We start from the raw sequence: 131,035 nt of genomic DNA on the forward strand, positions 1-131,035 counted from the left end.
AACAAATCGATAGTTACAGCCTGTAACTATTGTTAGTTTTCATTCAAATCTGAAGGGATCTTCTTTCGATCCCCTTTGTGTTCCATTATAGCAGCGAGCTACCGTCTGCGATGCCCCATGCCCGGAAGATGAACGGATTCAGGAGATCCCTGCCGGAGATGGGAGGAAGAAGAAAGAGAGATCTTTTAATTTTCTTATTTGTGATTCCTCAAACTTCCCCATTTGTTTTAAAGAGGCCCTGTTATTCTTTTAAAACAACCTAGAAACATTCGTCGAAATTAAAGTGGACACTGAACTCTTTCTATTTTTTAATTAGACCCGAACTTCTTTTTCATTTAATTTTGATTTCAAACTTTAAAAATCTAAAAATAAAATAATTTTTTAAGTCCGACATATTTTCAGAATTTAACAAACAAATTTAAAATGATAATTAAAACATCCAAACATATTTTAAATTTCCTCAAATTTTCCCAAAATTCAAAAATAAAGCACTAAATTCAAGATGTACTCCTACAAATAAAGGCCTGAGTCAAATAACAATGATTCAAAGCACTCCTTTTTACACTATTTCGAAAACATAAGACTCAATCGCATGGATATCTAAAATACAGGATTTCCAATCTTAATAGGAAATGAAAAAAGACTCACACTTGCTCACATTCTTTTCCGCCCCATTTCTAGGGCAGGCTTCGCCATCTTTCATTAAATTTTAAATTTGTGGAGACAACTAAAGACCAGATTAACACCTTTGAATTATTCGATCTTACAAGGTCGGATAGGCTGGTTTAGCATGCACACTTTCGTTGATGTGTCGATGGAATTTTTGCTATGCATGATTCCTTGGTAACTTCTAGTTTGATCAGAGAAACTACAGAAAATGAATTTGCTAATGAAGGTTACAAATTCATTCAAGAGGAAGAAACTTATAATATTGTAGCTACTCATGGTTATTTTGGCTGATTGATCTTTCAATATGCTAGTTTCAATAACTCTCGTTCTTTACACTTCTTCTTAGCTGCTTGGCCTGTATTAAGTATCTGGTTCAATGCTATGAAACTTTAAAAAATTATAACTTGAATTTCATAAGTTAAAAAATTATGAAATAAAAAATGTAGCTTAAAAATATTTTTAATAACCATAAAAATTTTTAAAATTTTTGGGATTAATTTGGAAAAATGTCTATCTTCACAGTATCATGTCTTTAGTTCAACAACTCTGAAAATTTCAAACTCGATATTTTGAGCTTCTAAAAATATATTGGACTATAATGTGAAATTTCGGAAATTTTGTGAATCATTTTTTGAAATGACTCGTTTTAGAGTGTTGTACTCGTTTTAGAAGAAAACTAAAGTGACGACTCTAAAGTCAATTAAATCGATACATCCGCGAGTGGATTGATTTGAAACATGTACGGGCCAATTCAAGAGGCATATGCTAGAAAACTCTATTTTTGATTCATCATCCCTTTCCACTTTTTACGAGATTCAAAGGGAGGTAAGTCAATGAGTTTTTAACAAACCTCACATTAACAAATGAAAAATATTTTCTCTTATAAAACAGTGCACGGGTCAAACCTACCATAAAAATCTTCCATCTCCCATCGCGGGGTCGATATATAATTTCTGAATTGCACGAACTGTCCTTAAAGGCGGGGTATATTTTCTGTAGGATGAAAACATAAACAAAAAAACGCGTACAGACATATCATATGAATTTTTTTAATTTAATTATTATATTAATTTTAAATATTATTTAATATTTGTTCAATTATCTATTATAATAATTTATTATTATAATAAAACAAGATAAATAATTTTTTTTTTATTACCACATAATTTTTAAAATATATGTATATTAATTTAATTTTTTTATATTATTTTAATTTAGTTATTTTAAAATAATTAATTATATTTTTTTTTGATAAATGTTAAATATTATTAAATTAATAAACAAAATTTTATAGATATAAAAAATATAAATGAATGAGTTATTTAATTTTTTTAATATTTTAATTTTTATATAATAATAAGTAATATTTGAACAGAGTTGAACTTTATATAATTTAGTTAATTGTTAATTTGATCTCAAATTTAATATTTGAAGAATATTTTTTTTTAAATAACTTCTATTTTTATCTAATAAATGATGTTTATATGATTGATCTTTGTTAAGGTAAATATTTTTTTAAATGTTTTTCAAATTTTATATATATTTAATGAATTTAAAAATATATACATACGTATTTGAATTAAACTTAATTTTTATAAATTAAAACTAATTCAAAATTATTTAAATTTGAATAAAAATATTTATATATAAATAATATTTCATTACATGCAGTGAATGATATTTAAAATAAAAGTTAAAGATTTATATAGAGAAATATATTTTTTAAGGAATATAAAAATTTAATGTACAATAATATAATTAATGTATAAGACCATTTTTAACTCACAAATTCATTCTTAAATCTAAAATACAGTAAATGTCACTTCAAACAACAGTAATTCATTTACAATCTAATAACTTAAATTATAAAATATAACGTAAAAATATAAAATAAATTATAACTTAGATAAAATTTCGAAGTATAATATATATATTTATAATAACTTTTTATCTAAAAATAAAAAATAAGTGGAAGTTTAATATATGAACATCAAAAGTAAAAATAAAAATAAAAAATAGCTTAAGAGCCATTTTTTAACGTTAGCCAAAATTGTGGATGAACGGTGTCAACGCAAATATGTGTTCATAGCCCGTGTTGAAGGAAAAAAGACGCGCAAATGCGTGCAGTTGAAGATAGCCTAAATACATGTCATCTTAAATATATTTGCATAATTTTATTATCTTTCTTTTAACATGCATAAAACCGTTTAGGGTTTAGAATTTGTGTATTTAATTTTGAATGTTGATGTTCACATTCTAAAGGAAAAAAGATGGATCGAAATGTAAAAGATGGATTGAAAGTTGCCAAATTCGTCTCCTTGTGCACAAGTACTATCAACAGTGTTTACATGGAGGACAAAAAAGATGGATCTAATGGAAAGAGTTTGTCTGAGGTTGGTAAAAGGTGGTTGGGGGGGCTGTACAATCTGGTGGTTTTTGAAGGAAAAGAATTCAGAGAAAGAATTCCAAGGATTGGATCTAATGTAGTACTAGCTGGGCAAATCACTGCTGATCTTCCTGCTGGCATTGATGGAGGTCTAGAGCTTCAACTGAATGACACAACTGTCTTTGCCTATGTCATTCGAGGTTCAACTGATTCCAAACACATCAAGCCAACAATCTTCAAGCTTGAAGATGATTCTGTGCTGCCTATCCTGACTTATCGTCTTTGCCAAGCTGTTGTCTCAATATTAATGGTTGAATATGATCTTCATGCAAATTTGGAGCCTGCAAAGCTTGGAGCAAATGTTAACCATGCATGTATTGTCCCTGAATCAAAAGTTGGCAAAGACAATTGGGCCATTCATGGACATGCTGGTTTGAGTTTTGTTGCAAATTATGTTTACAATCTGAGTAACAAAAAGGGTGATGAGAAACAGTTGTCGAAATTTCCTCCAATGGAACATCTTCTTATGATGGCTTGTCGAATGGATGAAAGCAATGCTAAAAAGCTTTTAGATCACCACTCCACTGTTGATTCGATCTTTCGAACAAGTGGCATGTCTAAAGCAGAATGTGCTATGTTGAAACAGAAGATGAAATCTGTGGACAAACTCTGGGGGAAAGATACAGACGGCCGTGCAAGAACTTCAGCTCGCGATATCATTGAGATGTTGTTGAAATTGAAGGAGATGGAGAAGAACAGATCAACTGGAGGGAGAGGTGATGAAAGTTCTGATGAAGAAGTTTGCAAAGGGAAAGGAGAAGGAGGAATGAAAAGAATTGATAAAGTGAAATGTGATTGAGGACACTTTTGAAAATATTTTTTTTTTCTTTTTCTTGCTTTAAAATGTTTTCACTTGGTTTTATTAGTACGATTTTATCAGTTTTAGTTTTAGTTTTAGGTTGTATCAAGCTAAATGATCAAGAAAATTTGTAAATTTGTAATTCTAATACAAATGAATAAGTATATGTTAATATTTTAATATAATGTTTTAAGTTGATTGAAATTGTAATATATATAAAGTGTAAGGGCTATTTGTTAGTTTAGTAAAAACTAATTTTGGGGTTTTAACCGATTAATACTTTGTAACTTCAACAACTGATTGATCAATGAAGTTGATAAGTTTTCTCTGCCTTCTCTCTACGATTTGCTTTCGATTTGTTTTCTTGATTAATTCAGCAAAGTGATCTTGCTGGATTTGTTCATGGTATCAGAGCATGGTTCATATTCTTCTTCAAACTCAGAAGATAGTGATTCAACCGACAAGAATCAAGAAGTGAAGATTTCAAACCCTAATTTGACTATCAGCGAAGGATCGTCGTCTTCAAACTCAGATCAAGAAACAGAGGTTCGATTGAAGAGGAGAATGGCGAACAAGAGGAAATACAACACCGATCCACTACTTCTTCAAAATGGAGACATCACAGGTGCAATAATTACTAATTCTATACTAACAAGATCTCATTACTATGAGTGGTGTACAAGTATTAGACTAGCATTGGAGGCAAAAATGAAGCTCGGATTCATCGACGGATCTTGTAAGATGCCACTAGATATAGATGGAGTAATGCAATGGAAGCTAGTGGATGCTATGGTGAGAAACTGGAAAATGAACACTATGGATCAAAACCTGAAAATTCATTTCCAGAATGCTGTAACTGCTCAACAACTATGGAAAGATATTCGAAATACATATGAAGGCAACAACGGACCAAGACGTTTTCAGTTAGGGAAGGATATATCCACTATTCAACAAGGTACTTCTGATATAGTTGAGCATTATTCCAAAGTTAAATTGATTTGGGATGAAACTGCACATTTGAAGCCAGCAAGAAAGTGCAACTGTGATAGATCAGATGTTGTCAATTGTTATGGATGTAAGGTTGTAAGTGAAGTAGCGCAAGATGTTGAAGAAGCAAAGTTGCTTCAGTTTCTGATGGGAGTAAATGACTCTTATGAACATGTCGTGGATAATATGTTAGCATCTGATCCATGGCCTTCAGTTCATAAGGCATTTACTATTCTAGTTAATGTTGAAACTAAGAGGAATATTAGCATATCTAAAGGAGAATACACTGCAATGATGGTGAAGGAGAAGACAGAATTGAACAACAAGAATCAGAAAATTGAAGGAAGTTCAAAATTATCTGCTGAAAAATTCAAACCTTACAAGAACTCTATCTGCACTCACTGTGGATGAAAAGGTCACATAAAAGAAGGTTGTTTCAAATTACTTGGATATCCGGAGTGGTTCAAACAATCAAGAAAAAAACAGGCTGCTGTCAACACAGCAAATGTGGCAAATTCTCCATTGGATGACATTGAAGAACAGGTAGAGGTTACTGGAACGGAATATAAACAGTTCAAAGAATGGTGCAAGGCAAATTCAAAAGGAAAAGGGAATGTAGCAGCAGGAACTTCAGAGTATAGTGCAGGTAAGTACACTAAAATTCCAACCTGTTATGATTTTTGTTATGCATTTACATTTGAACACAGTATGAGCACATATCATGATGATAACAATGACATAATGTGGCTGATAGATTCAGGGGCAAGCAGTCATGTTTGCAATACTAGAAAACTGCTCATTAATATTAGAAAACTTGAGAAAGTAAGGATCCTATATTTAGCGGATGGATCAATTAAAAAAATAGTTGAATTAGGAGATATGAAACTAAATGAAAGATTAGTTCTAAAGGATGTCATGATAGCAAAAGACTTCAAATACAATCTAATATCAGTAGCAAAATTGATTAAAGATGAGAACATGATGTGCATATTTGATGAAGATGAATGTATTTTGCAGGACCGTAAATTGGTCAACAAATTTTAGTTTGGGAAGAAAATTGGAAATTTGTTTTTCTCTTCTCTTCGTTATTGTTCTAAAGACATTTCTCATAGTAGTTCTACTGAATTTTCATCTCCTGTTATTGATTGTATTAGAATGCATAATAGACTTGGTCATCCATCTCCTAAAGTCATGAATAATGTCTACCCTGGTTTGGGAAATAAAATACACCATTGTGAAGTTTGTTCCATTTCAAAAATGTCAAGATTGCCTTTTCCTGATAGTTGTTCTGTTTCAAAAAAATGTTTTGAACTTATTCATGTTGACCTTTGGGGACCTTATAAGGAACCTTCAATAATTCAAGTTTCTTATATGTTAACCATAGTATATGATTATAGTAGATGCACTTGGATTTTTCTTCTCAAAGATAAAACATGTGTATTTGAAAACATGAAAAATTTTATTACTTTGGTGAAAAATCAATATGAATCTTCAGTTAAAATAGTAAGAAGTGATAATGGTACTGAATTTATAAATTCAAAATTCAATATATTTTTTAATTCTTTAGGTATCATTCATCAAAAAACTTGTGCATATTCTCCACAACAAAATGGTGTTGTGGAGAGAAAACATAGACACTTGATTAATGTGGCAAGGTCATTGATGAATCAATCCAAACTTCATATTAAATTCTGGCCTTTCTCTCTTCTTACTGCAACTTATTTAATTAATAGAATACCATCTTCAGTTTTAGATTTTAAAACACCATATTTTATGCTACATCAAGATAACTGTTCATATAATCATCTTAAAATTTTTGGATGTTTATGTTACATTGCAAATGTTTTGCCGCATAAAACCAAATTTGAAGATCGTGGCATTAAATGTATTTTTATTGGTTATCCATCTGATCAAAAAGGCTATTTAGTTTATGAAATTAATAACGGTATTGTTATCGGAAGAAGAATCAATTCAGTTGATTCGATAAAAACACATTAGTCCTCAAACTTTTGCAAGGTAAACAAATATTCCCTGAAAGTTTTAGGTAAATTTATTGTTTCCAACCCTTATACTTGTTTGAATAAAAAAAATATATATACCAAATAAACTGAAATTAAATCAAACTTGTGAGGGTTAAATACCTAATAATAAAAAGTTCAACATTATCTTAAGATTTTTATTAAAATTATTAAAGTTTTTCTAATAAAATTATCATGAAAATGAATCTTTACCATACATGTAACACAATTCAAACAGAATTGAATTGGAAAATTATAAAAGAAATGTAGAAAAACCTTGACATCAGACCAAATAAAATTACCATATATGAATATTATGATTAAAAAATCAATTAAGGAATAGAACCATTGTATTAAAAAAATATTAGCTTGGATTACAAGAAAACTTTTCAAAAAAAAATAAAAATGATTGAATTTTTAAAAAGATTTTAACAGATCACCAAATCATCTTTATAGACAGATAATGTTTTGGAGAATTATCTTAATTTACTCTCCAAAGATTTTTCATGCGTTTTCATTTCAATTCATTAAGATACATACAAAGTCAGAATTCGATATAACAAGCTTAGCCCCGTGAAGAATGTGTTGGTGTAGAAGGTGTATGTGCAAAAGTTGGTGTAGAAGCAGATGTTGTCGAATATGTATTGAACTTTTTCTTCACTTCTTTGACCACTTCAGCCAAAAAAAAAGTATTATGATCAAATTGAGCTGCAATATGCTAGAACTCTTGCATAATTAGGGTAAGATAGTTATACCGATTTCTTTCAATGTCACCATATCACTTTGCATAAATAAGGTAAAATAGTTATACCGATTTCTTTCAATGTGACTATATCATAATCATAAATATTATTCATACTTTGATAACCTCTTAAAAGTTTAAACATTACACTTGATCTTAAAAGACATTTTAGTTTATACATTACAGTTTAAGTTAAAAATAATATTACAATTTAGTTTTGTGGTATTCTTCTCGAGCGGTAGTCTTCGCACACTTTTAATATTATGTTTTTCTCTCTCATTAACTTGCTCTCTTTATTTAATATATATTACAAAATTAATTTTTAAATGGTTAAAAGATTAGGTTGTTGGAGTTCCATTTTAGTTAAGACCATCTCTAACTGAAAAATTCATTTTTCAAACTTATTTTAGTGTAATTAAAAAATAATTTTACTCCAACCAAATTTCAAATTCAAAAGAATATTCTTATAATATTTTTCTTTACATTAATTTTTATAACTTTTTAATATTACCCTATATATTTTACAATATTATAAATTACATCATAATATTTTAATATTATCCCATTATTTTAAATTTGACTTTAAATTAATTAAAAATTTTAAAAATTACAATACACAAAATAAATTAAAAGTTATTCTTACAAATAAAAAGAAGATAAAATTTTAAATGTTATATTATAATATTTTAACATTATTATAATTATTGAACATTGTTATAATTTTTTTTAAATATTATTATAAATTTATGTTATATAAAAATATTATATAAATAAATTAAATTATATAGATAAATTAAAATAATAAATTATATAAATAAATTTAATGTATAAAATAACATAAAATTTTGAGTTTCATGAATAGTGTAAATTTGCATTTACCGGAGAGAAAAGATGGGAAAACTCATTTTGAGTTTGAGTATTAGTATCGGTTGGAGTAAAAAAATGAATTTTGAGTTTGGATATTGGTATCGGTTGGAGATGGTCTAAGGGAGGGCTTTAGTGGAGAAAGTAACTGAATATCGAATTTATCTCTGCACAGGATCGGGTCGAATTCCATTGTGGAGATCTCGTTCCAGTGCAGAGAGATCCAGTTCAGTTCTAAAGGAGGTGAGTTCACCTAGTTCCATCGGGCTAGCTGGCTGTTCCATCAGGTCGAAAGAAAAGGACGGTCAAAAGGCAGAAGAAAAGCTGCAGAGGGGATAGACGACAAAGAAGGACAAAGATTCCTTGCTCCATTGTGTAGAAAAGATGGTTGGGAGACGGAAAAAAGAAACCGAAGCAAGGAAAAGCAAGGGCGATTCCGACGAGCTTCAGTTCATCTCTTCATTCACCGTTCTTCACGATTCAGGTACATTTTCCTCGAACTGTAACTTCATATCATATTGGAGACGTCGGTTCTGAACACCGGCGTCGATGGATTATACAAATCTGAAGGTTACGGTCTGATTCATAGCTTGTTCTTGATGTTCTAAGTTTAGTTAGGATTGAAATAGGTTTAGGCAGCAATCGATTAGTTTTCAGTTTGAAGTCTGTATCTGTTGATCAGATCTTCGAATCTATTGAAACACAACTCCAATAGATGGAAGAACCTCTGGTGTTAGCGATCTGATCATTTTCTTTGAAACAAATCGATAGTTACAGCCTGTAACTATTGTTAGTTTTCATTCAAATCTGAAGGGATCTTCTTTCGATCCCCTTTGTGTTCCATTATAGCAGCGAGCTACCGTCTGCGATGCCCCATGCCCGGAAGATGAACGGATTCAGGAGATCCCTGCCGGAGATGGGAGGAAGAAGAAAGAGAGATCTTTTAATTTTCTTATTTGTGATTCCTCAAACTTCCCCATTTGTTTTAAAGAGGCCCTGTTATTCTTTTAAAACAACCTAGAAACATTCGTCGAAATTAAAGTGGACACTGAACTCTTTCTATTTTTTAATTAGACCCGAACTTCTTTTTCATTTAATTTTGATTTCAAACTTTAAAAATCTAAAAATAAAATAATTTTTTAAGTCCGACATATTTTCAGAATTTAACAAACAAATTTAAAATGATAATTAAAACATCCAAACATATTTTAAATTTCCTCAAATTTTCCCAAAATTCAAAAATAAAGCACTAAATTCAAGATGTACTCCTACAAATAAAGGCCTGAGTCAAATAACAATGATTCAAAGCACTCCTTTTTACACTATTTCGAAAACATAAGACTCAATCGCATGGATATCTAAAATACAGGATTTCCAATCTTAATAGGAAATGAAAAAAGACTCACACTTGCTCACATTCTTTTCCGCCCCATTTCTAGGGCAGGCTTCGCCATCTTTCATTAAATTTTAAATTTGTGGAGACAACTAAAGACCAGATTAACACCTTTGAATTATTCGATCTTACAAGGTCGGATAGGCTGGTTTAGCATGCACACTTTCGTTGATGTGTCGATGGAATTTTTGCTATGCATGATTCCTTGGTAACTTCTAGTTTGATCAGAGAAACTACAGAAAATGAATTTGCTAATGAAGGTTACAAATTCATTCAAGAGGAAGAAACTTATAATATTGTAGCTACTCATGGTTATTTTGGCTGATTGATCTTTCAATATGCTAGTTTCAATAACTCTCGTTCTTTACACTTCTTCTTAGCTGCTTGGCCTGTATTAAGTATCTGGTTCAATGCTATGAAACTTTAAAAAATTATAACTTGAATTTCATAAGTTAAAAAATTATGAAATAAAAAATGTAGCTTAAAAATATTTTTAATAACCATAAAAATTTTTAAAATTTTTGGGATTAATTTGGAAAAATGTCTATCTTCACAGTATCATGTCTTTAGTTCAACAACTCTGAAAATTTCAAACTCGATATTTTGAGCTTCTAAAAATATATTGGACTATAATGTGAAATTTCGGAAATTTTGTGAATCATTTTTTGAAATGACTCGTTTTAGAGTGTTGTACTCGTTTTAGAAGAAAACTAAAGTGACGACTCTAAAGTCAATTAAATCGATACATCCGCGAGTGGATTGATTTGAAACATGTACGGGCCAATTCAAGAGGCATATGCTAGAAAACTCTATTTTTGATTCATCATCCCTTTCCACTTTTTACGAGATTCAAAGGGAGGTAAGTCAATGAGTTTTTAACAAACCTCACATTAACAAATGAAAAATATTTTCTCTTATAAAACAGTGCACGGGTCAAACCTACCATAAAAATCTTCCATCTCCCATCGCGGGGTCGATATATAATTTCTGAATTGCACGAACTGTCCTTAAAGGCGGGGTATATTTTCTGTAGGATGAAAACATAAACAAAAAAACGCGTACAGACATATCATATGAATTTTTTTAATTTAATTATTATATTAATTTTAAATATTATTTAATATTTGTTCAATTATCTATTATAATAATTTATTATTATAATAAAACAAGATAAATAATTTTTTTTTTATTACCACATAATTTTTAAAATATATGTATATTAATTTAATTTTTTTATATTATTTTAATTTAGTTATTTTAAAATAATTAATTATATTTTTTTTTGATAAATGTTAAATATTATTAAATTAATAAACAAAATTTTATAGATATAAAAAATATAAATGAATGAGTTATTTAATTTTTTTAATATTTTAATTTTTATATAATAATAAGTAATATTTGAACAGAGTTGAACTTTATATAATTTAGTTAATTGTTAATTTGATCTCAAATTTAATATTTGAAGAATATTTTTTTTTAAATAACTTCTATTTTTATCTAATAAATGATGTTTATATGATTGATCTTTGTTAAGGTAAATATTTTTTTAAATGTTTTTCAAATTTTATATATATTTAATGAATTTAAAAATATATACATACGTATTTGAATTAAACTTAATTTTTATAAATTAAAACTAATTCAAAATTATTTAAATTTGAATAAAAATATTTATATATAAATAATATTTCATTACATGCAGTGAATGATATTTAAAATAAAAGTTAAAGATTTATATAGAGAAATATATTTTTTAAGGAATATAAAAATTTAATGTACAATAATATAATTAATGTATAAGACCATTTTTAACTCACAAATTCATTCTTAAATCTAAAATACAGTAAATGTCACTTCAAACAACAGTAATTCATTTACAATCTAATAACTTAAATTATAAAATATAACGTAAAAATATAAAATAAATTATAACTTAGATAAAATTTCGAAGTATAATATATATATTTATAATAACTTTTTATCTAAAAATAAAAAATAAGTGGAAGTTTAATATATGAACATCAAAAGTAAAAATAAAAATAAAAAATAGCTTAAGAGCCATTTTTTAACGTTAGCCAAAATTGTGGATGAACGGTGTCAACGCAAATATGTGTTCATAGCCCGTGTTGAAGGAAAAAAGACGCGCAAATGCGTGCAGTTGAAGATAGCCTAAATACATGTCATCTTAAATATATTTGCATAATTTTATTATCTTTCTTTTAACATGCATAAAACCGTTTAGGGTTTAGAATTTGTGTATTTAATTTTGAATGTTGATGTTCACATTCTAAAGGAAAAAAGATGGATCGAAATGTAAAAGATGGATTGAAAGTTGCCAAATTCGTCTCCTTGTGCACAAGTACTATCAACAGTGTTTACATGGAGGACAAAAAAGATGGATCTAATGGAAAGAGTTTGTCTGAGGTTGGTAAAAGGTGGTTGGGGGGGCTGTACAATCTGGTGGTTTTTGAAGGAAAAGAATTCAGAGAAAGAATTCCAAGGATTGGATCTAATGTAGTACTAGCTGGGCAAATCACTGCTGATCTTCCTGCTGGCATTGATGGAGGTCTAGAGCTTCAACTGAATGACACAACTGTCTTTGCCTATGTCATTCGAGGTTCAACTGATTCCAAACACATCAAGCCAACAATCTTCAAGCTTGAAGATGATTCTGTGCTGCCTATCCTGACTTATCGTCTTTGCCAAGCTGTTGTCTCAATATTAATGGTTGAATATGATCTTCATGCAAATTTGGAGCCTGCAAAGCTTGGAGCAAATGTTAACCATGCATGTATTGTCCCTGAATCAAAAGTTGGCAAAGACAATTGGGCCATTCATGGACATGCTGGTTTGAGTTTTGTTGCAAATTATGTTTACAATCTGAGTAACAAAAAGGGTGATGAGAAACAGTTGTCGAAATTTCCTCCAATGGAACATCTTCTTATGATGGCTTGTCGAATGGATGAAAGCAATGCTAAAAAGCTTTTAGATCACCACTCCACTGTTGATTCGATCTTTCGAACAAGTGGCATGTCTAAAGCAGAATGTGCTATGTTGAAACAGAAGATGAAATCTGTGGACAAACTCTGGGGGAAAGATACAGACGGCCGTGCAAGAACTTCAGCTCGCGATATCATTGAGATGTTGTTGAAATTGAAGGAGATGGAGAAGAACAGATCAACTGGAGGGAGAGGTGATGAAAGTTCTGATGAAGAAGTTTGCAAAGGGAAAGGAGAAGGAGGAATGAAAAGAATTGATAAAGTGAAATGTGATTGAGGACACTTTTGAAAATATTTTTTTTTTCTTTTTCTTGCTTTAAAATGTTTTCACTTGGTTTTATTAGTACGATTTTATCAGTTTTAGTTTTAGTTTTAGGTTGTATCAAGCTAAATGATCAAGAAAATTTGTAAATTTGTAATTCTAATACAAATGAATAAGTATATGTTAATATTTTAATATAATGTTTTAAGTTGATTGAAATTGTAATATATATAAAGTGTAAGGGCTATTTGTTAGTTTAGTAAAAACTAATTTTGGGGTTTTAACCGATTAATACTTTGTAACTTCAACAACTGATTGATCAATGAAGTTGATAAGTTTTCTCTGCCTTCTCTCTACGATTTGCTTTCGATTTGTTTTCTTGATTAATTCAGCAAAGTGATCTTGCTGGATTTGTTCATGGTATCAGAGCATGGTTCATATTCTTCTTCAAACTCAGAAGATAGTGATTCAACCGACAAGAATCAAGAAGTGAAGATTTCAAACCCTAATTTGACTATCAGCGAAGGATCGTCGTCTTCAAACTCAGATCAAGAAACAGAGGTTCGATTGAAGAGGAGAATGGCGAACAAGAGGAAATACAACACCGATCCACTACTTCTTCAAAATGGAGACATCACAGGTGCAATAATTACTAATTCTATACTAACAAGATCTCATTACTATGAGTGGTGTACAAGTATTAGACTAGCATTGGAGGCAAAAATGAAGCTCGGATTCATCGACGGATCTTGTAAGATGCCACTAGATATAGATGGAGTAATGCAATGGAAGCTAGTGGATGCTATGGTGAGAAACTGGAAAATGAACACTATGGATCAAAACCTGAAAATTCATTTCCAGAATGCTGTAACTGCTCAACAACTATGGAAAGATATTCGAAATACATATGAAGGCAACAACGGACCAAGACGTTTTCAGTTAGGGAAGGATATATCCACTATTCAACAAGGTACTTCTGATATAGTTGAGCATTATTCCAAAGTTAAATTGATTTGGGATGAAACTGCACATTTGAAGCCAGCAAGAAAGTGCAACTGTGATAGATCAGATGTTGTCAATTGTTATGGATGTAAGGTTGTAAGTGAAGTAGCGCAAGATGTTGAAGAAGCAAAGTTGCTTCAGTTTCTGATGGGAGTAAATGACTCTTATGAACATGTCGTGGATAATATGTTAGCATCTGATCCATGGCCTTCAGTTCATAAGGCATTTACTATTCTAGTTAATGTTGAAACTAAGAGGAATATTAGCATATCTAAAGGAGAATACACTGCAATGATGGTGAAGGAGAAGACAGAATTGAACAACAAGAATCAGAAAATTGAAGGAAGTTCAAAATTATCTGCTGAAAAATTCAAACCTTACAAGAACTCTATCTGCACTCACTGTGGATGAAAAGGTCACATAAAAGAAGGTTGTTTCAAATTACTTGGATATCCGGAGTGGTTCAAACAATCAAGAAAAAAACAGGCTGCTGTCAACACAGCAAATGTGGCAAATTCTCCATTGGATGACATTGAAGAACAGGTAGAGGTTACTGGAACGGAATATAAACAGTTCAAAGAATGGTGCAAGGCAAATTCAAAAGGAAAAGGGAATGTAGCAGCAGGAACTTCAGAGTATAGTGCAGGTAAGTACACTAAAATTCCAACCTGTTATGATTTTTGTTATGCATTTACATTTGAACACAGTATGAGCACATATCATGATGATAACAATGACATAATGTGGCTGATAGATTCAGGGGCAAGCAGTCATGTTTGCAATACTAGAAAACTGCTCATTAATATTAGAAAACTTGAGAAAGTAAGGATCCTATATTTAGCGGATGGATCAATTAAAAAAATAGTTGAATTAGGAGATATGAAACTAAATGAAAGATTAGTTCTAAAGGATGTCATGATAGCAAAAGACTTCAAATACAATCTAATATCAGTAGCAAAATTGATTAAAGATGAGAACATGATGTGCATATTTGATGAAGATGAATGTATTTTGCAGGACCGTAAATTGGTCAACAAATTTTAGTTTGGGAAGAAAATTGGAAATTTGTTTTTCTCTTCTCTTCGTTATTGTTCTAAAGACATTTCTCATAGTAGTTCTACTGAATTTTCATCTCCTGTTATTGATTGTATTAGAATGCATAATAGACTTGGTCATCCATCTCCTAAAGTCATGAATAATGTCTACCCTGGTTTGGGAAATAAAATACACCATTGTGAAGTTTGTTCCATTTCAAAAATGTCAAGATTGCCTTTTCCTGATAGTTGTTCTGTTTCAAAAAAATGTTTTGAACTTATTCATGTTGACCTTTGGGGACCTTATAAGGAACCTTCAATAATTCAAGTTTCTTATATGTTAACCATAGTATATGATTATAGTAGATGCACTTGGATTTTTCTTCTCAAAGATAAAACATGTGTATTTGAAAACATGAAAAATTTTATTACTTTGGTGAAAAATCAATATGAATCTTCAGTTAAAATAGTAAGAAGTGATAATGGTACTGAATTTATAAATTCAAAATTCAATATATTTTTAATTCTTTAGGTATCATTCATCAAAAAACTTGTGCATATTCTCCACAACAAAATGGTGTTGTGGAGAGAAAACATAGACACTTGATTAATGTGGCAAGGTCATTGATGAATCAATCCAAACTTCATATTAAATTCTGGCCTTTCTCTCTTCTTACTGCAACTTATTTAATTAATAGAATACCATCTTCAGTTTTAGATTTTAAAACACCATATTTTATGCTACATCAAGATAACTGTTCATATAATCATCTTAAAATTTTTGGATGTTTATGTTACATTGCAAATGTTTTGCCGCATAAAACCAAATTTGAAGATCGTGGCATTAAATGTATTTTTATTGGTTATCCATCTGATCAAAAATGCTATTTAGTTTATGAAATTAATAACGGTATTGTTATCGGAAGAAGAATCAATTCAGTTGATTCGATAAAAACACATTAGTCCTCAAACTTTTGCAAGGTAAACAAATATTCCCTGAAAGTTTTAGGTAAATTTATTGTTTCCAACCCTTATACTTGTTTGAATAAAAAAAATATATATACCAAATAAACTGAAATTAAATCAAACTTGTGAGGGTTAAATACCTAATAATAAAAAGTTCAACATTATCTTAAGATTTTTATTAAAATTATTAAAGTTTTTCTAATAAAATTATCATGAAAATGAATCTTTACCATACATGTAACACAATTCAAACAGAATTGAATTGGAAAATTATAAAAGAAATGTAGAAAAACCTTGACATCAGACCAAATAAAATTACCATATATGAATATTATGATTAAAAAATCAATTAAGGAATAGAACCATTGTATTAAAAAAATATTAGCTTGGATTACAAGAAAACTTTTCAAAAAAAAATAAAAATGATTGAATTTTTAAAAAGATTTTAACAGATCACCAAATCATCTTTATAGACAGATAATGTTTTGGAGAATTATCTTAATTTACTCTCCAAAGATTTTTCATGCGTTTTCATTTCAATTCATTAAGATACATACAAAGTCAGAATTCGATATAACAAGCTTAGCCCCGTGAAGAATGTGTTGGTGTAGAAGGTGTATGTGCAAAAGTTGGTGTAGAAGCAGATGTTGTCGAATATGTATTGAACTTTTTCTTCACTTCTTTGACCACTTCAGCCAAAAAAAAAGTATTATGATCAAATTGAGCTGCAATATGCTAGAACTCTTGCATAATTAGGGTAAGATAGTTATACCGATTTCTTTCAATGTCACCATATCACTTTGCATAAATAAGGTAAAATAGTTATACCGATTTCTTTCAATGTGACTATATCATAATCATAAATATTATTCATACTTTGATAACCTCTTAAAAGTTTAAACATTACACTTGATCTTAAAAGACATTTTAGTTTATACATTACAGTTTAAGTTAAAAATAATATTACAATTTAGTTTTGTGGTATTCTTCTCGAGCGGTAGTCTTCGCACACTTTTAATATTATGTTTTTCTCTCTCATTAACTTGCTCTCTTTATTTAATATATATTACAAAATTAATTTTTAAATGGTTAAAAGATTAGGTTGTTGGAGTTCCATTTTAGTTAAGACCATCTCTAACTGAAAAATTCATTTTTCAAACTTATTTTAGTGTAATTAAAAAATAATTTTACTCCAACCAAATTTTCAAATTCAAAAGAATATTCTTATAATATTTTTCTTTACATTAATTTTTATAACTTTTTAATATTACCCTATATATTTTACAATATTATAAATTACATCATAATATTTTAATATTATCCCATTATTTTAAATTTGACTTTAAATTAATTAAAAATTTTAAAAATTACAATACACAAAATAAATTAAAAGTTATTCTTACAAATAAAAAGAAGATAAAATTTTAAATGTTATATTATAATATTTTAACATTATTATAATTATTGAACATTGTTATAATTTTTTTTAAATATTATTATAAATTTATGTTATATAAAAAATATTATATAAATAAATTAAATTATATAGATAAATTAAAATAATAAATTATATAAATAAATTTAATGTATAAAATAACATAAAATTTTGAGTTTCATGAATAGTGTAAATTTGCATTTACCGGAGAGAAAAGATGGGAAAACTCATTTTGAGTTTGAGTATTAGTATCGGTTGGAGTAAAAAAATGAATTTTGAGTTTGGATATTGGTATCGGTTGGAGATGGTCTAAGGGAGGGCTTTAGTGGAGAAAGTAACTGAATATCGAATTTATCTCTGCACAGGATCGGGTCGAATTCCATTGTGGAGATCTCGTTCCAGTGCAGAGAGATCCAGTTCAGTTCTAAAGGAGGTGAGTTCACCTAGTTCCATCGGGCTAGCTGGCTGTTCCATCAGGTCGAAAGAAAAGGACGGTCAAAAGGCAGAAGAAAAGCTGCAGAGGGGATAGACGACAAAGAAGGACAAAGATTCCTTGCTCCATTGTGTAGAAAAGATGGTTGGGAGACGGAAAAAAGAAACCGAAGCAAGGAAAAGCAAGGGCGATTCCGACGAGCTTCAGTTCATCTCTTCATTCACCGTTCTTCACGATTCAGGTACATTTTCCTCGAACTGTAACTTCATATCATATTGGAGACGTCGGTTCTGAACACCGGCGTCGATGGATTATACAAATCTGAAGGTTACGGTCTGATTCATAGCTTGTTCTTGATGTTCTAAGTTTAGTTAGGATTGAAATAGGTTTAGGCAGCAATCGATTAGTTTTCAGTTTGAAGTCTGTATCTGTTGATCAGATCTTCGAATCTATTGAAACACAACTCCAATAGATGGAAGAACCTCTGGTGTTAGCGATCTGATCATTTTCTTTGAAACAAATCGATAGTTACAGCCTGTAACTATTGTTAGTTTTCATTCAAATCTGAAGGGATCTTCTTTCGATCCCCTTTGTGTTCCATTATAGCAGCGAGCTACCGTCTGCGATGCCCCATGCCCGGAAGATGAACGGATTCAGGAGATCCCTGCCGGAGATGGGAGGAAGAAGAAAGAGAGATCTTTTAATTTTCTTATTTGTGATTCCTCAAACTTCCCCATTTGTTTTAAAGAGGCCCTGTTATTCTTTTAAAACAACCTAGAAACATTCGTCGAAATTAAAGTGGACACTGAACTCTTTCTATTTTTTAATTAGACCCGAACTTCTTTTTCATTTAATTTTGATTTCAAACTTTAAAAATCTAAAAATAAAATAATTTTTTAAGTCCGACATATTTTCAGAATTTAACAAACAAATTTAAAATGATAATTAAAACATCCAAACATATTTTAAATTTCCTCAAATTTTCCCAAAATTCAAAAATAAAGCACTAAATTCAAGATGTACTCCTACAAATAAAGGCCTGAGTCAAATAACAATGATTCAAAGCACTCCTTTTTACACTATTTCGAAAACATAAGACTCAATCGCATGGATATCTAAAATACAGGATTTCCAATCTTAATAGGAAATGAAAAAAGACTCACACTTGCTCACATTCTTTTCCGCCCCATTTCTAGGGCAGGCTTCGCCATCTTTCATTAAATTTTAAATTTGTGGAGACAACTAAAGACCAGATTAACACCTTTGAATTATTCGATCTTACAAGGTCGGATAGGCTGGTTTAGCATGCACACTTTCGTTGATGTGTCGATGGAATTTTTGCTATGCATGATTCCTTGGTAACTTCTAGTTTGATCAGAGAAACTACAGAAAATGAATTTGCTAATGAAGGTTACAAATTCATTCAAGAGGAAGAAACTTATAATATTGTAGCTACTCATGGTTATTTTGGCTGATTGATCTTTCAATATGCTAGTTTCAATAACTCTCGTTCTTTACACTTCTTCTTAGCTGCTTGGCCTGTATTAAGTATCTGGTTCAATGCTATGAAACTTTAAAAAATTATAACTTGAATTTCATAAGTTAAAAAATTATGAAATAAAAAATGTAGCTTAAAAATATTTTTAATAACCATAAAAATTTTTAAAATTTTTGGGATTAATTTGGAAAAATGTCTATCTTCACAGTATCATGTCTTTAGTTCAACAACTCTGAAAATTTCAAACTCGATATTTTGAGCTTCTAAAAATATATTGGACTATAATGTGAAATTTCGGAAATTTTGTGAATCATTTTTTGAAATGACTCGTTTTAGAGTGTTGTACTCGTTTTAGAAGAAAACTAAAGTGACGACTCTAAAGTCAATTAAATCGATACATCCGCGAGTGGATTGATTTGAAACATGTACGGGCCAATTCAAGAGGCATATGCTAGAAAACTCTATTTTTGATTCATCATCCCTTTCCACTTTTTACGAGATTCAAAGGGAGGTAAGTCAATGAGTTTTTAACAAACCTCACATTAACAAATGAAAAATATTTTCTCTTATAAAACAGTGCACGGGTCAAACCTACCATAAAAATCTTCCATCTCCCATCGCGGGGTCGATATATAATTTCTGAATTGCACGAACTGTCCTTAAAGACGGGGTATATTTTCTGTAGGATGAAAACATAAACAAAAAAACGCGTACAGACATATCATATGAATTTTTTTAATTTAATTATTATATTAATTTTAAATATTATTTAATATTTGTTCAATTATCTATTATAATAATTTATTATTATAATAAAACAAGATAAATAATTTTTTTTTTATTACCACATAATTTTTAAAATATATGTATATTAATTTAATTTTTTTATATTATTTTAATTTAGTTATTTTAAAATAATTAATTATATTTTTTTTTGATAAATGTTAAATATTATTAAATTAATAAACAAAATTTTATAGATATAAAAAATATAAATGAATGAGTTATTTAATTTTTTTAATATTTTAATTTTTATATAATAATAAGTAATATTTGAACAGAGTTGAACTTTATATAATTTAGTTAATTGTTAATTTGATCTCAAATTTAATATTTGAAGAATATTTTTTTTTAAATAACTTCTATTTTTATCTAATAAATGATGTTTATATGATTGATCTTTGTTAAGGTAAATATTTTTTTAAATGTTTTTCAAATTTTATATATATTTAATGAATTTAAAAATATATACATACGTATTTGAATTAAACTTAATTTTTATAAATTAAAACTAATTCAAAATTATTTAAATTTGAATAAAAATATTTATATATAAATAATATTTCATTACATGCAGTGAATGATATTTAAAATAAAAGTTAAAGATTTATATAGAGAAATATATTTTTTAAGGAATATAAAAATTTAATGTACAATAATATAATTAATGTATAAGACCATTTTTAACTCACAAATTCATTCTTAAATCTAAAATACAGTAAATGTCACTTCAAACAACAGTAATTCATTTACAATCTAATAACTTAAATTATAAAATATAACGTAAAAATATAAAATAAATTATAACTTAGATAAAATTTCGAAGTATAATATATATATTTATAATAACTTTTTATCTAAAAATAAAAAATAAGTGGAAGTTTAATATATGAACATCAAAAGTAAAAATAAAAATAAAAAATAGCTTAAGAGCCATTTTTTAACGTTAGCCAAAATTGTGGATGAACGGTGTCAACGCAAATATGTGTTCATAGCCCGTGTTGAAGGAAAAAAGACGCGCAAATGCGTGCAGTTGAAGATAGCCTAAATACATGTCATCTTAAATATATTTGCATAATTTTATTATCTTTCTTTTAACATGCATAAAACCGTTTAGGGTTTAGAATTTGTGTATTTAATTTTGAATGTTGATGTTCACATTCTAAAGGAAAAAAGATGGATCGAAATGTAAAAGATGGATTGAAAGTTGCCAAATTCGTCTCCTTGTGCACAAGTACTATCAACAGTGTTTACATGGAGGACAAAAAAGATGGATCTAATGGAAAGAGTTTGTCTGAGGTTGGTAAAAGGTGGTTGGGGGGGCTGTACAATCTGGTGGTTTTTGAAGGAAAAGAATTCAGAGAAAGAATTCCAAGGATTGGATCTAATGTAGTACTAGCTGGGCAAATCACTGCTGATCTTCCTGCTGGCATTGATGGAGGTCTAGAGCTTCAACTGAATGACACAACTGTCTTTGCCTATGTCATTCGAGGTTCAACTGATTCCAAACACATCAAGCCAACAATCTTCAAGCTTGAAGATGATTCTGTGCTGCCTATCCTGACTTATCGTCTTTGCCAAGCTGTTGTCTCAATATTAATGGTTGAATATGATCTTCATGCAAATTTGGAGCCTGCAAAGCTTGGAGCAAATGTTAACCATGCATGTATTGTCCCTGAATCAAAAGTTGGCAAAGACAATTGGGCCATTCATGGACATGCTGGTTTGAGTTTTGTTGCAAATTATGTTTACAATCTGAGTAACAAAAAGGGTGATGAGAAACAGTTGTCGAAATTTCCTCCAATGGAACATCTTCTTATGATGGCTTGTCGAATGGATGAAAGCAATGCTAAAAAGCTTTTAGATCACCACTCCACTGTTGATTCGATCTTTCGAACAAGTGGCATGTCTAAAGCAGAATGTGCTATGTTGAAACAGAAGATGAAATCTGTGGACAAACTCTGGGGGAAAGATACAGACGGCCGTGCAAGAACTTCAGCTCGCGATATCATTGAGATGTTGTTGAAATTGAAGGAGATGGAGAAGAACAGATCAACTGGAGGGAGAGGTGATGAAAGTTCTGATGAAGAAGTTTGCAAAGGGAAAGGAGAAGGAGGAATGAAAAGAATTGATAAAGTGAAATGTGATTGAGGACACTTTTGAAAATATTTTTTTTTTCTTTTTCTTGCTTTAAAATGTTTTCACTTGGTTTTATTAGTACGATTTTATCAGTTTTAGTTTTAGTTTTAGGTTGTATCAAGTTAAATGATCAAGAAAATTTGTAAATTTGTAATTCTAATACAAATGAATAAGTATATGTTAATATTTTAATATAATGTTTTAAGTTGATTGAAATTGTAATATATATAAAGTGTAAGGGCTATTTGTTAGTTTAGTAAAAACTAATTTTGGGGTTTTAACCGATTAATACTTTGTAACTTCAACAACTGATTGATCAATGAAGTTGATAAGTTTTCTCTGCCTTCTCTCTACGATTTGCTTTCGATTTGTTTTCTTGATTAATTCAGCAAAGTGATCTTGCTGGATTTGTTCATGGTATCAGAGCATGGTTCATATTCTTCTTCAAACTCAGAAGATAGTGATTCAACCGACAAGAATCAAGAAGTGAAGATTTCAAACCCTAATTTGACTATCAGCGAAGGATCGTCGTCTTCAAACTCAGATCAAGAAACAGAGGTTCGATTGAAGAGGAGAATGGCGAACAAGAGGAAATACAACACCGATCCACTACTTCTTCAAAATGGAGACATCACAGGTGCAATAATTACTAATTCTATACTAACAAGATCTCATTACTATGAGTGGTGTACAAGTATTAGACTAGCATTGGAGGCAAAAATGAAGCTCGGATTCATCGACGGATCTTGTAAGATGCCACTAGATATAGATGGAGTAATGCAATGGAAGCTAGTGGATGCTATGGTGAGAAACTGGAAAATGAACACTATGGATCAAAACCTGAAAATTCATTTCCAGAATGCTGTAACTGCTCAACAACTATGGAAAGATATTCGAAATACATATGAAGGCAACAACGGACCAAGACGTTTTCAGTTAGGGAAGGATATATCCACTATTCAACAAGGTACTTCTGATATAGTTGAGCATTATTCCAAAGTTAAATTGATTTGGGATGAAACTGCACATTTGAAGCCAGCAAGAAAGTGCAACTGTGATAGATCAGATGTTGTCAATTGTTATGGATGTAAGGTTGTAAGTGAAGTAGCGCAAGATGTTGAAGAAGCAAAGTTGCTTCAGTTTCTGATGGGAGTAAATGACTCTTATGAACATGTCGTGGATAATATGTTAGCATCTGATCCATGGCCTTCAGTTCATAAGGCATTTACTATTCTAGTTAATGTTGAAACTAAGAGGAATATTAGCATATCTAAAGGAGAATACACTGCAATGATGGTGAAGGAGAAGACAGAATTGAACAACAAGAATCAGAAAATTGAAGGAAGTTCAAAATTATCTGCTGAAAAATTCAAACCTTACAAGAACTCTATCTGCACTCACTGTGGATGAAAAGGTCACATAAAAGAAGGTTGTTTCAAATTACTTGGATATCCGGAGTGGTTCAAACAATCAAGAAAAAAACAGGCTGCTGTCAACACAGCAAATGTGGCAAATTCTCCATTGGATGACATTGAAGAACAGGTAGAGGTTACTGGAACGGAATATAAACAGTTCAAAGAATGGTGCAAGGCAAATTCAAAAGGAAAAGGGAATGTAGCAGCAGGAACTTCAGAGTATAGTGCAGGTAAGTACACTAAAATTCCAACCTGTTATGATTTTTGTTATGCATTTACATTTGAACACAGTATGAGCACATATCATGATGATAACAATGACATAATGTGGCTGATAGATTCAGGGGCAAGCAGTCATGTTTGCAATACTAGAAAACTGCTCATTAATATTAGAAAACTTGAGAAAGTAAGGATCCTATATTTAGCGGATGGATCAATTAAAAAAATAGTTGAATTAGGAGATATGAAACTAAATGAAAGATTAGTTCTAAAGGATGTCATGATAGCAAAAGACTTCAAATACAATCTAATATCAGTAGCAAAATTGATTAAAGATGAGAACATGATGTGCATATTTGATGAAGATGAATGTATTTTGCAGGACCGTAAATTGGTCAACAAATTTTAGTTTGGGAAGAAAATTGGAAATTTGTTTTTCTCTTCTCTTCGTTATTGTTCTAAAGACATTTCTCATAGTAGTTCTACTGAATTTTCATCTCCTGTTATTGATTGTATTAGAATGCATAATAGACTTGGTCATCCATCTCCTAAAGTCATGAATAATGTCTACCCTGGTTTGGGAAATAAAATACACCATTGTGAAGTTTGTTCCATTTCAAAAATGTCAAGATTGCCTTTTCCTGATAGTTGTTCTGTTTCAAAAAAATGTTTTGAACTTATTCATGTTGACCTTTGGGGACCTTATAAGGAACCTTCAATAATTCAAGTTTCTTATATGTTAACCATAGTATATGATTATAGTAGATGCACTTGGATTTTTCTTCTCAAAGATAAAACATGTGTATTTGAAAACATGAAAAATTTTATTACTTTGGTGAAAAATCAATATGAATCTTCAGTTAAAATAGTAAGAAGTGATAATGGTACTGAATTTATAAATTCAAAATTCAATATATTTTTTAATTCTTTAGGTATCATTCATCAAAAAACTTGTGCATATTCTCCACAACAAAATGGTGTTGTGGAGAGAAAACATAGACACTTGATTAATGTGGCAAGGTCATTGATGAATCAATCCAAACTTCATATTAAATTCTGGCCTTTCTCTCTTCTTACTGCAACTTATTTAATTAATAGAATACCATCTTCAGTTTTAGATTTTAAAACACCATATTTTATGCTACATCAAGATAACTGTTCATATAATCATCTTAAAATTTTTGGATGTTTATGTTACATTGCAAATGTTTTGCCGCATAAAACCAAATTTGAAGATCGTGGCATTAAATGTATTTTTATTGGTTATCCATCTGATCAAAAAGGCTATTTAGTTTATGAAATTAATAACGGTATTGTTACTATTTCGAGAGATGTTGTCTTTTATGAAGATATATTTCCATATCAAAATATAACTGACAATTCACATTACACAATATCTGTTCCAAATAGTTGTGAATCATCTATTATTTTTGATAATGAAATACATTTTGATGATGATAAAACACATGAAGTTATTTCTGACAGTCCACTTAATTTGCTTGAACATTTTTCTCAATCTGACTTACAATTATCTGATGACCAACCTGTTTTATCAACTGATCATATTGTTACTTTACCTAATTCAATTGATTCTCATCATGTTCATCAAAATAGAAGAAGTACTAGGGAAAAACATTCACCCTCCTGGTTGAAAGATTTTGAAATAAATCATGTTGAGATTGAATCCACAAATTCCAGTAAATACACCCCTAACACTTATCCTTTTATAAATTCTCTATTAGACTATGAATACATTAATTTTCTTTCTAATGTTGATCATACTTACACACCACAATCATTTTTAGAGGCTTCACAAAATCCTGATTGGATTCAAGCCATGACACATGAGCTTGAAGCTCTAAAACATAATCATACTTGGGAAATTACAACTTTACCAAAAGAAAAAAAAGCCATTGGTTGTCGCTGGATTTTCAAAACAAAGTTAAATTCTGATGGCAGTTTAAACAAATGTAAGGCACGTTTAGTGGCTAAAGGTTTTAATCAAAAAGATGGAATTGATTTCCATCAATGTTTTGCACCTGTTGCTAAAACAGTTACAGTTCGTTTTTTAATTGCACTTGCTGCCTCTAAACGATGGCATTTACATCACATTGACATCAATAATGCTTTTCTTCATGGCAATCTTGATGAGGAAATTTATATGAAACTTCCTGAGGGTGTACATTCTGATTTAAAAAAACCTGTTTGTAAACTAAATAAAAGTTTATATGGTTTAAAACAGGCTTCAAGACAATGGCATGCTGAAATTTCTTTAAGTCTGACTACAATAGGATTTATTAAATCAGAACATGATCATTGTCTTTATATTAAACATTCTAAATCTAGTATCACTATTTTGCTCATATATGTTAATGATTTTCTTATTGCTGGAAATGATTTGACTGAAATTTCTTTGGTAAAGAATTTTATTGATTCTAAATTTACCATAAAAGACCTTGGGAAAGCCAAGTTCTTTCTTGTGTTAATCAAAGGAAATACATTCTCGATCTTATTGGTGATGTTGGTCTTATGGTTTGTAAACCAACTAAAATACCCATGATCAAAGGCATTAAATTTTCCAATGATCATGAGAATATAATGGCAGATCCTTCTAAATATAGGAGACTTATTGGGAGATTGTTATATCTTAATTATACTAGACCAGATATTACATTTGCTGTACAACAACTGTCTCAATTTGTTAATCAACCAATGAATTGTCATTGGGAAGCAGCTTTACATTTGGTTAAATATTTAAAGGGTTCAATCTCTTTGGGACTGTTTTTTCCATTTGATAATTCACTACATATTGAGGCATTCTCTGATTCTGATTGGGGTTCATGTCTAGAAACAAGAAAATCATTATCAGGTTATTGTATCATGTTTGGAAATTCGATTATCTCTTGGAAAACAAAAAAACAACCCACTGTATCTCGTTCTTCAGCCGAGGCCGAGTATCGCAGCTTAGCTGTGACAGTTTGCGAGATTAAGTGGCTTTCCTATCTTATTAATGATTTCCGAATTAATCTTCAATTACCCATTACATTACATTGTGATAATCAGGCAGCCATTCATATTACAGAAAATCCTGTATTTCATGAGCGGACAAAACACTTAGACATCGATTGTCATGTAGTTCGAAATCAATTTTTATCTGGTTTTATAAAATTGCAGCACATATCCACTAAATTGCAGATTGCTGATATTTTTACAAAGGTTTTGGACTATCCACAATTCAGCTTTCTTCGATCGCGATTGTTTTTACAAGATGTGCATCTTGAGGGGGGAGTATCAAGCTAAATGATCAAGAAGATTTGTAAATTTGTAATTGTAATACAAATGAATAAGTATATGTTAATATTTTAATATAATGTTTTAAGTTGATTGAAATTGTAATATATATAAAGTGTAAGGGCTATTTGTTAGTTTAGTAAAAACTAATTTGGGGGTTTTAACCGATTAATACTTTGTAACTTCAATATCTGATTGATCAATGAAGTTGATAAGTTTTCTCTGCCTTCTCTCTACGATTTGCTTTCGATTTGTTTTCTTGATTAATTCAGCAAAGTGATCTTGCTGGATTTGTTCAGGTTGGTTTAATAATTTGACTTATCATTTAATTAAATATATTAAGAACTTAATAGTTTGATAACACATATTTATAATCACCTTATTATTATACACTTAAATAAAAACATGTTAAAAATAATAAGTTAAAATATTAAGTTTATTCTTTTAAATTTAATAAAATTACTGCCTTTATATTATAAGGTCGTATTACTTATATATAAATATAAAATTGTATTATTTTTTTAATTTTTTTCTTATTCCATATATATTATATTATATTAAGAAATTATAATTTAATATATTAATTAACAAAATATAATATTTATTTTAATTTTTTTATTTAATATATTAAATTTTTTGTTTGCTTGTTTTTATCCTTTTTCAGCTTTACAAATAAATAAAAACGAAAAAAACAAATAATAACCATGTGTGGATCAACAATCAAGGGATAACAATTGGTACAGTACAAAGGACCGTACCTGAAAATTGAGTTAATGCAAATTTAAATTTTGTGGTTCTAAAATGTTAAATATTTTATTTTAAAATTTTAATAATATATAATAAAATATGAATGATTAATATATTATAATACTAAAAAAAAAGAAAAAAAGTTTTAAAAAATTAGATATATATATATATATATGGGAGGTAGAGGATGTACTTGGTCCGGGATAGGGAGGGTGCAAAATTCAAATCTATACACGACTATATTAATATTAAAAATATCATTAAAAAAATATATAATTTAATTTGATCTTATTTACACTCCAAACATCATCATAAATACACTACACTTCACTTTAAATATTTTATATTCCCAAAAATATATTTCTTTATATAAATCTTCAAATTTTATTTTAATAATAAAATATTAATTTTTTATCTCATCAATCTTCCTATTCAATTTCTAATTTTTTTTCATTTTTATTTTATTTTTTTTCTACTCTAGTTAAAGTTAACTTTTTTTTAATATAAAACTTTTGAATCATTATCTAACTTTATTCAATAAAATCCAGGTATTTTTTAAGAGAATAAATCTCTTAATTCAACTTACATTCAAAACATTTTAAAATTATGTTATCGTGCTAACGTTTTAAAATATTAAAAAAAGTTTAATTTTATAGTCTAATTTATCAAACATGGATCATTAGTAAAATGTAATATCAAATCTCATTGGAGACCAATAACACTTATATATTTTTATAACTCTCTTTTTAGATTTGGATTAAATGCATTTCTATAACAAAAATACTTGCTTCTAAAAATGAACAATGGTATTAAAAGAATGGTGAATGACCCATTTACCATTATCGTAATCAATACTCGTTGACCTTTTGGCTATATATAAAATAATAATGTAGGGGTAAAAATGGAAAACAATAAAAGATGTTACTGTTTTTCAAATAAAACCATCTATCAATTCCAAATGGAGTTGCTAGCCAGTAGCCATCATCAACCAATGATGAAAAAACTTGTTTCTACTTCAAACTCAAGCAACACAGACATGGAGCCTATACTTAACAAAGAAACCTGATAATGAAACACTATTAATTATACATGAAATTGATATAATTCAAACAATTTTACGTGTTTCAAATGGAGCCTATAGTAACCTTCAAACCTAGAAAAGGAAAAAAAGACGATTCAACAAGCAAAACACAAACTACCAGTTGTAAGTAACCATTCAAATCATTGGGAAAACTCACAATGCGGGATAACTTTACTCGTATTTATCAATATTAAAAAAAAAGGAAAGAGATGGTAGTTATTTTTCAACAAATGGAACATCGATTATTCTTTTTTGGCATTTCATCAAGGTCCCTAGCTACATTTTGCTTTGCTGCAAGTGTACATCGAAGAAATTGACACCAAATTGAACATTCTCAAAATAAATAAACATGTAAAACTACCATGAATCTTATCTCAATACAACGTTCAATTTGTTCTCCACCTGCTCCCTTACACTCCACTACAACCAATGAAAACCGGAATAAACAATTAGAAGTGTAGTACATTCTCTTATGTGTTATAACTTATAACTACTAACAGGCAAACGAAAAAGAAAGAAAAAAAATGTAGAAAAACAGATACCTGTAAATCATTAATTTCTTCATCTGTAAGGGAACGTTCCATGGATCGGTATGCTATCCTATAACAGTGACTAGTCATGCCTTTCTTGTTTGTAAAATTATCAATAAGCTGAACCTGAAAATAAACCACCAAATACCAAGTATTTGTTTCAGTCCATTTTGAAAATACACGGATGGAAAAGAAACTAGGGTTTTCTTTCATCAATTGGTTAATCCAATAGAGTATGAGTTGTTAGTAACCCTAGAAAAGCAAGATTATAGAAAAAAAAGTTTTGTAATTGATGATTTGGATGATGATGATGAAGTAAATGATAATCGAACAAGGGGTTATTTGGATTAAATTTAAATTAACCCTTCATCAAACAAGGCCTATTAAGATACCTCCTCCACAAGATCTCCTGCAATTCCTCGAACAATCTCACAAAGATTGTTTTCAGTGAATGACTCGTTAATCCAGAAACTCATGTCCTTGTAACAAGGAGGGAACTGCAAAGTAGACATTTGTCAACTGAAATTACTTTCTTTTGAAAAAGAAAAAAAAATGACAAAAGAGAAACAGTCTAATCATACCTTTGAAAATGGTTTGAACTTCTTTCCAAGCTGGCCTTTTGAAAACTGCATAAAGATAATCAGAGAATTTAATGATGTGATCTACTTATAATAAGTGTTTTACTTGGAACATAGAACGAAAAGGCACTGTTGATAGAAAATATTATGTAACCAAAGAATAAGTCTTCTTTAAAACAAGAACAAGAGTTGTAAAGAGGGGAGAGGAGGATGCAAAAAAATTCAATGAATTAAATTGAATTACTTGAGAAGTAAACCGCTCATCAGTAGACCAGAAAAGACGGATATCTGGTATGTCAAAAAGAACCATGGCCAAACGCTCCAATCCAAGTCCAAAAGCCCATGCAACTTCATTGTTTCTTCCGCCTCTCTTCAATATTTCCTGTTCAGTCACCCCACAACCCAAAACTTCCAACCATTTCTCCTGTACAAGCACAGCAAAGGATTATTGATTCCATTACAGGTTAAAGAAACCATTATCATGACGATCTTTCCAGTACCATTATCTTCAAACATTACATTTTCCCCCAGTTGATTGAAGTTAAAATTTGGTTTGCTCAGAAATTGTAACATTTGCGAGTTTTATAAATTTTATAATTCATGAAAAACTCAATGTTCACATTAAATGTCCCTTCCTTATTTAGGACACATGTTCTTCATTTCTCAGTTATAAGCTTTTGATAATTTTACAAACTGAGATCATTTATCAGTGGCAGAGGGATAAATTCATAACGCTGTTGTTAACAACATACAAGAAAATACTTTTTCAAAACACAAAAAAAAAACATACAAAAATACAGTATTCATACAATTCCAAGTGACAAAGTAACAAAAGGAGGCAATATCTTTTCTTCAGATTTTCTTCCTAGTTTCAATACAGTTCTTAATAGTCCTCTATTTGCAGCATACCAGGTTTAAAGCATAGGTTAGATTGAAGTATTGAACCATGCATAACCAATACAGTATTTGGGTGCATCAACAACGAAAATGATAATATCACGTGGACAAATTAGCCTACCTGAAAATAAATCTCGAGTTCAAATGATGGATTTGTAAATGGGAAATAAGTGTCAATCCAGCGCATTTCCACAGAACCTGAAAGGCTAAAAACCATTAGGCTGAAAGGGATGGGTCAAGAATCCTCCATTGCTGTAAAGGCTATTACAAAAGTTTTTCTAAAAGCTTTTTATCCTTTTTTATAACCAGGGAGATCGAGCTAGCTTTTCGGGCACCTCGACTAACCCCTGGAGGAGGCTAGCACAACATCTCATCGTCATGACCTCCCACTTCAGTCTCGTGCTTTCATGAGAAACGAACTTGAGACAACAGGATAATTTGGTAACACTTTTCAAAACTACCATAAAAATGAGATAGATGTGTTCTCGGAAAAAAAAATAGGATAGATGTATTATGCTTCTTTTGCTTTCCTTTTATCCACTGATATTTGTTCTTTCATCATACTCAAACCAAACAAGTATGGTCTGTTTTGTTACCAACTTTATTTTCATGTTTCTACATTTGTTATGTTGGCCAAAAATTACAATGATCGAAAAAAACAATCTAATCATGATCCAAAAAAATAATCTGATCATTATCTTTAGAAAAATATTCTTTATACCAAATGAAGCAAAATATTAAAATCATCATCAAGAAAATAATTTATATACGTAGCAACAAAAATGACACTATAATCCGAATTATGATCCAAAAAATAATCATGACCCAAAACAATTCAAAGACTAGTCAGAAAATATTAAAAGAAACTCTCAATTCGATTTTAAATGTGATCGATATTGTGACAGAAAAAAAAAACTTGAGTAATCCATACCAAATAGATGTCGTGCCAGACCCTCAAGACACGTTTTCAAATCATCAGCTGCATAGGAAGTGGCATCCCTTCCAGATGCCTCCCAATCATCAGGACTGAAAACTCGAACCCCTTCCATCTGCACTAAAGGCAAACTTCAGATAAGGTATGAAGATAAGTTCCTATGACTATCATTTGCATTTGTGATGTTAATAAACCTGATGAAATACTGGGTAATGTGTTGCATCAATAGAATCTCTACGATAAACATCACCAGTAACAAGGAAATGAGTGTGCCCTTTCCTCAGCAGTTCAGCTTGATGTGCACTAGTGTGACACCTTAGAACAGTTTGAGAATCTACATAATATGTGTCATTGTAGCTTCTACTCACATGATCTTTAGGCACCAAGACATCGTCAAAGTTCTGCAAGAAAACTGCCCAATATTAAACAATATCGCCCCCACCCCCCCAAAAATATGATTTATTTCAAAAACAAAAACCTACATTTATAGACTGCAGATTATCAATGTGAAGAATGAAGCTAAAATAACTCCATACATTCATCAATTGCCTCCTATGCAAAACACAACTCAACTCAGATGCATGATATGATAATCCAAACATAACTACACTTATTTCATCTACCATGCAACCACAACTGAAACTTGAAAACCCATTAACCATATTTGTCAAGAATCAAGATGTAAGATATAAGAACAATGCAGCAAGCAATTCCCCAGTTCATGTCAGAATATAAGTCAATTGTTGGAGATGGTACCTCTTTAATGGAAACAATAGGGCAGAGGTCATCAAACTTGACAAATTTAGTCGAATATTTGGAATCAAAATATCTGTAAATCTCATTCTTCAGAATGCCAAGAGGATGTTGATCTCTCCTGTGAAGTTGCATTCCAATTTTGGAGAATATTGTATCAGGAACATTGTTTGTTGGATCATTATCCCTAACAACATCTGTAGAACATGTAATTGAAAGTCAACGATTGTAATTAGAAAAGAAGATAAATGGGTTTTTACCTTCTCTAGTGATTTTGAGTCCTCCAAGGTCGAGGACGGCTCCAACAGGTTGTCTCCACTTTTGAGTGATAGAAGCAGAAGTGGTGCAGTAGCGAAAGAAGGAAATTGAAATGGGTAACCTTCTAAAGCCATTACAGTGAAGGAAAAAGGATCCAGATTTTGGGATTGAGAAGATGGATGAGTGAGCCAGGATGAAAGCCATAACCCACTGCCGCAAAATGAAGATCACTTAAAAAAAAAAGTTAAAGACTGAATATTTACTAAATGCCCTATCTTGGCAGCACAGCCGTCTATGGTGATAGAGAAACAATAAAATAAAGAGAAATGATTAGGTGAAGGAATTCTGTGAGGGAATAACGTGACATAATTTTATTCGCTGAAAAAATCAAATAATTTCTTTGTTTTCTCTCTTTCCTCCTACTTTTACATTTTCCAACGAAGGTGATGCCAGTCATTCCCTCACCAAATTCCCTCATTAAATTCCCTCACTCTATCACTCCTCTAAAATAAATGTAACAAAATCAAAATAGGTATATTTAAAATTATAATTTGATCAATATAAAATCAATTATGTAATGATTTTTTTTTATATATATTTTATTTAAGAAGTTAGCTCTACTGATATATTTTATATTAAATGTATTTTTGTTTGATTTGGAAATACATACGATATTAATTGAGAAATATATATAGATGTGATGAGTATATATAACTAAGATCTTAGTTTGGTACACATTCAAATAATTATTAGGAACATTTAAAAATAAGTGGTCCGAAATGGGTGAGTGCAAGTTCCGGATTTTAATTTCAATAAGGGTATATTGATTCGGAAATCTGACCCGAAAAGGTTAACATTTCTCTATGAACTAGACCTAAATTTCAATATGATTTTGAATGAAAGGAGAAGTCTAAAGAGGTAATAATATGATTTAACATTCTCATCAAGGATTTGCATTACCAACAAATTCACCTTCTCCGACATCATGGGGTGAAAAAGACCATAGACAAAAGTCACAATTAGACCATCTAGAATAGTCCTAAGCGAAGAACCTACATATTGGGCATTCAAAAACGATCATGGGTCCATTAGACTAGGGATGGCAACGGGTACCCTACCCGACGGGTAGTTAAGTACACATCCTCGAACCCGATTTTCATTTCACTACCCGACCCCGAACCCGACGGATATCTCTATTTCTATCCCCATCCCCAATTTGTCAGGTACCGGATCCCCAACGGGTACCTCATTACCCGATTAAAGATTATAAATATTGAAAAAAAAGAAACAGAACTTTAATAAATAATTTTAAATTTATTAATACAAAAATATTAAAAATACAAATAAAAACATTACTTACCTATATATTTATTTTTATAGATTTTGAAGAAGATAAACTAGGGTAGAGAAAAATGAGAATGAAAATTGAAAAAAAATTAGAAATTGAACATGAAGAATATGATAGATAAGTAATATTTTGTTATTAAAATAAAAATTGAAGTTAAAGATTAATATAAAGAAATATTTGTTGGGGGAATATAAGAAAATTAAGATTAGAGTGTAGTGTATTTATAACGATGTAGATAAAATCAAATTAAATGATATAATTGTAATCATTAAGTAATTGAAAAGTCACACATTAAACTTTAATATATAAAAAATGTAATATTAATATAATTGGTTATGAGTATCGAGTTTGGGTTTCACACGCTCTCCATTCTCGACCCTGTACCCGACCGAGTATCTTCTCCACCTCCCCATGCCGACCCCAAACCCGATTTAAAATACCCGAACCCGACTATTGGATATCCACAGGTATCGGACATACATGTACCCATTGTCATCCCTACATTAGATTGCTGAAATAAAAAAATAAAATAAAAAACCTCCTCCAACCAAATTTTCAATTTTTTGGGGGTTGAACCTAAATTTCATTTTTTTTCCTCCTTTGAGGACAATGCTTCATGTGATATGATTATTGTTAATTATTGACTTCTAATCAGCCGGTTTTTTAATTTTATGTTAGTTTGTGTTGTTGAATTGTTGGTGGATTTTTGAATTTCTGTTATTATTATTTTTTTTTTATTTTTGGTATGTGAGTAGATTTTAGATTTTCTACTATAAGTTAGAAATTATCAATTGGTTAACTATTTAATTTAATGCAACCACATTGTTAAACTAATATTTGGTCCAGTCGCGAGTTCAAATGGTCGGACCTCCGGAATTCGTCCAAAAAATCGAGTTGATGATGTAAACATTTTAGAACCTTTTTTTTGTTGTTGTTGTGCATTCAAATAAAAACCATAAATTATAAATGTTTTCAAATTGAGCATAATAATTAATTTAGAATATCATATGTAGGTCTTAGCAAATATATTAGGTAGATCACTACCTAACAAATAGATCATCATTGTTGTTAATGTGTTTTGAATAACGTGCTAATAAATGGTTTTATTTTATGTATCTAGAGATTGTGACATATACATAAATATAATTTAGAGATTGTGACATATATATATATATATAAATATAATTTAGAGATTGATCTCAAATCAGATTAAGTTGTTTTTTTAAATAAATTTTAATTTGTACACTATCTTACACCAGGAAATCTATATAGAGTGGATTGTATGCCTATGATATTTGACGGTTTGATCATTGGTCTGCATTTCATGAAAAAAAGATGAAATCTATTAAAAAAATTATAAACAAAAATGAGATTATTGACATTCATATTGGTTCCCACTTAGAAAAAATTAACAAAAAGCCGTTATCAATGATTTGAATATTGCAACAAGATAATGCTTACACGTAACCATTTATTTCATGGTATTTTTTTTTACTTTTTATGACATATCTTTCTTAGGCCTCTTGGAACATAGAATAGACAATGTACTATTAGGGTTTCTATAATCTATCTAATATAAATTTATTATACAATTCATTTTGGGTTTAGAGGGAATGTTTTATTAACATCTTAATTCATAATCGTTTATTTATTAAGTTAGTTAGTGAAAATTGAATCTTAACTTTTGATTTCTTATAAACTACTGTTTACACTTCTAACTACTTTGGGTTTACAAACAATTTTATTTTATTATTTTTGCGTTTTTTTTCTTGTTATTTATGAACAATCGATCATACACTTTATATCCGACAAGGTTTCATGTTTTTTATACATACTTTATTTTCTAATGGGTTTTCAATTTTTTTCTGTTTCATTATTATTATTATTATTATTATTATTATTATTATTATTATTATTATTATTATTATTATTATTATTATTATTATTATTATTATCGGTGTCATATCTTTTGTTTGTGTATTCACATTTTTTTTAAATGATCCATGCAATTTTATTATGAAATGAATAGTCGTTTAAGCACAATTACAAAATCATTATATTTGTGGGAAAAAAACCACACAAATAATACAAAATTAACGTGTGCGGAAATCTTCCAAAAGGGCAATGAGCTTTTCAACTGAATTTGTCGACTTCCTACATCGAACCTCATATAATGTTAGAATGATAACATTGTGAAGGATTCGTAACGGTCGTTTGAGATTGTTGAATGTTATACAATTTCTCTCTAATCAAATTATCCACTAGAAAATAATTCAGGCCCGCAAAAGCTGCCTCAATCCACGTTTCCTAACACACACCAATAGTTCTCAGCATAACACAATGAATACAATAATACTTCAAAGAAGACTCCAAATACTAGCGACACACTTACAATGTAAAATGAGATGAGGGGTCGTCTCCACATCCTTAAGACACAAACGACATCGACTAACTAAGATAAAACCCTTGCACATACATCTATCATTAGTTAGAATACCATCATGGATCGCACTCCACCCAAAAAAAGATATCTTAGTGGGAATCTTAGACTCCCATAATTTCTCTCAGCACAACTTAGTTGGAATGACTCTATCAAATAGATAATAACAATGTCCCACATCAAATTTATACAAATTTCTCCATCGCAACGTATCCTAGTTCAATGGAGACACCCCTTGGACACTAATGATAACAATCTATCATGAGAAGAACTTTCCTTCAATTTTAACCTCCTTCTATATCTGATACAATGTGCAAACCCTTAAAAGCGATGACTGTACATATCTTTGATTGTGACATCCCTATAAATAGTAATAGAGGTCAGCACAGGAAAGAGAACAACAAAGTTATTCCCCCGCGCCATGCATCCTCCAAAAAACGGATAGATGAACCGTCACCCACGATAAACAAAGAATGTTTACGATAAGTTTTCCACATGATTGATATGCCACTCCATATGTTAAATCCCACGATGCGACTTTATATATTTGTAAACCAACTAGACCAATCCAACCCATATTTGCTTTTGATCATATATACCTAGAAACTTTCCTATTTTGAATCAAAATATGCAAACCACTTTGACAATAAAGCCTTATTAAAAGCACAAAGGTCACAAAACTCAAACCTCATTCATCTTTGGGCATTTTTACTTTGTCCCAACTAACAAAATGTAAAAATAAAGACTCAGAAGACCCCCATAAAAATTTACACATCAACATCTTCATTTTTAATGTAACGCTTTTAGGAATCACAAATAATGACATCATGTAAGTAGACATAGATTTCAACGCACTCTTGATGAGGAACATACGACCTCTCTTAGAGATCAACTTGCTTTTCCAGGTAGGGAATTTTTTTCCATCTTAGAGATAATCGACTTCCAAGAGACTTTAGATCGAGCATATGCACCTAGTGGAAGACCAAGATACGTGGCTAGAAAATATACAATGTCAAATCCTAAAATACCCATCAAACGAGATCTTCTCCTAGCCAACACAGAATTAGAGAAGAAAATTTCTGATTTGCCAAGATTAACACGAAGTCCCGAGCAAGCGCCAAATAACTACAAAATATCACGAATGTGCTTGAAATTTCTACGGGAAGCCTGGATCATACAGAGCGTATCATCAATAAACAACACGTGAGAAATGGAAAACGGAGCTCTCCTCGATCCGCAATCAACCCCATGGATAAGTCTGTTATTTTCAGCGAAGATCATCATCCTAGAAAGATCTTCCATTACAGTGACACCCAAAAAATGGGACAATGTGTTGCCCTGCCCAATCTCCTCGAACTCTAAAAAAATCCTTGAGAATTACCATTCACAATAACATAAAATTTAGCCATGAAAATACAAAATTTTATCCACCGAATCCACTTTTTGCCCATTCTCATCCTAGTCATGACATCGAAAAAAATATCAGTTAACATGATCATAAACTTTTTCAATATCAAGTTTGACAAAAGCGCATTGAGCACCATTGAGTTAGCTGAATGAATGCACTTATTGGCAATCAACGTCGCATCAAAGATTTGACGCCCTTTAATAAACTTCATTTGGTTAACAAATATAATTGATTCTAACACCCCACGCAACTTGTTGCCAAACATTTTGAAAATAATTTTGTAAAAAGACGTGACTAAACTTATAAGCCTAAATTTTTTTAGGTCTATAGTACCTGAAGCCTTGCGGATGAGAACAATCAAGGTAGAATTCCAACTTTTGTCGAAAGAGGAGAAACGATAAAACTATTAAATAATCGTCATAACATCCTCCTTAAGTAAGGTCCACACCTTTTTAAAGAAAGCTAAGTAAAACCATCGCTACACGTAGCTTTGTCACTACCGCATTAATAATATCTTTCACCTCTTGCACCGTAAAGCGTCTATCAAAAATACACTTTTGCTCAGAACTAATAGCCACAAAGTTTATGTCGTCTAACTTTGGCCTATCGACAAACGGTTCGAGAAATAGATTCTTATAAAACTGGATAATGTTTGCAGAAATAACTGGTTCATTCTCATGAGTAACCCCGAGAACCGAGATAAAATTAATCGCATTATTTTTTAGCCCGAGCATTCAAAACACTGTGAAAAAACTTTGTGTTCTTATTACCGTATCTTAACTAAGTAGCCCTACGAGCTCCAATTTCCTATTCCTTGCACATAGATAACAACATCAAATGAATTCGAAAGTTAATCTCATAATCCAACAACTCGCACACCTCTTTAGCCCTATCAATAACTTTCTGCATGAATGTTGTCATTCTTGTAGAAGTTCCACGAATGTTCACAAATAATCATTTTTAAAGAATGTTCATAAATAATCTTTTAAAAAAAAAACTCAAATCAAATAACAATTGCAGTCAACCTAATTTATTTGGTTTTGAAAAGATTGAGAAATCGAAATTTGCAAAATAGATGACTACCCGCAACTAGACCTGGCCACGAATAGAATTTTATTCGAGATTCGATTCGATTCGATTCGTTAAAAATTCGATTCGATTCGTCAAGAATTCGAATTCGAATTCGTTAGAGTAAGAATTGAATACGGTTTTCAATATTTAAAATTCGAATTCGAATTCGAATTCGATTCGGATTCGAATTCTAATTCGACACAAATTATTATTAAATTTAAGATTATAATAATAATAGATTATACGGTGTGACTTGTGAGTGTGAATGTAACTTGAGACGAAAGCACAAACACATCCGACGAAAGCACAAACACATCCGACTAGGTGAGTTAGCTCCATAAAGGTAAGAGAACTACGTGGGCTTTGATTCCTTTGGAGCTAAGGATACGTAGGCAACTTAATTTGGTACATTAAGTGCAAGTCCAATTTTTAATTTATTTATTTTTTTAAAAAAATATTAAACATTAACTCTATTTATTTATTAAATAATTGAACTTGGTTGAAACATTAAAATAATATTCTTAAATAAATTAGAAGTTTTAGAATTTTTTAATTAAGTATTAAAATTATAAAATTAATTCGAATTCGATTATAATTCGATTCGATTATAATTTGATAATAATTCGATTCGAATTCGATTCGAATTCGAAATTTTCATAATTCGTATTCGATTCGACTTATAAAGAATTGAATATGGTTTAATGTTTTGATAAATTCGAATTCGAATAAATTCGTTCGAATTCGAACCGTGGTCAGGTCTACCCGCAACTTAAAATCTCTCCATAGATGAGTCCAATTATTTTCGGCGGCAAACGATACGGATTCGTATAAATCATTTCTTAGTATGTGTTAATCTTGAATGTTTCGGACAAAATTTGATTGTAAATTTACAAAATGAAAATTGAGTTTGGATTGATTTGAAGATTTCAAAAATAAAATGAATCATGAAGATGATAGGCTAATCGAAAATAGGAAGAAGAGAAAATAATTTACACGAAAAAGGAAAAAAATTATCACTATTTATTTATTTCTATTTATTTTGATAAACATTTTTTTTACTATACATACACAAAATATTTATAATTAGAATAACCTTCTTCTTTAGTGAAATTATAATTCCACAAAACCTAACATTTATACTCAAGTTTTGACATATGTATATATATTCTTTAATCTTTTTAATTATGTACATAAATTTCTTTATTTATTCGTCTCAAAATCAAACTCTAAACCTTGTAACTGTTTTAAAAGTACTAAAACCAACCAACATGAACAAATATATTTCATCACACCACTTTTTTTCTTTTTTGTATTTCACTACACTAGATAGTCACTAACTTTTAAAAAAATATTGACATATCATTAATAGTTGCTTGAGTAGCTTTCATTCTTATTGGTCCTTACTTAACTTCCATTGGACATTAATGTGTGGGTAGACCAATAATTATTAGTGCTCCATTATGTAATTCTTGCAATATAATTTTGCATCTTATTTCACAAACATATAAATTACTTTGCGAGCCAAAATCAACTTCTTAAAAGTGAATGTTTTGGTATGGGAAGGAGATGATCACGAAGATCGAAAGAGGTGTGTATAAATTCTCCTAAAAGAAATACAACGATGACACCAAATACTCATTTTGGTTCGATATAGTTGTACATAAATATTTTAATTAAAACTATATAAAAAAAATATACACAATGGTTCATGTATGTTTGCCCGGTGACATGATCCTAAAAAAATGCATTTGTATGTAGTGTTGGGTCTACTAGAGGTCTGTTTGGGTGGAAGGATAAGATGAAGTGCTTTCCATGCACGATTAATTTTGGCTTTAATTTCTCCAAGTGGAAACATACTCATTTTCCCACCAATATCTTTTCTCCCATGTTGACCCATTTTTCCTTTTTGTATTTTCATCTTCAACATGTGAGGGGTGCATTATGCCTCTGTTTAAGTCATTAAAATAGTCCAAAGGATAGGGGTGGTTCTAAAACAATAAGGTTTACGAGTTCAATTCTAACTCAAAATATTATAAGTTAGAGTGGATGTTATAAATGTGGGTCGTACTTGTATACACTCATTTTTCACCCCAAAATTTTATAGTTTATGCTTTTAATAAATCGAGTTTATACAAATTCATTCAAGGGCTCATTGTACGATTTATTTTAAAGACAGTTATTTTTAGAACAATTGAGTTTTTGAAAATAGTTAATTTTGAACTCTTAATAAAGTTAAGGTAGTGATTTATCTATATTACAACATTTAGGGAAGTTATTATACTTAGAATATTCAAGATTTTATTTAATTAATTACCTTAACACACTCCTTCATCCTACAAAAAAAATTGTTAAAAAACAAATAAGCAACTATTTTTAATTATTCATACTTCTAAGAAACAATTATAATTATAAAGAAAATGCTAACTAACTATCTAATCGACAACTAATATAACAATTTAAAACAAAAATAATCTAATTAATGAAAACAAAATATAAAATATACCTAATTAAGATTTAAAAACGTTAATATATATTTTGTAATTTTTTTTTATATAAATACCCAAAGTAATTAATTAAATAAAACCTTAAACATTCTAAACATAATAACTTCTTTAAGTGTTGTAACATAGATAAATTACTATCTTAACTTTATTAAAAATCCAAAACAACTATTTCCAAAAACTCAATTGTTCTAAAAATAATTGTCTTTAAAATAAATAATGCAATGAGCCCATAAATGAATTCGAGAAATCTGTATATACTCAAATTTATTAAAAATATAAACTATATAGTTAGGGGTGAAAAATGAGTGTTTACTACGACTTCCAACATTAAAAAAGAAAAAAGAAAAAGAAAGAATATAATGCATATGATAAACTTATTTCAACCTAAATTACAACGCTCTTAACAAGATCAAGGTCGAAGAGTCGAAAAAAGATTGAACCAACTGTTTTTAAAACAACTTAATTGAATCTAGCGGTTTTTCTAACTTGAACTATATTAAATATTTTTAAAAATGTAATAATAATAATAGAAGGTTTATTTCTTTAATTTTTAAAACAACTAATTTTTACTATTCTATTAATTTTATTGCTGTTATTTAAAATATATATTTAAATTGATTTATATACAATTTTATTAATATTGTAATTATGATTTATGAGTATATATTACTACTATTATTTAAAAATAAATAAATTTTAGGTATATTTGTATTATTTAACAAAAATATTTGGTTAATGAAAAGTTAATTTGATTTTGAAGGTTCATTGGCTTATTTTTTCCTTTTAACAAAGTTTTAAGGATATTTTGGTCTTTTTACTTATTGTGAAATCCTTTTCAGAATTCTCTTGTCTACATTTGACGACCGATCGATGACTTCTTCTCCCCTCATTGTTGGCGTGACGGCTTTTGAGACAATTAAAAGATATTAAGGACTTGTTTGATATTAACTTTCAAATAATATATGACTTATAATTTTACAAATATATATTCATAATTTTAATAATTAAAAAAATATTACAAGATTAAGTAATAAATTATATATTTAAAAACATTGCCTACTATTTTTATCTCCCAATAATATTAGTTGCTCTAAAATATAATTTTGTCAATTAAGTATGTTTGAAAACACATCTAGCTAGAATTAAATGAACTAATAGTATTAATTTTTTTAATATAAACATAATTAACATAATTTCAGCTAAATTAATACTTTAATAAAATGTTAAAAGAAAAAAATTATAAATTAATACTTTAATAAAATGTTAAAAGAAAAAAATTATACAGAACGATATTATGTCTTAATAGTTTCAAATATCGTTAACTTATTATCTATGTGTCATTTATAAATAAATAAATAAAAGATTCATGTAAATAATTTAACTACAAAATTTAAAATCAAAGTAAGAGTTTTGACTACCGATTTTTTAAAATTCGGTAGTCAAAACTAGGGCTGCAAATGAGCCAAGCCAAGCCGAGCTCGAATTCGAACTCGACTCGATTAAGTATTTATTAGCTAAACCCGAACTCGAGCCTGAACAAGTAGATTAATATGAGCTCGAGCTTGACTCGAAAAATTTGAATAAAATTAAATTTTCAAATATTTGTGTAAAAAAATATTTATTTCAAATTTTAGGTAAATAATAAAAAAAAACTCAAAAAAACTCGACAAGTTTTTGTGTAAATATTTATATGAGCTCGAGCTCGACTCTAATATTAAACGAGTCAACTCGAGTTCCACTCGAATTTGGTCAAAGTCAAAATTTAAGTCGAACTTTGATCGAATTGCTCACGAGCAACTTAACTCATTTACCGCCATAGTTAAAATCTTTAATTTGCTAAAATTTAGTATTTAAATTATTGTCATAAATGTATTATTTATAAATAATTCATATATAATAAGTTAAAAACGTTTGAAATAATTAATACAAAATTTTGTTTGTATATAATTTTAACACTAATAATCTAACTGAAAACCCAAATTATGAAATTTAAAAGAAGATGTTCTGAAATGCCTCACCCCAGTCCTAATTTCATAATTTGACTATTTATTAGAGATATTGTTAGTCAACTTAAGTTTCCCATAATGATAATAATAATAAAAATAAAAAAATAAAAAAAAAGTTATATTTAAAATATTTATTTGTTATAAATTATATACAAATTTTCAAATAAGAGATTATGACAATTAATGTATATCAATTGGGGATCAATTGTTAGTTGATAAAAAATAAAAATAAATGTCCGGTCATGCCCATCAAAATTATCGTGCAGTACAAAAAGCGTGTTAGTACAGATAGAAAAATGGCGAATTCTATATTTGTCTGCGAAATTGCTGATTTCATCTTCCTTCCGAAGAAGAAGAAGAAGAAGAAGTCTCCTTCCTTCCTAACCTAATCCATTTCCATAACCAGACCTTCAATTCCTCACCCCCCCTTCTCCAGAGCTCCCTTCCTAGCCCTTCTCCAATTTGTCCATACAATAATCCACAATTTATCCGGTCTCTTCTCGGTACCTTCAATGGCGCCGAGTTTCAGAGACCTACAACTCACGGTCGTCACACCAAAGAAGCAGCAAGGATTCGTTCTTGCTTCCGATGACGATGATAATGATGAAACCGGCGATCTAGAAGATGTTCGTCTTCTAGATGCGTTTGATCGTCAAGAGGAGGGGCTAGGACAAGGTATTAAGAGAATTCAAGTTAGTGTTACAGGTATGACCTGCGCTGCTTGTTCTAATTCCGTTGAGGGAGCTCTACGAAGCGTTAATGGAGTGTTGAGAGCTTCTGTTGCCTTGCTTCAGAATAAGGCTGATGTTGTTTTTGATCCAACTTTGGTTAAGGTAGATAATAGATTATGTTTTGATTCAACTAGATCAGTATTTTTAGTTACCTTGATTCTTTAATTTTGACTTTTTTTTTCTAAATTTGGATTTACTTTTCCTTAATAAGACTTGCATTAGGTTTTAATCTTGAATTTTGATTCATTTAGGTCTCTGATCAGTTTGACATTAGACAATGGGAAAAATGTATTGATGAACTTGTCTTTTCAGGAAGAAGATATAAAAAATGCAATTGAAGATGCAGGATTTGATGCTGAAATATTGCCTGAAGAAAATTTATCTGGAAAGAAGGTTCACAAAATGTTACTAGGACAGTTTACTATAGGTGGTATGACATGTGCAGCTTGTGTGAATTCTGTTGAAGGGATATTACGGAGTCTTCCTGGAGTTAAAAGGGCGACGGTTGCTTTAGCCACTTCATTAGGTGAAGTTGAGTATGATCCTGTTACGATAAACAAGGGTGAGATAGTAAGTGCGATTGAAGATGCTGGTTTTGAAGCATCTTTCGTTCAAAGTAACGAACAGGATAAAATTATTGTTGGTGTTTCTGGAATATTGGGTGATGAGGATATACATCTTTTGGATGGGATACTTTGTAACTTGAAAGGAGTTAGGCAGTTTTACTTTAATAGGGAAGCGAGAGAACTACAAATTCTCTTTGATCCTGAAGTTATTGGTTGTAGGTCATTAATTGATGCAATTGAGAAGGCAAGCATTGAGAAGTTTAAGTTACATGTTAAGAATCCTTACACCAGAATGACTTCCAGAGATCTAGAAGAATCTTCAAATATGTTTCGCCTCTTCACTGCTAGTTTGCTTCTTAGTGTGAGTCTCCTTGTTTTCCATTGTCTGTTACAAATTGTGCATATGCCTTTCTTCGTCAATTCTCATGCTTTGGTTGATGAAAGTTTCCTTATTTCATCCTCAACTAAAATACCCTAAATATTAAATATAAAGGATTTCTAGTTTTTTTTCTTTCAAATAATCCAAACCCTACAGGCTACATCAAACAAGCTATGAGTGTTCCTTATTATCAATTTACTGCTGCACTCTTTCTGCTCTGTCAAAATACATAGAAATTTTGTTCTGATAGTGATTTGATTTAGTGGAAAAATCCCTCTCAAGGGAATCTGAGAATATTGGGCTTTCATTGCACAGGTGGTTATGAATTTAAATAACAGTTACTTTCAAAATTTCTATAAATTGAATTATTTTGAGATTTATTAAATAAGTCAACGATACAAGATATTTCTATGTGGTTATCGGTCTCAAGGACATTAGCAGTACATTCTTGTATATGTTTGTCCTTCTATTGACTGTTTTTAAATTTGTGGCAGATTCCAGTATTTTTCATGCGAGTGGTATGCCCTCACATACCCCTTTTGAATTCTATGTTGCTCCGGAGATGTGGTCCTTTCAAGACTGGTGATTGGTTGAAGTGGGCATTTGTAAGTGTCATTCAGTTTGTTATTGGGAAGCGTTTTTATGTTGCAGCTGGTAGAGCACTTAGAAATGGTTCGACTAACATGGATGTCTTAGTAGCTCTTGGAACTTCAGCCTCTTATTTCTACTCTGTCTATGCCCTTCTATACGAAGCAATCACTGGATTTTGGTCTCCAACTTACTTTGAGACTAGTGCAATGCTAATCACATTTGTTCTGTTGGGGAAGTATTTGGAAACACTTGCCAAGGGGAAGACTTCTGATGCTATTAAAAAGTTAGTGGAACTAGCACCTGGAACTGCTCTGTTACTTGTCCTAGACAAAGGTATTCTTTATCTTCATGTAATATGAATATACTATTATTTTTATTTTTATTTTTAAAATCAGGGTTTGTAACCTGAAGAAAAGCTAGCATGACCTCCCACTTCCATTCAGGGTGTTCACAGTGGGAGGTCTCTTAGGCAAGACTCTATATGAATCTATTCTCCTTGTTTGTCTCTGGGTCCTTGTTAATTTTTTACAATCCCTGTTTTTTCTTTTGTGGTAATTTTTTTAAAAATGTTTAAGTTTGTATTAACCAAGGTGAGTCCTAATAAACAATGTGAACGCGTGACATGAACGTTTCGTCCGCCAGGTTGAATTGGTTCTTGAAATGGGAAGAGAACCAATTGTTTATTTTCATTTTAATGAATATCTGCTTAGATTTGGATAAATTAATAAAATAGTTATAATTTCTTGTAGATGGGAATATTCTTGGCGAAAGAGAGATAGATACTTTGCTAATTCAGCCAGGTGATTTACTCAAAGTTCTTCCTGGTACAAAAGTGCCAGCTGATGGATTGGTTGTAAGAGGAACTAGTCATGTCAACGAGAGTATGGTTACTGGTGAATCTGTGCCTGTTGTGAAGGAGGTGAATTCAGCAGTTATTGGAGGCACAATGAATATGCATGGTTCCTTGCATATACAAGCCACCAAAGTGGGATCTAACACAGTTTTGAGCCAGATAATTAGTCTTGTGGAGACAGCACAGATGTCTAAAGCTCCAATTCAAAAGTTTGCAGATTTTGTAAGTGTTGCTTTCTAATGTAATGTTTGAAGATTAAAATCAACATTATGCTATTTTAGAGTCAATATTTCCTATTACGTCCTTGAGCATAAAGATGAATCTGCTTATCTCAGTTTACATTATACAAACATAGGCATTAAATGGAATAGGAGCTTGGCAACTTGTCCCATGGTTGGTGTCAATTGCAGCTCTTGTAGAGGAGCAGATGAAACCCAAATATTGTTAACCTCTGATGCAATGTTAAAAAGTAACTTGCACTACTAATAAGCTAGATAATTACCACTAGAGGAATATGACTCTTACTACTACTGATCGTTTGCTTTTCTGTTAGTCGTCTTTGTCATCTATAGGATTATAACCACTTTGTTGGAATCAAATGAAATAGACAGATGAGAGGAGACCTAGAAAGAGTTGTGGTTGATTTTAAATACATGTGACTAAGCTCTCTAATACATTCTTATGTTTAATGTACAGGTTGCCAGCATTTTTGTTCCTGTAGTAGTTGCAATGTCATTACTGACTTTGTTGGGATGGTAAGCCAGCAAACTAATGCAGTTTATGCTATTAATTCACTTGTTAATGTTTTAAATAAAATAACTCTTAAATGTTTTGATTTCATTTTTCTGGTGACTTGTAGGTATATTAGTGGAGTTCTTGGGGCATATCCAAAAGAATGGTTGCCTGTAAACAGCAACTTCTTTGTATTTTCCCTCATGTTTTCGATATCTGTTGTCGTGATTGCATGTCCATGTGCCCTTGGTTTGGCCACCCCTACAGCTGTTATGGTTGCAACGGGGGTTGGAGCTAACAATGGTGTGCTAATAAAAGGAGGAGATGCATTGGAGAGAGCACATAAAATCAAGTATGTCGTGTTTGATAAAACAGGAACTCTTACCCAAGGGAAGGCCTCTGTTACGGTGGCTAAAACTTTCACGGGAATGGATCGTGGTGAATTTCTAACATTGGTAGCTTCAGCTGAGGTAAACATTTTTCCTTTATTTTCTTTGTATGTTGGATAAAACTAAATATTAAGTGTTTTAAAAATAAATGCTGAATAAATCATATTGAAATATGTAGATTTGAAGTACTATAGATTTGATAAAATGTGGACCTAATGTCTGGAAAAGACTATTTTACCTTTAAAATGATGTAATCTGATTAATTTTTAAGGGTTAAACTTGTATTTTGGATGTTCTTACTATATTTTTCAAAGCATCCCGAATTAATCATGATATTTTATCTTAACATTTTTTAGCTTAATTTTAGCTCAATCTAAACAATGAATTGATTTTAAATAACAGTTATGTAGAAAGAAAGATTGTGTTATAGGTTTATATTGCCTCTCTTATGAATGTATGGATGAGAACTTAAGTCATTCAAATAAACACCTAATGAATTAGTCATTCCCACTTATTTCGTTTTCTTTGATTAACTGACTGTCTGTGGATCTCAGGCATGCAGTGAACACCCACTGGCTAAAGCAATCACTGAATATGCAAGCCATTTCCATTTCTTTGACGATCCTTCCACTCTCAATGATCCTAAAAAGAAAGGCAATGTTTCAAACTACTCTGGATGGTTACATGAAGCCTCAAATTTCTCGGCTATGCCTGGAAGAGGTGTCCAGTGCTTTATAGGTGGAAAACTGTTACTGGTGAGTTTCACTAAGATCTAGAACTTGTTGGATCTGTTATTTAAAAGAAATATTGTTTTAGCGGAAAAATAAGTAGTTTATCTGACTCAAATGACCAGAATTTCTTAATAGTTAATGTTGATCATAAGATATTGACCACATTAAAAAAGCCCCCTAGAAATTGAGAAGCAAAAAGAAAAAGAGGTTAATGAGTGGGTTTTTGCACAACAAATTTCAGATAGGCAACAGGAAACTGATGACAGAAAATGGAATCCTGATTCCAGATCATATCGAAATTTGTGTAGTGGAGTTGGAAGAAAATGCAAACACGGGTGTACTTGTTGCATATGACAATACGATTATAGGCATGTTAGGGGTGGCAGATCCTCTAAAAAGAGAAGCAGCAGTAGTTATTGAAGGTCTTAAGAAAATGGGGATCAAACCTGTCATGGTCACTGGGGACAATTGGAGAACAGCCAGAGCAGTCGCCAAAGAGGTCTGTTCTTCTTCTTGTTCTTTTTCAATTTCTCTTTCTTTTAAAGGTCATTCCAATAGAGGAAAACCGGACAGTAATATGGCCCCCCATTTTGAAATACGTTTTTTAAAATTTTGTTTCTCCCAGATCCATATGCAAAAAATGTTTGAAAACTAAACTTAGTTGGAGACAAATCCTGAAATTTGTTTGGATCTTGATAAAGTATTAGGTTATTTTTGGTAATTTAAGGTTATTTATTAAGGATAAGGTTAAAAATAATCAAGTTAGGGGGGACATTATTGACCTATTGGAAGATTTAAGAGCTCGTTGAGGCCCTCTTTACCTTTGATCGATTGTTTTCCTTTGTTTTGTTTAAAGACTTATATGCAATGACTTTTTTCAAAAAAGGTCGATGGGTATTTTAATATTTTAGCAAAGAGTCATTAGCCTTGCATTTTATTGATGAAAATGATTTATGTGAACTAAAACAAGGCCTAAACGCCATTATTTCCAATTATTATTCTAATTATAACAAAAACATGCAGGTTGGTATCGATGATGTAAGAGCGGAGGTAATGCCAGCAGGAAAAGCCGACGTGATCGCTTCACTACAAAAAGAAAACGGAGGAAGCGTAGTAGCAATGGTGGGCGACGGCATCAACGATTCGCCAGCTCTAGTCGCGTCAGACGTGGGTATGGCAATCGGGGCAGGGACAGACATCGCGATAGAAGCTGCCGATTACGTTCTAATGAGGAACAATCTAGAAGACGTAATCACAGCAATAGACCTCTCTAAGAAGACAATTTCACGAATAAAGTGGAATTACACATTCGCCATGGCATACAATGTGGTGGCTATTCCTGTGGCGGCGGGGGTGTTTTACCCGTGGGCGAGGCTGAGATTGCCTCCGTGGGCTGCCGGAGCTTGCATGGCTATGTCCTCGGTTAGCGTGGTTTGCTCTTCTCTACTGTTGAGAAGATATAAAAGGCCTAGACTTACTACTATACTCGAAATAACTGTGGAGAAATAATGTGGAGGGGAAATTGAAAACAACATGCCTTTTATGTTGTTTGAATAAGTTTGGTTGGTTGTGTCTTGTAATATTGTATTCTTGATATGTCATGATGAAGTTCATTGTAGATTATATATAACTATAGCTGTTGCAAAGGGTTGGTGGAAGGAAATTACATAAAATCTATTGTATTTTGTCACAAATTGTAACAATTATATATCAAATTTCACTTTTATTTTTTTACTATCTACCACAAACACTTAGTTTTCGAATAGTTAAATCGAATAACCTTGCCAATTGAATTCAACATTTTAGTTTATTCGTGTTCCAATTGAAAATGGGATTGTCTGTTCTCGATTTGTATTGAGAGTAGATTGTGTTCCAATTGAAAATGGGATTGTCTGTTCTCGATTTGTATTGAGATTTGTATTGAGAGCAGATCGTGTTCCAATTGAAAATGAGTTCTCGATTTGTATTGAGAGCAATTGAAAATGAGTTCTCGATTTGTATTGAGAGCAGAGGATCCCACTTCGTTCCAATTCATACTAAACCTCTTATTAGTTAAGTTTTTAAATACTAAACCTCTTATTAGTTAAGTTTTTAAAATCATTAAGGAATGTTAAAATTAAAAAAAAATATATTATTGTTGCTGCTATATTTTTTATTTATTTTTTACATGAGTTGGGTTTTAATAGAATAATAATATTAATTTACTATATATAATTAAAATATATTTTATAATATTATTTTATATAAATTAATATTTAATTTAAATTAAATATATTATAAAAAAATAATATATATATATTACACAATTAATATTTGAACAATTATATATCATAATTTTAAACATTTAATATTTTTTTTACAAACTTTTCTTTTTCATGTATTATATTTTTTTCTTGATTAATTTATCAAATATTTGTAAAACAAAATTAAGACTCTCATCATTTTACAACTATTCCCATTTATTTATTTAAATTTTAGAAAAAAATATTAAAATTTAAAATTAAATACAATTTAAATTGGTAAATTAATTTTGAAATTATATAAAAATAAATATCAAATTTATATTTTCTTCAATATTTGTTCCTATAGTTTCACTCAAGTCAAATTTAACAAATTATAATAATTAAATTACTTATTAATATGATAAATTAATTTAAAAAACAAAAATAATACATGGAAAAAAATAAAATTATGATAATTCGAATTTAACTTCGTATATTTCAAAGTTAAGTCAAATTTGTTCGAGCTCAAAATAAAGCCGTAGCGGTGGTTACGTAGCTGAAGCAAAGTGTAGCTCACCTCTGTTAATCAACCATAATCGGTGGCCGAATCGCCTTATCAACAGTTCAAGTTTAGATCATTGTCTATAATTTATATCAATCCAAGCCCTTTTGAAGAATCCAGAATCCAATTTGAGATCATTCTTAGGTACCCACCTTCATTTGTCTCCAAAAATTCTTCTACATTGATTTCCTACTCGAGAATCAACTCTCCAACCCACCCTTAACAGCAAAATTCCATCTTCTACCCACATAATAATTCTTGCACACCAACTGTTCGATGAAAGTCTTCTTCTTTCACTATGATAACCATCTCATTTTATTTTATATGATCTCTTCACAGGTTTCTTGTTTCTCTTAGGCAATGGAAGGCCAGACCAGGGATGAACTTGGTGCTCTGCTCAAAGTTCTTCCTCCTGTAGAGTTTTGCTGCATTTATGGTTCATCTCTTCATCCAAATAATCATGATAAGGTTGTTGTTTCTGTTGTACATTCATGATTTCTTGAATATACTTTATTTTGAGTTCAATTAATCCATTACTGGTTTACTCTGGATCTGTTAATCTAGTCATCCATGATAGATTGTATTCTCGGTGTAGCAGATCCTCAGAAATGGCATGCTGAGGTTAGTGTTTGTTTGCTTTAGTATCTTCTTCCTTATTACATTATCATTGGCTTAACTGTATTTTAAATTCTTCTCATTTTCTCGAACCAAGAATCTGAAGATGAATAAAGATCACTATGCCTCTTGGTTGGTACATCTTGGTGGAGCAAAGTTGGTATTTCTCTATTTTCATATTCTCTACTCAATTTTATATAATCGAAGCTAGTTGAAAGCTATTAATCCTCTTGTATTTGTTTCTTGTGCTAGATTACTGAAATTGCAGATGAAATTGGTGTTGGTGTACACTTTAATCCCTTTGTTTCTTTCAATGATAAGGTACTATTCGCATTTCTGTTTTCATCCTAGAGCATGCATAATTTATATTTGAAAATATAACTCACTATCTTCGTTTGGAAACATTTGTTTACGTTTCTGTATTGAATCCAGATAAGAAACGACCAATAAAATTTTGAATCTATGTCGGTTTAGTTTCAAACTTGCTCTCATCTTGATATGGATACAGATTAGAAATGTTCAAGTATGGGAGGAAGAATTTTTATCCTCGTTAACTCAAATTTGAGCATATTGTCTCGTTTGGTTTCTACAAGAAACCGTTTTTACTTAAACCATTATTATAGGTGTTCAAGTATGGGGTAGTTCGAATGCATGACTTGATTCAGGACTTGTTGAGCTGGGACAGATTCTACCTTAGTGGTCGCCTACAAAAACCTGTATGCAAACTCCTCCCGAGTTCTTTTGTTTTTTCTTTCTTGAAAACCAGGATTTTTTCCCTGTAGAAAGCTAGCTCGTGAATTCTACTTGATTCCCGTCGATATTTTTTTCTAGATGCATTTTATTCTTCCCCTTCTTCTCCTAGGTTCATATGATTACGGATAATCTGGATATTGAGAACGTGAATTCTGTCAATTTGAGGGCTGCAACTTCGGCTGCTCTACTTCTTCTTCCTTCTGAATTCACTGAGGTTAACTTTCATCTTGGCTCAGTTTTTTTCTTTTTTTATGAAGTGTTGGATTTTGTTTGTTCTTAATGTGGGATATATGGCTTCAGGAAAGTCTTTATGCCGGAATATGTAGTCTCTCATATAGGGGAGATTTGCGTATGCTTTTTGCAGAGGACAAGGATAAGGTGAGTTCTTGGTACTTTTGACATGTCAATTGACCTTTAGTTACAAGAACCACTATCATTTTTACTGTTTCCATCTCTATTTGCGAGAAATCAGCTATAGATAAGATTGGCCTTATTTTGAAACACTCGTGTTTCCGAATCTGGTAGCAAAACCACCATTGAATTTCCAAATCTGTGTAACATCCCGTTTTCTTATCCCATCCTGTTTGTTCTTAATGTGCTTTTTACAAAATAATGAACATGAGCCATTTTGGAAACCAAGTATTTTGTCACAATCTGTATCAAAGTTAAAACTAGAGTGGTTTTATTTTTTGTTTGGTATTAGAAATTTTCTAGATCATGATCATATTAGTATGTTTATCATGATTTTTGTTGCTTCATTCAGTATACAAATTATAGTGTAACTTTTTGGATAGAGATTTTTTTCTCGATAGCAGTCAAATAATTTTCTGAATCATTGTAAATTTTGACAATCATAAAAAATTGTAGATTTTCTCACAAATCAGTCTATTATTGTCTCTTCAATTGCATACATAACTGCATGTTTCTTTTGCCGACCACATACAATTTCCTACCATTGCAATAAAAAGAAAAGAAAAGTAGAATCTTGTCTGAAGCGAGTGTATATATTTGTGACCTATTATTCCAGGTGAAGAAAATTGTTAAGGGACAGTTTGGACTATTCCAAGAAATCTACAAGCCAATCCTGGAAGAATATGCTACTAAGGATCTGTTGAGGTTCAAATCATCATCATCTTCTGGTCACCAAGTAAATATGTTGCAGGTTAGTTCATCCTTGAAGCTCATCTTTGACATAGAAATGAAAATGTGACATAACCTTAGGTTTTAGGCCTTGTTGCATGTGGATTATTTCTAAATAATCACTATCCAATCTACCTTATATATTGATTATATTTATACCCTTAATATCATTTTACTGAAATAACGCGGGCTTAGGGATTTCTTATAAACTAGATAAACATGACAGGACTGTAGCTTATCAGCAGCCTCTTCTCTAGTTTGTTCACTTCCTAGTGCAATCAGAGGTGAAATGGGGTTTAAGCTTGGTGAAAGGAAGAATGTCAACCAATCTGGTAGGTTTTGTGATTACCCAATTTGAAACAAGTTTAGGGTTGAAGAAACATGTCATATTAATAGAATTTGTAGGTAGGATTGTGCGGGAAATAATAATGTCATCAAAAGAGGAGGGTGCAGAATGCTTAAGGAAAGTTATGAGGAATAAGGTTATGATTGGAAGTGCAAGGCAGGCCGTTTCTGGTTTGTTAACTGTAGGGGTTGTTGGCGGTTTTAGATACCTTGGAAGAAAGATGCGAAAGGCTTGGAACTCGTAAAAGAGGTATGAATTCCCAAAAATCTTCTGTTGTAATACTTGTTTGTACTCGAGTGAAAGCACAACATAGAACTACGATATATTCGTGGTTTTATTTTTCTTTCAAGTCGGTTTACATTCAAAGGAGTAATCTAATTTTTTTGTGACGTTTATTCCCGACCATTCTTGGGTCCCCTAGCAGGTCGAATAACCCAAATTCTTGTTGCTATTCGATCAAGAGGATATTTTAAATAAGAGAGGACAAGTCATTAACTTCTACTAGGGTTCATGTTAAATTGGAAATAGGATTTTGAAAGATTTGTTAATTTGTTTGATTATTATGTGAATTTTTAATATTGAAGAACAACAATATTATTTTATTGTCCCTCCAAATGTGTATTTGTCTTGTATTTATTATTGGGCCGAAATAAAGGGTTAATTGTAATTTGAGAGTCTGAGACATCTTCTTTAGAACCTTGTAATTTGGATTTCCGTAATGTCAGATTTGTACAAAAATGAGATTTTTTTGTCCTAACGGACATGAATGTTCGTAAAAAAAAATATTACGTAACATTTATAATTAAAAAAATTAATAGTAACACGTAATTTTAAATGCACTTATTTTTTATATGTCAATTTATTAAAAATAAAAAATAAAAACCCTACATTCATGAAGACTCCATTATTTTCACCCTTTTCAACTCGTCCTAACTTGACACTCCTCCTTTTCAAATGTGTTTTTTGAAATGTATTTAAGATTTTGAGTTCTTGAAATTGAAATTAATATTTTGAGTTCTTAAATTGAAATTAGAGTTTTTTTATTAAAATTTTCTTATAAGAAATTCGTTTTAGGGATTTAGCTCGTTGGTTTTAAAATCGTTTTACTAGTTTTGTTGATTATTTTATAAAAGCTTAAATATTTTGGTTTGATAATATATAAATAGATCAGGTTGATGTAGATCAACCTTGGTTCATACGGGATTCTACCAATATTATAGCTCATGTATAGAACTTCAAAAATAAAAACAAGGATTTAAGGTTAAAAATTCAAAAGTTTTCTATTTTTTTAATCAAAGAAGGATCAAGTGATCTAGGTATACATCTCTCTAAGAAAGTTGTATACAATCTAGGTTGGTATGAACCATTGAAAATTGTTATATTGTAGCCTCGTAAAACATTTGTCCATAAAACAATTAGGTTCTTGAATTTTTTTTTAAATGGATATAGAGTTTGAAATCTTTATGCACTAGATATGAAACTTTCAAAAAGTATGCTAATAACTTAAACTTGTTAGAGTATATACATACATTTCTCTTATTATTATTTTTGAAATGAATGTTTGATTAGTTCCTGATGAAAAATTTGAAGAAATCATCCAATCGAAAGAAAACGAAGCCCTTTAAACACTTTACTAAACCGATAAAACTTTCTCAAACGGTAAATAATAAATTAGAATTTTGTACTCTTTCAAAGATTTCTATTTTGTAATTTTTCAAACATCATATTTAAATTTTTGCAAATTTTTGAGACTAATACATTCATAAGAAAACTTGATGGTCATTAGAGATGTTGATCAAAATATGGAGTTTATTCAATCATTGAGTTATAAAAATTAGTCTTTGCTTAGGTTTTGGTATTACGAGGGTGATGGTAATTTAAGTCTCTTCAATATTCAATTTAAGGTTGTACAACATGTTGATCAATGTTGAAGAAACTTAAAACACATTACCCAATGAGACTGATTTTTATAGGCAATTGATTAAATAAACTCCATCAAATCCCAAATACAAAATTGATCAACATCTTTAATTACATCATATTTTATTGCCCATAATGTGTGAATTTCAAAAATGTGCAAAATTTAAGGTGTAATATTTGAGAAGTTACGCAAAGAGAAATCTTTAAAAAACAATACAAAATTCTAATTTTCTATTTATCTTACGAGATTTTAAGAAAGTTTTATTAGCTTAGTGAGGTATCTAGGTTTCGTTTTTCTCGATACGGTGTTTTTCATACATAAAAAAAAATTATTATAACTTAATAAACATGAATTTCAGCATTAATAATAAGAAGACTTTATGTATATACTCTAATAAGTTTAAGTTGTTCCATACTTTTTTAAAGTTTCACATCGAGTGCATAGAGATTTCATAAAAATAACCTAAATCCATTTCAAAAATACTAAATTCAATTAAAAAGAATTCTAAAATTCAAGACCGCAATTGTTTCGATAAATATTTTTACAAGGCTATAAGATGACGATTTTCCAATGATTCAAACCAATTATACAGAGCATTAGTTTTTTTTCCTTTAAGCTTATCTACTTTATTCTTCATTTCCTTATCATCTTTGGCAACTCGCTAGTCCGATCAATTTGATCCTTCTTTGTTGTGATACTTATACATATTAGAAATTCTTAATGAAGATGAATTTTTAACCTTAAATCCTTGTTGGCTGAACTTAAAAAGGCTTGTTTCTAAGTTTATTTTGTTATTTTTTCATTCTTAAAGGTCATATGTATGTGATGTAATAACAATAGTATAGAATCCCGTATGAAACCACAATTTAAGGTTGATCTATAATGATTTGGTTTATTTATATATTAGCAAACTAAAAAATTTAAGTCTTTCCATGATAATCAACAAAGTAAGTAAAATGATTTAAAAAACTTGCTAGATCCCTAAATCGAATTTCTTGTAAAAGAATTTAAGAAAACTCTAATTTCAATTTCAAAAAATAAATCTTAATTTTAATTTCAAGTACACAGCCACGCATGGGAGCCTACGTCTCTTCCATTTTAAATATTTATCCATCTGATTTAATGATATATATTATTATATTATATTATAGTTTCATTGTTAACGTAACTCTAGTATAAATACATTTACTATATTGAATAAAGATGTACAAAATTATTTTCTTTCTCTTAAACGTCTAACATATCCATCAAATTTTCCGAGCATATATGATTGATGATCATCGTTACCGGAGGAAGTGGATTAAATTATATTATGTGTGTTTTATTTAAATTTTGTTAGAGTTATAATGGAACTTATCAACTATGGAAGCTAAAAGAAAAACTATTAATTTTATGTTTGAATTTATTAATTTATTGTATCAATTACAGGAAAAAAAACGGAACATAGAAAGTTAAATCTGAAGGTGCAAGTTAGAATCGGCCCCAAGTAATTTTTCATCCTGGCTTCGCCCCTGCCCTAAATTCATTTCAAAAATACTAACTTTAATTTAAAAATTCCTAAAATTTAATAACAAAAATCTTAAATTGAATTTCAAAAACTATATCCCTATATTAACCATTCAAGTCATAGATTAAAGATTCAAGGTGGAGAGTACATAATCTAGCTGTGAGGGAAACTAAAAATGATCAGCTACCAGATGACCAGTGAGCGTGGAGCTAAGAATGAACGGCGACAGGAGATGATCGGCTAAACACAAAATGAAATTAAGTTGAGTCGAGTTTAGGACAAATTGCGAGATGAAGAGGAGGGGAGTCAGGCAAGGTGCAGACGAGAGTAAAACTAAGGTGAAAGAGATGAAGTCGTGGATAAAATTTAATTTGTGTAGCGATATAAGTTTCTTTTTAATTTTTAATGAATTGACATTTATTAGAAAAAATAAAAAAAATAAGTGTCATTATTAAAAAAAATTAATTATAAAAATTACGTAATAAATTTTTATCCCAAATTACAATGGACCTTTGTTGATTTATGATTCTACATTGGAATAGAATTTATAAATTAATTGAAATTATGATATTTCCAAATAAAGAGCTTTTAACTAGTATAAAATACACCCAAAGCCTTTGAAAGCTAATCCTATTTCATACAAAACTTTGTTTCTCCAATACAAAAAGATGAATAAAATTCTAGAACAATAATCTGTCTTGGTAAACATCAAGTGCCTCTATCACCTTCTCTATGAACAACTTCCTATGCAATCTATATTTTATGGCTGTTTCAAGCCTCTTCCTACTTTCCCCCCCTTCCTCCACCATAATAGACTCTGTTCAAACAAAACACCCAGATTTGTAAGAAAAATATATACATATGTCTCGTGAACATGTTTGTTTTGTTTGTTTGTACCTAGGATTTGGTGGTCTTGTTGGGATGAAGTCGAGAATTCCATGAGCATCTGTTGACATTCTTCTTGCAACTCTTTTACAGCTTTTCTCTCCTTACTCGGTATAGGGGGAACATCACCCTCACACCAAACCGGCAATGTTCTTGCTGCTGCAATCACAGCTCCGTCAACAAAACTATCTCCATCTCTTGCTAGTTCTTCTACCCCCACCACAACAAAACAATCCAATCAAGATATGTTTTTTTATGTTATGAAAAACAAAACAAAACAAAACAAAACCCGCATACTGTTATGGTAATATTCATCCGGAAGGCCAGAGATATTCATCACCGACAAGTAAGTGTCTAGATGAATTCTCGCATTTCCTGAAAACTCTATCACATCCCAAGGGTTCTGTAATTTTCAAAACCATCAATCAATACCTAGGAATGAGAAGAACAAAATCAGTTTCTTTCACTCAAAAGAGGTTAGTCTTACCACTGGTGATGATAAACCATATCTTTGCATGAACACGTCGTTCTTCTGTTTGCTCATGTAATTGATAGTCATCTGCAAGCGAGAGCGGAACAAGTTAATAATGTTTGATCCTATAAATATATATCAGAGCATCTTATTATTTCAATTCTTGTAATACCTCTTCTCCCTTTTTTATTCGTTGTCCCGCATTAGTCATCACCTCAAGCATGCGATCTTTGAAACGCCAGTGGAAGAAACAATTTGGTTGAAAGGAATGATTTAGCATATCTAGAACAAGTATCACCCAATTAGTCAACAAACAAGTCAAATGAGCACTCTCACATCAATATAGGTCTTCTAACATCAATTTGCATTTTCAACAGTTACAATTTATCAATTAATCTAAATTTAAGTGCTTATTTGATTTAAGTTTATTTGATAACGTTAAAATCATTTAATTATTTAGATTAAGCTAAAACTTGGACTAATTCGGTAAACTATGAATGACTTAGTAAGATCGTCTAAAAGACAACTTTAACTCCTAAAAATTAATCAAATTACGTCATTATAAGGATACATTAGCTCTTCCTAGTTCCAAAATTAGTTTACAATTTAGACATTTAAAATTCTGTATTCAACATTAACACTTAATTTTAAATTTTATCAAATGTTAACAAAAAAAAATGAAGGCAAATAATGGGCAAAAAAACTCACCTGCATACGGAATTAGCATATTTCCATCTTGAACAAGAGCACCAATTCTCATCTGCATGTTGATACATCGAGATTGTGCTATACTCATTGCCCACATGAATCTTTCTGGTTCTTGAGCTAGACGCTTTATCTTAAGGGGTACATCAGAGTGCTGCAAGTAAGCAAATAATGGGGTCAATAAATATAGTGAGAAAGAAATAACCAACCTGGTCTGTAGATCTCCATTGAGGGGAAACTAAGAAAAAAGTAGAAAGAGCTATACATGCTTGTTCATACCCAATTCCTCTCCCAAAATTCTAACGCTCGTTGTTGTTGTTCTCTCATTGTTGAGGCCAGATTATGGTCCTGCAACTGTAAAAGTTCCTCCTGCATATTATAGAATTTCATGTAGGAAAGAAACATGGTCAATTGGTGGATTAAAAGGCTTGAGAGTAACAAGAACTTCGAGTTGCTACAATACTATTTAATAACATGACAGTAAAGATCACTCTCCCACAAAACAAAAAAGATTTGGTTTCATTTGGAAACACTATTCTCTCATATTTCTTATCTAGATGTGAATCCAGATTTGCACATATTCAAAAATTCATTGACTAAAGAATTCAAACATCCTTTTATTATTATTCCATTTGGACTTCTTATTAGGATCATGTCTATAGTTATTCTGATAAGAGTGCAGGGTTTCAAGGATTTATATCCCTTCAATTGGATAAACAAGATTTATTCACAACCAACTGTTGATAAATGACTGCAAACAGAGCTCGTTCATTCAATTGAAAGGATAAAAAACCCTTGCATTGATACCAAATGATGAAAAGAATAATTGAAGTTGTGGCCTCAATTTTACGAACAAACCTCTGTGGCAAGAAGCATGCTAGTACACTCTTCGGCACTTGGCAAGAAATCACCATACATCTGCCAAAAGTTACCCTCTTTATCAAACGCAAACAGAAGAAGACATGCCAACCTCAAGTCCCAATCTGTCTGTCACAACATCGAAAAGATTACAAACAACTAAGTAAGAAGAAAACTAAATCCCATTCCCTTATGAAAGAAACAACATAAGAATTACGAAATATATCACACCACCTCTGGATTGGTTGAGTTAATGATGTCAAATATTGGATGACCAATTGGTATTATATCTGGAAAAAACATCCAAGGTGTCTTCTGACTAATTGTTAACATCAACTCCAATGGAATTTCCATTATCACCTGCCATATATATATATATATATATATATGATAATTTAAGAGAGAAAAAGAATAATTAAGGCTTGAGATAAAAGAGATTATTTACAAACCCTAGCGCGACGAGTCGGTTCAATATCCTTTGATGCATAAACACCAATACCATCAGGTCCTTGCTTGAATTCAATACCATAAGCTCTAACACTTCTAACATAACCTATCTTATAAAAATCAGGATCTACTGGTTCCAGCTGATGAATGTAACAACGAAATTCAAGTAATGTAACATTAGTTTGTTTTTTTCAAAATTTAAAGGAATGTAAAACCTAGAAAATAAGAATAATCGGACCTTAGAATCGGTTAAATCTTCAGGCTCTGGAGGTTGTTGAAAGAGTGGAAATGAAGATGGAGGAGCCTCAGCTAGTGATGATGAAGCTCTTAAGGGACGAATTCTCTGTGGTCTACCGGTTATAATCCTCCATCCGGGAAGTGGAACTTTCGGTGAAAGCTGCGGTTTTTAGAGAGAAAAGTGTCAGTTTAAGACAGGGAAAGATTGCGAATTGAGAAGAGAATGTAGAAAGAAACTGACCTGGAAGTTGGAGAGGAAACAGTGTACAGTCTGTTGAAGCGAGATAGAGGAAGACATTGCAAAGAAGAAGGATTTGATACGGCGGTTTCTGTATGTATATCAGTGATATCCACTTCGATTCATACTTCACTTAAGAAAAGCAAAACCAGAGAGACTGAAGCAAACCAGAGAAGAAAGGAGGAAGAAGAAGAAGAAGACGTTATCCGCTCGTGCCAGTATAAATAACAATTAAGCCATTACACTTCTAACTATGGATCAAATTATTAAACAAAGTTTAAATGATCCGAATTATAAAAAAAATGATAGAAAGAACGACACTAGGCAGCTGCTCCGCTCCCCTCCACCGGTAAGTCAAGGCTGGAAAAAAAATTATCATGTAAAAAATTAAAGAAAGAAAGTCATTTTCGAAACGAAATCGTCCGAACATCGCCTTTACGAATGCTCCTGAACATTGCCGTGTTCGGGTCGAAATGCTCCCGAAAATTGTCCCAAACATTGCCGTGTTCGAGATGGAATACTTTCGAACATGATTTTCTATCTCTAACTTTTTACATTTATATTTCTCCAATTTAGATGGTAAAAAAAGAGAAATGATAAAATACGTGAAAATATTGACATGAAAGTGTTGAAAAAAAAAATGCATTCGTCAAGATTGAAAATTTAATAGGAGAGAGAATTTTTATCATTTAAAAATGACACATTATTATCCTATAGACGTGAATTACACTAACTATCAATTTAAATATATATATTAAATATAAATAAATTAAAAAAATAATAATAATAAATTTTAATTTATAAATATATTGAATAGTAAAAATTTAATTTAATTTATAATAATAAGGTTTTATGAGTTAGTTGATATTTTAAGTTTAGAAACTAAATTTCATTAATATTGAGGGTGCAAGCCTTTGAGATGTGTTTTTCAAAATCATCAACTATAAAAAAGAATTCAAATCAAAATCAATAAATTGAACCCTAAATAGATAGAGCAAACACCAAAATCAATCAATCCAAACACAGTCTACAGATTTTCCAAACTCTGGAATTATAGATGCTGCCTTTTGCACGAGGCGAAAACCACAACAATTCCATGCTCCAAAAAGAAAATTTTCGAAAAGTGAGAAAAACACAAAGGATTTTGATTTAGAAGAACTAAGATTGGTCTATAAAAACACAATAACTATAATGAATTGTCAAGATATAATAGTAATAGTAATATTGCAAACAAAAAAAGACAGCTAAGAATAAAATTTGTCATCATATTGAAAGATAACATTGACACTTAACAATATGAAATTGCTTCTCCTCCTGATTAGATGTTCTTCCTTCGGATCTTGCCCTTACCGCGTGACTTCTTTTTGGCTATCTTGATTTTCTTCTTCATTTTCTTCCCAATTCCACCAGTAGGTTTTAGGTAGTTCTTATCCCCCTCATCCGTATCCATATCTGTGTGAAATCATTTATCAAAACATTACACAACAATAATACAATAAACTTCTAAAAATTCTACCATTGTTTGTATAGTATAAGCTTTGAAAATTAACTAAACAGGGAAAGAAAGCAGTTCAATTCTCCTATCAAGTTCGTCTAAACCACTCATCATCTGAAGCTTCAAGTGTTTAACTCAATCCTACACGATAAAAGTAAAACCAAACTTTACATGTTCCAAATTTCACCGAACTCCTACTAGAGGAGGATTAGGCTAATGTGGTGACACCCTAATTCTTTCTCCCAATTGAATGAAAGGGGCATTTTCTCTCCCTAATCTTCTTGCTGTTGATTCTATTTATTGGTCAGATGACAACAAGGATTGTGCTAGCTGGGATAGAATCGCGCCCATCAAGGTTCTATTTATTGGTCAGATTACAACAAGGATTGTTAGAGTTGGATATCTGGACGTTTGAATTTCTGTTTTTCTAAACCTAATTTTGTGAATCCCTTGAATTAATCTTCCCGTAATTCTCTAGTGGGTTAGGTCGGCTTATAACTCACCCCAATTAAGGGCATTAATGAATTTGTGAAAGTTTGGCTTATCTCTCAACTAAATTTCTAGATCTTCCTTCCTCATCTTAAAACTCGCAGTATTCTAGTCTCATCTCTGCTACTTCTTCTCCTCAAAACCCTTGAATTCTTGCATTTTTCTTCCCCGGAGCCCTGAAACAACAGAATCCTTCTTGGTCCATTGGATCAGAAAACCCTAATTACAAATTCAACTTGTAACAGATTGTTTATCTTCAACTAGTCAATACAAGAACACATATGAATATCTTCATAATATATAGACACTAAAGTTCAATACTTCTAGTACGAATTCTTTTCACACATAGATGAAAAACCCATCTGCCTATTTCTCCATATTCAATCATGAGCATCGCACAAGTACAGACGATATAATAAGAGCCAATAAATACGAATAAGCAGGAAAAAGAGAATACCCATGGTGTTCGCGGTCAAGGCAGAGGTAGTGGCATTGGCGGCAACTTCACCTTCTATCATGGAAACAGAATCATCGTTTTTTGGAGTTTTGACAGGCAACTTTGGGGCAGAAAGAGCAGCTTCCTGAGCAGCGAGTTTTGCAGCTTCTTTATTCTCGTAGAAAGGTTCCTTCTTGACGATTTCTCTTCGAATAGCCCTAAGTCTCTTCTCTCTTTTTGACCTAATTGATTTCGCCATTGTTCTATAACCTATATGAATCTGCGATGAATGAATTCGGCTTCAGACGGTGGTGGCGTGAGCGACCTTTTGAAATTAGGGTTTCGTGAAAAAGAGAATGATGGAAGTAGGGTTTAAGAAAAAATTATTTGGGAATAAATACTGTTTTTGTCCTCTGATTATTATTATTTACTCATTCTTATCATAAACTATTGAATTTTTAATGTTTAATGCTAAATTTGTTTAAGTTGATTTTAATTTAAATTAAATGTATTTTTTACTGTTAAATCCGAGACTTAATTAAAAGTTAAGTTAAAAGAGCGGGAATTTAAAATCTTGACTTTTACTTTTAAATTTTTAAATTCACGATTAAAAAAAATGAATTTGTATTTATAAACTAAAAAATATATATTGTTTATTTAATTAAATTAATATAATTAATTTTGTATATAACTTTTTATAAGATCATTTATTTATTATTATTTATTTGATATTAATTGGTCTCTTGACTCTTGAGTGTTGCCGTCATTGGTATTGGGCTTTATGTATAAGGATGTCACATAGTCTCATTATAAAATAAGCTCAGGCTTATATTTGGGATTTCTGGCCTTTTAGATTGTACCTTAACAAAATAATTATTGAATTTAATCTTAACATTTTTTTTGAAAAAAAAACTGTATAAATGTTAGTTGTGTCAATCTAAAACAACACCATGAACACCCACCGAGGGGCTCGAATCATCGACCACAAAGTTAAGAGCCTGAACTCTATCAACTAAGCTAGATAAAAACAAACTTGTATAAGTTTTAATTGCGTCGAATCTAAGAGTCTTGCGGTCTACCAATTTAAACGAATAAAAAACAAACTTATATAAGTTTTAGTTGCGTCGAATCTAAAATCACAAAACAAATTCGCCCACCGAGGGCTCGAACCCTCGACCACAAGGTTAAGAGCCTTGCGCTCTACCAACTGAGCTAGACGGGCTTTGTTTTCATGCAATTTCCTATAGTAATAACAAGTAGATATTCACATGTTTAAAAGAATAAAAACAAAATTATATAAGTTTTAGTTGCGTCGAATCTAAAACCACAAAATATTCGCCCACCGAGGGGCTCGAACCCTCGACCACAAGGTTAAGAGCCTTGCGCTCTACCAACTGAGCTAGACGGGCTTTGTTTTTATGCAATTTTCTATAATAATAACAAGTAGATATTCACATGTTTAAAAGAATAAAAACAAACTTATATAAGTTTTAGTTGCGCCGAATCCAAAACCACAAAATATTCACCCACCGAGGGGCTCAACCCTCGACCACAAGGTTAAGAGTCTTGCGCTCTACCAACTGAGCTAGACGGGATTTGTTCTCATGGAATTTACTATAATAATAAAAAGTAGATATTCACATGTTTAAACGAATAAAAACAAACTTCTATAAGTTTTAGTTTTTTTACACTGATTTTCTTTTACTTTTTTATTAACTGATCAGTCGTTGTGATGTTTATATCGATCGAAAGATTTGTAATTGAAGAGAGTTCTTTTTTTTAAGGAATTGCACACTCACGGTCGGTCTTTGACTCCTTTGCTTGATTAATACTCTTTCTCTTGTTACTTCTTGTATGAGTTTATCAATAGTTAACGATTTAAGTAAGCTCCACCTTAACTCACTTGTTTAGGTTAGTTCAATGTAGAACTAGTAAAGCCTAATAAGTACTCTTTTAAATTAATTTTATTATTAAAATCATAACTAAACTAAAATTGAGGGACATAATTATAAGGAGTGGTGCTACTTTCTAAAATTCAAAAGAAAATAAAATTTCACAAAGAGAAGAGCTCATTTTATTTGTTACATCTTTATAAATATGTCCAACAAAATACTCGATTTTCAAGTTAATAGACATAAGAAAATTTGTAATTATAATTCAACATGTTTGAATACTACCTGGAAAGGTTTTAAAATATGGAGTGGTTCAACTGGGTCAGACCGCGAAACAGTTGATTGACCATTCCATTCCGAATTCTTACTTGAATACATCTATCTATTGAATCGGCCAAAATTCGGTCCGATCGGACGGTTCATCCGAAAAAAATTCAGTTGAAAAGGTTAGCCTCTTATTCTTTTTGGTGAGAATATAATTTCCTGATATTTTTTAATAACACAATAATAATAACAATAATAGTGCTACTTTAATTGGCTGTCAAACAAACATAAAACTATAACTTGATAAAATACTTGGTACAATCTTTTAACCTACAAGAAAAATGAACAATTTCACATAAGTCATTAATTAGTTAAAATTAAAATCAAAATGTAACATTTAATTATTAATTAGTACTATATATCAATCTTTGTCTCCCCACCATCACCCGACTAATTAATATCCAAATCTTTCAAAACCAACCTCACTATTTAACACTTAAAAGAAAAGTTAATTAACTTTTATTTTTACTTTTACATATATCAACATCATTGAATATCGAATGACATAAAAACAAATATTTCTTAAAGCTAAATATATTTGTTAGCATCAAATTGAATGTTATATATATAAGGAATGGAAAATGTGGTGATTTAAAAGAAAATATGGGTGGTGGTTAGTGAGTTTGTCTTTTTGCATAAATAGCTTGAGAAAGTGGATGAGTAATAATCAAAACCAAAAGCAATTAAATATATGATTATAAAATTGTCGGCACCGATTAACATAATATTAGCAAAAATAAATAAATTACATACATTTCAATTTAATGTTCTAAAATATGATATTTAATTATTTCATATTAAAAGCACTGAAATATCTATTTTCCATTTATTATTATTTTTTTAATAATGACATACACTTCAAAGTTTTTTTGGGAAAAGGAAAATCATTTTGTTAAAAAGTTTATTACATTACATTTTTTTTTGTGTGTGTATTTCAAGATCTTATTTTGGGTATTATATGTAAAAAAAATAGGTATTTCATCTTAAATTTATACATGTGAAACATTATTCAACCTTCATATATATATATATATTCTTAGATTGAAATTAAAAATTAAGACTTTTTTTTTCTAATTTAATATCTAAAATAGATTGAAGAATAAAGTCGAGATCAAAATTCAATTTCAATCTTTGATCAAGAAATCCTATTGGTTTATTGTTTGGACTCTCTTCCATACATTGATCTCGAAACATTTCCTCTTTACTTAGATTTTTTATCGAGTCTATTTAATCAATTGTTAAGTGTTTATGGTTTGATTAAATATTCGATTGAATTTTTTACCCTTAATTTTCAAATTTTCCTTGAGATTATCTTACCCATTTAATTGAATCTCATGACTTATGTTGCATTTTATTTTTTAAAATAACCATTCCAAAAGGAAATCAACTAATGATTTATCCCATGTGGAAAATCCCTGCACAAATTAATGGAGGAAAGGGAGATGAAGAACCATGAAAAAAACTTTAATCATGCATGAGGTTAGAAAGTCATTTGTATCAAAAGGGGAAATCCTATTATCAATTATGAATGGCAAGACAAATTTGGAAACCATTATCTATTAAATCATCATAACTCTAAAACAACCATGTTGGAAAATAAATTTAAGGTTTGTTTGTTTGTTTAGAATATAATTCAAGATGCTAACTAGAGACATTAAGAGGTCGAACACATAACTCCTTACAACTCGAGCCCGGTTCAAATCAATCGACCAATTCAATGGTTTGCAGATTGATCGCTAGACTCGACGTTTCCATTATCGCAATGTATGGTTACAAGTTAGTTGATAAAACAAACATATATGATAAAGTGTCTTTCCACTATGGGAGACAAAAAAGCCTAAAAAATAGATTAATCCTTCAATCTTGATATAGAAGAAAATCAAATCTCTAGAAAGATGTAAAAGAATGTGTCCTTTTAATAGAAGAAACAAGTGAAGGACAAAAATAGTAAAAAGAAAAGAACAAACAATTCACCAAAAGAGAGGGAATGAAAATTATGAAATAAGAGGCAAAAACATGGATTAGGTAAATTAAGTTTATTTGTTAAACTTATTTAATAATATCGTAAAATTTATTCGAATGTTCGCTAGGTGTATTTAAAACATTGAATCGATCAACTTATTTAGAACTTTTTCATTTTATTTTTCAAACTTGTCTAATCCAATTTTGATACTAAGCTAACACTTTATATCATCATGGTAACACCAAGAAATTTGACTCTTCTTCCTCTTCCAAGTAATGGTTGAGTGAATGAATGATCATAATACTACTATTACTAACTTTTTCTAGCTTTCCTCGTTGATTTTTCTCTATGAGAATAATTCAAAGATGCCAACTTCCTCTCACCTTTTTATATAGGATGTGCATACAATGATTCATCAATGGCTGTGATTGACTATTTGAAAGTTGTAATGAGAATCTTGATAATCAAAAGATAAAAAATCCAAATGTTAAATAGTAAAGGCAATGTTCACAGATAAAATGAAAACCTAATAAAAGTTAAAAGAATAATGAGAAATAAGGTAAAGCTATACAAATGTGTCCTGTCCTTCATGACAAAATTTAATCATGGGAAGAAACATGGTTTTAAGTTTTGAAAATAAAATACAAAATACTTTTGTTAAGTCAATTTTTTTTCCATATTCGACATCTCCATCTCTGAATATTTGGAAGAGATTTTTTCGATATCGTTTCATTGGTTCGTTCTGTTTGCTCTACTTCAACACTCACTCATTGTTCAGGATCAGGACTTAAATGAGTTCATCTTTGAAATAACCCTCAACAAATTGAATAAATGTTGAATCTTTCTCATTGAAAGTCTTATTTTTTAAAATGTTTATACAATTTGATATATAGATAATCTAGTGTATATTTTGATTTTGAAGATATTATGATGTAATTCTCATTTAAATTATTGAGAACTAATACCTTATAAAAACAAATTTAACTTACCAATCCAAAGTAATATTTCAAATAGGCCCAATAGATAATTTAAGATGTGGGGGACAGTATTAAATCATGATTAAAGTGGTATTTACCAAAAAAGTTATGGCCATAAAATTAGCAAATCCTCTATATATATATACACACAAGACAAGAACACTATGGGAGCTAGCTAGCAGGGATTAACAAAGCTTGAAGATGGTACACCATTGTTGCAGCAAGCAGAAGGTCAAAAAAGGTCTATGGTCTCCCGAGGAAGACGAGAAGCTCATCAAACACATCTCCACCCATGGCCATGGCTGCTGGAGTTCTGTCCCCAAGCTAGCCGGTATATACATATACATAAGATCATACAATTTATAAATATGTGGTTTTGAATTGAAACAATATTCTTATGATACATGCATGACATATAATAGGTTTGGTGAGATGCGGAAAGAGTTGTAGACTGAGATGGATAAATTACTTAAGGCCAGATTTAAAAAGAGGATCATTTACGGAGCTCGAGGAAATGATGATCATCGAGTTTCATAAGATTTTGGGAAACCGATGGGCTCAGATTGCTAAACACTTGCCTGGAAGAACAGATAACGAAATCAAGAATTATTGGAATTCTTGGATTAAAAAGAAGCTTATTGCTCGAGGACTAGATCCAAATACCCATAAGCCCACCAAGGAGATAAATGGAGCTTCATCGACTATTGACCATGTGAATATGATGATCAATGAAATAGTTCCATTCGTGATCTCATCTGATAATCACATCTCGAAGGCGACAACAACTATTTATAAGGATCACGATAAATTTGGACATTTTGGCGATGAAGATGTAAGATTGATGGATAATTTGGCGAAGCAATGTGTAAATGGAAATGGAGGAGAAGTGAAAGCTTATGAACATGATTATGATTATCTTCATGGTTCTAACTTGGATTTGGATAGATTTATGGGGTATGAAACATTAATGTATAATACTAGTTTGATGAGTCCTATTGATGATCATATATCTTGGGATTAATTGATTATATATATTTATATATAGCTAATTATATTGGTGTTTGACTTATATTATTGTTTGTATTTTGAATGATTTGATAAACAAGTGGTTTTGAATATGGTGTGAAAATGAAATGTTATTGATATTTTATAATAAAGTTTTGACTTTTTATTTTTCAATATTGATCATTATAATTTCAATTCTCTTTGTACATTTAAAAACTCAAACAAGCCCAAGTATTAATGTTGTCAAGGCCCGTTTGTTCGGCCTTAACTTTTTTACACACCATGGTACAAAAGAAAAAAAAAATATTTTCTAAGGAATTTATCAAAAACAAAAATTGAAATTTGTCGAGAAGATTTAAACACATGACCTTGCGAAAATGTGGAAAGATTTTCATAGAATTGTACATCAACTCAAAAAAGTAAAGAATTTAATATGGAAATTTCGTAATAAATTATTTATTTTTTCACTAAAGAGGAATGAAAGTTTTAAATACACCAGTTAATAAGAGTTTTGATTATGAGATCAATAAATAGTATTACCAGATGGGTCTGTTGAGAGTTGCTGCCTCAACTCTCCTTATCAATACTCATAATTATCATTATCTTTTATATTTAAGTTAAATTATTAAATGATAAGTTGTATTATTATTTATATACAATTAATTAATAATATTTAAAATAAACTTTAACATATAAAATTAAAATATATTATATTAATTTTTTTATATTAAATTAAATTTATTTAAAAAAAGGTCGTTATATTTAAAAATAATAATAATTGTTGGAGCACAACGAAAAATCATGGCATAAAAATAAAAATAAAACATTAAAAAAACGTTATTCAATAAATTATTAAGCTCGTAAGTACTCGAGAAGAACGATTAACTCCGACATACTCTATCGACTTTCCGAAACGAATCTCATAAAGAGTCATAATAATAACAATGTTGTGAATTATACAAATCAGACGACTACGATCATTGAAAGTTCGACGATTTCTCTCAAACTAGGTAGTGCACAAAAAAATAATTTAAATGATAACTCAAATATATAGGTCTACCATATCAGTTACATCAATCTAAACTTTCAAGTAACTACCCAAAGACCTAGACATCACCCAATGAATCTTAGTAATACTTTACAAAAGATTATAGATACTAGTGATTCATTGACAATGCAAATTAAGTGAGTTGTCGATTCAACCTCCTTGTGACACATACGACAATGGCTAACCATAATATAATATTTATTCATGCGTATATCATCTGTAAGAATTTCATCGTGAATAACGTTATATCCAAAGAATGAGATCTTGGATGGAATCTTTGACTCTCAAAGTTTTCCTGACAAAAATTATATAAAATCATCTTAACGAACAAATTGTAGCAATGTTCTACATGGAAACTATCAATGTCATAACAACGCATAACGTCTTGTTCAGACAAGGACACTTACTTACGTCCTACCAAAAATAAAACTTTATTATGGGACGAACTCTCCATAATATTTAATCTCATTCTATATCAAATTCGGCTAGTTATCTCCTATTTTAGCCTAGCAGCAACAAGAGGTGGATATCCACAGCCTCCTAGAGAGGTCCTAGATTCGAGTCCGTCAGACGGCAAGTTTCGTGCCTAGCTAAATGGTTAAGTGTGTTTGCGGGCTATATGTTTAACCCCTTGTGGACATATTTTTTTAATTTGGCTTACGAAATCACTAGACCAAAGATCAAACATGTCCTTAATTGTAATTTTTCTACATATAACAATGGAAGCAAGTTCGGGATACGTCGTAGCTAGACTTTTAACATTATATCAAACGTCGTCCCAAAAACTGATCGAAGAACAATCCCCACAATGAACCTAGACTGCCCACGAAATGTTTTCCACGTAGAATAAATTTCTTTGCAAATGTTACACGCCTGCACCCCGCTGGATAATTAGATATTTTGGTGAACCAATCAGACAAATCATGATCATACTTATATCTAATCATTGATGCCCAAAGACTATTCGGCTCCGTAGAAAATTTACTGCACCATTTTGATAGAAGAGTCTTATTAAGAGAAATAAAATCTCGAATATTTAGACGTGCTTTATTTTTAAAACATTTAAACTTATCTCAACTAATTAAATGACAAAATGATGAGTTGTAAGATCTCCATTTAAATTTACATATTATTATTTTCACCGTCACACTTTTAAAAAAAATAATAAAGACATCATATATGTGGGGACAATATTTTTATTAAGAATTAATCAACTCCTTTATAAATTATATATAACAACAGTAAATAAAATAGGTAGTATTAAGAAAATAATTAAAAGAACAAAAATATAATTTTATCTTTATATTACATTTTTTTACTACCAATAAAACACAAAATTGGAAACATATATAATTTATACCATTTTGTATAATTTAAATTAATATATATTATACATTTTATATACATTCTTATAATTTCAAACCCTGTATAATTCATAATTCCTAACAATACATATTAAACATAATTTTGTTTCAATTTCTCTTCTAAAAGATAATATTGAATAATAACGTGTTGTCTCTACTTTGTTTTTTCTAACCAAACTAGTGAATTTTTTCAACATTATATCCTAAGTTTTCAGACCATCAAAATTAAATAATCAATTTAAATTTAGAATATTTGGTTAATGAAACTAACAAAATCCTCAATTTTTTATGGCGATTCACATTAAAGTTGTGTGCTTGATAACCTCTTTTAGTCTAACGGCAAAAGGAGGTGGATACCTCAGGTCCCCAGTCTCTCGAGGTTATGATTCGCTTATACGGTTTAATTGATTGAGTTGTTTTGTGGGATATATGCTTAACCCGTGGGAATTAGTTGCACTCCGAAGGAGAAAAAACTCAACGTTCTTAAAAAAAAAAAAAAAAAAAAATTCAACTTGTAACTTATTTCAAATTTATTAGGTGTTAAATTTTCATTTGATAATTAATCGATGAAAATCACTTAATTATTTCAAAATCACTTAAGTTAGGAAAAATGTTTTTAAGTAGAGATTTTCTTACTCAATACTTAATCCATATGTTAACATGGCTGAAAAGAATGTTTTTTTTAACTAGGATTTATATATATTAGATTTTAGATTAAATGATAATAATTTGTTTTAATCGATGTTCATTGTGTCGATTTTTCCCCTCATTATTCTCTTCTTTTGTTTCCTATTTTAAAATAAAATATTTATCTCGACATTTTTAGCTATAGTGAAGAAAATCTATTTGAATCACAAATTAAGTAATTATAAAATTTTAAATTTCTAAAAGTTATTACACAACAAGGAGGATGATTTAATATCTTTCCTTAAAAAGATTAATATGTATAATTTATTTATTGTCTAAGTAATACACATTTTTTTTATAAAGGATAAACAAAACAAAAAAAATCAGAACTTAATTTATAATATTTAGAAAGAAAATTGAATTATTATTATTTTTTTATTTTAAAATTTAACATATTCTTGTCATCAACTAATTGAGGTGTTCTTAATGAAAATTAAATATTAGATATTTACTATTTTAAATCAAATTATTTTCACTTAAACTACGAAGTGAATTAAAACGATTTTATTTATTTATTATATTAGCAAAAAAACAACTAGGTTGCACTACCAAACAAGATTTCTTAAACTATATATCGATCTTGACCAAATTAAATGTCTGTCACATGATAAGAGAAGATAAGAGTTTCAGTTTTTGTTCTTCAAAATAAAATGTGTTGAAAATTGAATAAAAACAAAAAACAGCAAAGAAAGGATATAAGAGTTTCAATCTTATCATTCTCATTTCACACTCATATATTTATTTATCTTTTTTTATTATTATTATAATAGTATATATAATCAAATCATTTTGACCATTTATTTTGTTGTACTAATTTTTATTGTTAATTGGACCTTTGCTATTAGTAATGTATATTTTAATGAAGTTTATTTGTTATTTTAAATGTAAGCAATGGTGAGTATTTTATAGGTATTTTTTTAGAAAGTTCTAACAATTGGTGACCCGTGTTTTAAAAATAATTATAATAAATAAATGAAAACATAGTTTTGTGAGTTCATATTATCTAAAAGTAATTAGGGATTCTAAGTCATATGTAACATTTGATTTCTTATACATCAACTCTTATTATTTGAGTTATCTTAATGAATTCTTATTTTTTTAATAAAAAAATTGACTTAATTTTTTCATTAAAAATATCCCAAAGTATTAAATGATATAAACATTTTGTTAGGATAAACAACATATTCTAAATTTTCAAATAGAATTAAACAATTACATCGTAATGTTAAGAAACCTACATAAAATGAATCTAACTTTATCGTATTATATTGGGTATTTTTTGCGATTTTGACATAATGAATACTAAAACTTTGACATGTTTCATAATTCTATTGGGTGATCGCTACACATGCAATGGATGTCGCGCATTCGAATATCTCGTTAAATTTGTTTGTTTTTCGTCTAATTCCTAAGAATATTCTTGCATTTCTTTCTAAACATATTGGTATACTATACCTCCAAAGGCTTTTTCAAACCGGATAATAAATAATATATTTTATTTATTTATTTTAATATTAAAATTTAAAATAAATATATTTTTCTTTACAAATATTTGAAAATTTAATTTTAATTCAAGTTTTTCGAGTTGAGTCAAACTTGTAGATAAATAGTCGAGTCGAGCTCAAATTTATAAATCGTTCGAGCTCGAGTTTGAGTCGAGCTAATAAATATTTAATTGAGTCGACTCATTTACAGTCCTATGCCAAAGGTAAAAATAAATAAAAATAAAAGTGAATTAACCAGGTTTGAACAGTTAGGCCTTGTTCGTTTCAGGTTATTTAAATAACCTGAAGGGAGAAAATAATGATTATGGGTGATAATTTTGAGAAAATAATCATGTTTTTTTGGTAAAAAGACTTAAAGGGTATTCATATATATAGATAAAATAAACAATAATAATTTAAAATAGAGGGTATTTTAGTATTTTGGTTAATGAATTTGTTGATTTGATGAATGAGAAAGGGAGTGATGTGATAATTGATTTTGTTGGGTTATTTAAAAATTTGAATAAGAACAAGGCCATAATTGAGAATTTTGAGTTTTGAATTTTGAGTGTGAGGTTTAATGTATCATATTATTAGGTGCGATCATAATATTTAACTAAGTAAGATTAATTTTTTATTTTAATAATAATACAAAATTATTACATTTAATCAATCTAACATAAAATATATATATATTAAGAGCTCAAACATGAAATTCAAACATCTTATCAACCATCCAATCAAATAATTTTATCATTTAAATACCAAAATTATCATATAATTTTATTTACTCTCTAAACTATTATTCTCTCACCTACACCATATCCTCTAAAGTCAAAGGGTATATTAGTCTTCAAATTTGAAAAACCAATTTTTTTTCTAAATTTTAACCAACAAAATTTGTTAGGATAAAACCCGAAAAAAACCTTGCTCAAACAAGAGTAAAAAGTAATAATAAATTTATTTTATCTGAGCTCCCAAACGTTAAGTATCATTTATCATATAATTGATTGTCTCAATCATTCATAACTGAAATATATATCCTCACATTTATATATGTAACCTACTCTTAGATCTAGATCTTTTTTAAACTATAACTTAATGTAAGTTTGAAGTCGATCCCCATAAATGCTCACTAAGTATAATCAAACATAATTCCATATATATGTGTTTATTGAGATATTTGTTACCAATAGAAAGTCAATTTAAAACAAAAAAAAAAAGTTAAAAACAAAAAAATCCCTTATACCTACTATATTACAAATCATATACTCTATCTACTACTCTTCAACCATAATTTTAGTAAATATATTTCTCCCCCCAAAAAATAAATGACTTCAATAAATATTTCACCAATTTCAAAATATTTATTTTAAATACCCAAAAATGTATGGGAAACATGCCCCCAAACATTAAAAGCTTTGACCTAACTAATTTCCATTAAAATATTCCTAAATATTAAAGCCTTTTTACAAAACATTCTTTCTTTGTCAAACATGGATAAAATTCTCTATATATAATAAAATATTTCTTAATCTCCGGATTATTTATTAATGGACCCATTATTTCATTTTTAGACAATGGAACAGTTGTGCTGCTTTCCTATCCGTATACATATAGAATTTCTTGATTAAAAATTGTTAAGGCAAGTTTGTTTGAAAAAAAATGTGTCACGATGAAACGACGTCGTTTTAATCTTAAAAACGTCAAATTACCTATCTCATTCATATCGATCGTCACTTGATTTTGTTCAACTATTGCTTCAATTTTTAATGATAATTAGGTTAATCTCACAACAAAATTCAAATGTTTTTTTTTTCAAACTTAGAGTATTGGTAATAATAAAGAATGGAGACAATAATTAAGGGTGGATACCCTACAATAGCATAAGAATCTTGAATAACTGCGTTACTACAAAATTGAAATTAATATTTTAACCTAAGATTGAACTTCATCCTAATCTTCATTGTCCCCACTAAGCTCACACAGCTAATCCAAATTCCAAGTCTCTCAACTACCAATATTATAATACTAATTATCAATTCATTTTGCCCCTTTTAGAATTAACATCTTCAATTTTTATAAGTCCCTATTTTTAAGCATGTTCCTCAAAATGATCCTCTAAAATTTATGGGTGGTTTTACAAAATTCTATTTGGACTGGTTTCTCACAAGGTTATTGTTCTTGCTTGTATCTCACATTATTTCGATAAGATCCATGATAAAATTGATCTTTAGAACATATGTGGTATCATAACAGGATCGAATCGTCCAATTTTAAAGATAATTCTTGAATTATAACAAAAACATATTATTAAGTCATGTATTTTATCAGAAAGGATTCCCGGTTAAAGGATCTCATGTTCCCCTCATAGAGGGAGCAAAACGGTCAAAAAAATTTTAAAATAATAATTACAAAAATTGATCGTTTTACCTCTACCTATGAAGGGTATAGAGGAATTTCAGGTGATCTTTTGTGACATTTTATACTAAATAATTTTCTAATAAAATCAACTCACATCTTCTCTATATCAACTATATTTACTCTCAAAATATTCTTAAGAGTTGGTTGATGTGAAAATTTTAGATTTAATTCAAATGAACTAATATCAAATCAAATAATTCAAACTATTTTTTATAGTATTTTAAAATATTAAAAATATTTTAATAATTTATTTAACAAAACATAACTAGATAAATCACATTTACATCAAACAACATATATTTTTCAAAAACATTTTATTTTGAAATAACCCAACATAAACAAGCCCTAAGAAAGAGGGAGATGAATGTTCATCTCTATAAAGATGTGGGTAAAAACTTTCAAAACTAAAAGTTTTTGGGTGCCAAAATAAGAAAACATAAGAAAAAAAATGGACAAATTGGGTTTGGGTATTGTAGTAGGCAATAATAGGGTCATTATATGCAACCACTAAAAAGGTTCACAAAAGGACACATGGATTTGGTAGAAGCTTAAACCATTAAACAAGCCATTAAAGAACATATCCATATTTATAAGTTAATTGATTAAATATTCCTTATAGTTTGAGGGGTGGTTTGACAAAATTAAAATAACATTTATTACTAAACAATTTATATCAAATCAAGAAAATTCTTAAAATTGATTTAACTACATTTAAGGAATTTTGATACCAAACCAATTTATTAGTTAACAATATTCTAGATATGCTTTCTTTCCTTGGGATAATTTTCAAACTTTTTTTTATTTCATATTAAACTTCAACCATCAACCAACAATTATATATTTACCTTTCATTCATATTATTTAATTATTGATAAAGATATTATTTATTTATATTCATGATGTTATTTTATGAAAATAATTTAAAATAATATTATTTTAATTATCTAACATTTTGACTTTAATTTATTGCTATTTGAATTATCTTATTACATTAATTTGATCCTTATCTAAAATAGTTAAGTTGATAATGTAATTTTCAACCATAAAGTAAAATAAAAAGTTTAACTTTTTTAAAATAGTCAATGTATATTAAAAAGTAATAAAAATTATTTAAAATAAATAAATAAATATTTCACATAAATTGAAAAAATAAATAAAAAATTTACATAAATGTTGACTAATAGATTATGTAAATAGTTAAAAAAAAGGATAATTAATTAATAGCTTATTTAATTCTAATAATTACATTTTCATAATTAATCAATTCAACTAAAATACCAAATTAGTCATTCTTTCCATTTTTTAAAATTTTAATAATTTTTAATAATTTAACTTATAATAAGTTCTTAGTAATTGGTTGAATACTTATCAAATTGAAATTGGTTTATAATAAATTGATTAAAAAAATTAGATTCCATTCTGAATAATAAAAAAACACAATTTTAGCTTTTAAGGATTAGTGATGAAGTTGGTGTTTCTTGCATACGTGTGGAGTAGGAATCAAACTATGAAAGAAGAGATTTTTCAAATCTGGAAATCCAACCGTTCGCTTTCTTCTCCGACGACATCAAATGGGTTTGATTCAAACAAACCCTAATTTTCTCTCTCTACTGTAATAACTGCGTTGACCTCTTTCTCTTTTCTCTGTTTTTGATTCTCTTTCATTAATTTCGATGTGCCCAACAAACCATTTTCTGTCACGGATCATTTAAAGACTCTGTAAGACTGTAAAGTCTTACTTTTTTTCTCACTTCCTTAAATGGAACACAGTCATTCGGTGGTTGTGGTGGCCCATTAATGGCGGTCTTTCTTCTTTGATTATAACCATAGCTGCATGCATTGCCTTCTTCACACTCCCCAAGAAAGAAAAAATCCAATCTTGATTCTGTATAGAGAGAGAAAGAAAGATGGTCGTCTTCTCCAAAGCTATTCTTCTGGTTTTCATGGCGTATAACCTTCTTCTTCTCTGCGGGTGCCAAACAATACCAATGGTTAAACCTAAACCATCTTCATCTTCATCTTCAATCGTTGGAGTTCTCATGGAGATTAAAAAATCGTTTATGGTGGAATCAGTAAATGTACTGAATGACTGGTCATCGTCTAAAAATGCTGATTTCTGTACATGGGTGGGGATTTCTTGTGAGTTGAGTTCATCTCGAGTTGTGGGGTTAAACCTGACTGACTCGTCTCTCGCCGGACGAATTCCACCGGCTATTGGAAAGTTAACTGATTTGGTCGTTCTTGATCTTTCTGTTAATGAACTCACCGGACCTATTTCAACCACTTTCATGAATCTATCTTCTTTAGAGATATTGAACTTATCTTCTAATAACTTCTCTGGTTTCATTCCGCCGGAGATTGGTTTATTGAAGAAGCTCAAAATTATAAGAATCGGCAACAATGATTTCACGGGAACTTTTCCGACGTCGGTTGGAGATCTTACCAATCTGGTTACTCTTGGACTAGCTTATTGTAAATTCACCGGCGAAATTCCGGCAGAGATCGGCAAGCTTACTCAGCTTGAGGTTCTGTCTTTGCAGTATAATGTATTTGAAGGTCAAATCCCGCCGGAAATCGGGAATTGCTCTAATCTACAAGTTTTCACTGGTTCAGGCAATAAACTCAATGGAACAATACCGGTTGAACTTGGTAAGCTTCGGAATCTCACAAGTCTTAATCTTATGAACAATTTTATCACCGGAGAGATACCGGAGCAACTGGGTGATCTTTCCCAGCTTTATTACTTAAATCTTTTGGGAAACAAACTCGAAGGGTCAATTCCAAAGTCATTGGGTCAATTGGGTTATCTTGTAACACTTGATTTATCGGTAAACAAACTCACCGGAGAAATCCCGGAAGAACTTTGGGTCTTGGGTAATCTCAAACAGCTGGTGTTATCAAACAACAGTCTTTCCGGTACCATAACTAAAAAGATGTGTTCAAATACAACGAATCTTGTTTATTTGAATCTTGCTAATAGTCATCTTTCCGGCGAGATTCCGGCGGGAATAGGGAATTGTCGGTCATTGCAACAGCTTGATTTGTCTAATAATACATTAAACGGATCAATTCCATTGGAGTTTTATCAGCTGGTTAATCTAAACCTAGTTACTTTTCATAACAACTCATTGGTGGGATCAATTTCTCCATTGATTGAAAATCTCACAAATTTGAATGTTCTTGCTCTGTATCATAACAGCTTTAATGGCAGCCTTCCAAGAGAGATAGGAAAGCTTCAAAGTCTAGAAAATCTTTTTCTTTATGAAAATCATTTTTCCGGGGAGATTCCGATGGAGATTGGAAATTGTTCAAGCTTGCAACAGGTTGATTTCTACGGGAACTCTTTCTCCGGTCAGATACCCACCTCAATCGGAAATCTACACAGTCTTAATTTCCTTCACCTCCGAGAAAACGATCTCTCCGGTGAAATTCCGGCCACATTGGGGTACTGCAACCAATTAACAATCCTGGATTTGGCTGATAATCATCTCTCCGGCAGAATTCCGGCGAGTTTTGGTAATCTTACTGTTCTTGAACAACTTATGCTTTACAATAACTCTCTTGAAGGAAACATCCCTATGGAGTTATCAAATCTTCGAAACTTGACCAGAATTACTATATCAGATAACAGATTCATCGGAAACCTAGCTCCATTATGTGGGTCTAAATCGTTCTTATCTTTTGATGTCACAAACAATGATTTTCACGGCGAGATTCCATCTCAATTGGGTCTTTCGAATTCTCTTGAAAGACTTAGATTGGGTAATAATAATTTCACCGGAGAAATCCCTCCGGCGTTGGGACTGATCGGAAAGTTGTCACTTTTAGATCTCTCTGTTAATTCCCTCACCGGAGAAATTCCAAACACTCTGTCTTTCTGCAGGAACTTAACCCATATCGATTTAAACAGTAATCATCTTTCCGGTTTGATTCCTTCATGGATTGGAAATTTCTCTGAGTTAGGAGAGTTGAAACTCTCGTATAATCAGTTTTCCGGTGGAATCCCGCCGGAGTTATTCAATTGTTCTAAGCTGTTAACTCTCTACCTTGATAACAATCTGCTCACCGGAATCCTCCCGGTTCAGATTGAAAAACTCGCCGCCGTCAACAGTTTGAATCTCGATAACAACAAGCTTACAGGATCCATCCCGCCGGCGGTATGTATGTTAACAACACTCTATGATATCAGGTTATCAAGAAATATGTTCACCGGAGAAATACCAGTTGAAATAGGAAAGCTTAAGTTGCTTCAAATTGCTCTTGATCTTAGTTACAATAACCTCACCGGAAACATTCCCTTTACCATTTCAGAGATGGGAAGTTTGCAAGCTATAGATCTTTCTCATAACAATCTAACCGGAAAAATACCCCCAAAGATTAGCGAGTTACCAGGCTTGGCGAAGTTCGATGTCTCTTACAACAATCTGGCCGGGAACCTCGAGTCGGAATTCTCGCGTTTCCCGGCCAACTCGTTTATCGGAAATGGCCTTCTATGCGGCGGCCCTCTTAAGGAATGCGGCGGGGTGGACCGATCCCATCGCCTTAGTCGACAAACGAGGATCATTACAATTTCAGCAGTCACATCTTTAGCAGCCATCATTGTGTTGATTTTAGGACTTGCTTATTTCTTCAAGAAGAATAGTGAATCCTATCGAAAAGCTAAACAAGTGAGAAGCGGCGGAGGTTACTCGTCCGCGTCGTCACAAACCGCCATTCGAAGGCCGCTGTTTCGATTCGGTTCGCCTTATGGGAGAGATATTAAATCGGAAGACATCATGAAAGCGACAAATAACCTAAGCGACGAGTTCATCATTGGGACGGGTGGATCCGGGACGGTGTACCGAGCTGAGCTTCTAACAGGAGAAATGGTTGCGGTTAAGAGGATGAAAACGAAAGACGATGAATTAACCGAGAAGAGTTTCGCGCGAGAAGTGAAGACATTGGGGAGGATTCGACATAGGCATTTGGTTAAGCTAATGGGGTATTGTGGTGACAAGAACTCGGGCGATCATTTGTTGATATACGAGTTTATGGAGAACGGTAGCCTTTGGGATTGGTTGCACGGGGAAGGAGCAGGCGGGAAGAAGAAGACGAATCTCGATTGGGAATCTAGGGTTAGGATTGCAGTCGGGCTAGCTCACGGAGTTGAGTATCTTCATCACGATTGCATCCCTCCAATCGTTCATAGGGATGTTAAGTCGAGCAACATCTTATTGGATGGCGATATGGAACCACATCTTGGGGACTTTGGGCTCGCAAAAACAATCTCGACTGTTGATAATTACGATTCAATCAACACGGATTCGAACTCGTGGTTTGCTGGTTCCTTCGGCTACATTGCACCAGGTATTACAAACTTTCCTTTTTTATACTCTGGTTTTTATTCTTAGGAAAAGGCTAACACAATTTTTTTTTGTTTGACATAAACAGAGTATGCTTATTCAATGAGGGCGACGGATAAGAGCGACGTATACAGCATGGGGATCGTGTTGATGGAGTTGGTGACCGGGAGAATGCCTACTGATGGAAGTTTCGGTTTGAACATGGACATGGTGAGATGGGTAGAGACTCGAGTCGAAATGGAAGGGTACATAAGGGAAGAAGTAATTGATCCAAATTTGAAGCCCTTAATGCCTCATGAAGAATCGGCTGCGTTTCAAGTTTTGGAGATCGCACTCGGATGCACCAAGACTGCACCTGCGGAGAGGCCATCGTCTAGGCAGGTGGGAGATCTCCTTCGTCGTGTCGCGACCGATAAGACATTTCATTTAGAGAAGAAAAACCTAGATGTTTATGCATAGGTTAGAATAAATAAGTGGGTAAAGAACAAAGGGGAATAAAAGAGTTGGAGATAATATTATGTAGTTGGGTGGTTTTCTTATTGGTAAACATGAAATGAAATGGAAGAAATTAGATGTTTAATTAAAAATTGTGAACAATGGTAAGTTTATTTTTTTCAATTAAGGGTAAAGATATTTTCTTGAGATAGGAACTTCAAATAGAGACGATATTTTGGATTGGATGAAACAAAATTATCTTTATAATCATTGTATTAAGCAAGAAAACAAATTTGTTATTTAAATTAAATCTTAGTTTAGTTATCTATATTGCACACGAATCTCGAATGTAACATTTGTTATTAAACATGTATTATTTTACTATATGTCACGATTTACATATAGGTAGATTGAGAAGAGTTTTATCTATAATGAAATAAAAAAGTTCCGTTATAGTTCTTGTAAATTAAGGTGGAATCATAGTTGTATCTTAATATTAAAAAATAAATTATTTTGAATAAATTATTTTTTTAAGTCTGGAAACTAACCTTACTCTCAAAATAATAACCACAATTCTAATTTAAGACGTTTACACATTAATTTTGCTATTATTGCATAAGAATTTATATAAAAGTTTTTTTTTTTTTTTTTAATATTGTAAAGAAATATCTTAAATGTACATATTTATTTTATTTGGATTTTTGTCATTTGAAAATTTTAGAATTTCATGTTTGAACCCTTGGTTGCTTTTCTTGATATATATTTGCAATGTTTCAATACGGTTCCGATTATAACTCGGATTTTGGGCAAATCCAGGTCCTTTATTTTTATTTTTTATATATATTAAGTCATTAAAAAATAAAATATTTAATATTTTTTTCTCTCTACTTAAGTTTATAACTATTATTAATTTATTATTAATAATTTTAAATTTTAATATCTTTTCACTTTTTTTCTCACTAACTCATCGCTAATCAAATCTCAGCTCATCACTAATCGAATTCCCTAATTGGAGCAACCGGATTAGAGCGGTAAACAATCACAATTATAAGAGGGAGAATGGACGCCCAGTTTGAACCAACCGGATTGGAGTTGCAAACGGTCACAGTTATCGGAGAGAAAAGTCGCCCTATTTGGAACCAACAAGACTAGAGCTGCAAACGTACTTCCATAGTCATGGGGAAAAAGAAAGAGAAACGTATCAGATAGAGAATGACCACCGGTTTGGAACCACTTGGACTAGAGCTGCAAACGGCTAAAATCATGGGAGAGATAAAGAGAAACGCATCAAATAGAAGATAACCTTTCAACTGAAAATTTCGGTTCGAATTTTAGTTAAACCATCCGGGGTCGGACCAGATTTTGATCGGCTGTATTAAGTTAAGAAGTCAAACTGTTCATATAACTGTTTCACGGTTAGGCCGGTTGTCCCCGTATTTTAAAATTATGTATATTTGATGATAAATATCGTGAAGTAGATTAAATATTATTCAAATAAGTCCAAATATAATAAGCGTCGATAATTGCAATAATGAAATATGTGTCGCTAAGCGCCGCTAAATTTATAGACGCTGTGATTAATTAAGCGCCGGTAAATTTACAGTATTCCTTTGTAACTAAGTTTAGTTTCCTTGTACAATCTTTTTTATCTTCTTCCTTATTTATTTTGCATTTTTTGGTTTATTTTATTGAATTTCTAATTATTTCATGATCTTGTATTGAATATTTCTTTTTTATTATAATCTGATTTTTTAAACTTTATTTGATATACATTTATTTTTTTGGTCTGAATCATAATTTTTTTATATAACAGATCATTATTATTTTATATAAACAAAACAAATTAAAACAAATGTTATGTTTTTTTTTATTATCATAAACCACCAGGTATTATGGTTTCTATACATGTTATTATGAAAACTCATAAAGAAAAAAAAGTAGGAAAATGAAACGAAAGAATTAAGAATGAAAGAGTATATTATGGAGTTAAGGATAGTGATAAAAAAGATAAAAATGAAGAAAATGCAGAGGAGAAAAATAAGAAAGATTCTGAAAAAAGGAAAACAGTAAAAAAAAAAGAAAATAAAGAGAATTAATGTGAAGAGAAAAATAAAATTTTCTATAATGTGAATAATCAAAATGTAAATGGAAGATAAACCTCGAATTGTTGTTGAGGAAACTCAAGAGAAAGATACCCAAAATTTCAAAGTTAAAACAGATAATTTTAAAGCCGATAAAGAAGAATCCAAAACAAATGTGCAGTCTGAAGCTGAAGCCGAAGATAATGAAGACAAGAACACAGAAATTCAAGTTGAAGATAACAAAGATAAAACCCTGAAATTCTCAGAAACAATTCTTTCTATCAAATCAAAACGGGCTCGTACAAAAAAAGAATTCATAATGAGAAACAACAATACTCATCATCATCTTCAATAAAACATCCTTTCATCGTCAAAGGAACGGAAAAAGGAATAGGAATGAGAAGAAGGTCTCTCAATGAAAACGGATGACATTGGAAAATGTTAGGCTGAGATAGTTAAGTTTGAATGTAGTCTTTTCTGTTTGTAATCTCTGTTTTTTTTTAAAATGTATGAATGTTACCAATAAGTTTTTTTTAGGGTTTTTTTTATTGTAATCCTTAATCATAACTAATGTTTGTCTAGCTTTGATTTCTAACCCTCTCACTTTTGAGATTTTAATGAAATGATTCTAACCATTTAAAAAAAAAAAACAAATATTATGCTCTCATATACTTTACACAAGTTTTTTACTATTTTGTATATTTTAAGTAAATGATCGAATTCTCACAATTTTTATTTTTATAACATTAATTTTATGTTATACATCTTATATATATATATATATATATATAATGATGCTTAATTTTTAAAGTGTCCGGATTACCGGGTCGAGAGCTGTGCTTAATTTGAATATATGTGAGAGTAAATTGATACTTGGGTCGGATTGTGGGTTGACCCGCCCATAAATTTAAAACGGTTAAAAATAAAATTAAAAATGCTATAGGTATGGTTCGAACTTGCAACCTAACAAAACAAATAGAACCTTTTAACCAACTAGACTAACAACACTTTATATTTTAAATTCAACCATAAATTTGATAAATGTGTGACATTTTAACAATATAAGTTCAACTTTTTAACTAACTAATCTATATATATATAATGATGTTTAATTTTTAAAGTGTTTGGATTGCCGGGTCGAAAGCTGTGGTTAATTTGGATATATGTGAGAGTAAATTGATACTTAGGTCGGATTATGGGTTGACCCACCCATAAAATTTTTACCGTAATATTTTTTCACGATTTTTTATATTATTATTATTCGTGCAAATGCACATATACATGCTAGTATTATTTAATATCATAAATCTTGATCTATCATATTCAGTTATACTTTTCTTTTTTTTAAGTATGGAACCTTATTCATTCAATAATTAAGTATTACACATATTTATATATTAGTTTTGATATTAATCAAACAAAAATTAACTCTAAAAATTCAACATAATTTTAAACAATATTTTTTATTAAACAAAGACAAAGAGAAAAAATCAAGTTCGTATATTCATAAAAAAAATAAAAATCGAACATCATAATTTCAAAAAAGATATATATATTGCGTAAATTATATTGATTAAATTATTAAATACACTTTATAACCGATCATAATAAATTTTTATTATATCATAATCGATTTATTAAATTTGAGACATTTTTAATATAAAAGATGGGAAAACTTGACATTCTATATATTTATTTGTTTAAATGTATGGGCTATTTAGGAATCAATTATTTATTTATCTTTTTATTATAAATCAATCCATTACAAGTGAAAATCCATTCTCTTATTTGTTATTATAAGTCAAAGTCAAAGTGAACAAAAAAATATAAATTTGTTGCAATAAATTTCTTTAAACAAATACTTGTCTAAAATTTAATCCAAATATACTATTATATTTACTTTTTAATATTAGATTACATACATGACCAAAATACTATTTTTTTAATACTTAAATAAGTTGCATCTTATAACTAGTTTTTCTTTACCTTTTCTTAATATTTTTTTTCAAAATATGCATGTACTACAATAATCAAGTTTCATGAAAAAAGAAAGAAAAAAAACACATGTTTCATAAATGATAGTTAATCATGCCCCTAAATACCCCTAAATCTATCATAATTCATAAATCCTATTATATCTATCACATGATAATATGAAACTTTGTAGAATATAGAATAATAATAAAAAATAAAAACATTCCCAATGTTAGGAATATAATTTTACTTGTCTACATTTTCCTCATTTCCTTATATTATATTAGTGGTTCAAATTACTAAACAATTTTTAATTTGACTAATTCATCAAAAACATTTATTCTCATTAAATTCTAACTACAATAAATATTATACTTTAAATAAAATTGTGGTAATATTGGGTGATACTAAAAATATTAAGATAAATCTTTTACTTATTGCCAGAATTCAAATTTAGATATTATTTAATTAAATAATTATGTATAACATATTAGGTAATATATATTGTGCAAGAAAACTACATACAAAAAAAAATAATATAAAAATATTTTTACCAAATTCAGATTCATATTAACTCCAATTAATTATTATAAAATTCTTTTTTTTCTTTTTTTTTTTATAATTTAGACTTATAATATAATAAGCTAGTTCTAGCATTTGAATTCACAACTCAAAACCCATAATGGAGAAGAAGAAGATCAAACTGGGTTTCTCTAGATCATTTTTTCTGATTTTACTTGTTTTGATTAGCATCTTCTTCAATCTAATCTCCTGCCATGATCATCATTTATCTTCATCATCAACCATTAAAGTTCTTTTGAAGATTAAACAATCATTTACAAAGAATAAGAGTCATGTATTGAATGACTGGTCGGCTAAAAACCCAGATTTCTGTAAATGGAAAGGAATTTCTTGCCGGAAAAATTCACAAATAGTCATCGGCATCAACTTGTTTAACTCTTCTCTCGCCGGAAAAATCTCGCCGGCGATCGGACTGTTAACCAATTTGCTCATCATAGATCTTTCCCAAAACCATATTTCCGGCTCAATCCCAACCATTCTCTCTAAATTATCCTTATTAGAAACCCTGTTTCTAAATTCAAACAAACTTTCTGGATCCATTCCATCTGAACTGGGTTCACTTAAGAATTTAAAAAATCTCAGACTTGGTGACAATGATTTGAAAGGGAGTATTCCGGCGACGTTTGGGAATCTCACCAGTCTTGTTAATCTGGGTTTGGTTTCTTGCAATCTCAGCGGCGAAATTCCGGCGGAGCTTGGGAAACTTAGTCGACTTGAGACTTTGAATTTGCAGGAAAATGAACTTCATGGTCAGATTCCTAAAGAGATTGGGAATTGCTTAGGTCTTGTTACATTGAGATTACAATTCAATAATCTTGATGGAAATGTACCGGATGAACTGGGTAAGCTCAAGAATCTTCAAAGTCTTAATCTTGCTAACAATTCTCTCGCCGGAGTTGTCCCGGAGAAGTTGGGTGATTTGAATCAGCTTAGTTATTTGAATCTTGTTGGAAATCGACTCACGGGGTTTATACCTAAGTCATTGGGTCAATTGGGTAATCTTCAAACTCTTGATTTATCATCAAATAATCTCGCCGGAGAGATACCGGAGGAATTGGGGAAGTTGGGTCAATTGGGTTATCTTGTTTTATCAAACAATAATCTTGTTGGTGAAATACCGAGAAGAATATGTTCAAATTTAACGAAACTGAAGGCTTTGTTTCTGACTTATAATCAACTTTCCGGTGGGATTCCGGCGGGAATAAGAAATTGTCGATCACTTACACAGATTGATTTATCTAATAATGAACTCAATGGGTCTATTCCATTGGAATTGTATGAGTTGACTGAGTTAACCCTACTCGGTCTTTACAACAATTCGTTAATGGGTTCGATTTCTCCGATGATCGGAAAACTCATCAATTTGCAGATACTAGCATTGCATAAGAATAAATTGACTGGAAATCTTCCAAAAGAGATTGGAATGCTCAGAAATCTTATGATATTTTATATCTATGAAAACCAATTCGCCGGAAAGATACCTGAGGAGATCGGAAACTGCTCAAACCTTCAATCGGTTGATTTCTACCGGAATTCCTTCACCGGAAAAATACCCAATACGTTTGGGAAGTTGAAGCAATTGAATCTTCTTCACCTGAGGGATAACAAACTCTCCGGCGAAATCCCATCTGGGTTAGGTCACTGCAGTCAACTGAAAATCCTAGACTTGGCAGACAATAAATTCTCCGGCGGAATTCCGGCGACGTTTGGTAATCTATCCTCTCTTGAACAGCTTATACTTTACAAGAACAATCTCCAAGGTAATCTCCCTGATGAACTATCCAATCTCCGAAACTTAACCATAATCACTCTTTCGTTTAATAGATTGACCGGAACCCTAGCTCCGTTGTGTAATTCACAGTCATTGATGTATCTAAATGTTATAAACAATGATTTTTCCGGCGAGATTCCTTCTAAATTGGGTTTGTTGCCTTCTTTGAAAACTCTCAAATTGGGGAAGAACAAATTCACAGGAAGAATCCCACCGGGGTTGGGACAAAATAAAGAACTATTTCTATTAGATCTCTCCGGCAATTCCCTCACCGGAGAAATCCCGAAATCCTTTTCCTCATTGAGCAAACTAACATATCTTGATTTCAATACCAATCATCTCTCCGGCCAGATTCCTTCATGGTTTGGTAATTTGACTGAGCTTGAAAAGATGAACTTTTCATACAACAAGTTTTCTGGGTCTCTCCCGCCGGAGCTATTCAATTGCTCAAAGCTTCTGATTCTCTCTATGGAGAACAATTCACTCACCGGAAACCTCCCTGTTGAAATCGGAAAACTTAAGTTACTCAATACTCTCAATCTGAATAACAATAAATTTTCCGGGCGAATTCCTCCTGCTATAGGTATGCTAACCGATTTGATTGAACTCCGGCTGTCGGGAAACATGTTCGCCGGAGATATACCTACTGAAATTGGATATCTTCAAAATCTATATCTTTCTCTGGATCTCAGTCATAACAATCTGAGTGGTGAAATCCCGAAATCTATAGCAGGGCTTTCGAAATTGGAAGATCTTGATCTTTCTTATAACGATTTGAGTGGGAAAATTCCTGGATTGATTAGTGAAATGAGAAGTTTGGTGAATTTTAATGCTTCTTATAATAAATTGAAGGGGAAATTAGCTGCCGGATTCTTGCGTTTTCCGGCCAGTGCGTTTAAAGGAAACGCTGATCTTTGTGGTCTTCCTTTGAAGAAATGCCATGGAAGGTTTGGATAGTTGATTTATTTGATTTTCTTTTTTAATAAATTGTTGGTTATATGAATTTATATGATTAAAAATAATCATATATATATTCATTTCTGAAAATTGTATTTTTATTAATATATTATTCAGATGGCATGTTTTAATATTATAAATAAATATTGTTCGGTTTTTATTTATTTAAAATTTTAATATGCGTTTTATCGTATAACTCGAATTTTGAATTGTTTTATATAAGTCTCGAAGTCGAATTATTAAAATACATAAACAAATGAAGTCTCGTATTTTTACAATTTTGATAGTTCAATCTCCATATGAAACCATTCAAAATTTGAGCCTTCATTTAATAAAAACGACTAAAGTTCAAAAAGTAAAAATTGAGCCTTTAAAATTTTTAAATAAAAAATTAAAAAAATAAAATAAACATTTATAATTAAAATATTTATTTTTAAAATAAATAAATAAGAGAATTGAGTATTATTATTTTTTACTTACAAAAATGTTATAGCTTCAAGAAAAAAAAATTCAATATGTATTCTCTAAGTCTAATGTTAAGAAAATATAAAGGCTAAAATGTAATTTAATTGGTAATGAGATTATGAGTGGAAACAAATAAATTTGTTTTTTTTTTTTTTAGAAATTAGTCACTTACAAAATAAAGAAATTATCTCCATTTTGAATAATATATATATTTTTTGTTGGAAGATAGTATAAATGAATTTATATTTTTTTTAAATACTTGATTTTATCCTTTTTCTTAAATGTTATGTTATAAGAATAAAATATATATTTTTTGGATTAATGGTTGATAATATATATATATATATATATATATATATATATATATATATCATGTTTGATTTTATAAACAATATTAAAGTAAAGTAAAAGGTTATATATAAAAAGTATTTCTTTAAGATATATTTTGTTTTATAAAAGATAATCTTAAAACTATTATAATTTACAGATAAGTATAATTAACTTTTTTTTAAAATTAATTATACACTTTATATTAAGAGAGTAAAGATGATTTTTAAGACAATTTGAATTATCTTAAAATTTTACAAATAACTAAGAATTTAATTTTTTAAATTATAAAATCAAAATAGTTTATGAGCTTTCTTAAAATTTTACAAATAAATAAAAAATTAATTTAGAAAACCATTAAGTTATTAAATCAAAGTAATTTATGAATTCATACAAATTTCACTTCTATAAGAGTTTCACTTAATTTAAGTACATACATACAAAGAAGAAGAACAATATAAATTATTTTAACATAAAAAAAATGAACAACTTAACTTCAAATAATATATAATCTTGTGAAATGTTAAAATATATAAATGAACATTAATAAATAAAAAACACCAAAAATCTATGTTTAAAGGATTTAAACATTTGTATGACTTTTTTTATTCCACATTTGTGTAAATAATATTTTTTAACGAAAATTGAACCAACTCTCCTTGGAAAGCAATATCTAATTTTGGGGTTTGAGTAAAAAATAATATTTAATTAAATTTTAATATTTTATTAAAATAATTAATTTAGATAAGATGATGTTAAATATTAAACTTTAATTATAGATATTAACAAATTTAATAATATTTATCTATTCAAATTAAATTTTATTTTAATTATTATCATATTACTTTATAATTTTCAATTAGAAAATATTATACATGATATATTTTAAAATAGTTCTTATTGATTTTAGGTGTTTTTTTTAATGAGATAGTGATTTTAATCCAACTAATGACTAAACTGAAATCTATTAATAAATTTGATAATATATGTTTAGTTGTATAAACTGACCAAAACCAAATACCCTTTTTATTAATACTATTTTTTTTTAAATATTTATTATATTTACTCATTACCAGCCATTTTGTCTACACATTTTTCAAGCCACAAAACCAACGGTTTATATTGTTTTTAATAAATATTGATTAAAAAGATGTCTAAATATAAAGCAAAAGAGATTGAAACAGCATATATTTAGCATTCTCCAAACTTAGCAAATTCAAACAAACAACACACAAAAAACCCTTCATCCACCAACATTTCAGGGCCAAGATTCAATCTTTTTCCAATACCCAAATGACGACGGCCGCCGCCGCCGGCGACGACCACCACCACCAAAGATGACGTCATCTCTGCAAATCTTGAAAATCGTTTGTAGAAAACAGAAATGGCGTCTTCTCAGGTGGAAATAGCTTCATCAGCTCCATTTGGATGTATTCTAAGAGATCATAACAGTCCTCGTGATAGATTTAGTACAAATTCAAGTCCTAATTCTTCATCTTCTTCTTCGTTAATCAGTAAGAACTTCAATATGTTGGTTCAAAACGATGAAGATTCATCTTCTCCGGCGTCATGGACAGGACCCACAAATCGTTGGGCAAAAGTTAGAGAAAAAGTTGCAATGGATAGACAAAATCTCCGGCACCGGGAAGAAAGAGAGATTATCCGGTCACAATCTGAAAGCGCCGTCGAAGTTCCAAACATGGGTGGCGTTTCATCTCTTGTTAGAAGATGGATGGATTTCGCCGGTTCTCATATTAATTCCTTTTCATCAACCGCCGGCAGCCCTTTACCGCCGCGGCCGGTATCGGAAGCGGGGACGTCGGAGTTCGGGGAAGATAAATTTGAAACAGGGTTAGTGATTGATTCTTTAACAGATTGGGAAGTTGACGGCGTTGATAACGTCGCCGGAAATGGGTCGAATTCCGGCGAGATGGAAAGGCCTAGTGTGGCGGATGTGATTAAGAAATTGACGACGGAGAATCAAATGCAGGGTTCTTTAATGAGTTGGAAGAATGATCACGATAATGCTGCCGCCGCCGCCGGAGCCGGCGACGGATCTTTGGGTAGAATTCAAATTCCGGCGGCGAACAGGGGAAAGTGGCAATCGGCGGCGTCTTTGGTTTTGCCGAGAATTAGAGGACGACAAGCGTTGGCCGATTTATTAATGCGAATGGAAAAAGAAAGGGAAAAAGAGGTTAATGGGTTATTGGAACGTCGGGCTGTTTCGAAATTCATTCATAGAGGCCGAATTCAGGTTATTATTATATTTATTAGTAATTAATTAATATTATTACTATAATATCTAATATGGTATTCATTTGTGCTATTATTATTATGAAAATACCAAATTTAGTTAGAATAATTAAGATTATTGTTATTAGGAAAATCTTGTAAATTTTAATAATCATGACAAATTTATAAAATATAATAGGATGAATTGGTAAATTGGGTCTCGTTATTTAGGTTTAATTGAGATTTTCGGACTTTTTTTTTTATTTTAAAATTTGGGATTTTAGTGTTAAAATTATATTTAATCAATTTGTTTCTTAATGATAAAAATCCAAATGAAATTTATAAATAAATTAAAAATTAATTTCAGTAATTTAAATTTAAGAGTTTTGACTGCTAATTTAATAAAAATTCTTAATTCAGTGACATTAATTATTTATTTAAAATTAAGGTTGGTTCTATGGTAAAAATACTAAGATGATTCATAATTTTTTAATTAAAGTTACTATTTTCTTCTCTAATTCATAAAAAATTTACATTTATTTACATTTTTTAGAACACAATATCGATGATGTAATTCAAAATAAACATCATTGTCGGCACTAAAACAAGTCAGCCATTACTGAAGGAAAGTTAGCGTTTTTAAGCCTACTAAGTCCATCATAACTCGAATTTCTAGATTCTTTCGTTGTTAAACAAGACTTTATTTTGTATAATTTTAACAATAAAATGGCAATAAGTGGTTGTTACTAACCCTGAGTTCCTGGGTTCGAGTCCGTCGGATAGTTTATGTTCTACGCCTGGTTAAATGATGATCAATGGTTAAGTGTGTTTACGAGCTTCGTACACTTAATTTGTTGTTTCATATTTTTTTTTTTTTAAAAAAAAAAAAAAAATGCAAAGTTTAAATATATAAAAAGTGTATTAATATTTAATAATAATAATAAATGTAATGCAGGCAATGCTTCGTTTGAGATACATGCGGCGAGGAATAGAGAAGGAAGGATACAGCGATTATTATCATCGTCAACAACAAGAACGCCAATCGCGATCCGTAGAAACAGCACTTGGCGTCGTCAATCGGAAAAAGTTGTTGTTAATTTCCGGCACGTCCTCCGGCGAGAGGATTCCCAGGCCACGAAAGCCCGACGACGACAACCGACGGAAGCAAACCCATTCGGATTCAGATTCGGCGGAGCAACGGACCGACGGTACCGAACTATTGGTAACAGAATGTTGCAATTCGAAAGAGGATCAACGACGTTCTTTGTTAGAAGAGAAAGCTACAACCGATTCGGAACAATCTAAGGAATTAGAATGTTCAACCTCCTCCGTAGTTGTCCTGAGGTATGTATGTATGTATGCAGATTGCAATGTTAATAGCTAATTTAACCTAGTTTACGTTTGTTCTCTTCTCTTCGATATTCATTGTTATGATTCATTTCGCAGTGGCTTTATAAATTATTTGATATTCGTAATCTATGTTATGCAAATTGCAATGTGAATAACTAATTTAACCTAGTTTTCTATGATTCATTTCGCAGTGGCTTTATAAATGATTTGATATTCGTAATCTATGTTATACAAATTACAATGTGAATAGCTAATTTAACCTAGTTTGCTATGATTCATTTCGCAGCGGCTTTATAAATGATTTGATATTCCTAATCTATGGTATGCAAATTGCAATGTGAATAGCTAATTTAACCTAGTTACGTTTGTTCTCTTTGATGTTCATTGCTATGATTCATTTCGCAGCAGTGGCTTTATAAACTATTTGATATTCGTAAACTATGTTGGCTCCAGTAATTGAGATGAATGAATTATGAATGTATGAACAATTGGTTGATTCAGGGAAAGATTCAACGCCGGAGCAGCCGAGATCAGCTGTGATGCTGTAAATTTGAAATGGACTCGAAGAGACGTGGCATGTTGTAGTAGTAGTAGTGCAGGAAGTTGTTCCAACTCGGATCTACTCAAAGAGAAGACAGAGCCATTGCCATTGTCGTTGCCATTGACAGGGGACGAGAATCAAAGTACATCTTCAAATAACGCAGAGAATGCTCCTTCCTCTGAATCGCCATGTCCTACTACTGAAACAACCATAAATGAACATGAAACAGCAACGCAGGAAGAAGAGATCAATGTCCAAGAAGAACTTACAGTATCCAATCATGAATCGAGTGCTGATGAGATTCCTCAACAGATTGGTTTTGAAAGCGGAGAAAACGCTGATGGAGATTCCATGAGTCAGCAGCAAGGTTCATGGGGTTATGATAACGAGGATGATCAATATAATGGAGGTGATGAATCTGATTATGACCAGCTGGGGGATAACACCGATTGGATATTGGAGATTTCTCGACCGAGGAGCGATTGGGAAGATCTACGACAAGAAAGATATCAAGAGATGCTCGATCCTTTCCAGCACAAGCAAGACATAAGGGAACTACTTCAAAGGTTGCCTCGATTATCCATTATATTTACTCATTCTTTTCCATATTACATTTTTTTTCTTGTTTTTAAATGTTTACTTAATTCATTTTGAGCAGGGGAAGCGTATCCAGCTTTCTTTCGAGTGGCTTAAGACAAACAATTGACAGTTTGATGATGTCTCGCACACAAACACAGCCAAATTCAGCGAGAGAAAGAAGGGAGCGATCAGTAATATCTCTTTCGCCTCAAAGGGAACCACTTCCATTAGACAATCAACAAGAAGAACAAGAAGTAGGATTGGAGATGGACGATGTATTTGTAGAAGATGCAGTAGTAGAACAAATCGAAGAAGAAGAAGAAGCTAATCTAATCCATTGGCAATCTGATGAAGTCGAATGGGAGACTAATAACAACCCCCCTGATCACAACGAAAGCAGTCCCCAACAAGAATCTTCACATTTTCAGTCCTCTGCGAATACCATTCGATGTTCAATAGTGAGTATTTCTCTTTTCTATACTCACATCCTTTGTTTGTTTAGAACGTTACCAACAATTTGCTCGCAATGCCCACCAGGAATTGGATTTCTTAAATGATTTGAAAGGAAATATAGGCCAACTTCAAGAAGAAATGTCGGAACTTAGAAGATACTTGAAATTATGCATCAGCATGCAAGAAAAACTGCAACATTCACTTAAGCACGATATAGCAGCTGCTGTTAAACATGAAGTTACTACAGTCATGGTTAAAGCAGGTCAGTTTCTCTCATTCACGATGAAAAACACGAAAATCATCGAGCCTCACTCACTCACTCACTCACTCACTCACTCGTATATCGTTTTGAATTTGGTTTGATTACAGCTGAAAAGGAGGAACCATTGAAAGGTTTGAAAGGAAATTGTTGCATTTGCTATGAAATGAAAGTTGATTCACTTCTTTACAGGTAATAATTTCTTAATATATGGTTCATAATTTCCAATTTCCAAACCAAAACAAAACATGATTTTAGTACATATATGGTTTTACAGATGTGGGCATATGTGCACATGTTTCAACTGCGCTCATGAACTGCAAAGAAGTAGCGGTAGATGTCCAATTTGTCGATCCCCTATTATCGATATCGTAAGACCATTCATCGATTCGTAAGCTACTTGACTGTCATGTATACACAAAAACATCAGTTTAACAGATCAAAATCTAATCATAATGAACATCTTTTCTATTTTTTCTGTTTTATACTTCTTACAGTTTTATTTCTTGTATTAATGTTAGCAAAATATATTATTCTAATTTATAACATGTTCACAATTTCTCCATCCCATGTTTTGTTACTTCAAAATTTTACGATTTTAAAGTATAAATTTTTAAATTAGTTAAATTTTTGCAATTTTAAATTTTAAATTTACGCCATATTGGAATTTAGATTTATAAATTTTTTTTTAAATGGACTACAATGATTTTGTTTGGATGAATAAAAAAAAACTAAAAAAACATTTTTTTTACCTCTTTATAAACAATTTCTACAAAAACAAATTTTCAAGATCCTATAATGGGCCCATGTCCAACTTGTAATGAATTGGGCCCAAATTCAATTGTGTTGTTGATCCAGAGATGATTTAGCTAGGCCCAAGAACAGACTCGAATTAATCCGGACCATTATCAATAAAAATGGCAAAGAAAAATAGTGGTCTAATTTTAAAATCTTAAAATAGATTTAAATGTGTATTTGGAGAACCTAAATTTTTGTTTAATTAATTATTAAATAAAAAATTGCATTATAATTTTATTTTTAGCAAACAAATCGAAATCCCAAAACTCAAAATAAACACAAAATTCAAATTAAAACAAATCTAATACGCTTATCGAGCCGATCCTAAATATCCTCAAAAAGAGGTTCTTAGTGATGCACTTAAAGAGGTTCTTAGTGACCCAAGTGCATCTTTCATAGTGCGGTTTTTATGCAATGACCTATTTAAAAAATGGTCGTTTTCCCATCAAATTGTCGGATCTTGAGAGAATTTGAGTTGTTCAAACTTCAAAAGCTATCATGAATTCGTGATCAATCTTTTCATTTCTCATGAAACATTCCCTAAAAATGCATAGTAAAATGAGCATAATGTTGATTCTTAGGTTAATTGTATTAAAATACAATTTGAATTAGTTAATTTATCTGAGTGTTAGACAAAGTTGGAAGACAAACAAACATGAGTGGAGGAATGCTTTTTTGCTAATCACTTGGAGGAAAGTTTATTAGCTACCTTAATTATATCTTTAATCACCATTCTAAGGCCTTGTTTGGTACTAATGAACTAAACTCTATGAGATAAATAATATTTACAAAATAGGAAAGAACATTAATGCTAATCAATGGTCACTTGAAAGAAGCCAAAAAAACATCAATCAAAATGATGAAAGGCCATGTTGGAATGTTATTCTTAACAATCACTTTTTCTAAAGAAAGTATCTTTAATTCATTTATAAAATGATATTATTTTATTTATTATGATTCTTCAAGGAGATATATATATTATGGTTTTATAATAATACTTTTTATTAGATTCATATATATTATGCCCAATCTTTGATATTGGTCCATGTTCTAAGGAGTTCTTGAAACTATATAATTCATTCTTTAAGAAATGATATTTTTTAGGTTTTTATTATGCACTCTTTGAATAGGAAACAATAATATAGCTTGTAGCAAGCTGGGTAAAGGACCAAATTATGTATTTGGTCATAAGTCAATTTCTAAATTTTATGTCACTAGATGATCATTGGTGATTGAAATGACATCAAATTTTCAAACAATATTCCACCACCAATGAAGTAATTCTTATAACAAAACTCCCAATATCTATAAATATAAAGATATGAAATAGTTTTTATTTTTTAAAATCCATACTTGTTTTAATTGATTGCAAACAACTAAAATAACCAAACAAAATTCTATATTTTAAAACATGTAAAAAAATCTATAAAAAATTGAGTTCGAGAAGACCAAACAATCGGTATTCCATTCGAAAACATTAAATAATAACTATATATCTTGTAAGAAAATTTTAGCCGAATTTGTTCCAGAGACTGTTAGTATAATTTTTACATATAAGGAACGAATCTATGTTAAGATTGAAGTGTGCTTAAACCTATTTGAATTTTCTTATGGTAGAAAACTAACATGATTTATCACTTTTTCAATTTAATTCATTATTTTTTTTTAATTCTTAAAAAGAAAGGCCAAATCAACATTCATTCACTAGTTTCAACTATAATTTTCCTTTTATATTATTCAAATCCACCACAAAAAGTTTAAGCTCACCCAGCTATAATTCTTAGATTCATCTCTATAATTTATACTAGTTTTAGTTCAATATTTGTAGCGAAAATCAAATCTTTACTTTTATTTTATAAGTAAGATCATTGATATTTGATCCAGATGAGGAATTTTCCTTATCTGAGCTATAGACCACTTAAGGGTTTCCTAAACTAGGAAAGTTTCACTTTAATTTGCCTATGTCGAGTAATAGTTCGAGAAAGTTTTGAATTAATTCATCGAAAACTTGAACTTCACTTTCTATCTTTATTTTATGGGAGGAGGGATTTTACATCCACAAATACCGACATAAAATGAAAAGGCACTCGAAACAATTACATGTTCGAAATCGTTAAGCAACCTATAATGAGATAAATGATTTATATTAATATTTTTAATTCTATTTAATTTAATTATACTCAAAATCAAGTTCTTGTGTGCAAAGAGGATAATTGCAACTTAGCTTTCAATACAAAAGAAAAAAAGGATAGTTGTCATCTCAATTAAAAAAAATGCTTTATTTTTATGAAATGAAATGAAAGGAATCATATTCCTACTAGCTAGCAGCTTTGACAAAAAAATAAAATAAAAGGACAATTCTAGGTGTTTCTTTGTCTAAGTTGTTTTATCCATGATTATCAATCTATATCCATTAAATTTAGTTAAAAATATATTTATTCATTCACATCCTAAACTTAAAAAGTAAAATTAATTCATACACATCCTAAATAATTATTAACTTAGCCACAAACTTAAGATGAATCATGGTATATTCTATTGATTCTATTTAGAAATATATGATTAAAATGAGAAATTATATATTAAATTTCTCCACTCAATGGTCATAATATATATTAACATAACCTATGACCAAACATTTGTTTTTTATTCTTAAGAAACTCTTATATTTAATCCACCTAACATAAAATAAAAATTGAAAACATTTTTTTTTGTCTAGGGCACTCCAAACCTTAGAGTTGGCCCTTTATATATGTATACTATTGTCATATTTAAAAATAATAAATAAAAATAATTCAAATCAAATGTATCAAATTATCATTTTTTTTCTTTCAAATTAACTAATTATTTCTTTCTAAATTAATCACCCTATCTTGGGGGTGGGGGGTGGGAGTTGAATTAGGTGAAGTGGTGGTGTGAAGCAGTATCTTGTCTTTTCTTTTTTCTTTTTCCAATCCAATACTTTCTATGTGCGATTTATAAACTAAATTAATTTTTTTTTTTTAAATTAAGAGTTTTTAATTAAAAACCATATATAATTAATAAAATCCTCCACTTTCCCTATCCCATGCAGAGGATGGGATGAGTCATGAGTCACCCACCAAATATAGAGAAAAACCATGCAACAACACTAAATCAGGTATTACTAAAATTGGGATCATTTGACAATATTATCAAAAGAAATATATAACAATTATACTAATTTTTTCAACCAATCATAAGAGAGATCAAATATAAAAAAATCTGTGGGTTCATGTAATGTCGGCTCCGAGTTTTGGCCTGCCCCCAACCCGGTAGAAAAAAGTTTGATATATATATTTTTGTCCTAGGTCTAGTTTAAAAAATAAATTAAAAAAATACTTTTTTTGAGATTTAAACCCATAATAAAATAAATTTTCTAATTTTTTTTATCTTAAACCAATAAACTACAATGTCTTATGTTTGAAATTACAATAATTTTAACTAAATATCTTATTATATTTAATAAATAGGCTGCCCTTAGGGAATGGGTTGCCCTAGCCCGAGATTTAACAGGTTTACCCTAAGACATATGTTGGCCATATTTGTTTTATTGATATCGTTTTGTTTTGTTTTTGTTTTTGTCCACATATGTGGAAAAAAAAGTTTATTGCTTTTCAAAAAATATTATAAAATGAAGAAAAATAAAGTATTTTATGAATTCACTTGGTACTAATTTAAACCAGCTAGCTTTTAATATAATCATAGCTAGCTAATGTCCTTTTCAGTGCTAACTTTTCCAATGTATAGTATTTCATACATTAGCTTAATTACTACAAAATAATAGATTAATTTAGTATAAATTGATAATAACATCAATATATTAAAAAAGGAAAAAGAAAAGATGATAGCAACCCTGAGTTGAGTAAAAAAGAAAAAATTAAAGGGGGCAATAAGGAAAGGACAAAAAGTGGGGATAAACATTAATTAGTGGGGAAAAGCTCAATCATCATTTGTTTAGGTGCAACTTTCACAAGAGTGTCTTTTCTTGGGGGTCAAAAGTAATATTTAAAGGGTCATCAACTTTTTGAATTCTTTCTATAAGGTCTTGTTTGAATAACCAACTAATTATTTTCAAAGTAAAAAAGTTAAACTAGGTTGTAACGTCTCGGTTGAGTCGATGTTTTCAATAATAAAAAAATATTTTTTAACTGTTGTCATCGAATTTCTCAAAATCTTCAACTATCATTTAGCATTTAGCGATCTAACAAAAGTTTGATTTAATTATAAGGGTACATAGAATCTAGATCATACTTTAATTTTATTTAGTGGAGATCAATTCATCCCATGCTTAAAATATGGATAGTTACATCATGGAGATTCAATATCTTTTGTTAATATATACCAATAACATTACAATCAAATTATTCTTTAAATAATCATTAATGTTTAACATTTTATTTTAAAAATAAATAATTTAATCCAACAATAACAAGTCTTTAATTAAAATAAACTTTAACATAAAAATCCAAAACAATAGTACTATTTTTTTTTCTATATATACAACTATAATATAATTTCAAAAATACTTTCAAACCCTAAATTATTATGTCTTGTGTATACAATTGTACTATCCCTAAGTGGGTTTGTACAAGTGGGTGTTTTCTTATATTCTATTTCAACGTTTTCTAATATATACAAATTGGGCTGTGACAATTTTAATTAATATTTATCAAAATTACATAAATAATAGCGACGATATTAACATGACTCCACAATAATAACACTCGTTCATGGCCCGATCTTAGGGTAAGTTCAGCAAGCCCACAGGTTATGACAGTCCATCCTTCGGGACAACTCATTTATTAATTATTTTAACATAAAAGTGGTTTATGATTAAAATAAGACTTTTTTTTATTTGGTTATAGGTTCAAATAAAAAAAATGAATAATTTTATTTTAAAAAAAATTAAGGCAACCAAATTTTTTTCACTTTTTTCTATCCTAGGGTCAGAGACCAACACAACACACTCGTTTCAACTTAAAGTGTTTTAAATAAAATTGTGTAAGCCATATTATATAGATAAGATCTATTCCTTTTATTCCTTTAATTTTAGATAAATTAAACATAAATTTATAGGGTCTATATTAGATTAGGCATCTTTCTCTTCATTCATTGTAAATAATGAGATGTGATGTTCTGGTAGATAAAGAGGACATGGATATCTACAAAACCTAGACCTAGACCTAGCTAGCTATATGCGTGCTTATTATTATTAATCAATGATCTTTAAACCTAAATATAATATAGAAGAAAAAGACAAAAAGATCAAGATCAAGGTTAAAAGAAAGTGGGGGAGATGGATATTTAATTTCTCATTATTCCATTTTTAATATAATAACATTCATTATACTATATTATGGTAAAAAGTGTAACCATTATTAGGCATGAGTGTAGGGTTTTCTTTTATGTGATTGTCTCATGAATGTTTTAGCTTTTTTATTTGATTATCATTATACATATTATAAGTCAATACAAATTTTATGGATGTATGAAAAAAATTCTAATATTTTCAAAAAATAAGTTCATTTTTCAACCGATATCTTGTATTAACTTGTAAAAAAGTAAACTAACGCAACCGTGACGAATGCAACATCTTGACAATATCATACAAACATGGGTTTTGATTTTTGTAGTAGTTGCATGTGTCTAGGGATAATTTTAGTACGATAAAAGTTGAATTAATGTACGGTTTTGGCTTCTAACGAAGGAATAATAATAAAGATAAATTTAAAAAGTTATTTTCATATATTGTGATTTGATAAAGATTCTCAAAATAACTTATTTGGAAGTATAATATATTTAAGGTAATTTGTTTTTTTGTTTTTAAATGGTTATAATTGATAGTTTTGTTACAACCAATAAAATAAGCTCTCTATATATTATAGTACTAGAAGTTACTCAAAGAAAAGTACACTTCAAACAACTTCTAGTAAATAACATAACGGTAACAATAATAATATTACCCGACCATATTAATATATTTAGGGTGTCGCCGCCACTAAACGCCGTCCTTCTCCGCCATCCTTAGCCGGTGATGATCATGATTGGTCTTTAAACTCATATCTTCATCATCGACGTCGACATACTTTGTCTCTGAATAAATACCATAAACATAAGAACAAAATCCCCAACCACATAAAATCGTCGAAATTGCCTTTAAGCTGCTAAATTTATCGCCGTAAACAACCACCCCGCCCAAAACATTAACCGCCATAAGCGCTGTCATGCATACTCCACCGGTTAATGATGTTGTCAAGAACACCACCCCCGCCGTTCCCATGAAACTCAATTGCCATGTCACCGTTGTTCCCACCACCGTCCACCAATATGCTTTAGGACCCATGTCGAATATCTCACTTTCCTTCGTCCCCAAGTCCTCGTACCTACAATTATCGAGTTATAATGAGAAATTAATAAAGCTTTTGAAAAATAATAGGGTTAGGGTTTAGTGTCTAGTGTGTTATTTATTTACTCAATGTCAATCAATCAATATTTTAAAAATAATTTTAACATAATCAAACATCAATTGTATTTTAAAAATAATTTCAACATAATCATATCATTTAAATTAAAAAAAAAATATCTCAAAATCGCTAACAATCATATAAAAATGTACTGACCTATTTGCAACCGTCATGCCGACCACTATAAGTGCGGTTGCGGACGCCTCCATCACCATCTGCATCTCCACCACCATAGCGAAACAATCCACCTTCCTATATATCATCTCCATGAGAGGTAGATAAAGAGCGAAAAGAAGACCCGCCCCAATCGTGCAAAAGAACCCAACGAAGTAATCGGGGCGGGTCAAACCCAAGACTCGATCATTTGTCGAGCCCATAGCAAGAAGAACCGAAGCCAACGTAAGCAAAACTACACAATTCAAGTTATGAAAAGTAATATTTTGTTTAACAATAATAACCGATAAGAGAAGGTTGAAAGCAAGTTGAGAAGATAAGAGAAGAGATGAGGTAGAGACAGGGAGGTAAGAAGTGCCCCAAGAGAAGAGGAAGTTATCAACTCCGATGAGGAAACCGGCAAGAATGGAGAGTATGAGGAGTTTTCGAGAGAAACAAGCGAATGGTTTTCGGTGGTGGGTGGATGGAAAGAGGTAAGGTGGAAGGAAAATGAAAGGGAGGAGGAGAGGAAAGCCAGCGGATTGAACTAGGGTTGAGACCCATCGACTAGAACCGTTATGGATGAAGTAGAATTTGGAAAGTAGAGTGGATGAGACCGATCCAACAAAAAGACATGCGCCGTTGATCGCCATTAGAATCGCTAGTTTCCCTTTGTTGTCGTTATTATTGTTGGTAAGGGAATAGTGAGATTGATCGAACTCCATGCACACTCAATTATTGGTTACAACTTACAAGTTGTAAAGAAAATGATGAAGAAATTGGTGAAGATGAAGAGTGGAAGGAAAAGGAGAGGTTTTTATAAGTAGGGACTTAGAAGCTATAACTTGTCGTGAGTCACGAGAGATTGCTTTCTATGGGGGAGGACTTATGGGAATATTTTTTTAAATAATTAAATAGTGTTATGTACTTGTTTAGTACCATTGGATGTGAAATATAAACTATTATAGGATAAAAAACAATATTTAGTTACTAATGGATTATATACTATTCAAATATATTTAAAATATTGATTGACAATTGTATTCAAATTAAGTAAGTGTTATTATTATTTAATCAACTCAATTGTTATAAGGTTAACACTCAAATTTGTTTGATCTTTATTTTGTAAGATTTTTTTTATTTAAAATACGAAATTATGGGTATTTTCGTCATTAAACCGTAAAAATTGAATTTTTTTATTTAATCAAACAATTTTTTTTTAAAAAAAAAATCTGTTAAATTAATCTTACAAAAATAAAACTTGTTTGATCTTTGAGTTTTATCTGGATTTTGGGTTAAATCTTTGTTTGACTTAACTTTAAAAAAAAAAAAAATTTCAAAGTTCTATAATTATTTTAATATTTTGGTGAATATAAGAAGTGATATAATAGATGAAGTGTAAATGGAAAATATATTGAGTTTTGGGTAAAAGAAAAACAATATGATATTAAATATATTATATTTTTAATAGGATTAATTAAGTTTGTCACAATTTTGTTTATGGAGGAATATTCACATCTACTTAGACTTGGTTATTGAGTTATTTAACTAGATCATTGGATTATTATATTATTTTATTTTATTTTGAATTGAAATTGTAGTGAAAGGTTAGATTAATTGTTGAAATTTAAAGAGTTTAATATAAAATGGGAAATTATTATTATTATTTCAAAATAGAGTGTATTTCTTTTAATATTTTAGTTTATAATTTCATTGATATAATTGATAAGGGGATAGTTTAAAAAGATAATAGTATTTTTTTTAAAAATTATTCAAATAATCTTAAAAAAAAATAAGATTATTATAATGTTTGCTTTTGTATGTAAATTTGAATTCATAACAACTAATAATTTTTTGAATTTGTTTTATATATGTATACTTAATTTTTGTATTTAAGTGTGTAAATTAGACTTATTTAATTTGTTTTTCACACGTGATGCGAAATTGTTTAACTTTTAAAAAATAAAAAATAAAAGTAGAAAATTGAAATTGAGAATAAAATCTTGTAAGTATATTAAATCTTAATTTGTTCTTCTTGTCTGTACTCAAAAATTATATGCGCCCGTTTGATTGATTATTTGATGCTGCCTCATTGGAAATCAAAAGTACTCATTTGATTCTTCTTTAAATACAACTATGAATATGTTGAACAAATAATTAAGCTAGCTATATCAAACGGGCATCAACAGATTTTGACAAATAAGATTGATTTATCGATTTAGCGAATTAAACACACCCAACGACAATAATATAAATAAGTGATATTTAGACGATGTACTAATCATATTTGAGCGTTTAACGAATAATATCGATAATAATAACCCTAAGTTGACAGGTACCAAAAAATGTTCTTTCTCTACCTGCTAGATTCTATTATTGTTGTGGCGGACAAGAGAACTGTCCCTATAATATTAGGTTTTGTGAAATGCTATTGATATTTAAATAATTAACTGGTTTAATTTTAGAAAGAAAGCTAATAATTAATTAGGTTAATTTGGACTCAATTTATACTTAGTGTTATAAAATTTCACAAGAAAATTCATTTCATTATATACACACAAACACCATAGTTACATTTGTCGAACGAAGATCATGCATAGTAATCCTTAGAACCTCAGGATTTGGATTTGGATGGTTGATTATAAATATTTATACCGACATAAAATTAATTATAGAGTCGTGATAGGGTCAACGAAATTGTGAACGAAAGTAAGACCACGAATTTGACGTAATTTGTCACGTATGCGGGGGAGAGAAATAAAAAAAAAAATCATACTAAAAAAATATCATGTTCATGTTCGGGAACGAAAGTAAGACCATAAAAATGTCTTTTTCTGGTAAAAAATTTCTCAACATGGTTATTTTTTTATTTTTTTTTGTTAGACATGATTTTTTTATTTCTCTCTAATGCACGTGTAAACAACTATGTTATAGTTTTGACTTTGTTAGATTTTTGTTAACCTTAATCATTTTTTTTAATTATATGAGTTGAATTTCATAGTTAATTAATCCCCACAAAGTTGTTCATCAATAAGATGAAAGATGACATGCAATGGTACTAATCATTGGGAAAAGCTTGATTAAAAATAAACTTGGCAGCAAATTCACACAAATTTCTCATTAGACAATCAAGCCTTTAATTAATAAATTAATTAAAATCCTTTTTGGTAATTAATGAATGAAGCTTTTTAATGAGTGCTAATTAATGGGTTAGACATCTTTTTTAAGTTTACATTATTATTATTATTGTGATGGATCATAGGCTTTAAAATGTCATCCTTACTCTTCCATTGGTGGACATGAAATTAAATCTTGTTGGTTGCAAAAACAAAACAAATAAAAAGGTATATTAAAGGTCCTACTCAATACTCCATTTATTTTTTACTTTAGGTAATTAAATACTTTTTTTTATTAAATAGGGTGTCTTAATTTATCATCACATATATATATTAGGTGTATGCAAAAAATACTTAAATAATAATAAAACTCAATGATATGTTAGGACAGTTTCACTCAATTATACAATTTAATACAAAACTCAAACATAATTACTTCAACCTTTTATTTCAAAGGTTTTGAAAATGAATGGTATTTATAAAAAAGAAATGTACTTCTAAGAAAATATCATACACCATACTAAGTTTAAATATATATATTATTTAAGTTTTTTTTAGTTATGACTAAGTATTTGGGCTATATCTAAGAAAAAAACATTTGGGCTATATAACCCATTGGTCTAAACAATTTAAATTGTAGTACCCAACAATGAGTCCATATATATACATTTTTTTTTTAATAATACAATTGGATTTCATCCATGGGTTCACTCTCACTCATTTTCGTCCCAACCCAAATCCAAACCCAATCCGATCCATTCTTGTTCATACAATTCTCTTAATCGGGACAAATTCTCGAATCTGAGTTTGGGTGGTGTTGAAAAAGATTTAGGTGAGCATAAAAAATAACGAGAAAATTTTATATAAAACGAATAAATAACGGTAAGTTTTATCATTTTTTTAATAATTAAATAAACAAATAATGAATTAAATTTAAAAAAATTAAAATTAAAATATAATATCCCATTTTTAACTTATAAAATAAATAAATTTCAAGGTGGGCTGAATAGGGAAATTTGAGGAAATGACCCCAAAAAGGGGCTAATTATGTTTGGTGCGGGCCACTAATTTTTATAGCGCTGGTGACCCCCAAACAATTTTCTGCCGAAAATACCCCCGTTGCGTCACGCACCCTCCGGTTGCGTGACGCACCTGAGGACATTGTGAAAAGTCCACAATGCCCTTACTATATAATAAAAAAAATTCCAATTTTTCTCTTTCTTTTCATTTCTTTCTTTCTTCTTCTCTTTCTTCACTTCCCTTCTCCTCCTTCTCTCTAAAAAAGACAACCACCGACCGACGAAGACGACGGCGGAATCCATTCTCTTCCTTCACAATGTCTCTTTCTGCTGCTACAGGTATTCTTCTCCTTCTTCATTTCTCTTTCCACGCTTTGTTTGTTAGGGTATAGTGATTAGGGAATGAGTAGGTGGAATGCCACCGTCGCGGCGGAAAACCGGGTGCGTAACGCGGTTGCGTCACGTAGTTGCGTAACGCAGTTGCGTCACGTAGTTGCGTTACGCAGATGCGTAACGCACCCAAGACACTTTACTTGCATTTCATTGTTACGGTGTCTCTCGATTGATACTATCATTTTTTCAATTGCAGCTGAAGTATTTGCTGACGTATTGTTGTGTACAATGGAGAGTGGCAAATTGCAGCCAATGGTACCAGGTCTTTCTCTGCACAATCATGCAAAACCATGGATATACCTCAATGTACTACATTTGCTGAATTAGTTGATACAATCTATGAGACGATTAACGTGCAAAAGTCTGCATATGATTTAGTGATTAAAGTCATGTATGATCCTTCTGCAAAACTTCCCCTGTTGTTATTGAGGGAGATAAAGATGTGGGCATGTATTTATCACGGTTGATATCGGGTCGAAGTTCGTCATCTTCGTCACCACTTTGTGTCTCATTAGTAGAGAAGTACCCAAGTCAAGATACTACACTACCAATCATTACTCAAAAAACTATACCCGGCGTTGTTTCTCGAGTTGTTTCTCAACAGATTTTATTTGAAAGTGATAATGAAGGAGGAGGAGAAAAAGATGAACGGGCTCATCATGAACTGATTAATCATGAACGCGTTATTGACTTTAATTATGAACGGGTTAGTGATTTCCAAGCTACTACTAGTTCTGCATCAGCAGTTGCACGCACGCCGCACCAGTCAATACCTACACCAATGGGTACACCATCTAGTGCAAGAGCGTCAATGGGTACACCATCTAGTGCAAGAGCGTCAATGGGTACACCATCGACAGACCCTACAGACGTATCACCGACAGACGTATCACCGACAGACCCTTCATTTGCATTGGCGTTAACTAGTGAAACCGTATTGGAAGTCGGTACGTTATTTGATACTAAAAAAGAACTTCAACTGACGCTATATAAATATGCGATGACTTATCATTTTGAATTCAAAGTGAAAAAGTCTCGAAAACATCTTTGGTATGTGAAATGTATGGATGAGACATGCAAGTGGAGCTTTTCGTGCTGTGAAAGGTAAGTTTTCCGAGATGTTTGAGATTCGGAAATTCAATCGACAACACTCATGCTCAGTTTTGTCGAGGCCGGAAAAAAAAATGCAAACACCGGCATGGGTTATTGGGAAGTGCATGAAGGGTAAGTACATGGACCATCACCATAACCACTTGCCTAAAAAAATAATTGAGGACATTAAGTCAGCTTATGGGATGTTTTTGACTTATAATAAGGCTTGGAGGGCAAGGGAAACGGCTTAAACGGCGGTGCGAGGAACGGTAGAGGATTCCTATGGAAAATTGCCTTCATACCTATACATGTTGGAGAAGAATAATCCGGGTACCATAACAGATATTCAGACAGACGAGCACGACCACTTCAAGTATATGTTCATATCTCTAGGCCTATCAATTAGGGGTTTCAAAGCCTTCTGTCGTCCCGTATTGTGTGTTGATGCAAGTTTTCTCAAGCACAAGGTGGGAGGTCAACTATTGGTGGCTGTTGCATTGGATGCCAATGAGCAACTGTATCCTGTTGCATTCGGCGTTGTTGATTCAGAGAATAATAACTCGTGGACTTATTTTATGCAAAAACTTAGAGAAGCAATTGGATTAGTTGATGATCTCGTCTTCGTATCCGATAGACACCCAAGCATAGCCAATGCCTTGTGTGCTGTTTTTCCAGAAGCAGACCATGGTGCGTGCACATATCACATAAAGATGAATATTAATGCCAAATTCAAAACTGATAATTGTCATGTCGAGTTTGATTTGGTTTCTCGTGCGTACACTATCCCCCAATTTAATTAGTTTTTTGACAAGATCAGGGTTAAAGATCATAGGATTGCTGCCTATTTGGAAGAGATTGGGTTTCAAAGATGGAGTAGAGCATATTTCCCCGGTAAGCGATACAATCAACTCACAAGCAATTATGCAGAGAGTTTGAATAGTCAGTGCAGGGAAGCCAGAAAGTATCCAATTTCAGCAATTCTTGAGTCTTTAAGAACAACATTACAAGGGTGGTTTAATGATAGAAGAGAAAAAGCGTCCAACCACCAAGAATTTTTATCTCCAACGTATGAAAAATTATTATGTGATGGTTTTGAGAAAGCAAGATTCTATACCGTATCATCCCTTAACCGATTTGAGTTGTATGTGCATGATAATGAGGCACATTATAAAGTCAATTTGAAGGACAAGGACTGCACTTGTAGGGTATTTGAAGTCTCCGGTCTTCCTTGTACACATGCACTGGCTGCTGCCCGTCACATGAATGTGGTTCCTTACGACTTATGCTCAAGGTATTTAATCGTTTTGAACCTATTTATTTAACCTATTTTTAATCGTTTTATTTTCCTTCTCATAGGTATTATACAACTGTATCTTGGTTGAATGCATATGCGGAGACATGTTATCCGATTGGTGATGAAGAGAATTGGGATCTTCCCGATATTATCAAACAACGCGTGTGTCAAAAACCACCTGTGAAGGTTAAAAGGTCGGCCACAAACTAAACGTAGGACATCCCAAGGTGAGGTCCGTAAGGTCCCGAGACGATGCAGTTCATGTGCAGGTCTAGGACATAATAGAGCAACATGCAAAGCAGTGATGCCTGCACCGTCTACCGCAAGAGCAAGAGCATCATCTCAGCAGTATGAGCCCTCATCATCTCAGCAGCATGTGCCCTCATCATCTCAGCAGAATGAGCCATCATCATCTCAACTGTACGAGCCCTCATCTCAGCTCTACGAGCCATCATCTCAATCTTACGAGCCATTAGCTTAGAATGAACTTGTTAGTGTTGTGTTGTGGTGTTAATGTTGTTTTTGTAGACTTATTACCAAGTGTCTTGTGTGGAGGTATTAATGTTGTTTTTGCATCAAAGATTCAAGGATTCAGTAAAGTGTATTGTAACAAGGATTCATTGAATGTTGTTTTCTGGTGTTTGTGTAGTTTTCTGGTGAATGTAATACATGGACAGGGTTTTTGTACCAAGTGTTTTTGTAGACCCAGCTGCTTGACGCAGCTGCTTGACGAAACTGCTTGACGCAGCTGCTTGACGAAATTGCTTGACGCAGCTGCTTGACGAAACATGGTTTACATTAGTGCAGAACCTATTACATTAGACATGGTTTATATAACTGTGTACTTAAGGCATTAAATTAATTACAATAACATATATATCATTAACAACGTTTGATATCATTAAATCAACCATATTACAAAGGTTTGAGATTAACATTACAAAAATTTGATATCAGTATAAAAGTTTCATAAATAACCTATGGATCTACAAGTCCATGAAATAACCTCACTGCCCACTTTTCTCTCCAAGCTTTCATCTCATTTGAGGTCACTTCTGCTAGATTCAGACCTGCAGTCATGTACTCAATATACATTAGTACAAATACACCACAATCTCCACTCTTAGTTGCTTTGGGAACTTGACTCTGGAAGTCTTGTGTATGGCAAAACGGAATCAAGGTTGAGCAGAGGAAATCTTTGTTTATCTTCAAGAGGCAATGCCTTGTCAAATATAACCGGAATCATTTCGCACATCGGTAGCACAAACTCATCAAGATTAGCATAACATCCAGGATCGCAGTCATATACGTCTACGCGCCATTGCTGTAGACGGACAACACAAAGTATCCAGTGGACGTCTTTGATGTTCAAAGGAATATATATATCATCGCATACTTTCCAACTATTCCTATAGTTGCTTTCATTGCCCAAGAAGTATTCGAAAAAGTTTTCAATGTCAAACTCAATACGACTTTTCTTAAACGCAGGGTACTCAGCAGTGAACCTGGTATGGAGCCAACAATCTCCAATAAAGAAGTTCTTCTTATATGTCTTTGGATATACCCAAGCGCTTCTTCTCAGAATGAAGCAACCTGCATCGATTTCCTACACAAGAGAAAAACATTTAAAATACAATCTGCAAATCTAAAATTATTCTAACATGAATATTACTTACATCATTAGTCAGCCAGGTGAACCTTTTTAGCATTCGGCGAAATAATTCCTTATCACCTAATATAGTATGGAGCTCAATTTTTGTGTTGTCAGTTTTTGGATCTTTAAGCCATGTTTGCAATTGATGAAGAAGTTGATCGTCATATTTTAGAAGTGGATTGACGGTGATAGGATCTTTTAACTTGGGATGTTTCAGATTGGGGTCGGTGAAATCTGGATCATTCTTCGGCCTCCTATTCCTTCTCGTGACCAATATGACTTTCTTAGGAAGAGGAGGAGGAGTATTCACTATTTCCAGTTCATCTTCGTCATTTTCGTCTTTCTTCTTCCCAACCTTCTTCCCCACCTTCTTCTGAAAAGTCTTTTGTATAGGCTTTCTCTTCACTTCTTCTTTCTTCTCCACTTCTTCTTTCTTCTCCCCTTCTTCTTCAATCTCCCCTTCTTCAATCTCCACTTCTTCTTTCTTCTCCCCTTCTTCAATCTCCACTTCTTCTTTCTCATTCTCAACAACGGCCTCTTTCTCGACAACATTCTCATTCTCGACAACAGCCTCATGAATAACGTTCTCTATCGGCGGATCCTCAACATTCTCATTCTCAATCTTCTTCTGCTCCAATTCAACATTGTCTTGCAAAATGGCTCCATTATTAACCTTCTCATTCTCCTTTTGCTCCTCTTCTTCATCGAGAATGTCATTCAGACCAATGGCATTCTCCTCTTCTTCGTCACGAATGTCATTCTGCTTTTCTTCCTCTTCTTCAACACGAATGTCATTCTGCTTTTCTTCCTCTTCTTCGTCACGAATGTCATTCAGATCGATGTCATTCTCCTTCTGCTTCTGCTACAAAAGTGAAAAGAATTTAAATTCAGGATGCGTCAAGCAGCTGCGTCAAGCAGCTGCATCAAGCAGCTGCGTCAAGCAGCGGCGTCAAGCAGCGGCGTCAAGACATAAAGTAGTAAAAAACAGAAAGCTCTAACAGAATTACCTGGTTGGTGACATGGCTGGCGAACTGGTTGCTTAGACTGAGAATCATCTTTTCAAACCTCATAAAGTAGTTTTGTTGATTCAATTTGATGTCTCTTATGTCTCTCTTGATCTCTTCGACATCTTTCTTTATCTCTTCGACATCCTTCTTTATCACTTCGACATCCTTTATCTGAACATGAGATGCCGGTGCCGGTTCACGTGCAGATGATGATGGAGGTGTTGAAGTTGCGGATGGGGGACTCATGTTACGCAGGCTATGACGCTTGATGGCTACTTTGCTGGGGGGGATATATCATCATATTCAACATTCCTCTTCCTCTTGGAAGGTTGGACAGTAGTAGGTTCTTCATCAACATCTTCATCATCATCATCTTCAGCAACATCTTCATCAGCCTTTCTCTTTTTTTCCCCATCAGTAACTCCCTCAAACAAATCATCGAATGAATTGTTAATGTGTTCAAAATCCTTCCCACTGTACAAACTCGTCTCCTCGGAGGACTCTTCCATCTTAGAAAACACAGCGCTGTTAAAGGCAGATTGTACCTCCTGAAATGTATTCTTCCTTTTGGATTGATACAACAGTATCCTTGGGCGAAAAGGGCCATCAACGTCTTTCCTTGTGGCGAATTTAGGGACCAAGTTTTGAATGATCTCATAGATCCACACTTGTAGTGCTAGTACAAACTCATACACGTTATAAGCAAAAGAATTAGTAACTCCACTCCCTTTCCTGGACATATATACGGACCTGTGGTGTTTCATGTCCTGGTCAAGACCCCTCATGGTGAATCTAAAGGACACCTTCCCCCATGGAAATCGGAGGAAATCTTCAACATCTTCAACCATATGGATGATTTTGAGATTTAAAAGCCGTTTTGGGTCATATGAGAAGAGGTACTGGTTAATCAAGCAGATCAACCCGATCTTCCATGCGTCTTCCTTATCGGTGCATTTCATGAAAATAGATTCCAAATCCATCATTCGAATTGACGTATTACTTTTGAAATATTTTATCAGCAAGGGTGGACAACCTCGGCATTCATCTTTGTATTCAGGCAATCTATCGAAGTTGAGGCCTGTAATCAATGCGTACTCTTTCAGACCAAAAGTATATTCCTCCCCATTAAAGTTGAAAATCATCCTATTCAAATTGGCCTTCACCTTCCGAACCAGCAACTGATGTAAAATGGTCCCTGAGAACAACAAGTCTGGGACTCCTCTCAATAAATACTGAAATTGGGAATTTAGAGCCCTCTTCATAAGACCCAGCGCTTCAAACCTATCAGATACTTTTTTCAAGGCTAGGACAGATTTCAATGAAATCCTACCAGGAAAATCATAAACCGTGAAGTCTGCCATCTACAAAAGGGAAAACAAAAACAACAATGTTTGTGAAAACATTTCACAACAAATATAAACAAACGAGAAGAAAAGCAACCGTCAAAATAGCTAGAAACAACTGTCAGATGCTTGACGCAGCTGCTTGACGCAACCGCAAGAAGCAACCCAACCGATAAACCGTGCATGAACCATTTGAAATCAAGAAGCATCCTACCCTACCCTAATCCCTAACATAAAACATGCATGAACCGTTTGAAAGCAGGAAGCAACCTACCCTAAAACCCTAACATAAAACATGCATGAACTATTTGAAAGCAAGAAGCAACCCTAAAAACCTAACATAAAACATGCATGAACCATTTGCAAGCATGAAGCAACCCTAAACCCTAACATAAACCATGAATGAACCATTTGCAAACAAGAAGCAACCAACCCTAAAACCTAACATGAACATAAACAAACATAACTAAAACTAACCTCATGAAGTCAATGAATGAACGAGAAGATGAAGACGAAGACGAGCAGGAAGAGACGTAGAGGCAGGTGCGTCGTCGGGTGCGAGAGAGAGAGAGAGCATGAATAGTGGTCGAGGCTTATTTGGGTTTTTATATAAAATAAAAATAAATGTGACGCATCGTATCCTACTTGACGCATCCGAGTTGACGCATCGGAGTTGACGCATCGGAGTTGACGCATCGGAGTTGACGCATCCGAGTTGATGCATCCGAGTTGACGCATCGGAGTTGACGCATCCATGTTGACGCATCCATGTTGACGCATCCATCTTGACGCATCCATCTTGACGCATCCATCTTGACGCATCCATCTTGACGCATCCTACGTGACGCATCCTACCAAACAAACAACCTGCATTCAACGAATCAGCGAATCAATGAGGAACGTTCTGTAAAGGAAATATACACGAACTGAATAGGAAATCGAAACAAACAATAACGAAATAAACACAAAATATAGTGGAATGGTCGAATGAAATGTCAATTTGTTCGAAATCCTAAGCGCTGTGCAAACTCGTCTCCATTGGATGTTCTTCGAAGCTATAGGTCGTTGAATATGGTGCCATGGTCGACGGTGCCTCTTCGATTCGTTCTTCATCGCTGAAAAAGAAGAGAAAATCTCCTCCGCCACCATTAGGGTTTCACGGCGGAGCGGAGAAGACGGGGAAGAAAGGGGCTGGATGAGAGAGAAAATGAAACGAAAATGAAAAAAAAATAAGTCTTTATAGGGTTCAGGGTGCGTCACGCATCTGGAGGGTGCGTCACGCATCTGGAGGGTGCGTGACGCATGAGTAAAATGGTCATTAAAAAATTTGGGGGTCACCAGCGCTATAAAAATTAGTGGCCCGCACCATCGGCTATTAGCCCCCTTTTTGGGGTCATTTCCTCAAATTTCCCGGCTGAATATTCACAAGTCCATTAGAAGATTTATACCCACAAAGTGATATATGATTTGAAAACTTGTTAACCCTTATTTTAATTATTTTCAATTTTTATTATTAAACTTGTTTTTCCTTTATTTTATTTTTTTCTATTTTAACATCTCTATTCAATAATGTTTTAGAAAACATATGTACAAATAGAATACCTCATTAATGATAAATAATAGAATGAATAGACTGACATAGTTATAAGTAATGCAAGAAAACAAAAGTTGTCATAGAAAAAATAAAATTAATTATATTAATTTATGTTTAAGTTAATAATATAAGAATTTACTCATTTTAGCATGTGAACTCAACCCTACATTATTAAAAAAAATAAAAAATAATAAAGAATCCAAGGGAAAAGCAAAAAATTAAAAAATTAAAAAAATAATAATAATAATAATAATAATAATTTGTGAGTTATCAACGGCGTGATAATTGTTGACGTTTGTACCAGCGAAGCCACGTGTGGCAGCTCAAAGGTGGGTCCCACCCTCCAACTCCTTATAAGATATTTCTAAGATGCTTTTATTTTATTTTATTTTATTAATAATACATTTAAATTTATAAAATATCTCTTTCAATTTTTATATTTGTTCTTAATTAGGTCTATTTTTTTTTTTTTATAAATTATCATATTATTTGAAGAAAAAAATGTAAATAGTTATAAATATAACTTTCGATTATCGTATTCATATTACTATTATATTAGAATGTTTTCTAATATTATGCTTAGAAAAATTAATAGAGTTTGTAGAGAAGTTATATTTTTTTTTTGAGAATTTAAATTTTTTATAATTTATTATGTTTTTTTTATTTATTTTTTTCATTATATAATTTGATATTGTGTTTAAACAATTTTTTTATTATTTATAATATAACATTTAAAAATAAAATAATATATATATATAATAAAACAATTTGGTAGATTTTGAAAATCAAATAATCCCTAGTAAGTAGTAACCATCAACTTTAAATTAAGTAAATGATTCTAAATAATAAATAATTTATTTATCAAATCAATACAATCACAATTTAATAATATATTATTAAGATAGTCAAATTATATGAAGATGCCAAGCATATATGTCGTTTTATTTTTTTATTGCAATTCTCTTCTATGTGGATGTCACGATATTAATTATCTCAATTGTTTATATTAAATTATGTCTTTTCTAATTTGTTGTGAATTTAATAGTTTTATAATATTAATTATCTAAAATCATACTTATATAGTGTTTTTAATAAAAACACAATTAGTTTTTAGAACTTATTTTATTAATAGAATTTAAATTACTTGACTTTTGACTTTAATGTACTTATTAATTTGTTGATAAGAGAATTGATTTTTTTTAATGTTCTTATAAAATTATAACATTAAAAGTTATATTTGTGAAAATTTGATATTGTGAAGATTACATACCATTATTTTTAATTAAAAATAAAAGATCCAAACCCTCATTTATATAATTTTTATTAATTCTACACATTTACCTAAATATTAAATCAAATAAACCACCATCTTATATCTTTATTAAGTTTAACCTTAAAAATAAATAATTCCAGGACTCATACAACTATTCAAAAAGTATAATGGTTATCTTAGATATAGTTAAAACTTCAGGGGCATAAGTTTTGTTATTTCATTTCATTTTAATTTTTTTTTTTTTATATTTGTAAACTCATATATATTTATACAAGTTGAATCAAATCATTCAAATTCATAAAATTATCTATCGAAAGACAACTGTCCACTCCCCGACAACCCTTTTTTTGTTCGGCTGTATGTTTATTTTTGTCTACAATTATTTGCATTAATACAATTTATTATAAAAAAATATATATATCATATACAACTAGAAAATATATTAAAATAAAAACTAAATTCTTATTTATTCTATACAACTTGATTTATCTTAAAAAAATTATAACCAATTTTAGTATCAATTTTTTTTATAGGGAAGTCTATTACTTAAGTAGATAGTAATTAATACTATCACAACAATTCATAAGATAATTTATTACTTTAATATGGTGATTTAGATAAAAATTGAGCATAACTTTAAGATGTTAATAAAAAAAATTATTTATTTATATTTTAATAATTAAAATTGATATGTTATAGAAAGGATTAATTTTATTTTTGTTTTGCTTGTTTTTGATTTCTTACACAAAAAAAAAAAAAAAAAAAAATTTACCACTTTAATTACTTAAACCTTAGTGGAGATGGAGACTAAAAATTAAGTTAACAACTAAAATTATAATATTATTTGTTAAGAGTAAATTATTATTTTTTTTTTGTTTAACTTAGATTGATATTAATAGTAACTCTTATTAGTTTAAATAGGAAAAAAGCTCACTTGACGTATGTACTTGTACAACTAGTTTATTTAGACATTTAGACATATGTACTAATAAAAGATCATTTAAACATATATACTATCAAAAAATTGTCTCATTTAGCCTCTTTTAATAACCATGGTTAACTTTTATTTTTAAATTTATATATTTATTAATTAAATATTAATATATTTTCTCTTTTTTCTTTTTCATTTATTATTTCATTTATTACTAATAAATGAATATTTTATTTTTATCTTATTTATAATTTTTTATTATTTCTATATGAGTATTTATGATTGATTATTTTAATTTAATTTTATATATATATAAGCATTCATCATTAATTATTTTAACTCTATATTTCTTCTTCTTGTTTATATATTTTTTTTTATATTCACATTAATTATTAATTATTTTAAAATTGTTTATCCCAATAATTGAATATAATAATGAAAATTATTTCAACAATAAAAATTCTTTAACACAAAAATAAATAAATTAATAATTAAGAATTGAATAATAATAAAAACTCATTCATCAAACACTAATATAAGACAAAAACAATTCATTTACTACTAATATAAGTCGTGAATAAAAATTAAATAAAAAATTATTAATTTCATTTTATTTATATTAAACTAAATAAGAAAAAACTCTTTTTTATTTTTATTATATTAAATTAAATAAAAAAAATCTTTCAAAAAATATTACAGTAAAACATAAAATTCATAAATAAGTTGTTAAATTTTAAAAGAAAATAAAAATTTAAAAAATATGAGAAATAAAAATTAATAAAAAAAATGAAATATAAAAGAGAAATTAATATTAAAATAATAAAAAAATTTAAGATTAAAATAAATTACCTAGTTTAATTAATGAAAAAGAAGGAGAGAAAAAATATATTAATATTTAATTAATAAATATATAAATTTAAAAGTAAAAGTTAACCATGGTTATTAAAAGAGGCTAAATGAGCCAATTTTGATAGTACATATATTTAAAGATCTTTTATTAGTACATACGTCTAAATGAGCTAGTTTAAATGATTTAGTTGTACTTGTACATACGTCTAAGTGAACTTTTTTCCGTTTAAATATGTTATAGTAGGTTTAGTGCTTGAAAATATACTTTTCTCTTTACTTAGCCTATTTATAACATTTTTTCACATAAGTTTAATTAAGGAAACAAATGAGTAAAATCGAATTCAAGTTAGTTGGAGTCGAGCTCGATTAAGTATTGATTAGCTCGACTCGAACGACTTTATAAATTTGAGCTCTAATTCGACTCGACTATTTATCTACAAACTTGTCTCGACTTGAAAATTTGAATAAAATTAAATTTTTAAATATTTGTGTAGAAAAAATATTAATTTTAAATTTTAATATTAAAAAAATATATATTATTTATTATTAGGCTCGAAAAAGCAATCATACAAAATTTGACCAAGCAAGATCAATAAGTCTTCGAGTAAGTATTTATATGAGCTCGAGCTCAACTCGAACTTCGTCAAAGTCAAACTCAAGTCGATTTTTGACTGAGCGGCTCACGAGCAACTCAATTCCGCTTAAATTTAATTAATGCGGAATTTTCTATGATTTCTATCGGAATTAAATCTAATAAAATAATTATTATCAACCAAATTTTATATATTACGATTTTTAAAAAAATATAATAAAATTATATTAATTTTTTTGTAGTAATTTTTAATGTAATTTACATGTATTTTATAATCTCCTTCCAATCTTGAAGGGCACAATTCTTACCAAAATTTCTTAAAAATTACTTTTCTTGTAATTTATGCTCTCAATTATTATAAATTGTAATATATGTTTTCAATCTAACTTCACTAAAATCATTTTAGTGTTTAAAAATATCAAATATTACTCTATATACCTAAATAACATAATTACAAAATAAATAGAAATCGGTCAAGCCCATAAATGTAGGACCGGAGAAAAAAACCGGCATGTTTAGCTGGATGATTCTCAGGCGTTTATCTGATCCGATCAGATCCGTTAATTAGCAAACCAACGTCTATCTTCATCTCTCTCTATAATATATATATATATATATATATATATATATATATATATATATATCTCATTCTATCATTCATCTACGGCCAGACAGACACCATCCTCGGATTTTTGTCCAAACAAGAAACACCAAGTTCATAGGTAATTAGTCTGTCAAACTTGTGTTAATAAATTCATCATCTTCTTCTTCTTGTTCTGATTATGTTCTGCTTTTTATTCAATCTTATAGCTTATAATTAAGGAAGATCATCATCATGGGTTACTGGAAAACAAAGGTTGAACCTTTACTAAAGAAAGTCTTCGACAAAAACACTCCAAAGAAACTCGCCGCTTCTGAAGCTGCCAAAGCCTTCGATGATTCCAAGGTTTCTACTTTTTTACTTTCTACCCCTTATTTTTTCCTCCGTATATTCATATTCATATGATTCCTTTTCAAATAATCCTCAGGAAGTATACGCTAAAGAACTTGAAGACAACAAATCTGAACTTCAAACAAAAGTTGTCGAAATCTATGAAGCTTCTTCCACTGCTATCAAAGGACTTATCAAAGACCCAAAAGAATCATCCATTAAGAAGAACTCTGCCGCCGTTCAAAAATTCCTCGATGAACTTGAAAAAATAGGTATATATTTTTAAAAAAGCTTGTTTTTTTCAAATAACCCAATTAGGAAAATTCTTATAATTAATCATCTTCAACAGATTTCCCTGGTTCAAAGACTATTCGTGAAGCATCATCTAAATTTGGACCGGCTTTGATTCCTGGACCGGTTATCTTCATCTTCGAGCAAGTTTCTACTTTTATCATCACCGAAGAACCACCGGCGGCGGCCGTCGTGGAGATTAAGGACAAAGAGGTGGCGATTGAGGCAGAGGAGAAGAAGGAAGAAGAAACGCCGGCGGCGCCGGCACCGGAGACGGTTGCTGAGGTGGAGCCGGCGAAGGTTGAAGCACCGGCGGAGGCAGCGCCGGCAGTCGTGGAGGAGACAATACCAGCTAAGCCTTGATGATGGGATATGGAATTTGTGATGATTGAAGCATTAATTTATTGTTTGTTTGTTTATTTGTTTTTTTTTTATAATTAAGTTTGTTTGTGTATTTAGATGGAAAAAAAATTAAGACAAGAGTGGAAGAATGATATTTTTTTTTGAGTTTGTGAATATATATATGTATGTGAGTATATTTATAATTAAATATATTTTTTTTGAGGAATTTAAAAAAAAAAAAAAATAGAATGGTGAAGAGATAGGATTGTGGAGTAGATAATAATTGATTGTTTTAGATAGGGTTTGATTTATGTCATTGTTACTTAAAAGATTGGGATTACTATAATTTAATTCATGATAGTGATACTTATTTTTAATTATTTGATTTTTAATAATAATAAAATAATAATAAAATAAAGTGAGTTATATGGGTTTGTAATGAGTTGTAGTATTTTTATATTTATAAAATTTATAATAAATATTTTAATTTTTAATAAAAAAAAGTAACTAACATGAAAATTTAAAACTATATAATATATATACATTGATTGAAGTGCCTATGGGCCCTGGTTTATCTGTCACTCTTTTGTCTCTTTATGAATTTTGAACTTAAAATTAAATGAAAACTTCACAAATATCACTTTCTGTCTCACCATAAAGATATCTAATTATTTTTTTTGGGGGTAAAATAGAATATTTGTTATTAAATTGATTGAAAAAAATGTCATATTTATCTAAACAAATGAGAATGACAGTTAATTTTATTTTCTTCTTTTTGAATTAAATTTGGTTAGTCATTCTTATTGTTTCTTTAGAATAGTTTACAAAAATAAAATCAAATAACAAGATTGAGGATTCATAATAGGATAGTATAAAGAGTTCATAATCCATTCCATTTTTAAAATTGCTTTGGAAGTATTTAAACACATTGAAAACAAAATTTCGGGATTGTTCTCACATCGTGCTCTTACAAGATCGCATAAAAGAATAATTTTGTTAGCATCGCAATGGAGGCAACAGTCCCACCAATCAAACACGAACTAAGAAGTCCGAGCCTCATCCTCGGGCTAAGCCGATTCAAGCAACATATGGACGATTCGAGAATGTATTCCCCATCGAGAAAATATACCTAACCAAAATTCAATTGCCCATCATCTATCGCATACAATAAAAATATAGCAACCAAAACAAATATGACAAAAAGGTAACATACCGGGAGGCTATTAAGAAGAGCTAGCGCAACAGAGACATAACACGTGCATAACAAAAACTTTTCGAGAAAATTTGGTAAACGATTTGCCCACTTGAAAAACAGAAAACGGGGTTGATATGAAGTTAGTTTAATCGACGGGGTAATGGAGATCAAATCCCCAGTGACAATAAAGCTCCCCTTACAACTGCTGCCCATTTCCAAATTCCAACATCCGGGCAGATAAGGACTCGAATATGTGACCTCGATCCATGAAACCCCGGGAATCTGGACCGGAGTCAAGCAAGATTCTTCCTGAATCAATAAGTTATTGTTATCAAAAGATGTATTGGATTGTTTTTCTTCTCAATTTGGGAACACTTGTCATTTTTGTTCAGTACTAGAAATAACAAATAAATTTTACGAACTCGTTTGATGTGGGGTGTTTTGGGTTATTTGAAAGTTATGAAATCAAAATAATGTGATGAAAAAGTGATTTTTTTGAGATTGATGGATGAAATGATGAAGAGTTATTTGAGATTGATTCAAATAACCCAATCAAAACAAGGCCTAAGACTAATTTCCAAATATATGTCTTCATTTGAAAACACTTTCTAGGTAGAGTATAGGTCTGAATCCGAATCTAGATGAGAAAATTGAATATCTCAACCAGATACGATTCTACATTCAAAATTGATATATCAAATTTCATGAGTGTTCGATTCTTTACCTCTAAGCATGGGCAATGGCTTGTATTTCTAAAGGGCAGCTGCATCCGACCGTCGCCACATTTCTTAAGATTGATAACTTCAGCGGCCACCAAGCAAATCAATGATCTTTTTCTTTGTCGGTTATCCTCCTCTTCAGTGATGTCAGTCAAACAAGGAATATTAGTGAAGGCTGCAAAGTCGGGAGGACATGTAAATTGGTCAGCAGAAACTTGAACATCCTTGATTTCTTCTTCTAGTCGTATCATAGATCGGGAAACGCAGTATCCCTTATTATTTCCATTTGCAATCATAAATTGAGAATTATGAGATTCATTGAAGCTTTGAAAAGTTTGATCATGTAACTTTGCAGCAACCGAACTCCATTCTTGAGCGGTATGGATGCGTATACCATCCAATGAAGTAATCAAATCGCCCGGATACAAAATTCCAGAAAAATGGGATGAAGGAGACACATCTAAAACCTGGTATAACAATCTTGAACATGTTAGAGATGGTGAAAGAAGCATTAGATAGTTAACTAGTCATAGTAATGGGTTTTTTCGGTTCAATCCAACTTGTGAATCAGTCTAGAAGAACCCAACTTCATTTACTGACCAAAAAAATTAACGTTAGGTTGTTTTGTCATATAGAGAAAATCACGTTGATCATCATCTACAAAAATCTACATTTATTATGTTTGTCAAAAATTACCAAATAAAGCAAAAAAAAATAACACTATAATGCAGACATGATCTATAATAAAATTTGGGTATAACAAATGAAGCAACGAAATCACTGTAATCACTTATTCCAGACGAAAGAAAACAATTTCAATTTTAACTTCGGTGATTTTCCAAATAGGCTCAATATGTGTTACAACTACATTTTTGGCTATTTCTTGTTCTAATAGATTTAGAACTAAAACATTACTACAATAAACCAAAGAAAACATAGAATCCTAAACTAGCAAAAGGTATAAAGGTTTGACTCTGGATAAGGCATGGGTCGCGATATAAGAGATTAGGGTATGTGTTTGGTTACGATTGGGAAAAGGGCAGCAGTGCTTACCTAATTCGCCCATAAATGGTCTCTACTTGTAAAATTAATTGTTAATCTATATTTATCCAATAAAATCACGAGTATCTATAGGAACTTACCATTGGGGCATCACCGTATATGAAGAGTGGATGAAGAAGAATGGGTAGCAGGAGTAAAGCCAATCCACAAACGAGGCAACACTGCAAAAATGAAACCAAATATCGGTTTGGAGCGAGACACAAGAGTATAGCATGGATTTTTTGTTACCAACCACATCTGTTACATTAGCCAAAAAATGCAATAATCTAAAAATATAATATGATCATGAAAAGAAAAGAAATTGCATACCAAATGAAGCAAGAAAAAACACTATATAATCTGAATCATGATTCAAAATGAAATTTCAGTTTAAAGATCGTGACTTACAACTGCATTATGCCAGATTCCAGCACAATAAATGCGAAGAGCAGTTAACCGTGGAATTGTTTCAAGCACATCATAATTGAAAGACACCAAAGCTCCAGGACATAGAAATGCTATAAACACTGCAACATATTCCATCTTTATACCCTCACTGCTAATCAACATTAGATTCAATACCTGCAGTTTCAGTATTGAGATCTATACAATACGGTCATAAACACAAACATTTATGTCCAATTCAAATAGAACTCAACCTTGCTGCCGCAAGAGCATGTCCAAATTCATGAGCTGAAACAGATATGATTGTAGACAAACACACATGTCCAAAGTCATTAATACTGATTCGCCAAACCTGTTTGTAAAAAAAAAGAACTTCATTAGAGTTTAAGCTGTTACAAGATTATGAATTGTTGAAAAAGACTAACCGGAGAGATGCCAAACAAAGAATTGCTCGGATTTCCATTCTCATCAAGTATATGAACAAAATTGAGATATTCCCATAGAAAAAGAATCTGGAAACAACAGACAAAAAAAATTCAGATGAAAATGACAATTAGAAAGAAGATGATTTCAGAGTACTCACCATAGTAACTGCAATTACACAGGTTAGACTGAAACCAACGCCAACAGAGAACCAAGCTTTGAGAAATCTGTAGAAATTGATTGTCAAAATAAGAACTTGAGAAGAGGGTTAATGAAGAAATTGAGAAATACCTAGGATATCGTTGCCCTAAATTGTATAAAGGTTGATTCAGTAGTGATATCTTGAAATCGCAGTACCAACAGGAAATGGTGTTGGATAGATTGGTATAGCGAATGGGAAGTAAGTTTCGTTTTTGTCCCCGCCCAAATCTCCTTTGCCGCCTTCCTTCCATCGCCATGGAAACGACTGGATAAAGCTTCAATCTTTGCCTATTTCAACTGCTCAAAATAGTCAATGTGCGAAGGCCTAAGTGAGATAATAGTCATTAGGGTACAGTTCGTTTTAAGGGTCGCCGCCTATGAGCCCCATTTTTTTTGTTTATTTGTTGTTCTAGCCTATTCTTATATATATTTAATAGTATTTTGCTTGTACTCAATTTATTCGAATTTATTTATTTTAGTTTATTCGTCAAAAGAGTGAAGTAGAGAAAAAAAAAATTGTATTTAAAATAGTTTTGAAATTGGCCCGAAAGTTGGGGTGAACTAGTCGTCAAATCGAGTTGGGTTGATCAAAAAATCGGAAATGCAATGTCATGTTGGACCGGAAATTCGGCAGCCCGAACTAAACCAGCAGATTTATCATTTTTTTTCTCACTTATCACTCTCTCAATTCTCCTATGCCCATTTTAGTTAGGATGACAATGAGAACTAATTCTCAAACTAATTCCGTTCAACTTTCAAAACTAACATATTTGTTCATTCATTTATTCTCAAACTAACATAATTTATTATTTAAATTCATTTAAAAAAAAGTATTTATTACATTTAAATTCATTATATATATATATATATTTAAATTATTATTTTTATAAATTTGATATATTTAAATTATTGTTTTATAAATTAAATTATTTATATTTTAATATATTTTTTAAATTATTATTTTTATAAATTTCATTATTTATATTTTAATTATTATTTATATAATATAATAGATATTTTCTTTAACCTTCTAATAAATAAATGATAAATACTAATAAATTTAAAATATCTTAATCATAATAATATAATAATTAACCATCCATAAAAACGATTATAATCATCATTTCTCTAAATTATTGACGATTTTGTTCAAGACATCATTGGCTCTCGTGTGACTTTCTTGGCCACACCTCCCACAAATGATGGTCTTTCGTGAGTTATTTATTTCGGTTCGAATACATTAACTTTAACCTCATTGGTTTTTCTTCTTTCTCAAATTTTCAATTGGAATAAGATTACCATATTTCTCTCAATCATGTGTTAATGGGAATATCCAATACGATTTATTAGGTATGGGTGAAAATCATACTGTCACATTTTAAAAAGTGTTGTTAGATTGTGATATTATCGATGTATTGAACTCAATCGAAATTGCACACTATACAACCAACAACTATATGCGAACATGGAGAGTGATATTGACATTATTTTCCATAAGAACAAAAACATTTACATAGGTCAACAATATGTTTGTTGCCACCTTTCCAAGAACCATTATTCGTTCTGTAACGTGTAGTAGTCACTTCAAAGATTTCACTTTGCTCATTGTTTGGAATAATTGTGTGTGTTGATACCCTGCTTTCGATTTTTCAAATAATTTTCTTGATACTTTACAATAAGTATGCCCATTTTGAAGATCATTCAAAGTTTGAGTACACCTTTCTACAACAAGTTTTACAGAGTGATAATATATATATTCCACCATTGACGTGATCGGAAGAAAACGAGCAGACCTTAAGATACCATTAAAACTTTCGACCATATTTGTTGTTGCTTGACTGTAACGATATCCTTCATTGTTAGACATAGTCTATATCTCTAATGGAATATTTAGTAACCAATTTTTAGCATCGGGATTAAGCTCTTTGATTTGTCTTATCGCATCTTCAAATTTTCTCACTTAACTATTATTTTCAGTCACCCAACATAACATCTTCAAATGTGATCTAGGATAAGCTGAACTAAAATTACTACAAACATGGTAGAGATAAAAACGATGTATACTTATATCTCTAGTAAAGCTATTTTGTTCTTTCTTCAGTGCTTCAATGATTCCGGCATGACGGTATGAAATTATGCACGCTCCCGTTCTACTTCGACATATAAATCTATGAAGGCGACGTAGAAACCAGGACTAGTTGGCAGTTGTTTCTTCATTGACTAAAGCATAAGCAAGTGGGTATTGATGGTTATTGGAATCAAATCCCATTGTAACTAATAACTCCATTATACTTTCCTTTCAAGAATGTACTGTCAATACTGATAATTGGTCGAGCATGTTGCCACCCATTAGCTATCGATTTGAATGCCCATCATACACACTTAAACACCGACGTGTGGAGTTTTGTAACATTGACCACAACTTCAATCGAAGCACTCATGCTTGGATTAAAATGCATCAAAACACTTAAAAATATAGGAAGTTTAGAATAAGAGGTCGTCCAATCACCATACACCTCTGATATTGCCTTTTGTTTTTCCAACCAAGCCTCTTGTAGCTAACATGATATTTATACATTTCCAGTATTTGATTCCTTATGTTATTCACTTTCAAGTATGTATGGACCTTCCATTACCTAAATACATAAATTTAAAGTAATAAATAACAACTCAAAATATGTAAAAGATCAAAATATTCAATACTAGAAATATTCTTATTTGTTGCTATATAACACTTCTAATTAGTTTTGAACTAAGTTTTTTATGGTCTCTTTGGATTGTTCTCAAAAGACAGTTGTGTTGAGCATGAAATTTAGTGATTTGAAACAGCTCAGATATGGTTCAAACTTTAGAATATCCATGTACACATGTATAATGTTGAAGCTCTTAGTCATTTGTAGGTTTATTTGATAGACTATTATATATGGACCCATTACTGAAGGATGAGAACATCTTTCCTTTACTAGAATTAACATTGAGGTGCATCATCGAAACACATTGCCATATAAAATGGCAGTGATTAACAAAAAAGGAAAATCTAATGTCATGAGAATCACTTATGAGTGGAGGCCACACATGTGTTCATTCTGTAATACTTTTTAACATGTCAGCACGAAATGTGCTCAAGCTAAGGAAGAAGAGCAAATAATACTAAAAGGCAAGGAAGAAAAAAATAAAAATAAATAAAAAAGAGGAGTCTAACATCAAAGAGCGAAATGTGATGGAAGAGTATGAAGTTGAAGTCAATGAGAACTCTGAAAAGGAAAAAAGCATTATTGAAGGAAAGAGGGTAAAGGAGATTCTGATTAAGAAGATGATATATGTTATAATGAAACAGAGATTGAGGAAGAAGAAGGAAGTTGATTTTTAAACAAATCAAGTTGTAGTAGAGGAAACTAGAGAGGAAGATACTCAGACTAATATACTTGAAGTAGTGGATATCAAAGTTGATATAGAGAAGACCAAAACTGATGTTGAAGGTAACAAAGACAATAATTCTGAAATTCGAGTAGAGAACAACAAAGATAAGAACCTTGAAGTCCTAAAAAAAACTCTTACTATCAGATTAGCACGGGTTTGTACAAATAGAAATTACACAATAGAAATAAGCAAGCATCATCATCGTCTTCAATTCAATCTCTTTACATCGCAAGAGGAAGAGGAAGGGGAAGGGAATGGAAAGAATGACTTATGACGCAACATGTTTATATGAAAATAAACACCCTAATTAGGGTAGTTATGATTTGTTTTTAATTGTATTCTTTTTGTTTGTAATCTTTGTTGTTTGTTTTTGCGAATGCTACTAATTAGTTTTTTAAGGTCTTTTGATTGTCATTTTTAATCATAGCTAGGGTTTGTCTAGCTTTGATTCTTGACCCTCCAACTTTTGAGATTTTTTATGAAATTGTATTAATCGTTTTTCAAAAAAAAACATGATAATTTCTTGATTCTCTTATGTGGTTTAATTTTATTGGATCTATTGTAGTTTGCTTATCTACAAAATATTGACCTTCAAATAGATCATTGCTAAGCGGATTAAAATTAGGAAAATGACATGAATTATACATGGCATCGTTGTTGAGGATCTCCTTTGTTGTAAACCATGGTACATCATCCATATTTGTTGTGTCATTAGTCTGAATATTATCTTCTTCACCGTCACTATTACTTGTTGAATCTGGGTCATCTGCATTGTAATCACTATCACTTTCATCGCTTTCCATCTCCGGGTTTGAATTAAATCCATTAGCTTCACTTTAATTATAAAGTGCATATTAGATCTTGTCACTCCATTATTAATAATTTCTTCCATCTGAATTTGTTATGACTCATTAAATTTGAAGAGAAGTCCATTCAGTATATTGTGTTTGGAAACTATTATAATCACCATAATTAGAGTAATTGTCTCTTTTGTTTGAATTTTCCATCTACAAACTACAATAATAAATCATTATTAGTAATAAGTATTAAACAAATTTAAAAACACAAAAATAAAAAAATATATATATAGACGAACCTCTTTGTGGCAAAGTGATAAAAAATTAACAAAACTACTCAATAAAAGACAACACATTAAAAGTTGATAAAAAAAATTAATATGAAAAGATATCACAATGAAAAAGTTGACAAAAACTATTTTAATAAAAGACAACACATTAAAAGTTGATAAAAATTTATTTTGTAAATATATTACAATGAAAAAGTTGACAAAACTACTCTAATAAAAGACAACACATTAAAATTTGATAAAATAAAATTATGAAAAGATATCACAATGAAAAAAATTGACAAAACTGCAATAATAAAAGATAACACAAGATAAAATTGAAAAAAATTCAATAATAATTGAAATGTAAATATATAAATATATATATATTAAAATATAAATAATCAAATTTATAAAAAAATAATAATTTAAATTATATATCAAAATATAAATAATCAAATTTATACAAATAATAATTTAAAATATATATCAACATATAAATAATTTAGTTTATAAAAATAATAATTTAAATATATCACATTTATAAAAATAATAATTTAAAAATGTATATATATATATATAATGAATTTAAATTTAATAAATAAATAAATTATAAAAAAAAACTGAATTTGAACAATAAATT

The 131,035-nt window shown here is 30.6% G+C and overlaps 12 protein-coding genes and 2 non-coding genes across 17 annotated transcripts; 7 read left to right on the plus strand and 7 right to left on the minus strand.

Annotated features, from left to right (window-relative positions):
• Positions 1–29,367: 29,367 nt before the first annotated feature.
• On the minus strand, positions 29,368–33,463 carry LOC124911588 (phenylalanine--tRNA ligase, chloroplastic/mitochondrial-like). The gene is made up of 10 exons (XM_047452090.1): positions 33,175–33,463; positions 32,918–33,111; positions 32,356–32,562; positions 32,159–32,276; positions 31,349–31,425; positions 30,575–30,754; positions 30,334–30,378; positions 30,145–30,249; positions 29,765–29,878; positions 29,368–29,642 (listed from the first exon to the last, which is right to left on the minus strand). The coding sequence occupies exons 1-10, from the start codon at positions 33,374–33,376 to the stop codon at positions 29,592–29,594; spliced, it is 1,293 nt and encodes a 430-aa protein (XP_047308046.1). The 5' UTR covers positions 33,377–33,463; the 3' UTR covers positions 29,368–29,591.
• Positions 33,464–44,245: 10,782 nt separating this feature from the next.
• On the plus strand, positions 44,246–50,657 carry LOC124912086 (copper-transporting ATPase RAN1-like). Its single transcript, XM_047452645.1, has 9 exons — positions 44,246–44,782; positions 44,993–45,607; positions 46,120–46,549; positions 46,966–47,291; positions 47,766–47,824; positions 47,929–48,271; positions 48,745–48,945; positions 49,163–49,420; positions 49,945–50,657. The coding sequence occupies exons 1-9, from the start codon at positions 44,462–44,464 to the stop codon at positions 50,428–50,430; spliced, it is 3,039 nt and encodes a 1,012-aa protein (XP_047308601.1). The 5' UTR covers positions 44,246–44,461; the 3' UTR covers positions 50,431–50,657.
• A 1,014-nt stretch (positions 50,658–51,671) lies between these two features.
• On the plus strand, positions 51,672–55,166 carry LOC124912087 (phosphatidate cytidylyltransferase, mitochondrial). Its single transcript, XM_047452646.1, has 11 exons — positions 51,672–51,849; positions 52,045–52,173; positions 52,270–52,326; positions 52,418–52,480; positions 52,573–52,641; positions 52,944–53,036; positions 53,183–53,287; positions 53,374–53,451; positions 54,101–54,235; positions 54,440–54,545; positions 54,619–55,166. The coding sequence occupies exons 2-11, from the start codon at positions 52,066–52,068 to the stop codon at positions 54,801–54,803; spliced, it is 999 nt and encodes a 332-aa protein (XP_047308602.1). The 5' UTR covers positions 51,672–51,849; positions 52,045–52,065; the 3' UTR covers positions 54,804–55,166.
• A 3,414-nt stretch (positions 55,167–58,580) lies between these two features.
• On the minus strand, positions 58,581–62,001 carry LOC124911421 (protein PLASTID TRANSCRIPTIONALLY ACTIVE 14). Of its 2 annotated transcripts, none has more exons than XM_047451900.1 (12): positions 61,833–62,001; positions 61,593–61,751; positions 61,357–61,494; positions 61,142–61,267; positions 60,908–61,036; positions 60,329–60,418; positions 60,053–60,203; positions 59,517–59,626; positions 59,360–59,431; positions 59,170–59,275; positions 58,885–59,079; positions 58,581–58,804 (listed from the first exon to the last, which is right to left on the minus strand). In XM_047451900.1, exons 1-12 carry the CDS (start codon positions 61,887–61,889, stop codon positions 58,668–58,670), a joined length of 1,470 nt encoding a protein of 489 aa, XP_047307856.1. In that variant the 5' UTR covers positions 61,890–62,001; the 3' UTR covers positions 58,581–58,667. The 2 variants fall into 2 exon arrangements, with proteins under 2 accessions (XP_047307856.1, XP_047307855.1); XM_047451899.1 differs by having other exon boundaries at positions 58,885–59,082; positions 61,833–62,000.
• A 952-nt stretch (positions 62,002–62,953) lies between these two features.
• LOC124912128 lies at positions 62,954–64,600 on the minus strand. Its single transcript, XM_047452690.1, has 2 exons — positions 64,271–64,600; positions 62,954–63,281 (listed from the first exon to the last, which is right to left on the minus strand). The coding sequence occupies exons 1-2, from the start codon at positions 64,506–64,508 to the stop codon at positions 63,148–63,150; spliced, it is 372 nt and encodes a 123-aa protein (XP_047308646.1). The 5' UTR covers positions 64,509–64,600; the 3' UTR covers positions 62,954–63,147.
• Positions 64,601–65,399: 799 nt separating this feature from the next.
• TRNAK-CUU lies at positions 65,400–65,471 on the minus strand. Its single transcript has one exon. It is a non-coding gene; the product is annotated as a tRNA-Lys (tRNA).
• Positions 65,472–65,585: 114 nt separating this feature from the next.
• Positions 65,586–65,658, minus strand: TRNAK-CUU. Its single transcript has one exon. It is a non-coding gene; the product is annotated as a tRNA-Lys (tRNA).
• A 3,948-nt stretch (positions 65,659–69,606) lies between these two features.
• Positions 69,607–70,426, plus strand: LOC124912819 (transcription factor MYB61-like). Its single transcript, XM_047453463.1, has 2 exons — positions 69,607–69,736; positions 69,828–70,426. Exons 1-2 carry the CDS (start codon positions 69,607–69,609, stop codon positions 70,424–70,426), a joined length of 729 nt encoding a protein of 242 aa, XP_047309419.1.
• An 8,898-nt stretch (positions 70,427–79,324) lies between these two features.
• LOC124912821 (LRR receptor-like serine/threonine-protein kinase GSO1) lies at positions 79,325–83,231 on the plus strand. Its single transcript, XM_047453465.1, has 2 exons — positions 79,325–82,763; positions 82,848–83,231. The coding sequence occupies exons 1-2, from the start codon at positions 79,325–79,327 to the stop codon at positions 83,216–83,218; spliced, it is 3,810 nt and encodes a 1,269-aa protein (XP_047309421.1). The 3' UTR covers positions 83,219–83,231.
• Positions 83,232–87,931: 4,700 nt separating this feature from the next.
• On the plus strand, positions 87,932–90,559 carry LOC124912822 (LRR receptor-like serine/threonine-protein kinase GSO1). The gene has a single exon (XM_047453466.1). The coding sequence runs from the start codon at positions 87,932–87,934 to the stop codon at positions 90,557–90,559; it is 2,628 nt and encodes an 875-aa protein (XP_047309422.1).
• A 2,439-nt stretch (positions 90,560–92,998) lies between these two features.
• Positions 92,999–97,319, plus strand: LOC124912115. Its single transcript, XM_047452675.1, has 7 exons — positions 92,999–93,605; positions 94,539–94,927; positions 95,435–96,040; positions 96,133–96,511; positions 96,591–96,768; positions 96,876–96,957; positions 97,043–97,319. The coding sequence occupies exons 1-7, from the start codon at positions 93,051–93,053 to the stop codon at positions 97,158–97,160; spliced, it is 2,307 nt and encodes a 768-aa protein (XP_047308631.1). The 5' UTR covers positions 92,999–93,050; the 3' UTR covers positions 97,161–97,319.
• Positions 97,320–103,556: 6,237 nt separating this feature from the next.
• LOC124912823 (probable purine permease 4) lies at positions 103,557–104,926 on the minus strand. The gene is made up of 2 exons (XM_047453467.1): positions 104,205–104,926; positions 103,557–103,967 (listed from the first exon to the last, which is right to left on the minus strand). Exons 1-2 carry the CDS (start codon positions 104,924–104,926, stop codon positions 103,583–103,585), a joined length of 1,107 nt encoding a protein of 368 aa, XP_047309423.1. The 3' UTR covers positions 103,557–103,582.
• Positions 104,927–120,923: 15,997 nt separating this feature from the next.
• LOC124911927 (plasma membrane-associated cation-binding protein 1-like) lies at positions 120,924–122,098 on the plus strand. Of its 3 annotated transcripts, none has more exons than XM_047452465.1 (4): positions 120,924–121,080; positions 121,185–121,304; positions 121,387–121,561; positions 121,639–122,098. In XM_047452465.1, exons 2-4 carry the CDS (start codon positions 121,194–121,196, stop codon positions 121,941–121,943), a joined length of 591 nt encoding a protein of 196 aa, XP_047308421.1. In that variant the 5' UTR covers positions 120,924–121,080; positions 121,185–121,193; the 3' UTR covers positions 121,944–122,098. The 3 variants fall into 3 exon arrangements, with proteins under 3 accessions (XP_047308421.1, XP_047308419.1, XP_047308418.1); XM_047452463.1 differs by having other exon boundaries at positions 120,943–121,080; positions 121,181–121,304; XM_047452462.1 differs by having other exon boundaries at positions 120,971–121,080; positions 121,169–121,304.
• A 710-nt stretch (positions 122,099–122,808) lies between these two features.
• LOC124911551 (membrane-bound transcription factor site-2 protease homolog) lies at positions 122,809–126,265 on the minus strand. The gene is made up of 9 exons (XM_047452055.1): positions 125,997–126,265; positions 125,866–125,932; positions 125,708–125,794; positions 125,537–125,634; positions 125,286–125,433; positions 124,979–125,059; positions 123,842–124,303; positions 123,136–123,426; positions 122,809–123,051 (listed from the first exon to the last, which is right to left on the minus strand). Exons 1-9 carry the CDS (start codon positions 126,161–126,163, stop codon positions 122,890–122,892), a joined length of 1,563 nt encoding a protein of 520 aa, XP_047308011.1. The 5' UTR covers positions 126,164–126,265; the 3' UTR covers positions 122,809–122,889.
• Between the last annotated feature and the right edge of the window lie 4,770 nt (positions 126,266–131,035).

Source organism: Impatiens glandulifera, chromosome 8 (assembly GCF_907164915.1).
Source record: "Impatiens glandulifera chromosome 8, dImpGla2.1, whole genome shotgun sequence".
Taxonomy (NCBI): Eukaryota; Viridiplantae; Streptophyta; class Magnoliopsida; order Ericales; family Balsaminaceae; genus Impatiens; species Impatiens glandulifera.

Bases quoted from the DNA above. Each gene is read 5' to 3' on its own strand.
- LOC124911588 (XM_047452090.1), bottom strand. From the start codon at position 33,376: ATGGCTTTCATCCTGGCTCACTCATCCATCTTCTCAATCCCAAAATCT. The intron at 33,112-33,174 runs GTAAAAACCCAT...CATGTTCTACAG, and splicing joins ACTCAAAATCACTAGAGAAG to ATGTTGTTAGGGATAATGAT. The intron at 31,426-32,158 runs GTATGGATTACT...TTAGCCTTTCAG, and splicing joins TCTGGCACGACATCTATTTG to GTTCTGTGGAAATGCGCTGG.
- LOC124912086 (XM_047452645.1), top strand. From the start codon at position 44,462: ATGGCGCCGAGTTTCAGAGACCTACAACTCACGGTCGTCACACCAAAG. The intron at 46,550-46,965 runs GTATTCTTTATC...AATTTCTTGTAG, and splicing joins GTTACTTGTCCTAGACAAAG to ATGGGAATATTCTTGGCGAA. The intron at 48,272-48,744 runs GTAAACATTTTT...TGTGGATCTCAG, and splicing joins CATTGGTAGCTTCAGCTGAG to GCATGCAGTGAACACCCACT.
- LOC124912087 (XM_047452646.1), top strand. From the start codon at position 52,066: ATGGAAGGCCAGACCAGGGATGAACTTGGTGCTCTGCTCAAAGTTCTT. The intron at 52,174-52,269 runs GTTGTTGTTTCT...CTGTTAATCTAG, and splicing joins ATCCAAATAATCATGATAAG to TCATCCATGATAGATTGTAT. The intron at 52,327-52,417 runs GTTAGTGTTTGT...TCTCGAACCAAG, and splicing joins CTCAGAAATGGCATGCTGAG to AATCTGAAGATGAATAAAGA.
- LOC124911421 (XM_047451899.1), bottom strand. From the start codon at position 61,889: ATGTCTTCCTCTATCTCGCTTCAACAGACTGTACACTGTTTCCTCTCC. The intron at 61,495-61,592 runs GTCCGATTATTC...TACATTCATCAG, and splicing joins AAGATTTAACCGATTCTAAG to CTGGAACCAGTAGATCCTGA. The intron at 59,276-59,359 runs GTAAGACTAACC...TGAAAATTACAG, and splicing joins ATGGTTTATCATCACCAGTG to AACCCTTGGGATGTGATAGA.
- LOC124912128 (XM_047452690.1), bottom strand. From the start codon at position 64,508: ATGGCGAAATCAATTAGGTCAAAAAGAGAGAAGAGACTTAGGGCTATT. The intron at 63,282-64,270 runs GTATTCTCTTTT...GATTTCACACAG, and splicing joins CTTGACCGCGAACACCATGG to ATATGGATACGGATGAGGGG.
- LOC124912819 (XM_047453463.1), top strand. From the start codon at position 69,607: ATGGTACACCATTGTTGCAGCAAGCAGAAGGTCAAAAAAGGTCTATGG. The intron at 69,737-69,827 runs GTATATACATAT...GACATATAATAG, and splicing joins TTCTGTCCCCAAGCTAGCCG to GTTTGGTGAGATGCGGAAAG.
- LOC124912821 (XM_047453465.1), top strand. From the start codon at position 79,325: ATGGTCGTCTTCTCCAAAGCTATTCTTCTGGTTTTCATGGCGTATAAC. The intron at 82,764-82,847 runs GTATTACAAACT...TGACATAAACAG, and splicing joins CTTCGGCTACATTGCACCAG to AGTATGCTTATTCAATGAGG.
- LOC124912822 (XM_047453466.1), top strand. From the start codon at position 87,932: ATGGAGAAGAAGAAGATCAAACTGGGTTTCTCTAGATCATTTTTTCTG.
- LOC124912115 (XM_047452675.1), top strand. From the start codon at position 93,051: ATGGGTGGCGTTTCATCTCTTGTTAGAAGATGGATGGATTTCGCCGGT. The intron at 94,928-95,434 runs GTATGTATGTAT...TGGTTGATTCAG, and splicing joins TCCTCCGTAGTTGTCCTGAG to GGAAAGATTCAACGCCGGAG. The intron at 96,512-96,590 runs GTGAGTATTTCT...AATGCCCACCAG, and splicing joins ATACCATTCGATGTTCAATA to GAATTGGATTTCTTAAATGA.
- LOC124912823 (XM_047453467.1), bottom strand. From the start codon at position 104,926: ATGGAGTTCGATCAATCTCACTATTCCCTTACCAACAATAATAACGAC. The intron at 103,968-104,204 runs GTCAGTACATTT...CGATAATTGTAG, and splicing joins GGCATGACGGTTGCAAATAG to GTACGAGGACTTGGGGACGA.
- LOC124911927 (XM_047452465.1), top strand. From the start codon at position 121,194: ATGGGTTACTGGAAAACAAAGGTTGAACCTTTACTAAAGAAAGTCTTC. The intron at 121,305-121,386 runs GTTTCTACTTTT...AATAATCCTCAG, and splicing joins AAGCCTTCGATGATTCCAAG to GAAGTATACGCTAAAGAACT. The intron at 121,562-121,638 runs GTATATATTTTT...CATCTTCAACAG, and splicing joins CGATGAACTTGAAAAAATAG to ATTTCCCTGGTTCAAAGACT.
- LOC124911551 (XM_047452055.1), bottom strand. From the start codon at position 126,163: ATGGCGATGGAAGGAAGGCGGCAAAGGAGATTTGGGCGGGGACAAAAA. The intron at 125,060-125,285 runs GTAAGTCACGAT...TCATTTTTGCAG, and splicing joins GAATCTGGCATAATGCAGTT to TGTTGCCTCGTTTGTGGATT. The intron at 123,052-123,135 runs GTATGTTACCTT...AATTTTGGTTAG, and splicing joins CTCTTCTTAATAGCCTCCCG to GTATATTTTCTCGATGGGGA.